Below are 132459 nucleotides of genomic sequence, written 5' to 3'. Positions count from 1 at the left end.
GTAAATATTATACTTCTGGAGTTGGAAAGTATAAAGAACTGTGGCAATGTTGAGATTCCTGGAGGAGTGGGGCAGGGTATGATTTTCCTTTGGAGCAGATCTCACCGTGGCTTGCTGGGTGTCTGGCAGACCCAGGCAGAACCCCTAACCCTGGCCTGTCATCTTGCTAGGGCTCCTGTTAGGTAACATGAGGACTGGTGCAGAGATATGGATGGCTCAGGATAAAGCCGTCATCGCAGTGATCCACGTACCCGCCATCCTAAGCACCTGTGCAGGTGGTGATGGGGGAGGAGCATCATCTCATATACAAAGAACAGCACATGGTTTTTCAGATCCAGGCCCAACCCTCAAGGCCACTGCCTTTCTTCCTCAAAGAGTAGGAGTTGGGGTCCTACTCCCTGCTTGGCCATTAGGCTCAGCTATGGGCCCAGGCCTGGCTGATGGGAGGCCCTGAAAAGAACATGCATCTTAACACCAGATGTCTCTGGCCCCTGCTTTACTAGTTAGTAGCTGTGTGATCTTGGGGAAGTTACTTCACGACTCTGAGCTTCATTTTTCTCATGTGTAAAATGGGAATAACAACACCTTTTACCTGTTGGTAAGATTAGCAGCCACTGGTTCTCTTCTCTTCTCACTCTAGTGAATCTTGTCTATACTCATGGCTTCAATTAAAAAAAATTTTTTATTAAGATATAATTTTCATATAAAGTTCACACATTTTAGTGCACAGTTCTGTGAGTTTTGACACATGTACATAGTTGTGTAACCCCCACCACAATCAAGATTAGAACAGTTCCATCACCCCCAAAAATCTGTGCCCTCACCCCAACAACCCACCCCAACAACCACTGATCTGATTTCTATCACTAAAGATTATTTTTGCCTGTTCTATTATAGAATGTTGTATAAATTGAATTATATATATGTACGCTTTTTTTATCTGACTTCTTTCACTCAGCAAAATATTTTCAAGATTCATCCATGTTGTTACATGTACCTGTACTTTGTTTCTTTTTGTGAACAAACAGTATTCCATTGTATGGATATCCCACAATTTATTCATCCATTCATGACTGATGCACATTTGAGTTGTTTCCATTTTGGGGTTTTTTATGGAAAAGCTGTGATAAACATTATTTTGCAGGTCTTTTGTGTAGACAAATGTTTTATTTCTCTCAGGTGAATGTCAAGGAATGCAGTTGCTGGGTTGTATGGTAAGTATGTGTTTAACCTTTGCAGAAACTGCCTGTTTTCCAAAGTTGTCATACAATCTTACATGTCCACCATTAGTATATGAGAGCTCTGGTTGTTCCACATCCTGGCTTTGTCATTCTTTGAAAATTTTAGCCATTTTAGTGAAATCCTATCTCATATCTCATTGTGGTTTTAATTTTGCATTTCTTTAATGACTAATGATGTTGAACACTTTTTATGTACTTATTGTTAATTTTCATAGTCTGATTTATAAAGTGCCTATTTAAGCCTTTTCCAGCGCGGCAATTTTTATTAGCCAGTTTACTTCTGTCCAAATCTCACTCACATCTGGGCTCTGGATGACTGTGTCAATGTCATTCTTGAGAATTCTGTTTGGATGTCTCAAAGGGACCTCAACTGAACATAAAGGTAAACTCAAACCTTCTCCCTCCCTCTTCCTCCTTCCTCAGACCTTAGCCTCCACTACTGATACTTGTTTTAGTAAATGAGCTCACTAGCCACACAGTGGCACAGACCAGAGACTCAGAAGTCATCCCTGACTCCTCTTCTTCTGTAGTCTCCTCACTCCCATCCACTCCGTCACTTTTCCTCCTACCTACCTCTTGAGCCCATTTGCTTCTCCCCATCCTCATCATAGCCTAAATTACTATTACTTCTCACCTGGATTACTGCAATAGCCTCCTTTCTAACTAGTCGTGCTTCTTTCAGGCTGTTCTAACAGGGAATCTTTATAAAACACGGATTTGATCACATTACTCTCTTGTTTACATTCTTAGTGGCTTCCCATAACTTTTCAGTTGAAGATCAATTCCTTAATGTGAATTCTAAGACTGGGCCGTGACTCCCTCCGCCACCTGGTTTTCTTTTAGCTGTAACGCCAGGCTTTCTCCTGTCTTGGGGCCTTTGCACATGCTGTGCCCGGTCTGGAACACGCATTCCCTTTTCTTTACCTCACTAACATGCTTATTCTTCTCATCTCAGTTCAAACATCACTTTCTCAGAAAAGTCTCCCTTGACCCCAAGGCTAGAGTAGGTCCTACTACTATATGCCCTCAGAGAACCCTGTAATTTTCTTACTTGGCACTTATCAACTTATAATGATATATTTCTGGGATTATTCAATTAACATTTCTCTCACTAGACTAGTAGGCTCTCTGAGGACGGGGACTGTATTTTGTTCATCACGCGTCCCTGGTATGTCACCCCAGGGCCAGCTAGGTAATGTGTAGGGCCCAGTACAAAATGGAAATGCAGTGCCCCTGTTCAAAAAGCAGGAAAAATGTCATTAAAGGTGTCAATATATATAGCTTTTTCTTTTCTTCCATGTTCTCCCTCTCAACTTGTCGTGGTATTTTTATTTACTATTTGTAAGTTAAAAAATAAATTTAAATTATTATCGTGAATTTTACCATTCATCTTTATATGATACAAGTTTTAAATGGAAATATGAGCATTTAACTCAGATGTGAAATCACCAAAATGACACAATTCACATTTCATAGCTTGTCCATTTTATTCTTACCAGAACAGTGAAAATGCTGTTACAAGTTAACTCAGATGTTTCTATTTCATTTCTTGACTTGCACACATTCTACCCGCACACTCTACCTTTGGGTTATTGATGAGTGAGGAAGCACCGAAGGGAAAGGAGCTATAAGCTATTGTAGCTCTTCCTTCATTTCAGCATACATGTTGGTTAGCACAGGGATTGATAGTAGGAAAGGATATGATAGAGTTCCTTGGTCATTTGCGTTTCTTCAAATGTCACTGCCTTCTTCCTGTGTGCAGAGTAAGTTCTGGTTTGAATGGGAGGCATGGCTTCTTGGGCCTTTGAGCATCTGCTCACTCACTCATAGAGCCAACACCCTTCCCTTGTGCTCGATTTGACTGTCCCTGTGCGCCCCCTGGGGTGTGGGCCCATCAGAACTCTGCTTGTGGGATACTGAGGCTTATGTGGATGGGTGACATGACGCGACGCTCCTCTGTGCACATGCAGCTCTACTGTCTCACTGGACTTCACTTACAAAACACAAATGTAAATATATAATTATTAATAACCTCAAGATGGTGAGGGCAGAGCATTTAAACCAAGTGCAGGGACTTTTTGAGCACAGGACCCCTCGTGACTGCACATGTCATACGTTGATGAAGGTGGTCCGTAACATACACAATAGACGCTTAATAAGTATCTGTGAAATAAACGAATGAAGGGTTGTCACTTGATAGAAGAGAAATAGTTCATTTTGTTTTAGTAAAAACTGAAGACCTCCCTCTTTTATCACCTTGGAGACTCGGCATAAACTTCAAAGGGGCGCCATTACTTAGGATTGTCTGTCTTGGGGAGACACACTTCCTCCTACATTTCAGAGCAAGAGTGAAAGAGAAAGACATGAGGGGGTGGGGAAAGCCTGCCCGGTCCCGCCTGTCAATTAATCACTGCAGTCTGCATATATGGCATCTGGCGCCTTGTAGCCTGAGCTCCTAAGATGTGGCCTTAACTGAGAAAGTGTGACTTAAACTTGCAGCTCACTGCCTTCACCCACCTTGTCCACGCCCCCCCCCCCATCCTGTTCCCTTCAGCCTCCACCCCTGCTCAGCGAGAGAGCTGAGGTTGCTACTTCATTAGCAGGGGGCCTCTGGAACCCATTCTGGAGGGGCTGAGACAAGCAGCGTAGCTTGGCCCAGGGCAAACGCACTGGTTGGGGGGATGATCAATTCCGTGTCTCTGGCCTTGACTTCCGGGCCACAGTTCGGCATCTGCAGAAAGAGCTCTGAGAATTGCAACGGCCAAGAGTTCAGAGATCTGGCTTTACCATACACAGTCCATTGTGTGACCTTAGGCAAATGATATTCCCTCACTGGGGCTCATTTTCTCCTTTGTCAGATGAGAAAATGAACCACATAAGCAGTGTTGCCAGAGCTTCCAGTGTCTCAGGAATTACACTGGTTGGAGGAAGGAGGAGTCTCCCCAAATCCAGTCAGCGGTGGTAACAACAACAATAAGAGCAGACACTAGCGGAGCGCTCACTGCTCCAGGTGTTAGCTAAGTGCTTTAGATGCACCAAGGCATTCAGTAGTCACAATGTTCCTATAAGATGGGTCCATTTTCAGATGAGGAAACTGAAGAGCTAAATAGTTAAGTAACTTGCTCAGGGTAACACAGCTAGTGAACAACAGAGCAGGAATTTGAACTTTGTAGTTTAACTCTGGAGTACATCTACTTAACTACATGATTCCCATTTTATCTACCCATTTTATCTATCCATCCATCCATCCATCCATTTATCCATTTATCCAAGTTCCATGTAAGAGCTTATTTGATTAAAAAAATTATTTTTCTGAAAATGTTAGAAAAAATAACAAACATTTGGAAACTACTGCATATTGCCATTCAAACTGGAGATGCCCCAGGGGGTGTGGTGCTGACTGCTTCCCATTTCTTGGGTCATTCTTAGAGCAATTTCTGTGGGTGGGGGTGAGGAAAAGTTGTCAGCAATCAGAAAAAGAAAATATTTTAAAACAATTTGTCAAACATGACACCCACAGCTTTTGTGTAAACAGATGCTATATGGAAAGCTCAGGCAGCTTGGGTCTGGCTTCCTCCCTCCTTCCCGCTTTCTTATCTCTCCATCTCTTCCTGGAAGGCAGAGCTGGAAGGGATGTAGGAGTTGACTTACATAATGAGACTTCAGAGGGCTGACCTCAGACCATGGGAGAAAGGTAAAGAAAGGCAGATCATAGCTCAATATAAGAAAAAACTTCCTAGCCATTTGTCTTCCTAAAATTAGATAACAACCTTGTGACGCAGGGGACCTGTTTGTCCTGGAAAATTTGGGGCAGAGTCTGGTGACCAGCGGTGTGGCGGGGATGCTTGCGCTTGGGTAGAAGGGTGTCCTGGAGTAGGTGAGCTCCAGGTCTTCCCTTCTCCTGGACCCAGAGATTCCACTGCCAACTGCACTATGGGACTGACTCCTGAGTCCAGAGAACGGCAGACCTGGGTCCCAGCTCACGCAGCTTGTTAGGGGCCAGAGGACAGATTAGAACCAATTACCAGGGTGCTCAGCCTGGAACTTTCTCAAATATTCTCAATGACACTCACAGCAGCCCGCCTCAGAGGAGGAGGAAGTTTGTCTTCATGCCCTCCTCACTACAGGGATTTCTGGATTGTCTCAATGTGCCTGGCATGGAGGCCTATGACCTTCTCCAAATTCGAGGCGGGCCATTGATGGGGACTGCAGATGGGGAAATAATGAGGAAGGTGTGTTCCCACCTTCACCTGGGCTCACAGGTTCTGTTTGGATCTGGGCTTACGCCCCAAACACTTTCCTGTTCATATACAACATTCACAGGTGAGGATGGGGAAACTCAGAACGAGTAAGTGACTCACCCACGTACCATGACCAGAGGGGTGAAACCAGTCTCTGACTGCAGGGAAATCCCACTGCTCCCACTAAATACTAAAAACGAATAAGCATTTATCTATACCAGGTGCACTGCTAGCACAGCAACCTCATGATACCCACTGCATAGGTGAGGAAAGTAAGATTCAGACACGTTAAATAACTTCCCCAAGATCACATAGTGGGGAGGGGTAGAGTGAGGTTTCAAACCCATGTCTGCCTTTTCTAGAACCCGTGTTCTTTCTCCATGATTCTATTCCATTCCTGAATTGAGAGAAGACCCAAGGAAATAGTGTCTTGGGAGAAGGGATGTGAGAGCTCTTTCCAAGCCAGGAAGCTTGGGGTGCCTTCAGAATGTCTCAGAGCCTGGCAGGACTGACTTGATCCATCAGGGGCGAATAGGGCTTTCCCAGCCCAAAACCCAACTGCAAGACAGCCTCAGAGCCTCCTTCTGAGGCCCATGCAACGAACAGCATCCCTTCAACTGACCTTTGCTACGTGCACCTCCAGGGCTGCATTTAAGAGAAGCCCTGGCTGAGAAAGCCTGGAACAGGCTGGTCTGAGTGGGCTTTCTGCTCTGCTACTGTGTTTCCCCGAAAATAAGACCTAGCCGGACCATCAGCTCTAATGCGTCTTTTGGAGCAAAAATTAATATAAGACCCAGTATTACATTATATTAATTATATTGTATTATATTATATTATATTATATTACATTATGTTATAAACCTAGTCTTATATTAAAATAAGACTGGGTCTTATATTAATTTTTGCTCTAAAAGACACATTAGAGTTGATGGTCCGGCTAGGTCTTATTTTCGGGACAAAATGGTATATTTTTATCCTTACAATAGCCTATGATGTGGATTCAGTTATTATTCTCATTTTACACTTGACAAAACCAAGGCCCAAAGATATTTAAAACCATAAAGTGGAATACAAATGCTGGCTAGGATTATCATCACTATTATTATATAATAATAAGACAAATGTCCATGAAAACAGATCCGAGAGGTCATATTTGCTTTACTTCCCTATCGGCTGATAACCTGATTTATTTCCAGTCCTGGCAACAGAATACATAAAAAGCATGTGTGAGCCAGGACAAGTTCTGGCTGTGTGTAGGGGCTTCGCTATTCTGCCCAGAGGCCGAGGGCTGGATGAAAAGATCCTGAATGCCCTCTCTAGTTGTCTAGAATCCATTGAATCTTCTGGGCAGGAGCAGAAGCAGCCACTGTTTCTTCCCGAGGCCCACTGGCCCTTCTGGAAAAGTGTCCAATCAGAGACAAGTGTGAAATCTGTGAGCTTTCTGTGCTGAAGTGAGAGGATTTCCCCTCAGGGCGACGCAGCTTGTGGGCAGAAGTGGCAATACCTTCTGTTCTTGTCAGGTAGTTGGGGGAGAAACGAGGCCCTGAATTAATACCCCACCAGAAAAATCAATGCCTTGCTGTTCCTGCAGGTGGTTGTTGGGCATCAGACCGCATAGTATCCTTTCTGCACCCATCAAATTACCCTAAAGTTATGATTTTTCAATTGTATGTGTCATCGCTAAGAGAAATCTAGAAATGACCTTGTTCTACAATCTCAATTTTGAAACATTTTATTGATTATATACACACTTGTAGAAAAGCGCAGAGACACACACACACACACACAAATTTAACCAAGTGTTGCACCATGTCATTTTATTTTATTTTCCTATACATCTTCCCTTAGCGTGGATTTTGCTGATTACCTTCTGTGTTTTTGACATGTTTCTGTCTCTTCTAGAATTTCTGTAAATTAATAGTTGAATCTAGAAGCTTGATCAGATTTAAATTTGATTCATTTTTTACTATGTCGTTTTTCAAAAAACACATCTGAGGCCCAAAGGGATAAAGTACTATTGTCTATGGCTGAATTCTTCCCTACAACTAAGCACAATTGCTCATTGTCCTCTTTCTTCCCACATCTAACCATTACTTTATTCTTTCATTGAACACATATTTGAACAAAGCCCTGGGATTGGTGCAGGTTGGGGTGTGGGGTGGTGCCCAGGTTTATAAGGCACTAATTCTTTTTGTATAATTAAAGTTTATTGGGGTGACAATTGTTAGTAAAATTACATAGATTTCAGGTGTACAATTCTGTATTACATCATCTATAAATCCCATTGTGTGTTCACCACCCAGAGTCAGTTCTCCTTCCATCACCATATGTGGGGACAGAGCCCCAGAAAGCAGTTTCCAGGCTCTAGGCCTCACGTAGAAAGGTGCTGGCTCGGGTAGTAGATGGCCGTCGGCTGTGGCTAGTTGGACGTCAGCTGTAGCCGGTTAGCCAATTGGCCACTGATATAACTGCCGTGGCTGCACTGGTCGGGGAGTCGAGAGGGAGTCAGTCGGTTGGCAGAAAAGCGGACAGCAGGTCGCACGTCGTGTGAATCCAGCCTCCAGTGAGACTATAGTGATATGACTCCCCTACCTATGGCTCCGTGGGTGTTCCTTTTTGGCCTAGCCACATCCTGCATTCTTATGTGGGGAGCGGGAGCAGAGACCCTGAAGGCCGCCCTGCACAACACCATATATTTGATCCCCTTTACCCTCATCTACCACCCCCCTCCCGCCTTACCCTCTGGTAACCACTAAACTATTGTCTGTGTCTATGAGTTTTGTTTCTCATTTATTTGTCTTGTTCTTTTGTTGTTTTTGGTTTATATACCACATATCAGTGAAATCATATGGTTCTCTGCTTTTTCTGTCTGACTTATTTCGCTTAGCATTATATTCTCAAGATCTATCCATATTGTCACAAATGATCCCGTTTCATCTTTTCTTATCCCCGAATAGTATTCCATTGTGTATATATACCCCAACTTCTTTATCCATTCATCTATCGAAGGACATTTTGGTTGTTTCCACGTCTTGGCCACCGTAAATAAAGCTACAATGAACATTGGAGCACACGTGTCTATAAGGCATTAATTCTTGACCACAAGGAGTTTCCAGTTCAGGAGGAAAAGACAACTACAAAGATATATACAACAGAGGGGTGAACACCAGAGACACACACAGATAAGGTGCTATGAGAATCTAAAAAAAGAAGAGAAAATGAAAGATACTCGTGGTATAAGTGGCATTGATACTGAGACTTGATGGGACAGAGTTTGAACATGCAAGGACTCAGGGTAAGAAAGAACACTTAATACAAAAAAATACTAGAAAGACAGAGCATGTGGTTGACTCTGGGAGGAACAAATGGTCCCTTTTGGTGGGAGCCTCATGTTCAGTAAGAGAGGGTGGGGGCACAGTGCTGGAGGAGAGGCTGGAAGCGGCAGGAAAGGCAGAAACAGCCTGAGTCCTGGAAAGCAAATACACGGCATAGCTCAGGGAAGGGGGATTCCAAGCTCACTGTTAGGCCTGTTTTCTTCAAGGGCTCCTCACTTCTTATAACGTGCGGGAGATGAGTCTGTGCATTAGGGACTGAAGACTGGAGTCCCAGCTCCAGCAACCCACCTAGCAACAATCCTGCTTCAGGAAAGTCATGACTTCCTTGGTGTGGGGACAGAGCCAGGAGTGCAGTTTCCAGGCTCTCGGCCTCACGTGGAAAGGTGCTGGCTCAGGTAGTAAATGGCCATCTGTGGGGACAGAGCCCCAGAAAGTAGTTTACAGGCTCTCGGCCTCACGTGGAGGAGTGCCGGCTCGGGTAATGGATGGCCGTTGGCTGTGGCTGATTGGCCATTGGCTGTGGCCGGTTAGCCGATTGGCCACTGGTATAACTGCTGCGGCTACGGAGGAGAGCCGAGGATTGCCGAGGAGTCGAGGAGAGCGGAGGAGAGTCGTCGGTCAGTCGGTTGGTGGAAAGGCTGACGGCAGGTCGCGCGTCCGGTGGGCCCAGCCTCCAGTGAGACCATAGTGGTGTGACTCCCCTACCTATGGCTCCGTGGGTGTTCCTTTTTGGCCTCACCATATCCTGCGTTCTTGTGTGGGGAGCGGGAGCAGAGACCCCGCAGGCTGCCCCGCCCGACAAATGGCACAGCGAGCAGGGTCTCCCGCACAACACCATCAACTGTGAATGGGTGGCCATGAGCTGTCACTAGTTGGCTGTCAGCTGTAACCAGTGAGCCATTGGCCACTAATATAACTGCTGTGGCTACACTAGCAGCAAAAATGGGGGTAGCAAGAAGATGGTGGCTGAGCTAACAAGAGCGGATTGCAGTTAGCATGGTGGATGGCAGCTAGCAAGTGGGGTTGGTTGGTTGGCAGAGAGAAGTGAACGGCAGGTTGTGGATAGTGAGGCTCCTGCTTCCTGTGTCTCCAACCCAGCCACCAGAGAGACTATAGTGGTATGACTCCCCTATCTATGGCTCCGTGGGTGTTCCTTTTTGGCCTCCCCATATCCTGCATTCTTATGTGGGGAGCGAGAGCTGAAACCCCGCCAGATGCCCAGCATGACACTTGGGTCTCAAATTTTATGTCTTAACAGGGGAGTAATAATCTCTTCCTTCCACAGAGGGTGGATATGAGGATTCAATGATAATAAGTATAAAGATAAGTTGCAAACTGCAAAGTGCCACACAGATGTAAGGCATTACTTTTATTGCCCTCTACCTAGCCCAGGAATTCACCACATTTAGGATTCATCAGAATCACCTGGGATATTTGTTAAAAAATATAGCTGTTGGCTTCTGGCTATACAAAATTGGCCAAAAACCAAAAATTGGGACTGTACTTGTCGTCCTACTATCAACAAGAAAACTGTTATATCCCAATATATTCATATATTTAAAAACCAATTTTCCAACATTGGAAAACTCGGATCACAGGACTCTGATTGCTGAGAAAAGGAAAATTAGGAGAGCCCTGGAATCACCTTGGCTTACTGATTGAGGAAATTTCAAGATTGCAGTGCAAGGAGCGGGGGACCTAAAACAGCATAGTAGTCTCTCCTAGTTGAGGACACAGAAACTGGAGTTGGGGAGGCTGAGGTGGCTGGAATTTATAGGACAGAGTACCAGAGAAGAGGTATATTAAAGAAAGAGCCCCAGGAATCTGCAGAGAGCCTTCCTTGAATCTGTTGCTGAACATTAAGCTGCACATGTATTGAATGAATTTCTGCAAGACTGAGAAAATAATGACTGAGGGGTTGTAAACTGAAAAACTCTTGGGGCTCACCCAAGGCTGGAAGAGATCAGAGTTCTGACCAGTCCGACTAAAGAGACCTTGATGGCACTTAGTCAGATGACAGAATGATCACACCATAACAGTAGGGATAAATTAGTCCCGGAATACTGATTACTCTAGACTTGCCCTAAAAAAGCTTTTAAAAAAAAGTCTTGAAAAGATCAAGTGGATCCACAACTAACTCAACTACTTGCAAAAACAAAGTCCAAGTCCAACGTTCTTTAAGGAAAAACAACAGAATTCAGCACTCAATAAAGTCATATTCAAAATGTTCAGCAGAGAATAAAAAAATTACTAGATGTGAAAAAGCAGGAAAATGAGACCCCAAGCTGGGAGAAACATAAACATAATGAGGTAAGAAATGGAAGATATAAAAAAGAACTAAATGGTAATTCTACAGGTGAAATTATCCAAACTGAAGCACAGAGAGACAAAAGACGGAGAGAAAATGAATAGAAATTCAGTGATCTATAGAGCAATATTAATCAGTTTAGACAGTTTCTGCGACTATATCTTGAAGTTTACTGATTTTTTAAATTCTGCAGTAGTATTTACTATTAACCTCATCCAGTAAAGTTTTCATTTCAGATATTGTATTTTCACTTCTAGAAGTTCCATTTAGTTCTTTTTTATATCTTCCATTTCTCTCCTCCTTGTGTTCATGTATTCCTTTAAATAATTAAACATATTTATGATAGCTGTTTTAAAATCTTTTTCTGCTAATTCCACCTCTCTGTCATTTCACATTTTGTTTCTATTTTATTCCTCATTTTGGATCACAACAATGATAAGAATGATCACAGACTTCTTGCCAGAAAATGCAAGTCATAAGACATTGGAACAATATCTTTAAGTGCTGAAAGAAAAAGTCAACCTAGAATTCTATACCCCAGAAAAGAAATTTCAACAATTAAGAAGAAATGCTTTTTTTCAGCATAGAAAACAGAATTTGTCACCAACAGCCCTGACTATAAGAAATGTTAAAGAAAATTCTTCAGGTGGACGGATAATTACACTAAATGGAAACTTGGATCTACAAAGACATGAAAGTGGTAAAAATGGTGTATATATATATATATATATATATATATATATATATGAGTAAATATAAAATATTTTTTTCAATTTCTTGAAAAGATAATTGATTCTTTACGGCAAAAAATGATAGCAATGCATTGTGGGACTCAATATACAAGGTGTGATCAAACAATATGGTGAATGTTTAACTAAAATAATTTATTACAGTAAAAGACACATTGCCATTAATCCCCCTCAAAATACTCCCTCTCGATTTGAACACACTTATCCCATCATTCTTGCCACTGTCGGAATCAGTTCTGGAAGTCCTCTTTTGTGAATATCTTTAGTTGTGCTGTCATGGCTGCCTCGATGTCCTGAATCAATTTGACTTTGGGGAAGAGCCAGAGGTCACACAGTGCCAGATCCAGTGAATAAGGTGGATGAGGACACACCGTAATGTTTTCATTTGGCAGAAATTGCCATATACCATAAGCAATGTGTGACATGGAGTGTTGTCATGATGGAGGATGATTTACAACACACTTTAAAACATACCTTCTCTCAACTATAGCTCACACCGGACTGACTGCACTGAGCAAATTGAAACTTGTCACACACTGTTACTAAGGTTCCACACGTGCTTCCCATATTGAACATCCCTGCCTTTCCTTTGGATGGCACTCGCCAGCAGCATTCACCGTATTTTGTGATCACAACGGAAAGGCTCCAGTCACACATCGCTTCTGATACAGCAATTTCTGTCTTTAGTTGTGCTGTCATGTCCTGAGACATCGAGGCAGCCATGACAGCACAACTAAAGACACTCACAAAAGAGGACTTCCAGAACTGCTTCCAAAAGTGGCAAGAATGAGCAGATAAGTGTGTTTGAAGTGAGGGGGAGTATTTTAAGGGGAATTAATGGCAATGTGTCTTTTACTGTAATAAATTTTTAAAATTTAAACATTCACTATTTTTTTATCACACCTTGTACAGAGATGTAAATCTATAACAATAATAGCATAGAGAATAGGGGGGATGTAAAGAAACTGTTGTAAGATTGTTATATGTATGGGAAATATTATATTTGAAAGTAGACAACGAAAACTTAACAACAATCTATTGTAAACCCTGGAGCAACTGCTAAATAAATAAATGAACAGGTAGTGTCAATAAGCCAATAGTGGAGATGAAATGGAGTACCAGAAAATACTCAATTTAAAACAAGGCAGGAAAAGGTGGGGGGAAAAAAAGAACAAATGAGACAAATAATAACATTAGCAAGATGGTAAATTTAAATCTAACCATATTGATAAATTAAATTAAATGTAAATGATCTAAGTAGTCCCATTAAAAGACAGATTGTCAGGCTGGACTTAAAAAACAAACAACAAAAAAAAAAACAACAACAATAAGCCAGATCCCACAAAATGTTATCTGTAAGAAAAAACACTTTAAAGACACAGGTTTAAAAAAAAAAGATGGGGGGAAATGTAAAGTGCTGTATTGGTGTACTATGGCTGCCATAACAAATTATCACAAATGTAGTGATTTAAGCTATTCAAATTATCTCACTGTTCTGTAAGTTAGAAATCCAACATGGGTCTGACTAAGCTAAAATCAAGGCGCTGGCAATGCTGCATTCCTTCCTGAAAGCTCTAAGGGAGAATCAGTTACCTTGCCTTTACATCTTCTAGAGGCCACCCACATTCCTAATGGCTTTTTCCTCCATCTTCAAAGGAAATGAAAAGGGTCTAGTCCTTCTTATATCACACTTCTCTGACCATTCTTTTGTAGTCAGTCTTACTGTGACCACAACCAGAAAAGTTTCTTCATTTTTAAGAAGTCATGCAGTTAGATTGGGCACACCTGGATAGTCCAGGACAATCTCCCCATCTCAAGGTCTTTAATTTTAATGGCACTTGCAAAGTCTCTTCTGTGATGTTCCCAAAATAGGACAGGGACATTTTGGGGAGCCATTATTCTGCCTAGCACACATTCAAACATTAATAATGAGCAAGCTGGAGTGGCTATCGGACAATTGCACATGGAGCATTCATCAAAATAGATTATAAATTGAACCATATAAAAGTTCCAAAAGTTTGAATACATTTAAAAAGATTGAACTCATATAGAGTATGTTCTCTGACCACAAAGAAATTAAATTAGAAATTAATAATAGAAATATTTGAAGGTAACAGGGAAATTATAAAATATTTTGCACTGAATGAAAGTGAAAACAAAATTTGCAGGATGCATCTAAAACAGTGCTTAGTGGGAACACCAAAACACTCAGTGCTTTGGTGCCTTGAGTGCTTATATTAAACAAGAACAAAGGTCTAAAGTCAATAATGTAAGTTTCCATCTTAAGAAGCTAGTAAAAGAAGAAAAAATGGAAACAAAAGTAGGTAGAAAAGGAAAACAATAAAGGTAAGAGGAAATCAATGAAATAGAAAATTATTAAATAATAGAAAAAAATCAATGACACCAAAAACTGGTTGTTTGAAAATATCATAAAGATAGATAAATCTCTAGCCAGACTGATTTTTAAAAATAAACAAATTACCAATATAAGGAATGAAAGAGGAGACACCACTACACAGCCTACAGACATTAAAAGGCTAATAGAAAAATATTATGAACAACTTCATGCCAACAAGTTTAACAACTCAGATGAAGCAGATACATTTATGGAAGACTTATATCAATTTCCTATTGCTGCTATTAAACTACCACAAACTTAGTGACTTAAAAACAACACAAATGTATTATCTTTCAGTTCCAGAAATCAGAAATCCAAAATGGATTTCACCTGGCAAAAATCAAGGTATTGGCGGGACTATATTGGTTTCTCTGCACTTGTTATGCTAGTATTGACAGGATTATATTGGTTTCTCTGCATTTCTGGAGGCTCTGTCGGAGGATCTATTTCCCTCCGTTTTCTAGCTTCTGTAGGCTACCTACATTCCTGGCTTCTGTTTCCCAGATGGCAATTACTTCACTCTGACCTCTGTTCTGTTGTCACATCTCCTCTCTGACACTCTCGCTTCACTCATAGACTCTTGTGATTACATTAGAACCAACCAGATAATTCAGGATAATCTTCCCATTTTAAGACCCTTAATTTAATCACACATTTAAAGTTGCTTTTGCCACGTACGGTAATACACTCACAGGTTTTGGAGATTAGGACATAGACATCTTTGGGAAGTCATTCTGCCTACCAGAGACACAAATTACCAAAATGGATACACAAAGAAATACAATATGTAAATAGCCCCGTATTTGTGGGGTTTTAAAAAATTTTTATTGAGGAATATTGGGGAACAGTGTGTCTTTCCAGGACCTATCAGCTCCAAGTCAAGTCATTGTTTTCAATCTAGTTGTGGAGGGCGCAGCTCACTGGCCCATGGGGGAATCGAACTGGCAACCTTGGAGTTATGAGCACTGCACTCTAACCCCCTGAGCCAACTGGCCGGCCCTAGCCCTGCATTTGTTAAAGAATTTGTAGTTAAAAATCTTCCCACAAAGAAAACTCCAGGCTGATGTGGCTTCAATGATGAATTTTGTCAAAGATTTAGGAAAGAAATGAACTTTTTATACCAAACACAAAAATTAACCCCAAATGAATCATAGACCTAAACATAAAAACAAAAACTATAAAACTTCTAGAAGAAAACATAGGAGAATATGTTTTTAGCTTTGGAAAAGGCAAATAATTTTTAGATAGGACACAAAAAGCATAAAATATAAAAAGAAAAAATTGGTAAGTTTTTCTTTATCAGAATAAAAACCTTTACTCTTCAAAAGACAATGTTAAGAAAATGAAAAAGCAAGCCACTGACTGGAGAAAATATTTGCAATATATACACCTGACCAAAACTGCTTTCTAGAATATATAAAGAACTCTTACAACTCAATAAGAAGAAAACAAGCAGTTCAATAGAAACAGTGAGCAAAGAAGATATACAAATGGCCAATAAGCACATGAGAAGATGTTCAACAGCATTAGTCACCAGGGAAACACTTATTAAACCATATTAATATACTACCACTTATTCATTTGAGTTAATAAAATAAAAAAAGGTTAAAAATACCAAGTGTTTGCACGGATATGAAACACGTGAACCTCTCATACATTGATGATGATAATAAAAAATAGTACAACCACTTTAGAAAACAATTTGGCAGTTTGTTATTAAGTTAAATATTTACTTCGTATATGACTCAGCAATTCCAATTCTAGATTTTTCCTCCAGGTAAAACATATGGAAATATATGCCCATATAAAACATATGAAACAACATATTACAACATATGTTCACACAAAAATCTTCTCCATTAATGATCATAGCAGCTTTATTCAAAATAACCAAAATGTGGAAACAATCAAAATGTCCATCAATTGGTGAAGAGATAAATTATGGTATATCCATCCATACCATAGAATACTACTCAGAAATAAAAAGGAACACACTATTTAGACCTATACCAGAATAGATGAACCTCAAAAGCATTATGCTGAGTGAAAAAGAAAGACACAAAAGAGTATATACTGTATGGTTGCTGTTTATATAAAATTCTAAAATGGGCAGAACTAATTTATCTTGACAAAAAGTAGATCAGCAGTTGACTGAGGCTGAGGATGAGAGTAATGGACTGCAAAATGGTATGAGGTTACCTTTTTTTAAACTTTTTTATTTATTTAAATGTGTTTTTCCAGGGCCTATCAGCTCCAAGTAATTGTTTCAATCTAGTTGTGGAGGGCGCAGCTCACAGTGGCCCATGCGGGGATTGAACCGGCAACCTTGTTAAGAGCACCTCTCTCTAAGCAACTGAGCTAACCAGCCTCTCCATGAAGTTTCTTTTTGTAGTAATGATAATTTTGACTACATGGGTGTATATATTTGTCAAAATTCACTGAACTGTGCTCACAAAGTGGGTGCATTTTATGACATGTACATTGTAATTCAGTAAAGTTGATGTCTTTTAAATAAAAGAAAAAACAGTTAAAAACGAAAACATTTGGGCCCCATTCCTAGTGATTCTATCACAGTAGGACTAATATGGGGCCCAAATATCTGCAATGTAAAGAAGCCCCATGGATAATTATGCTGCAGGTTGTTTCACTTACAGGAATATTATTGGTATCTATGAGCATCCAACTCTTAGACAACAACTCAACTAAGCAAGCAAAGAACATTCAGAAGAAAAGTTTGATTTTTGTGTGTGCCCTCATTCCATCCCTCCAACCTCCACTCTTCAGCTGGAATACTGATTGTTACAAAGTATCCTCCTGGGTGCTCTGTTCTCCTTACTGGTGGCTCAGCTGTGGATAAGCTTTCTTCACTCATTCTTTACAAAAGGAAGTCTGCTAGGAAAATAAATGGGAGAAAGTAAAATAAAAACACATAACAAGTGCAGAGAAACCAATATATTTGCAGAGCACAGATCTCTTTCCCATAAGGTCATTCAAGTCTGGCACCAAATGGGTTTGGCTGGCCTGCTCACTGGGCACACGGTATCCACAGATATGCCTGCCATGGGGGAACAGCAGGTAGCCAGGGAGCCTAAAGGACCACCTGTGTGGCGAATGGAACAGTACAATAGATATGCTAAAAGCAGTCATAGCCCAGAGGAAAGGGTCATTTCCCTGTCAAATTAGATTAAACTAAGATGCTCTATTTCCATTCCTTAATCTTTTCCTGGTGTCTGACATATCTTCACGATCTTCTGGCCCCTTTCCACTTGTTGAAATCCTTCCTGTCCTTCATGGCCCAGCTTGAATAACACCTCCTCCCTATCAGATCCCCATAGTCAAACACAACTTCTACCTTCCACCCTGGAACTTCTATAGCACTTGGCTTGAAGAGCTCTTACAGAAATTTTGATTTGTATTTTAGTTATTTTTGTGCACACAATATCTACTCTACTGAATTGTAATCTTGTTGATTATAGAAATTATAATTTATTATCTATACTAACTGTAGCCTGCATAGTTCCTAGTACATAGCACTTAGTGGGTATTTTACATACATTTATTGTAGAAATTATTGAGTGCTTCAGTCCATGCTAATTCATATCTCTGAGCTTTTGCTTATACTGCTCCCCTTTTCTGGAAAACCCTTCCCACTTCAAGTGTCATTTCCTCCAATAAGCCTCCCCAGATCCCCACGCTGTTGGGCTCCTACAGCACTCTGGGCATATCCCTATCTTACCACTTACAACCACCACTGTATATTGAAATTAAATATTTATTACCTGTTTCACATACTTAATCATAAGCTTCAAGAAGCCAAAGATTCGGGCCAGCCCGGTGGCTCAGGCGGTTAGAGCTCCATGCTCCTAACTCCGAAGGCTGCCAGTTCGATTCCCACATGGGCCAGTGGGCTCTCAACCACAAGGTTGCCGGTTCAACTCCTCGACTCCTGCAAGGGATGGTGGGCTCCATCCCCTGCAACTAAGATTGAACAGGCACCTTGAGCTGAGCTGCCGCTGAGCTCCTGGATGGCTCAGTTGGTTGGAGTGCGACCTTCAACCACAAACAAGGTTGCCGGTTCAAGTACCGCAAGGGATGGTGGGCTGTGCCCCCTGCAACTAACAACGGCAACTGGACCTGGAGCTGAGCTGCGCCCTCCACAACTAAGATTGAAATGACAACAACTTGACTTGGAAAAAAGGCCTGGAAGTACACACTATTCCCCAATAAAGTCCTGTTCCCCTCCCCCAATAAAATCTTAAAAAAAAAAAAGAAGCCAAAGATTCTATCCTCGTCATCCTTATCTTGCCACTACCTAGTCTGGTGTTTGGCAGTAGTATGAATTTTATAAATGTTTTTTTCAAACAGAATGATCCCTTCAGAAGTTTCTGGAAGCATTAGCCTCTGACACAGAAGGCCTGGTTTATCTACTTCGTGTTCCTATCAGAGTGGCCAAAACTGTCTTGAGCTCTAATTTCCAGAGAACACCCGGCATAAACGACGTTCCAATTCTAAGTTTCCTCTTCGCTGAGCGAAGAAGTAGGACTAGGTGGTCTCTAAGGTCCCTTATAGTCTTATGATCCTGTGTTCCAGAGAATTCCCCAGCAGAATACGTTGTTGCGTACAAAAGAGGCAAGGGCAGCCTCTCCTCAGAAGATCTTTAAGATGAGCCCCCCAGCCCCTGGGATGGTTGGACGTAGGGAAAATAATTCGTGACCCTTTCAGAGCCCGTGACTTCCTCCTTTTAAATATCTCTCTCTCTTCTTTTGCCACCTTCCTTTTTTCTGCTTCCTCGTTCTCCCAGCCTCTCCCTCTTCTTTCCCTCTTTCCTTATCTGCTTCTCCCCGTCCCACAGCACTTCCCCAGTACCTCTACTTCCGCCTCGCCCGCTTTCCTTTTCTCTCTGGATTTATCTTATCCACCCCAGCTCTTCTTCGTGTATCCTGCTCCCCTGCCCACACTCTCACTCGCCCCCCTCCTCTTCTGTCAGCCCTGCAGGAAGCCGAGACTCCTCACGAAGCCGGGAAGTGGGAGGACGAAGCCTGGAGTTGGGAGGGTGGGTAGGTGGGCCGTGGCGCCGCGGTCCCGCCCCTCAGTGCGTGTGTGAATGTGTGGCGGTGACGCGGCGCCGGCGGCGGGGAGGGCGGCTGGGCCCGCAGGAGAGGGAAGCGAGCGGATCGCTGGGGCTGCTCGGCTCCTGCGCGCCCTCGCGCTCCCCGCCGCCCGCCGACGCGCAGGCAGGGCGCAGGAGGCGGCGGGCGGCATGGAGAGCCTGCTAGAGAATCCGGTGCGTGCCGTGCTCTACCTCAAGGAGCTCACGGCCATCGTGCAGAACCAGCAGAGCCTCATCCACACCCAGCGCCAGCGCATCGACGAGCTGGAGCGGCGGCTGGACGAGCTAAGCGCCGAGAACCGAAGCCTGTGGGAGCACCAGCAGCTGCTGCAAGCCCAGCCTCCGCCCGGGCTCGTCCCCCCGTCGCCAGCCCCGCTGCCGGCTATCCCAGTCACTGCTGCCACCGCCGCCGCTGGGGCCCAGGAACCGCTCCAGAACCACGGACAGCTCCTACCCGCTTCGCCACAGCCTGCGCCGGAGCAGCCACAGCTTCAGCACCACGGACAGATCCTGGTGCAACCCCCGCCGGGCCCCAGCAGCAGGGCTCACGCACCCCAGTCGCCCCACCAGCACCCGGTGGCGCCTGGGGCGGTCGCAGACAAGGAGAAGGAGCGTCCCCCGAGTTGTTGCGCTGCCGCTGGAACCCTCCTTCAGCACAAATCCCCCGCTGCCCTCAGCAAGGGCGTCCTGAGCAGGAGACCCGAGTGAGTGGGGAAGAAGGGATGGGGACTGTTGTGGTAGGAGAAAGGGAAGCAGATGGGTATGACGAGGCAAGGGGGAAATCGGGTGAACCTGAGTCTGAAGGACTAGGGTGATGTGGAGATGTCTGGGGTAGACGTGTGTCAAGGAGATCTGGGGGCACGAAGGAAATGATATCCGTGTTTCAGGGTTTAGGAGGTGCTGGGGCAAAGTATCCAGACCATCTTTGGGGACAAAGGAGGAAATACATGGGGTTTAAGTGATTGGGGGTATTGGAAACTGGCAGTTTTTAAAGGAGATGAGATTGGGAGGAAGTTGGGGTGAAGATTAAACTGAAGAAAAGAGAACTGCTGAAGAATGCTTTTAAGTTAGGAAAATTTTGGAAGGGAGTTTGGGTAGTAAAATTATTTGAATGAAAAGTGAGATATGAAAAAGATGAATGCTTGGCAAAGAGGTATGCTAAGAGCTTTAAAAGGGCTATGGCCCAGGAAGAGTAGAATTGGGTTCTGAGGGAATTGAGGAGGCAGAGGAAGAGTCTGAAAAGCAGGAATGATGTGAGATGACAGGGGGGCCTGGATGTAGAGAAAGATGAAGGGTGGGAGAAAGCTTTTTCCAGAGGAACAAGCTGGCGCTTTAGTTGATGCAGTGGGAGTCAAAGGGGGGGCTCATTTAGGGATGCTTACTCTGCTCTGACCTGAGTGGTGCCTTTCTCATGAATCCACATAGAACCAAAGGGTGCAAGGTAACAACCCACCAAGACAATGGGAGACTCAGTTATCGTGTGAGGACTCAGTCTGGTCGGAGCTTTTTCCTCTGACTCAAGGAGGGTTTCTGTCCAGGGTGTTTGGCAGTCGTGGAAAGGGAACAATGATGACAGAGATAGTTGGCAAATGGAGTTGGTATTTGAATGTAATTCCTGTTTAAGTCCCTCTGTTAAGGCTGGTAATTGCAAACCTTGTTTCCTTTTGGTTCTTTGGCGATAACTGGAGTCTCATGTTGAGTCCTGAGAGAAATATGCTAATTAACCTCCCATGAGGGACTCTAGGACTGGAAGCTCTTTCTTCATTCCCAACATCCCTGAACTAAGAATAAGGGAAGAAGAGATGAAAGGGGACTAGAATATTCTCTCCTCTGTATTGGGAAGGCGGTGACATGTCAGCTTCCTTTCTTTGGTTGGACAGGGGATGGGAGAACTGCATGGAAGAACAGCTCAGGGGAAATCAGTACCTGGTCAGAATCTGACGCTGCTGCTGCTGCTGAAGGCTTTGGGTTAGAGGGGAGGAGGAGCAAGGAGAGTCAAGGATCTCAATTTCACCCAGTCTTGGCGTGCTTTAGGTCTGGGGATACTTGTGAAGATTTGATGTACTTCTTAAAAACTCATTTTCTCCTCACATCTACTGTAGAGTTAGAGAAGTTGGGTCAGGACATGTTAGCTTCCATGTTACCATGGGATCCTAGGGGGAAAGATCTAGGATGATCTGACTTAGCAGACCTAAAACATTTAATTGAAACCCCCAAAAGATGCACTTTTCTCCCTCAGCTCCCTCAATGGCTCATTTACTCTTCCTTGAATTTCACCATTTTCTTTCCTTATCTAGCATAAAAAGCAGAAAGACAGTTTTCCCTCGTGCCCATAGCTCATCAAAAGGTCCAAGATACCATGTGGCTTTTTCCCCAGATAAGGGGAAAGAATTATGCCATTCCATTTCCCTGGGGGCAGCCACAGCTTCCTGGTAATGATGGTTCTTCACTCGATTCCTCTCTTCATGGCCTTTGGTGTCTCCTTTTCTTCCACTGCATCCCACTTTGTTTGGATCCCTTCAGAGGACTGTGCAGGCAAGAAGGGTTGAAGAAAGATTTTTTTCTTGGATGAGGACTTTGCTGTGACCCCCCCCCACACACACACACACACACACACTCCCAGTGGCTTAGAGAGTCCCAACTCTCTTGCCCAAGTGCTCTTGCTAGGAATTCAGGGATTTAGGAATTACCTGGATTCCTATCCAGCCTCACATGGCAAAACCAGAAAGGAACCACCATCTTTCCTTCTCCCTTGTCCTGCTTCTGCTTCCCAGGAGAGAACAAAAATAAGAAAGAATTAGAATGGTGGAGGAGAGTGGAAGTTGTTGGAAATCTCTCACTTAGGAAGTTGTACCAGGAACTAAGCAGTTAATACCACCAGTAGCTCCTTCATTTCTCCAGATTCTCCAGCTTTTTCTCCTGCTTCCCAAGTCTGGACACCCAGAGATTTAGAGCTTAGGCCTGGACATGCATGCCTCATATCCTCCCTGCAGCTCTCTCTCCTCTTGGATGTGAAATCATGGGCGTCTTGGCTTGCCCAATGCCTTTTGTGCCTTTTGGACCACCCATTTCTCCCCACTGTTTTGCCTAACTTCAACCCAAGTTTCCCCCACAGAACCTCAGGATGGAATCATCTTTGCTGACTACGTTTGGCCCCACCCTGCTCTCTACTGATGACCCCCATTTTGTATGTCAGTCCTTCTCTGCCCATGCCTTTCAATGGTGCAGAGCTAGATGCAGCCAGCAGGCAGGGAGAGATCTCCATCGACAGGGTGAGGTGAGGAGAAGAGCAGAGCCAGCAGCCCTCTCCCTGGTATTTCTCCTGGGGAGCTCCGTGCTGAATCAGTTCTCTACTGGGGGGGCCGAAGTCGAAGGAAGAGATGGCAGAGGGGGTCTTCGGGTTATAATTTCACTGAAATCTTTTCTCATTCCTTATTTTCCCTTCTCCAGCCTCATTATAGTGAGAACGCTACCCCGGTGAGGTTGCTGAGGGGTGGGTGAGAGTTACCAGGGGCCAGGCATGGTGTTAAATGTCTTATCTCATCACATGGTTTGTCTCTTAGCCCCAGAACTCTTCTTCCTGCCCAAATCCAGGAAAGGCAGGAACCCTGGGGAACCTGGGACTGGGAAATAAAGGATTGTTTAATTGTCATCAGATCTGCATTACTATGCAGGCTGGCCTCTCTCCCCCCTTCAGCTGAGGGAGACAGAAAGGCCTTGGAGGTCAAGCCAAGGAAGCAACGATGTGGGGATGGATGAGTGCAGAGATACTACAGAAGAAAGACGCTCGAGGGGTTAAAATTCTCTTTCTACATGCTTCGTGGCTCTTGCTAAGCTCCAGCCCCCACTGCTTTTCCCTCGTAATGAAAGCAGCGATCTTAGCTTCCTCCTCTTTAGTTTTTCAATCAAGGCTCACAGCATCTACAGAATTGATGATCCCTTTCCTGGCTGGAGCCAGAGCCTCAGCTCGACCTGGCAAAGTCGCCTCCTTACCACGGAAGCACATGACCCTACCTGAAGCTACTGGCTTCAGTATGACCACAGCTTCTCTGTTTGAGCCCACCCACCCAGCCACACATTTAGAACCTGTGGATACCAGGGCTTGCCTGTGTCCCCGAGCCCATGGGCAGAGCATTAATGGAGGCTGGGCAACATTCTTGCATCATAATTCAAAGTTAGTTCCTACCTCAGACTCCTCACCTCCAAGTGGCCATGAAGTCTGAACGGCTCAGTAACTCCTGTGCTCTTTTCCTTCCTCTCTTGTTTCCTTCTATACACTTCCTCTTCCTCACTGGTTCCCCCTTTCCCTTTTTCCTTCCATTTCCCTTCCCTCCCCCCACACAATTTCTTGCTCCCATATTTTCTTCTTTCTGTCCTTTGCTTCTACATAAGCTGCATAAGGAAGTCTCCTCCTCTTTACTCCCATCCTTTCAGCATAAAATAAATCTTGGGTCATCTTTTGAGCTTCATGGTCTCATAGTGACTGAGGGCTGGAAGATCATTGCATGTGCTTCGTACCCTGTTATCTAAGATGCTAACTGGAGTAGGTGTCTTAGCTTGGAAATGCAGCTCATGCCTGGGCCGTCCTGGGAGCTGCAGACAGAGGATGAAGGGTCTGTCAGTCAGTCAAGTCTATTGTAGCAAGTGTCCAGCCCATTCAAATCCCTGCACTCTGTGCTGTGGAAGGACAGGAAAGAAGCAAACAGTCCCGGCTTAACATATGGGAAACACATATCTGGAAACATCTAAACAGGTATAAGCAGATTGCAGTTGCCTAGAGCTACCCTCTATCAGAAAAGAACAGGGTGACAAGGGTGAGCATACAAATCACGTTCAGAGCACACAAAGAAGGTTTTCTTGGTTGGAGTCAAGGGTTTCTATCAGGAACAGAAAGAGCCCAGGAGAGCTGGACAGGGGACAGAGCCCGGAAGGTCCAATGCACAGAGCTATCTGGACTGCATGTGCATTTCATCCCATCTTCTGACTGTATAGCCCCCCACTACCCTAACCCCATCCCACCAGGCAAAACCCTCTCAACAGGGTAAGGAGAGCCTCACTCCTTAGGATCCCTTTCTATCTCGTGCCTGGAAAGCCTGGCTGCTGAAGAAACAGCATTATGGCCAATGCTCACCAACCTGCCTTTCCTTGCCTTCCCCTGTCCCCAGCAAAGAGAGGACTTTTAGCTGGGAAGCTGGAAAATGGGGCCAGAATGAAGGCTCACTGAGAGAAGGGGGTGCGTGTCTTTTTGCTCACCTGGAAGCTCGCATGGAGTAGGCACTTATAAAGATTTGCTGTCCCCTGCCTTTCCAAGGGCCCAGACTGCTGCTCTCCCCTGCCTTTCACCCAAAAAGAACACAATTCAAGAGAAACAAGTCACTCTTGGCTTTGGGGAAACTCTGGTCTTCCTCCACCAGCCCCTTGGCCGTGCTCCACCCCGGCTCCCCTTCCTTACTCCGGAGCCCTTCCTAGACCCACGGGGCCTCACAAAGTCATCCTCGAACATTCCCCCTTGGCCTGAAACCAAGCAAGAGGAACAGCAGTTGGTCCTGCTGATTCAGCAAATCTCTGTGCAGCCTGAGTTTCAAAGGTCACTCATGAAAAAAAGGCAGCTGGGGTCAGGTCTGGGTGGAGAGCCAATGAAAGATAGAGCGACATGAAAACAGAGGGGAGAGCTGGGCTACAAAGCTCCACCCATGGTCTGGAAAGACACTTGGATCCTGAATTTAGGTCCCGTGTAAAGATTTTTAGACAGATTGGTTTTGTTGGGGAGCCTGAACATTTCTTCACTGGGGCTCAAACATGCTCTCAGTGACCCCGGACAGAGGGCAGCAGCAGCTTAGTAAGAGGTTTCTTAGTAAGAGGTCCTGGGGACACCCTCATCGCAACTGGCAGATCCCCAAATGCAAAGCCATCTGGCAGGATTTTTGAGGCTTGGGCCACTGCAGCTCCTTCCTCTGCTTCTGGAAAAGCACAAAGTGCAGGTTCCCACACAGGCTGCAAAGGGTTCCTTGTTTCCACGGAGGAAAAGGGTAGTCGCCTCCATTTCAAGCAATGAGGGAATTAACACACAAACATAAACAAAAAAGGATCAGGAGCACAGTGAGGGAGACATTAGGTTTTTCAGGCTGAGAGGAACTTCAGGAAACCATAGAATCACAGAATTTTCCTGATCTGGGTGGTTAAGAACATGGGCTGGGTATGAGTCCTGTTCTCCCAGCGACCCGCATGAGGTCTCACAGTCATTATTTATCTCCTTTGAGCCTCTGTTTATTCATTTATAAAATGAGAGGTAATATATACTTTAAAGGGTCGTTGTCAAGTTTAAAAGTTAGACAGTATCATTTGCTTAGTACCGTTCCAGGCATAAAGTACGTGCTCAGTAGACTGCAGTATTTCTACAGGTAGCAAACCCAGGGCCCAGGGCTCCAACAGTCAGACCACAGCAATAGACTGGGATCCAGGTTCAGGATTCCTTCCCTGCTTCCAGACCAGCTTTGTACCTGTGCTCTTTCCACATCTGCCCCCTTCCTCAGGACAATGCGCATCTAGGCTATTCCACATACCTGCATGTGGAGCTCACACTGAAATGCAGCCAGGCAGGACGAATCCACCGTCCACTGGAGATCTGTGATGAGGGCTCACAACTTGATAGCTTGGGAGTTTCCCCTAAGCCCAACTTCAATCTCATCTGTTGCATTTTAAGATGACTTGTACTCTTCTTAAGGACATTAAAAGGATCTGAGTTCCCAGGACTCCAGTGCCCCACAGTGATAAGCATGATCTTCCCCATTTTCTAAATGGTGAAACTACAGTCTCATCTAGTAAATGGACTTGTCAAGGACAAAAGGGGAGGATGGGAGAGATGGAGCCTGAACCAGGAGAATGCCTCCCACTTGAAAAGAATGAAAGCTAAATCCATTTCCCCAAATTCTTCCATCCTAAGGATGGAAGGGTAGGCCTGCTGTTTGCAGGACTCTGAGGTCAGAAAGCTAGGAAGGACAGCAGAGAGGGACCAAGAAAAGGAGAGGCCTGATGCATTGTTGTGGGGGTTTTGGTGTTGCTCGTGGGGGGCGGGTTAGGGGAAGACTCTGCTTTCTGTGGTCAAGCCTAGAGCACATAAGGACTTTCTCAGATGAAATACCTTGTAGGGAAAACATAACACTTGGAAAAGAAAAGATGGGGGGCTTCTAAACTTCTCTCCCAGGGTGTCTGTGGCTGTGAGGCCACCGTAGGGAGACTGCTGTGCGTGCACTGTTGGGGCACCGGGCGTGTGGGATGAGGCAGGCTGTTTTGCTGTTGCTCTTTGGAATATCCCATCCGGAGGGTTATGTAACTGCATGGCCGGTGCATGCGCAGGGCCTCTTGTCCCTGGCAGGCGGGCGGCCCGTCCCAGTCCCTGTCATTTTCTGTGCTGCCATCAGGCCATTTCCTCCAGGCAACAGCTGCAGGGCTTTAGGAGGTGGACTGTGGTCCTGCAGCCCCTCTGGGGAGTCAGGCAAATGTCAAGACTGGAAAGGTCCTGTAGAAGGTCATTTGGTCCAAACTTCTCCTTTAGCAAATGAGAAAACTATGGCCTGAGACAGAAGTGACTGGTACTTCCAAACTAGTTAATGGCAGAACTAGAACTAGAATTCTTCACCCAGGGCTCTTAACAATCTACAGTGACGGACCAAGAGAACCAGTCAGGATGGCTCCGTGGACGTGCAGGGCCAAATGCACAGCTAGCTATGGGGGCTCAGGGGACCCAGTCTCTCTGCCTTCCTTCTAGAATATCTTGCCTATACCAGATTTTCCACCATTAGGGATTCCTTTGGGTACTTCAAGGTTATCCCCTTGTTAAAATGCAAATTACCCCAGGACAGGAGGAAAACAACACATTTAGCTATATCATCCTCATATTTCAGCATGAAAGAGTTTATCTGAGCCATGTCTAACAGCGGATTTGCTAAGTGGGGGAAGGGTGCCATGGAGACACCAGTTGACTAAGGGCAGAGCCCCCCAGGAAGACTGTCAAGAGCCTAAATGATCGTTATCGCTGCTATATTTACAGGGACTTGGAACTGCCTTGCCTGGATCTGGCAAGCACAGCGGGGGGACCCAGGACACTCTCATATTGGCTTCTTTTGGAAAAGTAATTATCTGGACTGTAGAAGGGACACTTTCCCAATGAGCTTCCTGTGTAAAAGGAATTTAGGGAGCATTCTGGTGCTTGGTAAGCTCTTTTGATCCTTTCTAGGATCTTAAAGTAATTTTCGGGGTGGAAAATTTCACACAACTCTCTTGGAGTTTGCTATGGGGCCGGAAGTTGTGGGCAGGAAGGGCTAGCAGGCAGCAGAGGATGGTGTTGCATGGGCCTAAAGATGGGCGATGAGACGCTAACTCAACATCTAGGAGGTATTTGATAAATACTGCTTGTATGAATAAACTCTTAGGACATAGGGCCCAGGCCAGCTTATCCGGATGGAGGGAGAGGAGAGTGTCAGGGCTGAAGAAGATCTCAGCTGACAGGGGGCCCCACTGGGCAGGCAGGGTGTGCTTAGGCCCCTCAGCACAGTTTCTGCAGCAGAGCCTGTGTGAAACCTGGATCAGAAGCTCAGCTCTAAGTCTGCTTGGGCAGTGAGGGTGCTTCTCCCCGCTAACAGATCTGACCTCAACTCTATCTGTGAGCACGGACAGCCCTCCTCTCCCTCTGTGCTTGCCTCTGACCAGTCCAGTCTTCCGCCTGGGAAGCTATATTATTAAGCATGAAAAAGTACTCTGAGTGTTTCATCCCAGTCTCTCCACACCCCCCCCCCCCACACACACACACAGCCTTGTCAGCGAGTTGAACTAGAAATGGGCAATGGGTCTACGAGGATGGGAGGGAAAGGGAACCTAAATTATGGCCATGTCTCCAGGTGGAAAGACACTGAGGAGAGAGAGCTGGATCCTGGGGTCACCATCTGGCCTGGATACTCTCCAGGAACCAACACCCAGGCTTCAGGTCTTTTCTTCCTATTTCTCTCCTAGGCAGTGTCAGCTCTGTTCACGGAAATGTTAGGACACTGACAGGAGGGTGAGTGGGGGTGTGTATGGTTTGGATGTGTGGGGGGGACCGAGTGGGGACGGCTGCGTATGGGTGAGTGCGTTACTGACAGGTTGGGGGAGATGGATGACAACCCACACCACACAAAAGATGCGTGGGCCTCACAGAAAATCTCAGCATAGGCCTCCCCATGACACCCCAGTCTGTCACCCTGTCAGGACTCGGGATTCCCTTTTTCTGCATGGCTTGTTTCATCTTTCTTGGCTGGCCAGTTTCTCCCGAGTCTTCCCCTCTGTAAAATGGGGTGAGTCTACAATGTCTATACTCCAGGCTTTCTATCCCTCACTCTGTCTCAAGCAAGAAGGAGATGGATCTCTGAAGGCTGTGAGCTCCTGGGAAGAAGGCTGCCTGGAGACTGGGTGGGTGCAGGGGTGGGGCATCTGGGATTCTCTATTGAGCGATGGCCTTTGGAAGCTCGGCTACCTAACAGCAGGGAGATGCATTAGATGTACCGCACACTGCAGTGTGGTGTCCCTGCACCTGACCTGGCCTAACTGTGGCCAGAGCCTGGCGCCACATGACCTCTCAGGACTCTGGACGATTCAGGTTAAACCAGCTGTCTCCCTGCCTCCAATCAGAAATGCACCTCTACCCCAGGCAGAGGCAAGGAAATTCCATAATTTCTTCCTTGATAAATGAGACTATCAACCACAATTTTCATTACGTTAAAACAGCAACAGCAACAAAAAGTCTACAAAGCAGTTGGGACTCTCTTGCCTATTTCTAGTTTCAGTGCTTCCTGTGTACAGCCTGGTCTTTACAGACAGATCCTGGAAGCTTCCAAAGGGGCTCATCTGCATCTTTGACAGTCTTGGAGCTACTTAACTCATAAAAGCCCATCAAGGAAGGCCAGAGGGAATTCCACAGGCAGGGAAGGCACTCGTTGGGGATACTATCATTCCAAGCAGCTGGACGCCACCAAGAAGCCAGTTCTCCCAAATCCCGTGCCACCCTCACAGACCCCAAAGTGTAAGCTTGGAGCAAACCCCTTCCCTTCTCTGGCCCAACGGGAAGAAGCACTTTTTGCCTCTCTCTTCCCTCAGCTCACCAAGTCTGTGGCAAAGCAGAGCTGTGAAGAGGTTGCTGCAGAACGAAGGACCAAGATTAGATGTGAAAAGTGACTTCCAAATGATAAGTCTTAGAAAGGAAGCTCAGGATGGAGGACCGAGGGAGATTTAATTTACTCTTTCTTTCAAGAAAAAATAGAAAAAGACAGATCCCTGTGGGTCCGGTGCTGGGTGGCGCTGCCCTGCAGGTCCAGGAAGGATGAGGTGAATTCTGCAGGGTCTTCCAACTCTAAATACTCTAGAGATTTCCACTGGGCTCCCTCGGGCCATTAATGAGTAAAATCCAGGAGCAGCAGGAAGGCAGAGCTCAGGATCCAGCCCCCTCCCGCCTCGAGTCTCCTCCCCCGCCTTTTGCCCCCCAAACTCGCTCAGAGAGCCTGGGGAAAGTCCTTCCTCCTCTGGCCGCGTCCCCGGGGGCTTCTCGGTGGGGAGGGATCGCGGAGTCAGGCTCGCGGCTGTGTGGGCGGGCTGGCGAGCTGCTGACAACCAGGATGGAATCTCCCGGCCCACGCGCCCCTCCGCACATCCCCGCGGGGCGGGCCCCCAGCGCGGGGAAGCCTCACGCCACGGCCGCCCGTCGCCCGGCGCTCGCGCTCCCGCTCCCGCACCCCCGCCGAGCGTGGCGGTGCTGAGTCACACGCTCTCAAAGCGCAGTCTTGGCGCGGTCCCCGCCTCGCGCCACACCTGGCCCTTCAGGCTCTGGTGGGGCTCCCGCGGCGCCTGTCGAGAGGGGAGCGGGGGCGGGAGGGAGAGGAGGGGCTGCGGCGCCCCTGCCGGCTTTGCGGGGCCTCGGCGCCCGGCGCTCTCTCTCCTCCCGCCGTTCCCCTGTGTCCCCCGCCCCCTCTCCCACCCGCGCTGCCGCGGACCCCGCACCCAGCCGGTCTCCGGAGTGTGGCTGTTCCCCCGGTCTTTTCCCGCCCCCGCGCCCTTGCAGGTTCAGCCTGGCGCGCACCCGCATGCCCGCCCACGGCGTCTGGGAGTACCCCGGCGCCGCCGCCCGCCCTCGCCCAGGAACGAGGGGAGGGGAGGGGAGGAGGCTTCGGGGCTGTGTCACCACCCGGTCCTGTTGCTCCTGCCGCCGCTTGGCACCCTGGCGTCCTCCCGGGCCCCAAACCAAGACCCTGTCACCCTCCTTTCAGGGTGCGCGCCCTCGGGGCTGATGTGCGCTTCTTTCCCAGGCCTTGCTCGGTCCCGGCCCTGGCTGCTTTTGAGTGGATTCCCTTTGAGGAAGAAAGGGAGAAGAAGGGGTCTAGGGGGGTCGTGACTAAGGATAAGGGATCAGGACGGTGTCACCGAGGTCCAGTTTTTACTCAGCATCCACCTCCCCTAGACTGCCTTGTCCCAGGACACCTCAGCAAGAGGTGCCTTCCCGTATTTATGTTCGTGTTTTAGAGGATCACATGATCTTAGAATTCTGGGCCAACCTATGATGAAGCATAAGAGTTCAGAATGTGGCCCTGGGTTTGAATCCTGACTCGGTCATGCATTTGCTGTGTGGTCTTGAGCAGTGACAGTGCCAACCTTGGTTTTCTCATCTGTAAAATGGGGGTACAATTAGTACTAATTTCATAGGACTGCTGTGTAAACTAAGAGGTAATGCCAAAAAAATCACCAAGCCAGCAAAGTGCCTGGTGCACAGTGAGGTCTGGAGTAGTTGCTGGTATTTTCGGAACCCTCTGGCAAAAGCTGGGCCCGACAGTGCTTTTTGAAGGCAGAGAGCATCCTTACCTTCCTCTGTCTTCCAGAGGACTCAGAACAGGACTTCTCCTTCCTTCTTTGGCAGCCCCTCAAGTATCTGAAGACAGTCATACTTCCTTCCCTGGCCTTTCTGTCCATTAGCTCCCCCTCTTCCAGTCTTCTTTTCTTTCAGGGGAACACACCTACGCCTTCCTGCTCCACATGGCTTTGTGGGTCTCTGATCTCATCTCATCACAGCTCTTTTAGGATCCAGGAGTGAGCTATGGGGTCCAGGGGGGTATGGCCAGATCCCTGCCCCCAAACTCCCTGCCTGCCCCAACCATGCAAATTCTGACCCTGCCTGGCTCTGGATAGCAACTGGGAACCCAATGGTTTTCTTAGCCCCGGGGCCACAGACAGGACAGATAGCTAATGCCCCTGGACTCTTTCTACTTGAAGGATTCTGTCCTCTGACTTCAGGCCACATGTACTTGGGCAGGTGGCTTTTGTTTAAACACCAAAAATGCCGAACTGTTCCCATGACCCTATTGGTTTTCGTTTTGTCAGCCTGGTTGTGTTCTTTTTTTTTTTCTTTTTTTTTCTTTTTAACTCAATGTACTCTTTTCAAATAGGTAGTACATTGATTGACATATTACAACATTTAAAAGATACAAGAGTTTACAGTGAAAAGTGTCTTCCCACCCATTTCCAACCCTCTCACCCCCACTGCCACCCCACCAGCAACGGCTGTTAGCAATTTCTCATGTATCCTTCCAGGGAATTCTATGTACATTCAAGTGTATGTGTGTGTGTGGGGGGTGTATGTGTGTGTATATATAACACATATTATATATATTTTTTTTCTTTTTTCATTTTACACAACTGGTAGCATACTATATGCTGTTCTGCACCTTGCTTTTTCCCCCTAATAATCTATCTTGGTGCTCTTTCCATCTTTAGTAGGAAAAATTGTCTCATTCTTTTTAATAGCTGCAAAATATTCCATTGTATGACTGTGAATCTAGGTCCTTTCTTCTTATCTGCTGAGAGTTTGGAAGGCAAGCTCTGGACAGCCTGCCTCTGTATGACCAGGGGTAGGAGTGGGCAGACATTATTGAGAGGCTCTATTTGAACGTGGCCCTGCAGGTGCTGACTTGCTGCTGTAGTACCCTACAGACGTGTAAATTACAGTAGAAATAAGCTTCATCCACTGTGCTTCCCAGCCTAAAAACCTTGCACCAATCTTCTAGCGTGGCTTACTTTTGTTCCCTTCCTTAGGGGAGCTGTCAGGGTGTTATAATCTGGCGCAAAATGAGCTGAAGGTGAGTCCTAAAATCCCATCTCCTTCAGGAACTCTTCCTGATCTGAGAAATAAATTGAGATTCTCGTAGCTTCTCCCCTTGCTTAACCACCCCAGGCCGAGCATATGCCAGTCCTCGCGAAGAATGAAATGAATTCTTTATTGCCACAATTCAAAAGTGCTTGTTTTCTTCTCTGTTCAAATTTATGTTCATGGCGTCTGTAGCTTTTCTTTCACTTAGCAAATGTTGATTATCTACTGTGTACCAGTTACTATTTCAGGCACTGGGGTACAGCAATGAATCAAAACCCCCAAAACTTTTCATGAAGCATACAGACAAAAATAAACAAGGTTAATAATTAATACATATAGAACATCTGATGGGGTCAGTGCTCTGGAGAAAAATAAAACAGAGAAGGGGGCCTGGCAGTAAAGGGTTTTAAACAATTTCAAACAGGATCCCCTGGGAAGGCCTCACTGAGAAGATAACACCTGAGCAAAGACAGGAGGAGGCAGTGCTCTGCAAGGTGGAGGGGCATTCCTGGCAGAGGCAAGAGCCAGCACAGGGACCCAGCGAGGTGTGTGCAGGGAGTGTCCTCTGAGGTCTGATCAAAGCCAACATGGGGGGTAGGCAGGGCAGGAGAGTGCAGGGGTGCAGCAAATCTTGTAAGAGACTCTCAGCTGAGATTTCCAAACCCACCAGGTCGTGTGTGGAAATGTGTGGGGACTTTTTACTTGTCACCATGGCTGGCAGGGTTGAGGGGAGGTTCTAGGTACTTTCATGGTAGCATCTTTGCCATGGACGGATGTATTTACTGCAAACATTTTCGCCCCATAACTCATTGACCACAAGGCAATTCTGCCGTAAAAAGGATAAAATAACTGGTTGACAGTTTTTGTTTTGTTTGGGATGTGGGGGAGGGTGTCAGTTTGGTATCACTTCTCCATTGATGAAGTGGTGGAAAAAATAGTTAAATAGAGGTGGTCGTAAAATAGTTAACGTTTCTTCCAGATGACAATTTTTGCCCCATGAGTTAGTTGGTTTCTTATTTTGGGAGGAAAAAGAGAAGCATCGAGGGGCCTCTTTGAGGGTACAGAGTTGAACCCACATTTCCCATAGAATGAAGGCCAATGCTGAGGTACATTCCACAAAACAAAATCAGTTATTTTCACAGTGTTGCCATGAATCTACACAGATTTTAAATGTATTCAAATATTTTGTGTTTCACAATAAAGCCTTTGTAATTTTGTTATCTTTTTTAAATGTCCCTCTTTTATTTGTTGTGATTTTATCTTTTTTACAGCAAAATTGCTTTACGGCCAATTAGTTGTGGGGCAAAAATGTTTGTGGCACAGATGCTCCATCAAATCTTATAAGAGATTCTCAGCTGAGATTTCCAAACCCACCAGGTGGTGTGTGGAAATGTGTGGGGACTTTTTACTTGTCACAATGGCTGGCAGGGTTGAGAGGAGGGTTCTAGGTACTTTCATGGTAGCGAAACCACACGGACACGGGAGGGAAAGTGTTGCTCCACTGGCATTGGGGTGGGGGGGCAAGGGCTGTGTCAGACATCCTATAATGCACGGGACAGTCCTGTGCCCAAATACCAGTGTCTTTTGTTGAGAGCCACTGAAGGGCCCTTGAGTCTGTTGTGAAGAATTCGGCCTTTACTTAAAAAAAAAGGAGAACAAATTGGATGGTTTTGAGCACAGAATGCTTAAAGGGAACTTCAGTGGCTCGATTGCATTTAAGTTGAGAATAGACTGAAGGTGGAAGAAATCCAGAATCAGGTAGGAGGTTGTTGCAATGTCCAGGTAAGAGATAAAGCAGCAGCAAAAGTGGAGATAAGCAGTGAAAGCAACAGTGCTTCTTGAGGGATTAATGTGGGGTGTGAGAGAAAGGCGAGCTGAGGGTGAGTCCTAGAGTTTGGGCCAAAGTTGCTGGAAGGGTGAGATGGAGAAATCTGGGGGTGGGAGGTAAGATGACGGGTGGGGTTTTAGACATGTTAACTTTGAGATGCCTGTTAGACATTCAAGTGGAGACGACCAGTAGACATTTGGAAGGGACGGGAGTTATGAATTTGGGATGAGTTTTAAAGCCTTGAGCCCGAATGACATCACCTAGAAGTGAGTAAAGAAGGCGGAAGAGGAACAGGGGTGGAGCTTTGGAGCACACCAGTGTCAAGAGGTGGGGATGGAAGCTGAGAAGGAACCGCCAAAGAAGGAGGGGCGAAGCTGGAGGACCACTCTGGTGTTTTAGCAAAGAGGTGTTTCAGCAAGGAGGGCAGGAACATGGAGTCAGACACTGGAGCGAGAGGAGCAATGAGAACTGTCCACTCGCTTTAGCAGCACTGAAGTAATTGGTGACCTTGAAAAGCGTAGTTTTGGTAGAGTGATGGGGGTGGAAGCTTGGTTAGTGTGGGTTTAAGGGAGAAGGGAAAAGAGACTTAGGAGACAAATCAACCAAACACAGTGATTAGGTCCTGATTCAGATGAAGCAACTGTAAAAGGCATTTACAAGGCAATCAGGGAAATTTGAACACAGATGATGTATTAGCTGATGTTGGAGAATTATTGTTCATTTAGTTAGGTGTAATAATGATACTGTTATATCCTTTTAAAGTTCTTACTTGTTAGAGATACATTCTGGGTGAAATTATGTTATTTCTGGGGTATGCTTTAAAATATTCCAGCAAAAAAGTTGGGGGTAGAAGACTAGCAAAATGGATGTTTGAAATTTCTCTAATAAAAAGTTTAAAAAATGAGAGAATGAGAGGTAGTGTATACAGTGAGTATAGAAAACTCTTTGCTGAGTTTTGCTACAAAAAGGAGTAAAGAAATTGGATGATAGCTACAGGGGGAAGTGGGTTCAAGACTGAAGATTGTTTGTTAAAATGGGAGCAGCAATAGCATAATAATGGGAGGCCATGGGGGTGGGAACTTTGAGCAGGGGACTGATGTGATCCACTACAGAAAACGGGGTTCAACGGGCACAAGAGGGAGAGCAGTGCTGCAAAAGAGCCTTGGAGTGCAACTCACAACCATTTGATGTTCACTTATTCAATCTTTCTTTCAACATCCATGTACTAATTTCCGCTGTTTGCTAGACATTTATGTATATTACCTCATTTCATCCACACAACCCTAATAGGAAGGTATTATTATCCCTATTTCACAGATATGGTAACTGAGGCTCAGAGATATTAAGGTGACCCACCCAAGGTCACATAGGTAAAGTGGCACCTTCAAGATTCACATGAAAGCTTTAGCCTCTTATATCCTGACATAGCTATCCCCATTTTGGGGTAGGGGGTAGTGGACGGGTTCCCTTGTGGTGTGGGAAGTGCTCCCTTAGGCAAGGCCTGATCCAAAACATGGCTCAATGTTCAGGGACAAAAAGGCTGGAGGCTTCATGCCCGTATGGCAGTTGTTCATGTTGCTGCAGCTCTGAACTTGGCCCTCGGCCTGCTCATCTCTGTCATGCCATGCAGGACTGGGCTAGAGGGCTGGAACAATGCCATCCATATGCAGCCACGAGATGGATGATTTGCAGGTCATTGCATCCTTCCATGGGCCACGTGGTTTCAGTCCTGTGTGTGTGTGTGTGTGTGTGTGTGTGTGTGTGTGCGTGTAGTGTCGTACGTGAAAATATTTATATGTGTATCTATGAGTATTTATATGTGTATCTATGCACATCCATGAGTGAGTGTGTGTGCATTCATGTACATGTGCATGCAGGATTGTGTGTGCATAGGTTTGGGGAGTTTATATTAAGTGTGAGACTGGGAATACAGTCAGCGGGCTGTATCTGTGGGTTCTGCACCTGTGGATTCAACTAACTGTGGATCAAAAATCTGCAGAAAAATTTTACATGGTTGCTGATGTGTACTGTGTACTCAGGCTTACATAGTTGTGTCTATACTGAATGTGTATAGGCTTTTGTTTCTTACCATTATTCCCTAAGCAATACAGTATAACAACTACTTCCATAGCATTCACATTGTATTAGATAGTATAAGAAATTTAGAGAGGATTTAAAATAAACAGAAGGATGTGCGTAAGTTACATGCAAATACTATACCATTTGTATGTAAATACTATACCATTTATTTAACAGACGAGCATCCTAGGATTTGGGTATCCACAGCGGATCCTGACGGACAGCCATATATTTAGGACCTATGTGCATTTTTCCCCCTTCTTCCGCCTCCCCCCCAAATCCGGTTCAAGCCCTTGTTTCTCAGTCTAGTTGTGTAGGACACAGCTCCCTGGCCCACGCTGGTATCATGGGGCTTGCGCTCCCCCGGCTGAGGCAGTCGGTCACCAGTGGTTGGTTGGCTGCTCACAGCCAGTCACGGCAGCTCTTACAGGCTGCTGGCCACTCATGGTGCCTGCCAGTGGCACACAGCAGCCCACGGCAGCCCACGGCAGCCCACAGCAGCCCACACCGATCTCCAGCTGCTCACAGCAGCCCTGCTCCAGGGAGAGCCGTTGTTCACAATCTTAGCTGTAGAGGATGCAGCTCACTGGCCCATGTGGGAATCGATCCGGCAACCTCGGCGTTAGGAGCACGGCGCTCCAACCGCCTAAGCCACTGGGCCGGCCCCCTGTGTACATTTTTATGAGAGCTCTGGATATGTTCATGAAGTGAGGTGTACATGTTAGTGTGTGTGTGTGCACCAAGGGACATGTGTGTGTTCATGTGTATGAATCTTTGCACACACCCAAGCAGGTGTATACAAATATGTTGAGTGTAGTTGGTTTACCAGAAGCAACAGGTGCTTCTGTAGGTATGTGAGGTTGGTGGGCACACATGAGCAGATGGCTAGGAGTCAAATGAAGCTGTGGGTTTGGCTGGGTGAGATTTTATGATTCTGTCTAACTCCAAGAGTCTGCCTGTGCTATAAGGGCAAGCTCAAGGCATTTTCTCTCGCGGCCCAGTGGCAGCGCCCTGCAGAGGCCTGCGTGAGGCTGAGCCGCAGTGAGAGGGTCCAGGGGCTGTGTGCAGCAGTGGAAGGGCCTGGGGCTGGAGTCTCAGCTGTGGGTTATAGGAGGTACTCCACCCTCTCTTAGCCTTCCTTTCCTCATCAGTCAAATGGCGTTAATATTAACATTAATTACAATTATAATATATAATACTATTGTTCCTACTACCATCATCCACTGGGATTATTCTTAGGGCATTCAAAGTGTTTCATAAATCAGAACCACTGCACAGATGCAGTTACTATTATTGATTGGGATTTATCTTCACTATCCCTGGAAAAACAATGCATGCCCATAATTGATTAGCATGGGAGAGTGCGGCCACGAAGGCACGCTGCTCCAGCATTGTGAGGTAGGACACAGTGCAAAGCAGCTCTGAGGCGGGCATGGGCCGGATGGCCTTGATCCGTCCTCTCTAGTTGGCTCTGCCCAGCAGCCAGGCACTCGTCTGCCAGGTAATAAAATCTCCTGTGAGGGAGGCTGGCATGGTGCAGCCCAGCTCCCGGCTCTGTCATTCACACAGACTCCCTGCCTAGCTCTGGACAGCCTCCTGGCTCCCTACAAAGGATGCTGGGCTTCACAGAAATAGATTCTGAGCTAGGCAACTGAATGGCTCTGGGGTTGCTGGCAGTACCACCCTATTGGGCAGGAAGCAGAGAGGGCAGCGTGCAGCTTGGGGACGGAGAGGAAACCTGACAGTTCTGGGACTGCGCTGGGTGGTGAGCATGGAGGAGGGGAGCTTGGGGACTCTGGGCACACTCAAGTTACAGGCTGTTTCCTGGTCTGAGTTAGGCATCCCCAGACTGCTAAGGTGAAACCAAGGCTGTGTGATGTTAAGCAAGTATCTTAGTCTCTCTGAGCCTCCTCATCTGTCAAATAGGGATTAAAATAGGGAATATATGGAAAGGGCTTGCACATGGCCTCACACATATGATGGTGGTGGTATCTCTGTGGTACGTACGTGGACTTTTGTCTCCATGCATGTGCACATTTCATGTATATACATGTTTAATTCCCCATTTCACTCTAGCATGCTCAGTAACAGAGACTTATTCACGTGTTTAGTCAACAAAAGGTATCTACCACATGCCTCGAGCCAGGCTACATCCTATATTGGATGTAGACTCGAATTGGTCGCAGTCGTGTGCTCTGTCCTGGAAAGCTCACTCTAGAATAGGGAGATGCAACCTGTATGTACACACTGGCAATACAACGTGGAAAATGTTCATGTTGCGGCATGCTAGTGTCACAAGGAGGCTGCTGTGGGCGTCCAGAAGTGAGTGCCACAGCCCAGGCAGGGGCAGAGGCCAGCAGGGGTGGGGGGCAGGCACAGGGATGAGCTAGGGAAGACTTTGCGGGGGGTGGGGTGGGGGGTGGAAATGTCTTTGGCGCTGGGCCCTGAAGGCCGGGTAGAATCTGGAGCTTGGCACCGCCTGTGGTATCCGGCTGAGGCTTCCATCCACTTCCGTCTGTTTCCTAATCACAAAACTCGGATATAGGTAGAAGCTATGCCAACCCCACTGCACATTGTGAGGCTTTGAGGGTTCGGCTCCAGGGCTGAGGGTGAGGAACTCCAGGTCTAGGAGCAGCAGGAGTGTCCTAACTGGGCACAGTTTTCAGCACGTTAGAGATATTCGCTCATTTAGTCCTCACGACACACTGAGGTGGTAGCCTATCTTACAGGTAAGGAAAGTGAGGCTTGGGCAGGCCAAACTGCTAACTGGAAAGTGGCAGAATGGGACTCTGAACATTGGCCTCCTGTATGGTCCAGGTACACATGTTCTAGGCTGCCCCTGCTACATGCTAAGCATTGCACACTAAGCATGGCATGTGTTATCTTGTTTGACCTTCACCCTACCCTGTGAAGTTGGTTCTTTTATGACCTTCCCTTCACAGCTGGGGAAACTGAGGCTGAAGAAGGTCAGATAATCTGCCTGAGATACCAGTGCCATCCTGGTGGCCCAACCTATAGTCTACTGGCTTTCTATGGAACCATGCTACCTCCTATGGTTTTAGAAAAGGCCTCGATGAAATTCCTCCTTCGAGTATTTGTGCCTTCCTCACTGTTCCATGCAGGAGCACTCCTAGGAACAGAGGACCTCAGCGCAATACTGGTTCCGTCCCTTACCAGCTGTGTGACCTCAGGAAAAGTAGGTCATATCTCTGTTTCTCATCTGCAAAGGAGAATAACTAGGTGTAACTCACAAGGTGGTGCAAAGATGAAAAGAAAATATGCGAGAAAATGCTGTATAAAGTGGGCAGTGCTGTAACGAAAGGAAGAGGCAGCAGCATTGTGTGCCCACCGCTGTGGTAAATGTGATAAAGAAAGCACCCGGCAACAAAAGCAAAAATCAACCAGTGGGACTACAGTAAACTGAAAAGCTTCTGCGCAGTGAAGGAAGCCATCAACAAAATAAGAAGGCAACTGAAGGAATGGGAGAAAATATTTGCAAATCATTAATTTTGGATGTGATAAGGGCTTCATATCCAAAATATATAAGGAACTTAGATAACTCATTAGCAAGAAATAGTCCAATTAAAAAAATGGGCAAGGGATCTGAATAGACGTTCTTCCAAAGACATATGGATGGCCAACAGGTACATGAAAAGGTGCTCAGCATCACATAGGAAAATGCAAGTCAAAACCACAGTGAAGTACCACCTCACACCTGTTAGAATGGCTATTATCGAAGACAAGAAATAACAAGTGTTGGCAACAGTGTGGAGAAAAGGGAACCCTTGGGCACTGTTGGTGGGAATGTAAATTGGTGCAGGCACAGTGGAAAACAGTACGAAGTTCCTCAAAAACTTAAAAAATAGAACTACCAAGCAATCCCACTTCTGGATATACATCAACGACAATGAACACAGGATCCTGAAGGGATATCCGCACCCCCATGTTTATTGTGACGTTATTCACAATAGCCAAGACATGGAAACAACCTGAGCATTCATCAGTGGATGAACGGATAGAAAAAAATGTCATATATATATATATATATATATATATATATATATATATATGCAATGGAATATTATGTAGCCACAAGAAGGAAAGAAATCCTGCTATTTCTGACAACATGGATGGACCTAGAGGGCATTATGCTAAGTCAAATAAGCCAGACAGAGAAAGACAAATACTGCATGATTATCAGTTATATGTGGAATCTAAAAGAAAAAAAAAATCAAACTCAGAAACAGAGAGTAGAAAATTGGTTGCCAGTGCCTGAGGGATGGTGGAATAGGGAAAGGTTGGTAGAAGGGTACAGACTTTCAGCTATGAGATAAAAGGTCTGAGAATCTAATGTAAAACGTGGTGACTATAGCTAAAACACTATACTGTGTAAGTGAAATTTTAAAAAGGAATGCACTTGACCCAGGCAGACTCTGCCCTTAGTTCAGCAAATGTTGACCAGGTAATTGGTGGCTGGCCTGGAATTTGCCATTTGATTGGGAAGTATAGCAACTAATTTAAGAACGGAGTGACTACCATTTATTATACACTACTGTGGGCTGTGGGCTGAAGACCTAAGACACATTTCCTCATTTAATTTTTTAACTATCCGATGAAGAACTATAATCATTATGCCTGTTTGAGAGATAATTGAAGGGCTCAGAGTGGTTAAGAAACTTTCCCAAAATCACACAGCTATAAATGGCAAAGGTGCTATGTATATTCAGATCGGCCTGATTCCAAGCCAAGGTCATTCTCCTGTGCCTGCCACCTCCATGAAATAAAATCACACTTTCAGAAGGGCATGGTGGTGATCCACGAGATGGGCTGGGAAGTAGAGGAGTCTGGGCTCAGGACTTGCAGTCAGGAGGCCATCGCAGTAACAACTAGCAATCCCATGCTGCCTCCACTCTGCATCGTCTACAAAGAGTTTTCGTGCTGGTTACCTCTTATGACACAAAGCAACCTGGTGTGATAGTGGATTTCACAGATAAGGGAACAAGCTCAGAGAGCTCGAGTGACTAGCCCCAAACCACTCAGCTAGATGCCGATCTAGAACTGGAACCCAGGCTTCCTGTTTGGCCCACTGTACCCCGCAGCCTCCTCTGTGGCACTAGAATAATGCAGGGGGCTGGGACCAGGCCTGGGTACAAAGCCACCTTCAGCCTCTTCCTAGCACTATGGCTTCGACCTTGTTACTAAACTTCTCTACTCATCTGTGAAATGGGGATGATAATATCTACCTCTTCAGTCTATTGTTTTATAGTTACTGTGTGTTAAGTTCCTGGCAGGCAATACATACTCAGTGAATAAATAAATGGACAAGCAAGCAGTTATGGAGTGTTCATTGTCTTCTGAGCTCTGTGGGGAGACGCTGAGGAGAGGGCATCCTTTCTGTTGGGGAGAGGTTGGCTTGATAACTTCTTAAAGAAGTGTGAAAAGGGGGTGGGGTCCTCTGTTTGTAGTTTGAATTGCAAAATCTGCATATAAGTAAGTATAAGCCACTTCCTTTCTCTCAGCACCAACTTTCTTATCTGTAAAATGGGAATAATGCAGCAGTAGTGCCCATCTCACAGGACTAGCAGGTGTGAAGTTCTGTATTAATCCAATCAATACCTGATGCAGAGATGTGGTCTCTCCTGAAAGCAGCTTGTGAGGAGATGGGGAAGCCAACCATCAGAATCTGCTGTGAGATACATAATAAATCACCCCAAACTTACTGTCTTGTAACCACCCCAAAACATGCAACACTTGTTTTGCTCAGAAATCTGCTCGTTGGGGACAACTCTTTTCTACCCGTAGGGCATCAGTTGGAGAGGCTTGACTAAGGCTGGAAGATTCATTTTCAGGATGGTCCTCACATGGCTGGTGGGCTGGTGGTGGTTGTCGGTTCCTTCCCACATGGGCCTCTTCATGAACTCGTCTGGGCTCTGTCCAGCACGGGGACTGGTTTCCTCTTATGGCCATGAAGACAAGGCGGAAGGAGTAGGAAGAGCAGCAGATCACTTCCCTGGAAGTTGAGGGAGGAGACTATTTCTAGAAGGAGGGTTTGGCCAACAAATACTGCAGAAAAGCCAAGCAGGAACTGGGAAATTCCCAGTGGATTGGGCAACCAGATCCTTGGGGGTCTCCCTGGTGAGAGTTCCTCTAGGAGGCTCTGGGGGGAGAACCATAGTCTAGCAAGTTGGCAGGAGATCCAAATGAAAGGCAGGCCCTGCAAGCAGACAGCTCCTCCTGGAAGGCTGGCTGGAGGAGGAAGAGGAGGAGTTGCAGGGGGAACATGTTTTTAGGACGAGAGAGCTGAGCATGATTATGCTGAAGAGAAAAGGCCCATGAACGTGACAGCATGAGGACTGGCGGGGGGGGGGGGGGCACAGAGGACGGAGAGCTGTAGGGCTGCTGGGGCTTGCAGAGGAGGGCACACCTCTCCTGAGATCAAAGGGAGAGAGGCGAGGGTGGCAGAAGGAGGGCACATGAATAACAGCTGACACTTATTAAGTATTTACTTAAGTTCTAGTAAGTGCTTTACGTGTTTTAACCCATTTCATCCTCCAAACAATGCTTTAAAGATATTCTGTTATTAACCCCATTTGACAGATGAGGAATCCGAGGCAGAGTTTGTACAGAGGAGTCAGGGAGAGTTACCCAGGACCTCTTCCTCCAGCAAGAAAGGGAGGGCCAAGAAGGGCCATTGCAGGGAGGGTGGCAAGTTGTTCCTCTCCCAGAGGAGCTGCCACTGGACAAGACCAGCCAGCTGCAGTCATTGCAGTAGGAGGGCTTTGGGTTAGACGAATGCTTTCCTGGCTGTTTTTTTTAAACTTAATGGGCCTCCCTAATATGTAAAGGAGACCAAAGCAGAGCTCCACGGGTTGCAGTGTAAGGTCCTATGCTCTCCGCCTTCTCCACTTTCCTCTGATCTCAGTGTGGCCCCCGAGGCAGCCGGCAGGCGCTGAAGCGCCTTAGAACACAGGAGAGAAACAAAGGGCTGCCGAAGACCAAGCTCATTTTCTGCATATGAACATCTGAAGAGTCTGCAGCATGTTTTCAGGGGAAATCGCTCTGAAAAGGCGAGGCAGACAGCTCTCTCTAGGACTCTGGAACCTTCTATTCCTTGGAGGTGGGGGGGGACGGACGGAGTAGATGACCTTTAAAACGCGCCCAAAGGAAAGTGAGCAGAGAATGAAAGAGAAGCAAATCCTGGTGAGTGGGAGGTCCACACAGAGAGCTCAGACTTTGTCGGGACTGAACAGTGAACGCTTAACCCGGTTGTACTTCCCCGACCTGAATGCCACCAAGGTGGTACTTTCTGTAGCCCTTTGCCCCTCGCTGCTGGAACATCTGTAATCACTTGCCTTATTAAGAGCTTATTAAGAGCTTCCCAAAGCTTTCTGTGGAAGACTATGCAGTGACACATTCTGCCAATGAGCAAAGGAAATCTACCCCCATAAGCCCCAGGCCTGGCGGACGGGGTAGGGGACTAGGGAGAAGGAAGTCAAGGTGGCATCCTGGGCCGTCTCTGCTTATGACAGAGACAGAGCTGTGGTTGCTGAGTTCCTTGGTGGCAAAGACGAATAACATCAATAATAGTCATTATAAGATTTTGCATCTGTGCATGGTTTATTATGTTTCTCCCACGGCAGTTTCACATCCAAAGTCTTACTGAATCCCCACAACTCAGTGAGATAAACCAGGCAGGAATAAGAGCCTCATTTACCATGCCTGCCCCTCTGAAGGAGTGGAGCCTGGCCCATCTGCCTCTCAGCACTGGTACTACTGCACTTCCAGGGATTCTCAGCCCCTGGGCCCAGGTCCACAATTTTCCCCATTCAACCATCCCCACCCCCGATTCTCTCATTGTCCTAGTTTCTGGCCCCCTGGACTCCTTTGGCTCAGTCACGAACCATCTGGTTTCTGAAAATCCAATCTAGCAGTTGAAAGGAGGGGAAAATACAGTGGTATTTTCCTGCTGCTTGGGGAGGGGGGTGTTAATAATTAGGTTATCTGTGAATAATGGGAGGAGGGAAGTTAGAAAAGAACTGATTCTAAAGCCTCTTGATGAAGTGTCAAGAAGTGAGAAGGAAAACAAAAAGATTTTGGTTTTTATAAAATATCAGCTGTATTAAGGTATTCTTATATATAGTAAAATTGAACCACTTTTAAGTGTGTAGTTTGATAAGTTTTGACAGATGTCTACTGTTGTATAACCACAATCTCAATCAAGCTATAGAAATTTTCCATCACCCTAAATGATCCCTTGCTCCATTTTATAGTTTAACCTTCCCTGCCACATTTCTGAAACTGATCTGCTTTCTGTCACTATAGTTTTGCCTTTTTCTGAATGTCATACAAATGGAATCATACAGTGTGTAGACTTTTGTGTCTAGCTTCCTTCACTTAGTATAATGCTTTTGAAATTCATCCACGTTGGTGCATGTATGAATACGCTCGTCCCTTTGCATTGCTTGAATAGTATTCCATTTAGATTATTTTGCTTAGGATGTCTTCAGATTTCATCCATATGGTGACATATTGCAGGATTTCCTTCTTTTTTTTAAGGCTGACTAATATTCCATTGCATGCACATGTGTTTTCTTCATTCTTTCACCCGTCACTGGACATTTATTTGCTTTGTGACTCTTGGTTATTGTGGACAGTGCAGCAACGATATTGGGATGCTAACGCCTTAAGATCCCAATTTCAATTATTTTGGGTAAATACCCAGAAGTGGGATTTCTGGATCATACGGTAGCTTTATTTTTAATTTTTGAGGATATCCATACTGTTTTTCATAGCACCATTTTGCATTCCCCTCAACAGTGTGTAAGGGTTCCAATTTCTCCACATCCTTGCCAATACTTGTTGTCTTTTTCTTTTTTTTTTAAGATTTTATTGGGGAAGGGGAACAGGACTTTATTGGGGAACAGTATGTACTTCCAGGATTTTTCTTTCTTTTTTTCCAAGTCAAGTTGTTGTCCTTTAAATCTTAGTTGTGGAGGGCACAGCTCAGCTCCAGGTCCAGTTGCCGTTTTCTACCTGCAGGGGGCACAGCCCACCATCCCTTGTGGGAATCGAACTGGCAACCTTGTGGTTGAGTGGATGCGCTCCAACCAACTGAGCCATCAGGGAGCTCAGCAGCAGCTCAGCTCAAGGTGCCGTGTTCAATCTTAGTTGCAGGGGGCGCTGCCCACCATCCATCCCTTGCGGGACTCCAGGAATTGAACTGTCAACCTTGTGGTTGAGAGCCCATGGCTCCAACTGAGCCATCCGGGAGGCAGCTCAGCTCAAGGTGCCATGTTCAATCTTAGTTGCAGGGGGCGGAACCCAACATCCCTTGTGGGACTCGAGGAGTTGAACCAGCAATCTTGTGTTTGAGAGCCCACTGGCCCATATGGGAATCGAATGGCAGCCTTCGGAGTTAGGAGCACAGAGCACCAACCACCTGAGCCACCGGGCTGGCCCATCTTTCTTCCCTTCCTTCCTTCCTTCCTTCCTTCCTTCCTTCCTTCCTTCCTTCCTTCCTTCCTTCCTTTCTTTCTTTCTTTTTTTTATACTAGCATCCTAACAAGTGATTTCTCATTGTGATTTTGATTTGCATTTCCCTGATCAGTAGTGACTTGGAGCATCTTTCATATAACTGTTGACCGTTTGTGTCTTCTTTGGAGAAATGTTTATTCAAATCTTTTAGCCCAATTTTAATTATGTTATTAGTTTTTTTGCTATTGAGTTGAGGGAGTTTATGTATTTTGGAAATTAACCTCTCATCTGATATATAATCTTGCGAACATTTTCTCCCATTCCATCGATTGTCTCCTCACTCTGTTGATTGTTTCCTTTGCTGTGTAATAGCTTTTTAGCTTAATGTAGCCTCGCTTATCTATTTTTGCTTATGTTGCCTGTGTTTTTGGTGTCACATCCATGAAACCATTGCCAAGACCAATGTCATGAAACTTTTCCTCTAGGTTTTCTTTCAGGAGTTTTATAGTTTCAGGTCTGATGTTTACATCTTTATTCCGTTTTGAGTTGATCTTTGTGTGTAGTAAGACATGGACCCCCAATTCTTCTTCATGTGAATATACAGTTTCCCCAGCACCATTTGTTGAAGAGACTATCTTTTCTCCACTGTGCATTGTTGGCACCCCTGTCAAAGACCAATTGACAGTACATGTGTAGAGTTGCTGTTCTTTTACTGCTATGAATATTTGCTGCTATGAATAGTTTTGTTTCAATATTTTTATTTATCTGGGGTAAGTACCTAGGAATGCAATTGCAGGGGTATATGGTAAGTGTATGTCAACCTTTATAAGAAACTGTCATAGTGCTTTCCAAAGTATTGCAACATTCTACATTCCCACCAAAAGGGTATGAGAGTTTCAAATGCTCCACATCTTTTTCAACACTTGGTGTTGTCAGACTTTTTAAGTTTAGTCATTCTAGTGGGTGTGTAGTGGTATCAGTGGTGATTTTAATTTACATTTCCCTAATGACTAATAAGGTCATTAGTATATTTTCTTTGGTGAAGTACCTGTTCAAATCTTTTGTACATCTTTCTATAAAGCTTTGTTGTTTTCTTAGTGAGTCTTCAGAATTATTTATTTTTCTTAATAGTCTTTCAGAGAGAACATTTAAAAAATTTATGATGAAGTCTAATTTATGATTTATTTTCTTTTATGGTTTGTGCTTTTTGTGTCCTATCTAGGAAATCTCTGCATATTCTAAAGTCACAGATTTTCTCCTATGTTTTCTTTGAGAAGTTCTATCTGTTATTTTTGACCTATGATCTATCTTGTATTAATTTTTATATATGGTGTAAACTGTGGATTAAAGTCCTTTTTTGCCTATGGGTATCTAAATGTTAAAGCACCATCTGTTAAAAAGGCTATCATTTTCTATTGAATTCTCTTGGTACTTTTACCAAGAATCAATACAAGTTTGATTCTATTTCTGGTCCCTCTATTTGATTCAATCAATCTGTATGTCTATCTTTACGCCAACACCAAACTGTCGTAATTCTGGTAGCTTTATTTTAAGTCTTGAAAGCATACATTGTAAGTCCTACAATTTGTTCTTGTTTTTCAAAGTGGTTTTGGATATTTAGCCTCCTCCCACGTCCCTGCCCACTCCCAGGGATAGGAATGACTTTTGAGGAAATAAGGGTATCTTTCCCGACTATTCATCACATTTAGATAAAGAAGCCTTCCTGTAAGAGGTGAGGAAGTTAAGAGAAAGTGGAAAAAAAAAAAGGAACCTTGTCTTCAGGCTCTATGAGCACTAGTGATGGTGGTACCAGGTTGAGTGGGGGTGGGGGAGATTCCTGGAAATGATTTTATGATTTCTTCCTTTTCTTGCAGCTCAAAACAGCTCCCTTAGAGCGGTTCCCTGGCTGCTTCCTTCCAAACACTGGGGTTTAAATCTGCTGTATTCAGCTTGGTGAAGGGGAGGGGTCTTCTCCCTTCAAAGTTGCCGCTCGGGATCCTGGCTTTTCCTTCTTGATTCTTCTGCTGGGAGTCCTCCTTCATCCGTCCGCCAGCTTCCCGCACTGCAGGACCGCACATATCATCAGTTACTCTAAGCCACTCAACTATTTTTATGGCCTTGCAGTGGAATCCTGAGTCTGAAACTAAATATAGATGTGGGAAGTTATAGGTGCACAACCTCCCATAATTTCAAGTGCCTGGCCCTGGCTGAAGCTTTAATTAGTTCCTTGCAGCACTTGATGTTTTCTTCTCCTTCCAGCCAGCCAGCTGGCCCCTTGGGTCTCTGTTTTTTCTCTGGCAGCATCACCACTTGCTTCTTGGCTTCCTAGTTAAGAAACAAGGCCCTTTCCTGGCTAAGCCCCAGGTTCCTCTTCCTTCAGGCCCACACCGTCTTCTTTGAAGACCCTTAACCCCTATCTTGCCTGGGTGATGCCTGAAATTCCCTGAGCTAGTTGCCCCTCTCATTCCCGAGAACCCCAAGCTCTTTCTCAGCCCTGCCTCCCAGCATGAGCAGGGATAAGCAACACATCAAAACCCTCATTCTGGGTCCAGACTGCCTCACATTTAGGTTTTATCACATCCACCCACAATCCGGCTATCCCTAATACTCGTCCATTTGGGGCACTTGGGAATCGCTAAAGCCAGGAAGGGCTGAGTTCTGCCTGAAGTCATGGGCCCTGGAATTAAGAATCCAAGAAATGAGATTTGGCCTGGATACCACAAACTTCCCTCTTGGAATTTCAAGAGCCAAGGACTGAGAATGGGTCATGTTCCCTTTTCAGAGGGGCCCTTCCCATTGCCAATTTCCTGGGATCCCCTCTAGCTCCAGAACTCCTAGGGCCACAGCATTAGGCTGTGAACCCCACAGACTGCAATGTGAATGATGCCTCCGGGATGTGCTGACATGGTGGCTCTGAGAAAGCCCTTCCCAGGCTCACACTCCAGGGTGAGTTTGCGGCTGTTTGATTCCAAAGTCTGACTGGGCTTTAGGCAATCCTACTAACCAGCTGTGTGACATTGGGCAACTCACTTACCTCCTCTGAGTCTTGGTTTTCTTATTTGTTAAAAAAAGGGGGGATGATAAAACACACCAGAAGAGTTGTCATAAGGAATGAGGTATATGTCGAATGCATATTTCATCAGCAGTTCACACACTCACTATGCCTCAGTTTCCTCTTCTGGAGAGTGATGAGAAAGTTTTGTTGGATGTTTTGTGAGAATTAACAAGTTAATACGTGGCGTGCTTAGAACAGAATTACCACATAGTAAACACTATAAAGTACTAACATACGATTATTAGTATTTTGCTGCCCCGATTTTATCATCTGTCATCTATCTGCTATCTCGCTATCTATCATCTATCATCTCTATCTACAAAACTCTAGCCTTTATTTGTATTTAACTAGTGTCTCACTAATATCCTCTTCTTGTTCCAGGAGCACATTCAGGTTACCACACAACAGTTGCCATGTCTCCTTAGTTTTGCTCTGATCCCTGACAGTTTCTATATTTTTGGTTTTCATGACCTTGACCCTTTTGAGGAGTACTGGTCAGATATTTTGTAGAATGTGCTCAATTTGAGTTGGTCTGATGTTTTTCTCAGTTAGACAGGGGTTAAACGTTTTACAAAGGATACTACAGAGATGAGGTACCCATCTCATCACGTCTCCAATTTTATTTTTAATGGGAATGAATTCTTTGGGCCCCTTTGTTCGGATTCTCCTTTGAAGCAGAGGGAAGGGTAGTCTGGGAGGCTGAAAGCAGCGTTCAGCCAATGTAAGCTAAGACCTGCCCAGGTCAGAAGCCTGGGACCACGCCTGTGGGCAGGGGAGGTGGCCAGGCTGGTCAGAGGCAGGAGGAGTAGGACTTATCTCTCATTATGAACTAAAGCCCCAGAGACAACAAGAAGGGAGGTTCTAACGGGGAGCCCCCGGGCCAGGCTTAGGAGGCTCGTGGGGATGGAGGTGGACAGAGGGGGAAGAGGAGAAGGGCTAAAGGCAAGCTTCCCCTCTCAGTTGGACTGCCCTGAGGGACCCCATCAGCAGGAACCCCGAAAGAGACTGCAACCCCAGTAGCACTGCCACCCCGAGCCTGAGGTGTAGAAGGACTTGGGGACATGCAGGCTTATGCTGCCCATTGCATGGGCCAATGCAACTGAGACTGGGGACTTGGGAAAACCCCCGGAGCCTGCCTCGGGGTCTGGTCAGAGGAGCAGCTCCCAGCCCTGCGAGGCTGCCTCTGGGAAACAGGCCCCAGGCAACACAGGCAGCCGGAGACTGTGTCTGGGTACACTCTCCTTCCTGAAATGCCAGTGCTGCCTGTGGTGAACCAGCTGTGGCTCTTTGCCTAGGCTCTCGGGGCTTTTGTCAGAATTCTGAACCAGCGCTAGGGCACAGGCGCACCTGGTGGCAGGAACTGGGGGTAAGTTCTCTGCTTTATTGACACACCTGGGTCCACTTGCTCCTCCGTTGTGTGGGCTCTGAGGTCTTCTGCCCTGCCTCCTCCTCCCTTCTTCCCCTTCTTCTCGTGCCAGGCAGCCCTAGGGGCTATCACGAGACAATTCTCTAAAGGCTCTGATTTGCCCCTAGAAACCTGGGTCTGGGGTGAGGACGATGGGGATGACGGGAAGACTGACCTGGGACTTTGGTCAGAGAACAACTCTAGACAAAGCACTTCCCCACTGTGGGGGCAGAGCCCCAGGAAGCAGTTTCCAGGCTCTCGGCCTCACATAGACAGGTGCTGGCTCAGGTAGTAAATGGCCATCAACTGTGATTGCATGGCCATCAGCTGTGGCTAGTTGGCCATCAGCTGTAACCAGTGAGCCATTGGCCACTAATATAACTGCTATGGCTACACTAGCAAGAAAAAAATGGGGGCTAGCAAGGAGATGGTGGCTGGGCTAGCAAGCTGCGCAGTGAGGGTTGTGAATTGTGTGGCTCCTGTTTCTCCAACCCAGCTGCCAGCGAGAATATAGTGGTATGACTCCCCCATCTATGGCTCCCTGGGTGTTCCTTTTTGGCCTCACCATATCCTGCGTTCTTATGTGGGGAGCGGGAGCTGAGACCCCGCAGGCCTCCTCACACGACAAATGGCACAGCGAACAGGGTCTCCCGCACGACACCACTCTAGGCTCAGCTTTCTTATCTGTAAAATGAGGGGTCAGATTCAATTATTTGCTTCATTGCCCTTCAAAAACGCTGTATTAGTTGCACTAAATATTAATCAATAATCTGTAGATTATACTTAATCAATAATCTATTAAATTAATAAAAATCCAAGACAAAAATTGCCCATCATCCATCCTGAAATGACATGAATATTTGTGTAGGTTCCTGACATGTTCTAGTCCTTCCAGGTACATATTCAATTTTACTGTATTTATAATAATATCATAAGTAGGGATTTATATTTAACATTTTCAGTTAACATTCCAACAAACATATTGTCATGCGGGGGACCCTGCTCGCTGCGCCATTTGTCGTGCAGGGCGGCCTGCGGGGTCTCTGCTCCCGCTCCCCATACAAGAACGCAGGACATGGTGAGGCCAAAAAGGAACACCCACGGAGCCATAGGTAGGGGAGTCATACCACTATATTCTCTTTGGCGGCACTATACTCTCACTGGAGGCTGGATCCACACCGTCCGCAAACCGCCATCCACGCTTGCCAGCCCAGCCGCCATCTTCTTGCTAGCCCCCATTCTTCTCTCTCTTCCTCCCTCTGCTAGCGTAGCCGCAGCAGTTATATTAGCGGCTAATTGGCTAACTGGCTACAGCTGACGGCCAATCAGCCACAGCTGACGGCCATCTACTACCCGAGCCAGCACTCCCCCACGTGAGGCCGAGAGCCTGTAAACTACTTTCTGGGGCTCTGTCCCCACACATATTTTTTCCTTTTCCTGCTCTTACCTAGCTCTCTTTTTTCCCATTCTCATCTTGCTGAGGTAACTAATGTTAACTACTTAGTTATGTATGCATTCATATATGAATATAGTATAATACAATGTATAGAATTTGCATTGGGGGTGTGGGGGCAGAGCCCCAGAAAGTAGTTTCCAGGCTCTCGGCCTCACATAGACAGGTGCTCACTCAGGTAGTAAATGGCCATCAACTGTGATTGCATGGCCATCAGCTGTGGCTAGTTGGCCGTCAGCTGTAACCAGTGAGCCATTGGCCACAATATAACTGCTGTGGCTACGCTAGCAGAGAGAAGAAAATGGGGGCTAGCAAGAAGATGGTGGCTGGGCTGGCAAGCGCGGATTGCAGTTAGGATGGCTGGTTGCGGACAGTGTGGATCCAGCCTCAGTGAGAGTATAGTGCCACCGGCGAGAATATACTAAGTATGACTCCCCTACCTATGGCTCCGTGGGTGTTCCTTTTTGGCCTCACCATATCCTGCGTTCTTGTATGGGGAGCGGGAGCAGAGACCCCACAGGCCGCCTGCACGACAAATGGCGCAGCGAGGAGGGTCTCCCGCATGACAGGGGGAGAGGGGTCATTGTTTATTTTAAAAAACTATATACATTTCTCTGCAACTAGCTTTTCTCATTTAGCCCTATGTTGTGGAAATCCAACCAGGCCAAGAGCAACAGCACATAATTTCATTTTAAGAACCAAGGACTAAGAATGGATTCTATATAGAGATATAGCACATATAGAGATATAGAGATCTATATAGAGATTCCATATAGAGATATAGTGCATAATTCTGTGGTATGAATAAAGCTATCACAGTTTACTCTTTCCTACACCCTCACCAGCACTTATGGTTATTAGTCTTTTTAATGTTTGCCAGTCTGGTGGATGCACAGTGGCATCTCAGTGATGCTTCAATTTGCATTTTCCTGTTTAGTACAAGCTGGAGCATCTTTCCATATATTTATCTGCTCTTTGGATTTCCTCTTCTGTCAGCTGGAATTCATGTGCCCCGCCCATTTTTTCTATTGGGTTTGTCTTTGTGGGAGTTCAATGTAGGATATTAATGTGCCTTCTGTCATATATGTTGCAAATATACTTTCCCATTCTATCATTTGTGTTTTGACTTAATAGGGTATCTTTTTCCATACTAGATGTTTTTCTTTTATGTCTTCAGATATGTTTATTTTTTTTCCTACGGGCTTTTCAGTTTCCTGTTTTGTTTTGTCTCCGCGACACATAGGCTACATTCCTAAGTTTCCATCTATATTTTCTCTCGTTTTATTTTTCTCATTTAAACATGCAATCTCTCTGGAATTTATTTTTGTCAAATTAAGGTAGGCTCCAATGTTATTTTCTTCCATGAAGATAGTCAAACTCAGCAGCTTCCAGTAAATATTGGGTTTGAACAAAGTGTTCTGAAGCTAAAGAAGTTAAAAATCCCTTTCAGGTGGTCTTTGGGGGCCCTTCCAGGTCTGACACTCTCTGACTCCATAATGCCCAGTATGGCGACTGCTTGCTAAGGCAGAGAAGGCAATAGACAGCGTTACTTTGTGCAAAAGTAATTTCAATATTAAATCCCATGTTGGCTCAAAGTGGATATTAGAATTGCAGCATTTTAGAGGTGGAAGGGACCTTGGAAATTATCTAGTCTAATTGCCCTCAATGTTGGCTGCCTTTAGAATCACCTGGGAGCATATAAAAAGTCCTGGTGTCCCCGAGCCAAGTCAGACCAAGTGAATCAGTCCCTGAGGGTAAGGGCCCAGGCAGGGCTAGTTTGGAAAATCTCCTGGTGATTCTAATAAGCATCTACCGTGTTTCCCGAAAATAAGACCTAGCTGGGCCATCAGCTCTAATGAGTCTTTCGGAGCAAAAATTAATGTAAGACCCGGTATTATATTATTTATATTATATTATTATATTACATAAGACTGGGTCTTATATTAATATTTGCTCCAAAAGACGCATTACAGCTGATGGTCCGGCTAGGTCAGATTTTCAGGGAAACACCGTACAGTTAAGAACCAACCACTTCTGTAGTTCAACTCCCTCATTTCATCAGTCAGTAAGTTGAGACCCAGAAAAGGTGAGCTGGGTATCACAGAGCTGACTGGCTGGCTGGCTGGCTGGCACAGGAACCCAGATCTCTGCTTCCTGGATTGGCTTTTTTCTCTGCATCAAACAAATCCATCGCGCACCATGCCTTGGATTTTCAGCTGGCCATACTCAAGTCTCTGTATGAGCGATTTGTATCTTTGTATCTGATCAGCTTTATGATATTTCCTGCGTGCAGTTCTCACAGAGGAATAGACCTAGTTCTGTTTTGCCAGAATTTAGGGAGGAACAGGGTTATAAAGACCTATGATAATGATGAAACATGAGGGAATCGATGGTACATATATGTAGAGGAGCCTACTAAGGGGTGGGGTGCAGAAGTAGGACCAGTTCCATTGACGGGAGGTGGTGTTTGCCTCTGGCTACTCTGGATCAGTGCCGGCCACTTTGGTGACATACGGGCAAGGTTTCAGGGCAGAAGTGCCTTGGTGTGAGCCTGCCTCCTCGCACCCTGACCTTCTTCCTCTGCTCTGCCCTCAGGAATGAGACCGTGCTGCACCAGTTCTGCTGCCCAGCCGCGGACACCGAGCAGAAGCCCGCGGGCTCCGACCTGGCCTCCCAAAGGTGGGAAGCGACCTGTGGATGCTCCTCCTTTCCCCACCCCCACTGTCCTTCCCCAGAGCAAAGCACACTCAGCTGTGCCATTAGGCCTCTTACTCTTAGTCTTGTGTTTTTGTTTTTATCTCCTTCCTCATACTTCCAGTTCTCTTTCCTTCCTCTGAACCCCAGATGAGCCATTCCCAACTTTTGAGGTCATTATGCAGTTTTGTTCAAATGCCAAACCTATCTTCCTCCCTTGTAAACGGCCTATATGAAATACATTTTTAAACATTATGGGAAATTAACACATATACATATATTCACACACATGTACATGGCACGTAGTAGGTTGTCTGGCACTCAGTAGTTGCACAACCAATGACAGTGCCCCTCCTTCCTCTTATATCAAATATTTACATTTTTCTTTCTAATCTGTCTCCTTAGATAAAGGAGCCAAGATGACGGACTTTAATTTTAGGGTTTTTTTTAACCTTCGTGGAGTTAGCTGACAACCTGGGAAGGAAAGGCAGCGTTTGGTGTCAGTGTCCCAGGCTTCCTTATTTCTCTTGTTTTGGGTTACTCATATGCCCTTTTTCTTCCTGTCTCCTTTCCCTGTAGTCTCTCTCCATCATGTTTGCATCTTTCTCCTTCCACATTCATCTGTCTCTCTGCCCTTCTGTTCCTCCATTTCTCCTCATCGCCCACATCAATTTCCTCTCCCTCTCCTCTAGATCTGTGTGTGCTGTCAGTTTCTGTCTCTTACTACACTTCGCTTTCTTCTCTTTTCCACCAATTTTTCTCACAGTTCTGCACATTTCTCTTGTTCTTTACTGTACTTGGAGTAAGATACTCCGATTCTGGACTGAAATTTGCCCCCTCCACGTTCTCCTGTTGTCAGAACGAATTTGGTCAAGTTACTTCATGCCCTTAGGCCTCAATTTCCCTGTCTGTATGTGAAGGGGTTGGTCTATCTAGAAAATAATATTTACATATAACCTCACTGAGCCTCTCGACTGCTTAGGGAAATAAGACCAGGCAGGTTTTATAATCCCTGTCTTCCGAGAGACAAGTGGGTTTCGGAGCCCTCAAGGGACTTGCTCACAGCCACACAGCCAGTTAGTGTCCACGCTCAGATGCACACGGGGGCGTTTGACTCCCATTGCTCGCCACTTCCAGGTTTAAGATTTAACGATTCCCTTAATGATCTTTCCCCCTCATCCTTGGAAAAGAACTAGATAGTACTCAGAGATGGTGGCTATCGAGCTTGGGGACAGAAAACCACCCCCGAAATGCACTACTATTGGTTTTCCCTTAAAGGGAAGTTGGAGGGGGTCTGGGATGAGGTAGGATGCTGAGGAGGGAGCAAAGGGAGTTGGGCCACAATAACACCTCCAGACTCTGACTTTAGTCCAGAGCTGCGGGAGGCATGATTGTTCCCTGCAGATGACCAGGTTGGAAGATGGAAGGCAAAGGGAAGGCACAAGCTCTGTGCGATGCCCTGAGAGGTGTTTGCATCAAGTTCTGTTTCAGGACATAAGGACAATTAGGACACTGGGTCCTTGAGGAGCTCCCCATCGAGTGGGGCATAGCGATGCCTCCAAATTGAAAATGGCTCACCTGGAAACTGGAAGGAAAGAAAGGCATGGGAGCATGAGACAACGGGAGAGAAGGGAGAGAGGACAGAGAGTGGAGTAACATGAGGGTGGTCTGGGTGGAAAGAGATGGGGTCTGGCTCCTCCCATGAGCTGTCCCTGTTCAGACACATGGCTGTCTTCCTCCTAAAAATGTCCTCCCTGGCAGGGGATGAGAAGCGAGGAAAACTGTCTACCCTGCCTCCCACCCCATCAATCCAACTCAATTCAGTGATCATTTAATAGCTGCCACCCAAGCACCAGGCACTGGTGAGAATGGGTAACATCATGCCCTCACAGAGCTCAGTCCTGGGGGGCCCAGCAACAGAAACCCTCTCTTGTGTTTTCCTTGGTCTTTTCTCTCTATCATACCCACCCCTCCCACTCTTTCACCTGCCAACACTCCTCTGACTACCTGGCCGGGCAACCCTGCAGCCTGGCTCCTGGTGGGATGGGGTGGGAGAGAGGTGGGTGTAGGAAGGGTGCTGCTCTCATGTGAGCCGGGCTCCAAGGTAATAGGGTTCTTTTTCGAGATTCAGCATGGGATGGTAGGAAACCTATTATCTCAGTTTCCCTTTGAAAGGCAGGTGCGAAGGTTGGTGCAGAGGTGCTGTGGGGAGGGAAGGGGGTGGGGGGTGGTTTTCTTTAACTGGTTCATGGAGGGTCCTGTAAACCCTGCCAACTGCCATGCTCCCCTGTGGGGAGGCAGGGAGACTTGCACCCGAGTTTGCAAGCTGTTGTCCAGCTGTTGTCTGTGTCTGTTCCAAGTTATTCCAAGTTGTCCTGTCTATCTGGTTTGTAGTTTTCTAGAGTGTGTTTCTGTCTGTCTATCTGTCTGTCTGTCTGTTTTTCTGATGACAGTTTCTCTGCTTCTCTGGGAGGAGACCATGTAGCTGTTTCCTGACAGTGTATATGTGTCAGTTGGTCTGTCTATTCTTGGCCTCTTGGGGGAATTCCATCCTGAGATAAGTTTTCTGCTATCAGACTCCCAACATCCCTGCTCCCCACCCTACGTGTGACCCCTTCATAACCTTTAATCCCTTCCCTTTAGTCAGGTTTCCAGCCTCTAGAGAATGTAGCCCAAACCTTCCCTGTGGGTTTCTCTCCGAGGATGTAGGGGTGAGAGACCAGCACAAGGTGGGGTGACACAGGGCCCTGTACGACAAGCCAGGCTCCTTCCCACTGCTCAGTCTAGTTTCCCCCCAGCTCAGCCAGACTCCAGCCAGATCAGCCTCCTCTGAAGCTTTCCAGGCATAAGCCAATCGGTCTCTATAGGTGACCCCAATAAGAAATCCAAATTCATCCATCCGCTCTCAGGATCGATTATTGGGGCAGTTGGTGTGTGATCTCAGAGCTGGCTGCAGAGGCCCCTCACCTTCTTTCTCGGCACCACGGCTGAAGCCAATGGTGACCAAGGTCAGCACAAGTTTGAGGGCCCTGTCCCCTCCCTACTCCCGTCCCAAGCTGTGGGGCCGAGCAAGAATCCCTTTCCTTGAGCCTCTGGGCTCATCCCTGGGGGCTGCAGTGGCAGCTGATCTGTATAAGCAGATCACCAGCGGTCCCCGCTGATCACACGAGTGAGAGGAGCTGCTGCTGCAGCCTGAGGCAAACCCTCATCCCAGGGGAGAGCCCCGGGGGACCAAGAGAGAGCCTCAGCCCCTCCCAAAGAGACAAGGAAGCCCCAGCCCTGTGAGTGTGTGCTAGGACAGCCTTCCCTGGCCAGTTGGGAGGGAGAGGGGGTCAGGAGAAATCTATCTTGGAACTGGAGCCTGCCAGAGAGGATGCGCCCAGAAATGGGGAGTCCTGAAGTGAAGCAAATCTGGAAAGTGCCTACCTGTGAGAGAAGAGGCCGCGTGGCGGGCATTAGGGACGGAACAGCAGTGGGGCTGGCAGAGGGTTATCACAGCCTCCGTTGTGCCCGGGTTCACATATCCCTATGCTTACCAGGGTAACAGGCCTTTAGGTGAGAGCTGGGAGTAGGGGGCTCAGAGCCAGCCGGGGGGGGGGGGGGGCAGCAAGTGTGTGCCAGGCTCTTTCATCCCCCTTCCCCACCTCCTCCCTGCTGCTAGCTAATGGCAGGGCTTTATTCTGGGGAATTGAATAGGCTGGTAATTGCAGCCCTACTTTCAATCCCATGGGCTCCCCTCCCTCTCAGGCTCTCAGTGACATTTGGAACAATGACCCTGGCGCTGGCCAGCTGCTTCCCAGCATCTAGTAGAATGGCAGCCCGTTTGTCTCCATGAGTGGCACTGGGGTAAGATGAGGAAGATTGGCTTCTGTTCGGGTAATGACAGGAGGCTGGGGTGGAGGGGTGTCCAGGAAGGGGAGGCACTAGGGAGGAAACGGGGTAATCTCCAGCTCTGGGGAGGAAGAAGGGATGGGGGTGAGGGTGGGGGTCACCCCCAATATTTGGTCCTTCCTCCTCAACCGCCCTGCCCTACTCCAGGAGGGAAGAGACACTGATATTTATTGGACACAACACTTACTGAACGCTCCAGGGATATTGCACTAAGCACGCTCAATGTCTTACCTCACGTGACTCTGTGAGGCAGCTGCTAGTGTCCCGTTTACAGAGAAGGCGTCTGGGTGCGGAGAAGTTCCGTGTCTTGATAGGGGGACCCCTGCTAATCAGTTTGGAGCTGGCAGGGAGGCCCAGGTCTAACTCTCAAATAAAACCTCTTTCCAGGGAGCTGCTGCTATGATTTTTTTTTTTTTTTCTTTTTTTTTTTTGTAGCACAGGAGAAATCCTTTGAGACATTTCATTTAATCTTAAGTAACATTATTTTCTCTGATTATAAGTTATGCTTGCTAGTTGTTGGAAATGTGGAAAATACAGGAATACAAAGAAGAAAATAAAAATTGAATCCCGTCATGTAGAATTAATCATTGTTATTATGTTAGTGTGCAAACTTCTGGAGTTTTATTTTTCTATGAACTGGGTTTTACATGTCCCCCCACTTTAAAAAAGGGATGCTGTAGCCTGTATTTCCCACCGCGTGCATTGAGAGAGCCTCCTGCCTTAACCAGACCCTCCCCGTGCCTCCACCGCTCTTGTGGGACACGCAGCTCTCTGTCACCCGCTAACCAGCCCGCAGGTGTGTGTGGCAGTGGCTGCGGGCTCTGCTGGATGTTGCACTCCTGGATGTCCTAGAGGAAGGGACACCCTTCCAAGAATGGCTGTCCGGGAGAGCCCTGCCTTAGCACGGCCCCTGCACCCGGCTCTCCTTTCCTTTCTCCCCACCGGCGTGAGGCATGATCAATGGACCAGCCAGTGTTTACTCAGCAATTATGGAGCAATTAAATTCTCAATCAATACAGTTTAGTCTTCAAACCACTGGGCTTGGGAGCTTTGGCGTCAGTGCTTACTCCATTTGTCACGTCCGAGGCTCAGAGGCTGCTGGGAAACCTGCTTCACCCACCAGTGGACCCAGTGGGGGCATTCTGGGGTTGCAGAACTGCATCCAAGAATGGAAAAGCCTCAGCTTCCCCCACAGGCCCAGGTGTGTGTGTGTGTGGGGGGGACAGGTCCATCCAGCCTGCCCTGCCCCCAGGCTCTGGGGTCTCTGTATCTTCACACCAGGAAGGCAGTGGGTGACAGGTGAGGCCAAGGGGGAAGTTGTCTGGTCGCCTTCAGGGTCCAGTGGTTAGTTCCTGGAGGGCTTTGCAAGAGTTGGGATCACGTGACCTGGCCCAGGGCTGTAAAAATTCCCATAGTGCCCTGCCCTGGAATGGAGCATCCTGCCTGCCGTCTTGGCCCAGGTGAGACTCCTGGCACTGAGGACCGTTTGGTGTGGGCACAGCAAACTTGCACCGAAGTGCAGAGCAGCAGGCGGAGGGGCAGGGCTGCTCCTTCCTGTCTGGGCTTTTTGAGCAGATTTGCTCACTGGTCTTCTGAGGGTCTTGCATAGTTACAGCAGAATCCACCTCAACTGGGCTCCACACCTGAGGGTGACCACAACAAGATGGCAGGAGAGTTTGGTCCTGGAGCCAGTGAAATCTGGCCTCTGATGAACGTGTGGCCTGTCACCTTTCCTCTCCGTGATTGTTGCTCCGCCTGTGTCTTCCCTGCCAGACTCAGTAGGCACAAAACCAAAATGGATGTCAAATTACTGTGCTACCTTGGCAGTGGGTGTCCCCCACTAATTCCAGAAAGTGTTAGGAAAGCTTTGTCTTGTCCTGACGTTTGACTTTCTGCTCAGAGGACTTTCCTCAGCTGGGATGTGAAACTCATGTTTGGAGTCAAGTATTTGTCCAGGTCAATTTCCTTGTGTATTTTTCCCTCCCAGGCCTTGAGCCATCCTTTAAGACTGGTCTCTTCATGAAAGCTTCCTATCACCAGAGGGTGCTTAGGAAACTTACGTGTCCATGGAGCTGTGCTGGGGGCTGCGCCCGTGAGAGAGGCCAGGCGGGGCCACCTCCAAAGAGCTGCTTATTGAGACCAACAGCTTCCTGTCAGCAGCATTTAGAGGTGATCAGAGAATTCCTCCTCACCCAGTATTTCTACTTTATGTCCCCCGCCCATGAGAGAGGGAAAGAATACTAGCTGTCATGCACTGAGCTCGTGCTATGTGCTACACAAGTATTCCTTATTTAATTCTTACAAAAAGCTTATAAAGTGTTAATCCCATGTTACAACAAAGAAAGTAAGGCTCAGAGATGATGAATGACTTGTTCAAGGTGCGCATACCTGGTAAATGGCACAGCAAGGATTTGAACGAAGCATCTGTTGCAGCTTCTACCACTGAAGTCAGATAACAAAAAGGATGTGTGTTCAAGTACAGGAAGTGAAAATGTGGCCGGGGGAGTGAACAGCCAGCTCCCACTTCCCCAGCCACAGGAAGCCGTCTGCTCCTCTCAGAGGACCTGGCTTATAGTTCAAGGACTGAGAAGGCGGCGCCTCCCTTTCTGCCCCTACACCTTAATGCGTGAGGCTGTTTGCAGACTCCAGGCAGATTCGGTAAACACATCGGGGCAACCAAGCTGAAGACAGAGACGACCCAGAGAATATTTTTAGGGGTGGAAAAAGCGCTAGGCTTTATTATTTAAAGAGGTAAACATAACTAAATATAACACTTCCAGAACAACAAAATCAAATATACCACAAGGAATGTCTGGCCATCTCTGTTCAGTTGGCATTCATTAATGCAGAGTTTTTTCCAATTTTCTGGGAAATACGTTGTTGTTTCATTTACCGAAAATTTCTCAATTGAGTCTTTTGGATGTTGTTTTTTCCATTCCCAGAAAGAGTCACCTCTCTCAGCAGGCCTAGAGATTTTTCTAACCTCCCTATCTCCTGTGCTTTTTGTTTTGTTTTGTTTCTCCTCTGAAAGGACATCTTTACCTACTCATTTATCTTTTGACCAATAATATGACCATTAAAATAATTTATAATTCCATTGTGTTTCTGATGTATGACAAAAAGGGTTTTAAATTTGTTTTATAAAATCAAAAAAGGAAATAATCTTAATCTATAGCAAGAGTGAGTTAATCAGGTCATTAAAAACTTTGAGAGGCCTTGGGATGACTCAAGAAAGATTTTTAGAGATTTCTTTTGTGACAATTAAAAACAAAACGGGAAAGACAGCCGTCTGTGAAGGAAGATTGGCACGTGTTGCAGTCTCCAGCAGGGAGAAGTGTCAGCGGGAGCTAAGAGAAAGGGTCTGTTGATTTTGAACCACAGGATGTCATGGCTGGAAGCAAGCCAAGGCATGCATATCGGCCTTGATTGAACAGACAGGAGACTGAGCATGGGATGAAGGTGCCTTGCCCAGGGTTTCCCAGCTGGTGAAATGCAGAACAAGGAGAGGTCAGGCTTCCTGAAGAAGCTGGTGCTCGCACCCCCTGACTCAGACCAGGCACTGCCCTGCTCCAGGCCTCAGTGTCCTCAGCTGTAACAGGGGGGGAGAGCTGTCTAACCCTAAGGGCCTCTAGCAGTGAGCCTGTAAGAAGGCAATCGGCCTTGGCCAGGGATGGATGTGCACCTGGAGAGACCAGGAGCATTCACAAAGCAAAACAAATGGACAGTGGACCCAAGAGGAGGAGGGGAAAGGCAACATTTGAACTAGTATGAGCATATGTAAGACAAAGAAACTTTGGACAGGCCAGTGCATGTGTTTTTTCTTTCTTCATTTCTCTTATTGTTAAAACGCAACAGGAAATTCTAACACGGAGAAAACCCTCACCTCGTGCATAATCCTACAGTCTTTGCCCTGCCACGCCCTCTCATTTTCCTGTTCCCCATGCATTTGGGCAGTGCTGTGTGCAGGCTGGGACATGCCCCCAGAATGCTACAGGGAAGAGCCAGAGCCCCACTTCCCTTCCTCCACGCTGGCAGGCTCCATCCAGCATTGCTCCTAGACTTGGATGCAGTTTTGACACTCCAAGGACAGCAATGATGGGAAATGGAGGCTTAAGTGGAAAGTCAGCCATAACCTTAACTCACGTGTGTACAGCCTTTTCCAGGTTACAGAACTCCTTCCCAACCTTTTACTCCTTTGATCTTCATCACATGCACCTGTTAAAGGTCACAGGGCAAGAATGATTGTGTCCATTTTACAGCCGAGGAAATATTCAGAGAAGAGGAGCCGCTTGCTCAGGGTCCGAAGGTGGAAGCTGGCAGAGCTTAAGATGAGAGCCTACACCAAGAACAGGCCGCCTGAGCCGTGATGTTGAGGCCTGCTTCCTCCTTGTCACGGCTGGAATGTGTCATGCCCCACGTGCCACCACCCACACAAACTAGAGGGATCTTGGTTTGTCACCATGTTCTAAGTCTAGGCCGTAGTTTTGCAGCTTTGGAGATCACCTGGGCTAGCCCGAGGGCCTCTGATTCCAGGGGAACTGCCTCACCAGAAACAAATTCATAAGAGGATGATATATCATATTAGTATGAATTTACTAATTTATAATGAGAAATGATCCTGGTGAACAGGACACTCTTAATTACTGATCAGTAAAGAACTTAAAAGTATGAAAGTCCTCTTTTTTCTCCAAGGGCAGAGAGAGGGCTGAGCACCAGATGATTTTTGTGGATTTCCTTCCAGGTTGGAAAGGAAGAGAGGTGAGGAGGAGGGAAAGGAGAGCCCAGGGCCAGAAGACCCATTTACGAAGACTTCAAGGAAGCATTGGGAGGTGAAGCAGTTGAGAGCATAGACAGAGCAATTCAAGTCCAGGTTCAAGTCCTGGCTTGGCCACTTACAAATTCTGTGACCTTGGTTAAATTACTTAAGTGTTCTAATCCTCAATTTACTTATCTGTAAAATGGGGGTCACAATAGCACTTACCTCTTAGGGTGGTTGGGAGGATTAAATGAGATGATGCAATGGCAAGGTGTCTGGTATTGAGTAAGCACTCAATAAATGCTAGCGATTTTAAAGCTGGATTTTTCAAGAGCAGAAAGAGAGGAATCAGTCAAGATCCAGGAGTCCCAGGAGAAGGGGTCTAGAAACGCAGGTATGACTGGGAATTGTTTAGAAAGAATGGACTGACCCCTTCAGGGGTCCTAGTGGCAGAGCCTCTGGTATGGCAAGCAGCAGGGGATACACCACCTTGCATTTGTTCCAGGTCATTGAGCCATGCCCTTCAGGGAGAGGGTACATCCCTCCTTTGGATGGCAGGTGATGGGCATGGAGCAGGAGGCAGTCTTTCAGATGTTTCTATTCAATCCTAGCCCCTGACGTGCAGAGTGTTGGCTGGAAAGTGCCTGATATGGGCAGGGGGAATGGGGGTGGATGGGGAGGAGGGAGAGAGAGAGAGAGAGAGAGAGAGACTATGAGAACTCAGGTACAAATTTGGGGAAAATATTAAAGAAGCTAAAGGCCCAGATGAATGCCAATCCAGCAGGGCCATAGGCAGGAAGAGGAGATTTTCAGGGCAGGAGAGGAAATGATTTAACCCGGCACCCGGCTGTAACAGCACAGGCTACGTTGAGATTAAGAGCAGAGGCATTTCATCGGGAAAGTCTTGCCAGTTTGACTGCCTGTTCTCCTAAGAGGAGGAACAGTTTAAGCCCCTCAGGGAAAGTTTTATGGTGTGGCACTGACTCCTGGCCTGCCTGTGGGGGGCTTCCCAAGCTGGGCTTTCTGAAGTTTCTTCCCAAAGCCGGTGTGTGCTGCATTGTCCCTTCCTCCTAAATACTTTGGGAGATGACTCATGAAACCCACAGACGTGTGGGAAATGGCATGGCCATTCTGATACTATAAGCTTGTGAGTGGTTTCTACTGCAGCAAGGAAGACTGAAGGTAGACATCAAGAAGGACTTCCAATAGGAAAGGTGAAGCTAAGGAAGGTGACTATAGGGAAACAGGTAGGGACTCTTCCTCCATAGTGATTTGATGGATGTCCAGAGCAATGTCCTACGCTACTGTAAATCTGCCATTTCCATCTCTTGTGTCACAAGACTCCTGTTTTGGCAAGCACACACCTGACTGCCATAAGCACCTGAGTGCCATCAGAGACCTTTTTCCTGGCAGGTGGTGAAGTTGAGCCTGTGAGGAGCTGGAAGGATATCCTTCCCTGGAAATGTCTCAGGACCAAAGAAACATCTGCTCTGCTGGGGTGAGGTAGGGCTGGTCTGGGTTGGACCAGGAGGAGGAAATGAAGGGACTTTAGAGTCACAAGAACACAAAACCCAGGCAGGCATGGTCTCATGCCCTGCCGCTGGCATGGGCTGTGTGCACACATGGTTTGTGTAGGTCACCATCGTAGGGTTGTCCGAGGGGTCCAAGAAGAACAAAAGGAGATCTTTGTTCTCCAGTGAGCAATTGCTCATGAGCCAGGACCTGGGGAAGCACAAAAGGCCCAGATTAGGGTAAATGGAGAGAGAGAGAGAGAGACTCTGAGAAGCGAGGTACAAATTGGGGGATTAGGGTAAACGTAGAAACCTACATTTACTGAGCATCAAGTAGGTGCCAGAGGCTTATTGGACATTATTTCCTTAACTCTCCCCCCAAAAATCATGGAGTAGGTATGCTCACTTTACATATGAGGAAATAGGCTCAGAGAAGTTAAGAAACTAGCCCAACACCACACAGCTAGTGAGTAGCTGGATTTCCACCATGGTCAGTGTCTGGTTCTCCATCTCATACTTGTTACAGGCTGCTGCCTCCCAGCCCTTACTTCCTTCTGGTAAGCTTTTCTTGGTATCATCTCTGACACAGATCTTCAGAAATTACACCATACAGAAAAGCCCGATACTTCTGTTTAAAGAATTCTAGCACAAGAAATCAAAAACATTAAAAAATGATAGTTAAGTTAAAGGACTCTTCTTTATCCTGAAATCATCTTTATCCTGAAATCATCTTTCCTACGTTTCGTATTCTTTTATAATGTTATAGGGAAACTGAAGGGTGCTTTGGAATTTAAATTTTACTGGGGAATATTGGGGGACAGTGTGTTTCTCCATGGAGTTGTCCTTCAATCTAGTTGTGGAGGGTGCAGCTCAGCCCCAAGTCCAGTCGCTGTTTTCAATCTTAGTTGCAGGGGGTGCAGCCCACCATCCCATGCAAGAATTGAACCGGCAACCTTGTTAAGAGCTTGCGCTCTAACCAACTGAGCCATCCGGCCGCCCTGGAATTTTTTTCTTATCTGGCAAGATAGCATGTTGGAAATCCTAAAAAGGAAAAAAGAAAAAAGACAGTTGCTACATATCTAGGGCTTACTGAGCATTTGACATACATCACTACCTAATTCTTTCATGGAGGGGGAAGTGAGGCACAGGACGTTAAGCAACTTGCCCAAGGCCACACAGCGGGGCAAGGCAGACCCGCGTTCAGACCCAGGCACTCAGGCCCTGAGCCCACTCTTGTAGCTGCCACATGCTGCCCGATTATGAGTTGGCCAACCCAGCATGCAGCCTCGTGTGCCCCCTCCTCTCAGGGACCCCGAAGGCACTCACACCTGGGCCTGGCTCCCAGCTGGCACACAGGCTGTCTTGAGTACAGCTCTCCCAGCATCACCCATGTGGCTTCTGACAGTCACCATGTTCCATCTGGAGATCATCACACATGCAGGCCACAAAGGGCCATAGGGGGTGGTCCTCAAGGGACACATCCATTGTCTCTCCTAAAGGTCTCCTTGCTGAAGTAATGGGCACACTCAGCTGCAGTCAGACCCTTGCCATCTGTGCAGCCCTGCCAGCATGCGGTTGTGGGGCCATCGCCCTTGGAGGGGCTTCCTGACCCCTCTGGGGTCTGCAAGACCTCGAGTGTTCCTGGGCCTGTCCATCAAGCATGCTTTGCAGACTTGGTGCTGCAGCCAGGCAGCACCATTGCTTATGTAAAGACAGGAGGAAATTCGCCCCAAAGGAGGAGGTGGGGAGTGATAAACACGAATTCAGGACGGGGATTCCCTCTGAGGAGGGAAGGAGGAATACCAAGTATTAAAAGCTTCTAATGTGCTAATTCTTGAGCGGGGTACAAGTGTATGTTTTTCTTTATACCCCACATGTTATTCATGTCTGCATAGATAACATAGTTCATAATAAAAGGAAAAAATTAAATAAAAACCAGAGTTCACTAGGCCGTAAACAGTAATTGCTACCTGTATCGTGGGATGACTTTAGGTTGTGTGTTGCGGGTGGTTTGCAGAGGGAGGTTTTGGAGCTTATGCTTCCGGTTGGTGAGATGAGAACATTAAAAGGAGGAAGTACTTTCTCTTAGGGGTAATAATGCGAGCAGACATAAAAGGTGAGAAAATCCAAGGTGTATTCAGGCGCACAGTAAGTTCTACCTGCCCGGCGTAAGGGAAGCACACACGTGTGAAATTGTGTGCTGTATGTTGGGGAGGATGCAGGGAACAGGAAACTCGTAGAGCTTGATCTTGCTACGAGCTCCACGCCTATCTGTGAGAAAATAAAATGCTCAAAAATATACAGGTAGATGGCATTAGTCAGTGTGGCCCGTTTGGGAACCTATGAGGGAGGAAGCTTCTAGATAAGGCCTCTCTGGAGCGCACCAGGTTCTGACATGCCCAGGTGCTAACGTTCCCTGTGGGCTGGGCTAAGCAGGGGAGTTTTACACATGGGACATCTGGGGGCAGGCAGGCTGAGTAGCTCCTATGCCCCATCTTGAGTGAGTGTCCTGGGGAGTGTGGGCCTGGGTGTGGGGAGGGCGCAACCCAGAGAAGTGTTGTATCCCTGTGACAGGAAACCCTTGCAGACAAACCAAACTGGCCAGCACCTTTTGGAACAGCTGTGAGACCGAAGTCTGGAGCCTCCAAGGAGCTGGCAGGAGAGAGAATAACTTACTCTCTCAGGGCCCTTGGGAGATGGGAGGGAGAAGCATCTGTCACAACCAATGAAGTCAGGGCAGCCTCTGCAAGTGGATGAGCCTGGAAAGCCACAGCTGCCCTCCTCCAGGGGTTTCTATTCTGAGACTTGGCTTCCAGCTTGGATAATGGAGGTCAAGGAGCCACGGCTGGGGGAGGTGCTTGCCGTGGATTAAATGACGTAAGGGAGGCAAGGGGAGGCTTATGCTGTGTCCTTGGGTGTTGAGAGCTGACTGGTGGGTGTAAGCAGCGATGGTGCAGTGTGGGCCTTGGGCCCGTGCAGAAGGAAGAGGAGAGGGAGGAGGCTGGGCCTCTCCTTCCTTCCAGACGTCACAGCATCTTGCGTGAATTGTCCATTTCATGATGAGAAAACAGAGGTCCAGAAAGAAGAAACGTGCCTGAGGTTACACCAAACGCTGCGGACAGAGGTGAAATGGGGCCCTGACTCCCAATGCTCTTCCCACCACCTCAAACAGCTCTTTCCAGCCTGTTCTTTGAATCAGCACTGAGTGAATTTTTCTGACACTGGCCCTCTGTTCACCTCAACCCTCCCCAGTACTACTTGGGACCCCACAGGATGCTTGGCTTTCCTTGTTTGGTGACTTTACTTTGACCATCTAAGATCCCTTTATTGATTCAGACAAGGAAGGGAAAGAAGTGTTTTAGTAAAGGCTGAAAAATCTTGAGATGTAAGGTGTATTGTTAGCTTTTGTCTGGAAAATGCCTCGTTGTCTTTGTCCCAGAAGAGCTTTAAGAAAGGCCGGCAGAGTCTGGGATAATCTAGTGCAATTGGTCAGGCCCTAGGGGGGAATCTTCCAGCCTGAGGAGTCCCACAGCCTTCAAAACATTCCAGCAAGCTTTCTAGTAATTACTGTTCTCGCCACCGCACACATGGGGAAACAGCCCCCCTCCACCTCCACCCCACCCCCCAAGCCACCCAACACCATCAGCACCAACAAGCTCAGGGACTGGGCCTCCACCTTTCTCCACTTTTGTGCCAAGGGCCAGCTCCCACGCCGGCCTATGGTATGGGAGTGTGAGGCTGGGGGCCCCTCCCCTGTAGTCTTCTCCTCTCCAAGCGGAGCCCACAGCCTCTCCCCATCCTCACCCAGCTCTTCTGTTGCTCCTGTCCCCTCCGGATCCTCACAGGGACTCAGCTTCCTGGCAGGGCCTGCATGACACAGATGCCACGGTCCCGTCACGTGCCCTCTCTGCTTACTCATTCCTCCCGTAGAAAGGTCGAATTTCCTATGGTGGCCAGCATACCAGTCTATGAGGTCATCTCATCTTCACCATTCCCTGGGGAGGATATATGCACACCCCCATTTTGCTAATGAGGAGACTGAGGTGCAGGGAAGTTAGGTATCGTGCTCACCATTACCTGACAGGTAAGTTGCAGAGCCAGGGGCCTCGCTCCATTCAAGCTTTGCTACTGGTGAATAAGGAAGGATTCCATCAGCGTTGAGGAAAACAGGGGCCAGTGTCAGAAAGCCCTGTCGTGTGTGGCACCCAAACGTTTTCTGTGACCAGAGCTGTCTACAGCCCTTGGCGCTGTCCTCAGCATATGGAAGATAACCCATGATCATTTCTCCAGATTAGTGTTTTTAGCCTGGGTCCATGGAGTCTGTAAAGCCTCTGAATGCGGAGGTAGAATTTGGCATGTATGTTATAACATGCATTTTTCTGGGAAGAGAGTCTGGAGCTCTTACCAAAGGTGCTAGCACCCAGAAAGGTTCCACAGGTCTGGGGGGTAGGGAGACCAGGGTAATGCTGGCTGGCAAGAAAAAGGAAGGAAAAAGAAAAGCTCAGTATCCATCGCTGATTGCGTTCCAGGGAGCAGACTCTGAGTTCAGGGCGCTGAATGTTTACTAGGGGATGCACTTGGGGTCAACACACGTGGAAGGGAGGGCAGGAGCCCAGCATGAGGCAGAGGGAGAAGTCACATGCAATGGAGGTAAACAAAAGCCTTGGCCAATCCCGTGGTGAGCTCTGATGTGAGAATGACCTATCAGCTTACCCCATGTTGGGTCAAAATGACTGAGCCTTTATATCACCACCTCAATTAGTCACTGGATGCGGACAGCCCTGGGAAGGCTGTGAGTTTGGGCCAAGTAGCTGTCTGCAGCTGAGACAGTCCCTGAACTGGCTGATGGGGCTGACCACTAATGGCAGCCTCCAACAGCGTTCCCAGAGCTAGGCGAGTCAGTCCTGGAGGGAGGGCCTGGGTGTACATCACCAAACCCACCCCAGTATCTCTGCCCTTGAGGAAGTACTACAGATTAAACGATATCCACCCACCTTCCCCTCTGCCCACATGTCCATCCATCTGTCCATTTAACAGTTATTAAACATGCTTCATGAGCCAGCCCACTGTCATAGGCACCTGTGAGAAGAAGGTGTACATGGAACAGTCTGGTGGAGGAGAGAAACACATCTGTGAATAATTTGAGCACAAAGTGGTCATTGCTGAAATAGAGGCAAATGCCAAGAATTATGAGAGCACATAGGAGGCTGGGACTGACTTCCTGGGGGCAATGAATGAGTCTTGGAAGTGTTGACAAGATAGAAAGGGTTGGGTGAAAGAGTAGGGGCATGGAAAGGAGACGGCAGCGTGGTCTGAGAGGACATGGCAGATTTGGGGAATTTTGGTGTGGACAGAGTGGTTAGATCAATCAGAGGAAATGAGGCTGGAAAGGGAGATTGGGGTACGATCATGAAGGGTCTTGAGTGCCACACTGGTGGACTTTATCCCAGCAGTACTGGACAGTCACTGATGGGTTTTGAACAGAGAGCTGGCATTAAAGCATCTACATTTTAGGAAGTCAACTCTAACAGCACACATGATAGTCTGGAGTGGTCACTAGAACCCCCAAGGGTCATATATGTGCCAGGCCCAGGCACGCTCAGCAGGCACCGAGCATCCTTCTGAGCGCAAGCTGCTTTCCACCTGAGTGACCCTCCCGGTGTGATGTGCAGTTCCAGCACACCGGCCGTTCTGATCCTGGGTGCATGTGATATTCCTCCGAGCAACTCTTGTTCCCTCAACTTCTAAAAGACTTTCATTTCCCTACTCACATCCTGTGTTCTTGTGTGTGGAGTAACTTCCGTGGATGGCCTGGGCCCCATATGTGTACCAGCCTAATGTCTTGTGGGCACCTCTCCCTTTGATGCCACCCACACCCTTATTTTTACCTTCTCAACCCAGGGAAGACTCTTGTGACTAGCATCTCCCACATGTCAGCAGTGGCCCCAAGTTTTTCCAGGCTAGTGGGCTGCCATTTAAGGAATCATTTTCCCAGCTGAATACCAAGCCCAGGACAGCTAAGATCACCAGAATCCCTCTCCAGGAGCTCAAGGGAGGGGCTTACAAGAAGCTAAGCAGGTCACACAGGGGAACCCATCCACCCGATTCCTGTCCAAGTACCAGGCTGCCTGAAGTCTCACTAAGGATGGCGGCTTCATGATGTGAGGTCAGCCCAGCAAACTCTGGAAGCTTAAGCAACACAGACTGTGTCTTGGAAGGAGTCATGTTCCAAGTGCTGGGACAATGGGCCTCTAGTTATATAAGAGACTGTGGATTGAAGGAGATGGTCCTTCCAGCTATGACAGCCTAGGCTGAAGAGTTGAACGTCTTTCCTCAGACCATTTTTATAGATGGAGTGTAGAGAGGGAAACAGAGGCTGGGAACATTCCATTGATGCTCAGCCACCAAATAGAGGTGCTGAGCTCTCAGGCCTCCATCGCTCCCTGACAAAGTGCCCAAAGCACAAATCTGCACAATGGGCACTGAACAAATGCCCACCTAGGGATGCCCACATTGCAGTAGCTACAGTTAAAGGGATTTCCTGTAGGTAGTGAATACACACAGATTCCTCAGAGGCCATGGCTTCCATGACTTGGTGATACCATAGACCAAGGCCCTTCGCTGTGTTCTTGCTCCTCCGGATGGAGAACCAGGGTGGGAGGAAGCCTCAAGGAAACCAGTCCATCTTTAGCCTTCTCCCTAAAGACCTTGGCAGTTAGTCTGGAGGGCTGGGAAAGGACAGGAGGTATGATGAAAAAAACCCTATTGTTTCTGTTTGTGAAGGTTGACAGGAAGGCTAAATGTTAGAATTGTTTCCACTTAGGAAGTCTCCGTGCTATTTTCTGGAGATTCCTTTATGACTCCATGCTGTGCTGTTCCAGCTCAGAATATAGCACCAGTGCCATTACCATTTATCAAGGACCATTTTGTGCCAGGCAATGTACTAGGTGCTTTGCAAGCTATAGGCACCTTGCAAAGGAGTTACTAGGATGCCCGTATTGTAAATGAGGAAATAGAGCTACAAGGAGGCTAGGTAACTTCCCCAAGGTCACATAGTATGTAGCAGAACCGGGCTTCTACCCCAGGTCTTCCCAAAATCAAGCCCCATGTTCTTTGCTCTATACTATATAACCTTAAACTTCACCATAGTGATGACAGCAGTCCTGGGTTTCCACAGCCACCTTCTACCGCACAAGTCTGTGGCAAACTCTAAAGAAGGAAGGCAGGGACAGGGTTCCCCTTTCCAACACTTCCACTTTTAATCATATACCTGGAAAGGCTGCAGTCTCTTGGGTCCGTGTACACACAGGTGGGCAAAGGTAGAGTTGACTCCAACAGCCAGAGAGCCTGGAACCTTGGGGTTGGTGGGCTCTGGTGGACTGGCATTGGCACTGCAATCCAAGCTCCCAGGACATTTGAGCAGGAAGGGTCCTTAAAGATGAGTAAGCTGCTGCCATGTGACCAGTGACGAAACTGACCAGGTAGAGGACATGAATTACCCAAAGCCACAATTATTCTGAAGCATTGTATATACGTGTGTGTGTGTGTGTGTGTGTGTGTGTGTGAGAGAGAGAGAGAGAGAGAGAGAGAGAGAGAGAGAGAGAGAGAGAGAGAGAGAGAGAGATCGCCCATGTACACACACACATGCATGTATGTGCATGTGCTGGAGATGGCCGTGGGGGCCTCCTAACTCCTGAGCCTTCCGAATGAGTTCAGGTGAGAATGCCGTGGAGCTTTTGTCTATATCCAGAGGGGTGGTCCACAAAGAATGCTCTTTTGAAATTTTGTTTTGTTTTAACACAAGTAGTTTATTTGGGATGGTGACCCTAAGAAGTGTCAGTAAGGAGTTGGGAATGAGATACCTCAGGGAAGGAAGTCAGTACAGCTTCATTAGTAATCAGGTCATTGCTATGGCCGACTGGGGCTCCATTCTACTAGGTGCTTGTGGGAGAGGGTGTAGAAGGTACTTCAGAGTTGTTCTGCCCAGGGGACAAGGAAGCTGGTACCTATCCTCCAGCCTCCATTGTCGCTGGTTGTGCACTGCTATGGAGCGGCATCAACTCCCCAGAACCTCTTGCCAAACACACTCCAGCAATCAAAGAAAACAAGGGGCTAGTTTAAAAGATGTTTGTTGCCCTGAGTAGCCACCAGTTCTCTACCGAGTCTTGAAAGGTTTTGGGGTGGAGAGGCCTTGGGCATCTGTACCAAGGACAGTTGGAGAGGAGATGGATGAGACTGAATATTGGCCTGAATGCCAGGGCTGGGAGGCAAGCTGTGCTCACAGAGGGTAAGGGCTATTTCCAAGTGCCCTGCCGGAAGAATGCGCATGACTTTAGCAAGAGGAGTTGAAGTTCGAGTTTAGAAAGGACCTCCTGGTGATACTGGTTAGAAACATAGCAGATATCCAGAGCTCATCCAACTATGCAGCTTCACTGGTGGCTGCACAAGAAATGACGCAGCGAAGGAGTATGCGGCAGCACGGAGGGTGGCCTTAGGGAATTTGAGGCCCCTGGTTCTAAGGCTGCCCAGCGAGCTCTCCTTTATCTGGTGCGGAAGGGGCAGGGGGTGAGGGAGCCCGGGGAATGCTGGGAGGACAGGTGGAGGTTTAGTGAAGAGAGAATCCTTCACCCTGCCCTTGGTTATTCTAGCACCAGGAGCCTCCAAAGTTGGGTGGAAGCAATAGGAAGAGGTCTCCTCTCTGGTTCAATTTGGGGCATCTTATGTGGAGGCAAAGCCTTGGAAGAAATAAGTTAAGTCCTGAGGTTGCCCAGCTCTCTGATTACGTCCACCCCACCTCCCTGGGCTCCTGCTTCTCATCTGTAAGAAAGGGAGATTGGAAGGCTGAACCAGATGGCCACAGGGTCCCTTCCAGTCTTGACCTTCTGTCACTGTCCACTGAAGAGGTTATCCTCTGGTCCTTGGGTCCTCTTTGATTTTTTGATTCTGTCATCAGCAAGTATTTATTGAGCACTCATCTTTTCCCAGCACTCAGTGAGGAGAAGGGAATCAAATGGAATATACATCCTGGCCTCTAGGAGGGGACAGATAGGGGAAACAAGAATTAAGGTTAACTGAGCACTTTGTGTCAGACACTGTTAAACACCTTACGTATACTGACTCCTTTACCCGCGCCCCCACCCAATAACACTGTAGGGTGGGTACTAGTACCTCCACTATACAGATGAGGAAACCAGGACTCAGAGAAATAGCAACTTGACCAAAGCCACACAGTGGCAGAGCTTGGACTTGAGCCCATACTGTGAGACTTGATGCTTCTCCTCCTGTGTGGAATAGCCACTGACTCTCTAAGCACAGCTCCTAGTGTTCCAGCAGAGAGAGCAGTGAAAGCTGGAGTCATCTGGGAAGGCTTCATAGAGGGTAGAACTTGGAGCTGACAGGGGGAGTAACCTGAATGCACTAATGCCTCAGGTCAGGCTGGATTGTATAGTAGGCAGGTGGGCAGCAGCTACAACACAGCCTCCTGGTGGCTCCATGGGAGAAGAGAAGGGGCCAGGGAAAAAGAGGTGTTTCCCTAAACTTATCAGGGCAAGAACCTTCCTCTTCACAGACCCAGCCCAAAAAAACTGGGGTTCGCCCACCCTGGACGGGTTTTATGCTTAAGCCAGACCTATAAGCATCACTCCTTCCCCCAGATTCATTTGGGCAGTCTAAAGATGGAGCTGGTTCAGTGTGCGTCAGCTTCCTCCCAGCTAGCCCACTGATAACCATGATACTTAACGCTTATACATAGCAGTGACCATGAACCAGACACTGGTTGAAGAACTTTAACTAACTTAAGCCTGCCAACTTCTATGAGGTATTATAGATACTATTATTATGCCCATTTTATAGATGGGGAAACAGAGGTACAGTTAGGTTAAGCAACCTGCTCAGAGTCCAGCGCTAATAAGAAGCAGAGCCTAGATTTTAACCCAGTCTACTCTTAACCTCTCAGCTCTAGTGTTTCTAACCAAAGTTTCATAATCTCTAGCCATAGTTGCCTCTTCCCTCTGCGTGGGATACCCTCCCCAAGTTCAGGTTCTCCTTACCTGGGGCTATTCCCTACCAAGATAGCCCCTCCCAAGAGGGGACTGTAGGAGACAGCCCCGCTAGCCCCCACCACTAGGAAGGCCCAGCGCTGCCAGAGTGCCTAGTTTCTCCCCCACCCCACACCCACACGCACCCTGTCCCCCTTTCCCCCAACCGAGCACCGAGCACCGTTACCTTTTGTTTACAGTGACGGCTCCTGCGCCCAGGCCGGTGGGGGCATGGAGGACTCCATGGTAGCAGCGGCGGTGGTGGCAGCCTGCAGACCCAGTGCCCATGCCCCGAAGGCTCAAGCCCAGGAGCTGCAGGAGGAGGAGGTGCGGCCGGGGGCAGGGGGTGCCTCCCCGCGGGCTGGCCCCCACCGCGAGGCCTCCCCAGGCCAGCAGCAGCCTGCTCTGGCGACGGCGCTCTGCTCCCACACCCCTGCCGCCTCCGATTACGAACTCTCCCTTGACCTAAAGAATAAACAGGTACCCTGGGCCTCTAATGGGGGGTGGGAAGGGTGGCAAAGGGACCCTGCCTTTGGGAGCTGTCCAGGGTACCAGGCATCTCCCCATCTGGGCCCATCTCTGCTGTAGCACTAATTCTCCCAAAATTAGCTAAGTAATCTGCCTTTTGCTGCAGCCTAGTTCCTCAGGCAACCAGCCACTACATGGAAGGGTCACACCCTTTCAATAACAGGCCCTTAGGCAATGTGTTCAGGGCTCTGCTCCTCTCACCATGTGCAGGAAACCTAAACTGCCCCACAAAGCTCTAGTCAAATGGTCCATTGTTCTCTGGGGAAGTCCCACCACCACTCATTACTTAGAAAAGATAGCCCAGCTTACATGCCCACTCAAGGGACAAACCCCATGTCTGGGCACACACAAGCTCAAACGAGCTTCAAAGATAGTGGTCTCCTCCCAGGAGACTGAGGAGTCCCAAGAATGACCGGAATTGGGGAAATTCAAAGCTCTCCTATTGGAAAACAAGTACCACTGAGAGGTTCTAGGCTTCTATCTTCTATTCTGTGATGCATTAGGAGAAAGTGGTCAGTCATAGGTTTCCCATTGAAACCCCTCCGCCCCAATGGTAATGCCACAGTTTGTCTTGGTGGACAATTAAGAGACTTGAAGGAAGTCTGTGAGTGGTGTGTGTGTGTGTGTGTGTGTGTGTGTGTGTGTGCACTGTCAATGTGCTTAGAGAAAGACATTTTGACTTGATGCTATTAAGAAAGAACATTGAACATTGAGCCAGAGACAGGGCATTCAATCTTTGTTCTTCCTCTAGTTAACTCTGGACTTTGGGAATGCCATTTAAGCACTCTGGGCATTGGTTTCTCATCAACAAAATTGGGAAATAGATCTTGAAGCATCTCCTAGGACCCTTTTGCTCTGAAATGTGTAGGTTCTAAAGAACCAATCTTTAACCCAGTGAACAAGGTTAGTCTTGGGAAGGGTAGGTGGTAGAAGGGTCACTAAGACTAATCCAAGCTAAGCCAACCTCCTCTCTTTCTTCAGACGTCGATGCCAAGCCAGCACCCTGGATCAGGGGCCGCTGCAGTTCGGTGCGTCTGGCTCTAGAAAAGTACTTGACATAGATACTCTCTCTCATGGTAGCTTGTAGACATGATAGAAAATGGATTAGATCACAATATAGTCAGGTGGGTTGTTCTCAAACAGAATTCTCAAAAAGGTTTGTTTTTCTACCAGTGCTAATTCCAGGGTCATTGAGTGGGTCGCTATCCTTGGTGCTGTCCAGTTCAATCATTTTAACTGCTTTCTGATGACACAGCTAATAGCGGACAGCTAATACCTTGATGATAGAATCCAAGATTTTAAAAATATCTCATCAGGATAGAAAGATGGTTTAAATGAGAAGAGTCAAATGAAATAGGGAAAAATCTAAAGTTCTGCTCTTAACTTTGAAAAGCCCATGGCACTCGTATAAGACGGGCAGGCTTGGTTCTGGGAGCAAGGCCTTAGGGCTTCAGTTCATTATAAGCTTAAGATGAATCAACAGCCAGCGAAGCAGCTGCCAGAGAAGCCAGCACCGCAGGCTCCACAGGAGGCTAGACAAGGCCCCAGAATAAGGGAACAGCCAGCCAGAGCCCTACACTAGCTGCTGGCCAGGACTGTCTGGAGCCTGTGCTTTGTTCTGGGAGCTCCGTTTAAGGGTGGAGATGAGAATCCTGAGGTTCCGAAGTTCCCCTAAGAGGGAAAACAGGATTGGCTGGTGTCATATAGAGAAACTGTACACATGAAAGCAAGCTCTAAATACAGAAGAGCTGGCATGTGAAAAAGGGATTAGATGTATTTTCTATCATTCCAGGCAACAACAGTGGTTCTAATGTATGCAAGCTATAGGACAGAAAGACTTTAGCTCAATTAACAATTAGAGCTATTAAAAATACAGACTGTCCTGCTTGTGAGGTAGTGAGTTCTGCATTGCTGGGAATGGCCATGCAGGGGCTTGACCACAGCCTGTCTGGACACTTGGCCCAGATGAGAGCGGTCCCTCAATTCCCCCTGACTTTGCTCCTTGAGGACAGAGACTATCTCTTATTCATCTTTGTATCCTTCCCCCAGCATCCAGCAGAGTGTCTTGGACATGGTAAGAGCTCATTCAGTGAATACTTTTTGAATAACTATGACGTGCAAAGCAGCAAGGCATGGTCCCTACCTGCCCCTCAAAGGGATTGCATTCAATTTAAGAAGGATCCAGTTAACAACAGCAAAGGAAACTCATGCTTCGGCTTGGGCAGGAGAATTGTTTTAATTCTGACTCACTAGGTGGGATATGGAGAGCTGTATAGGGTTCTGATTAACACAGGGACCTGTTTTTTGTAGTGGACGTAATTCTAATAGATGGGTTTACATGTCAGGTCAGCAGGAGTGGGGCGGGAAAGGTGAGAGTTAGTGGAGGGTGGTGGGGCCCTCATGCTGAGTGGATCCAGCCCTGCAGAGGAGCTCACCTCCCCTGCCTCATGTACCTCTCGGCGCCAAATGTAGGTTGGGGGTGGGAGGAAAGTGGAAGGGGAAAAGAGGGTTGAGGGGCTAGAGAAAAGTGATTAAAATGGCACACATATATAGGAGACTAAACTCTGCTCCTCTCTTCTGCAAATGAACTGTGTGACCTTGGGCAAGTTGCTTAACTTCTCTGGGCCTCATTGTGGCATATCTTTTTGGGTCTTTGTACCTACTATTCCTTTTGCCTCCATTGCTGATGTTCCTACTGCCTCCCTTGCTTTGGGACTCACTTTTGGTGCTCTTTCCTCCCCCTTGTCAGCTTCCCATGCCCTCCCATGGCCACACATGAATGAATGAATGAATGAATGAATGAATGAATGAATGAGTGAATGAATGAATGCAGCCTGCCTGTTCTCTCTGCCCCCAAGCTCCTCCCGCAGTCTCACAGTGAGCAGGTCTTCCTGCACAGCTTCTCTCGCCCTCTGCTCCCTTTGTCCTCAACTTTCACTTCACCTCAGTGATCCTTGGGGCTAAAACCTTGGGGAACAGGGAGGGAACATGCAGGTCCCTTTGGGAGCCCCTTCAGGAAAGTGGCTGTGGCAAGGATACAGAAAGCACAGGAGGGATTGCCCAATTCATTCAGGCTTTCTAGGGAGGTGCGTCCTGTTCTCTGTCACCATGGAGGAGCAGCCCATGCGAGCCCAGGGGCTATGGAGCTGCGGTCAGTGGCATCCACGTCCTTCTCCTCAAGTCAGGATCCTGGGTGGAAGCCATGTTCTCCTTCTGGAGAGCCGCCCCTTCTCCGACCGATCTTCCATACCCAAGCCTCAGGGTCCAGCCACGGGGTACCACGGGGTACCTCTCAAGGGGAGAAGTGGTGGTTGTGTTTCCAACTCTCTGGGCCTCCGTATCCTCATGTGCGAAACAAGGGGTTGTAGCAGAGGTGTCTGTGGACCTGCCCACCCTGAAGGTGCGAGCTCCACGTGGCACAGAGGGCCCCAGGGACCAGCTGCCGGGACGGTGGTGGAGGCACAGTTGCTCTGTCGGGCCCTGTGTGAAACCTGGGGCCACCATGATGTAAAAGACACAGCCTCAGTCCTCAGGGAGCCCACATTCCAGCGGCGGGGGCCGACATGTGACCAGTACTCGGGGGCACAAACAGCACTCTGTGTCGACACAGTCCTGGACGTCTTCCATGCATTAGCTCCTCAGATCTGCACCATATCCCAGCGAGCTGGGCCCTGCTACTGTCCCCATGGAAGAGTGAGAAGACTGAGGCTCAGTAATTTGATGTAACCTGCCCCAGGGCATTTCCAAGGTGTGCACCCCCGTGTAGCCAAGACTTGGACTCCACAGTCCAAGACTTTAACCCAGCACCTGCCACCATCTCCTCCATTACAGTGAAGGGTAGTTCCATGACGTGGTGCCCAGGGCACAGGGGGACCCCAAAGAAAGCAGCAGCCCAACCTGCGGTTCAAAGTAGGCGTCTTGGAGCAGCTCCCCTGAGGGAGCCTCTGCGACCTCGGAGCAGCTGAGCTGTAGCACCCCACCCCTACCTGGCTGTAGGCAGGAAAGGTTGCCGGGGCATTCCTGCTGTGCCCTGCCGTCTTGAGCTTTTCTGTATCTCGGACAATGGGCAGGGAGATGGATACACAGAGAAGACGCAGGGGATACACACTTCCCAGTCGGGCCGAGCTCTCCTGCGGCTGCCCTGAGTGTCTCCTAAGCTCCTCTGCCCTCCCACACTCTGCTCCTCAGCCTCATGTGAGGTTTGCTTTGCCTTGTCCTTCAGGCTCCTACCATGTCATGCTTTAATGTTCTCAATTGAGAATCCTTGGATCAGAGGAAATCCTCGCTCACATGTGAAAGCCCCGTACGCTTACCCAGGCCTGGCTCCCCCACGTTCTTCAGCACTGTGGCCCCCAGCTAGCTGCTCTCCCTCCCCGACCCTGCCATGGCAGCCGTCTCTCAGTGGCAACCTGAAAAGAGGGAGCATGTTCTAATTAACACTGAGAGGCTCATTAGAGAGACAGAGCCCCCGAGCCTCCCTCCACTGCTTCTTCCGGCAGAAGCTGAGAGATTGTTCTCTTGGGAGGAGGTGAGGCCACAATTACCCATGATTCATGGGGTTTAGAGGGAAGTGAGCAGAGTGGCTCCTTGGCCAGTGGGCCCAGAAGCTTCTCCCTCCCTGGGGCCATCCCTGCCTTCCACATCCATCTCTCTCAGTTCTCTGACCTGGCCCTGGATGGGAGGGCCTGGCTGGAGAGGGAGCTGACCTGGGGCACTGCCAAGTCCCCAAGCCCTACGGGAAGTGGGGTTGGGGGGGCAGTGGGTGTGCAGCATTTGACTCTAAGCCCGGATCCAGAAGAGAGCCTGCATTTTTATTTCTCCTGGAACATAGGAGAGAGTTCAGTTTAGTTCATGTCTGCAAACATTATTAAGCCCCCACCATGGCTCTGGCTCAGCGCTGGGCACCAGGGATACAGAGACAGGTAATACTGCAGGTATAGTCTGTGTGTGTGAAAGCATTGAGGATGGGAAAGAAGCAATGGGCACACGCAGGCTCAGGGTGCAGCAGGCAAGGCTGGAATAAATGGAGGATGGTTGCATTAAATGCACTGCAACAAATGGAGAAGACCCAGCAACTGAATTCACATACCACAGTGAGCAGCGGCTCTATGCCAGGCTCTGTGCTGGGTGCTATACATGGATGTCTACGACATACTGAGGCCTTGAATAACGTATGCTCTGTGGGAGTCTGGGGAGGGAAGGGGGGGCTAGGTAAATATCACAAAGAGTAGTGGAGAAAACTGAGTGTCAAAGAGATACATGAAACAACATTGTACACAAGGGCCCAAGACAGGGAGACCTGGTCTGATTGGGGGACTGAGAAGGCTTCATGGATGAAGCACAGTTGAGACAAGTCGTAAGTCGTTTTTTTAAGACTTTTTTTTTTAATTGTGGAAGGGGAAAAGTGTGTATTTCCAGGACTTTATCGGGGAACAGTGTGTTTTTCCCAGGGCCCATCAGCTCCAAGTCGTTGTCCTTCAATCTAGTTGTGGAGGGTGCAGCTCAGCTTCAAGTCCAGTTGCCGTTTTCAATCTAGTTGCAGGGGGCACAGCCCACCATCCCATGAGGCAGTTGAACCGGCAACTTTATTGTTAAGAGCACGCGTTCCAACTGAGCCATCCGGCCGCCCACTGGGAGCTCACCGGCAGCTCAGCTCAAGTGGTTGTTTTCAATCTAGTTGCAGAGTGTACAGCTCACTGGCCCATGTGGGGATCGAACCGGAAACCCTGCTGCTCAGAGCTCACGCTGTAACCAACTGAATCATCCCACCGTCCCCAAGACAGGTCTTGAAGACAGGAGACAAGTTTTACCTGGAGGGAAGGGGATAAGAGCGGGAGTTGAGGGTGGGGAGAACACTGCAGGCTGAGCAAGTGCTCAAAGTGAGACAGCCCCGGGTGGGGGTGGGGGAGAAGAGCAGAGTAGGGCTGGTGTGTTCACGGACTTTGTGTAGTAGAGGCTGGAGGCAGGGCGCGCCAGACTGCTCAGCATCAGAATGTCAGGAGGAAGCATTTGTTCTTTTGGGCACTGGTCTCAAGCAGCAGAGGGCCTCTGCTCTCATCTGCTCCTGGAGAGCATTGATCAGGGTCATAGCATGTAAGGTGGGAGGGGGAAAGGTGAGATGGAAGCAGGAGGCCATGAGGCAGCTGGAATGGTCCAGGTGGGAGTCAAAGAGCCCCATGTGGCAACAATCTGGTGGAAAGGTCAGGATGATGGCAAAAGGCATGGGGGGGGGGGTGACTATAGGACTTTGAGGTTGAAAATGTGGAGGATGGGGCAAAGGGGGACCCAAGGACAAATGAAAGGTTCCCAGATTGGATGGTAAAACACTGTTAGGCAAATAAGGAAGTCAGTGAGAGCTGGTTTGGGTGAGGTGGGGAAAGACAATAGCTCTGCATAGATGGACGGGGAACCCGAGTTAAGGTCTGTTGGAAACGCAGATCAAGGCTCCGAATGGAGATCTGAGAGTTATTGATAATCATCATTGTCATTAACCAATAGGTACCACTTGTTGATCACCTACAATGTGCCACATGCTATGTGAAATAATTTAAGCCTCACAACCAGCCAGAGTCAGCAGGCTTAGCCTCATTTAACAGATAAGAAAACTGAGAGTGAGAGATGTCCAGGGCCAACGTGCAGGGAAGAGGCAGATCTGGGCCTGGATGTGTCCCTAAAGCTTGTTCATCAGTCCATTAAAGTGGAGTGAAGCTAGAACAATGTGGTCGAGGTTCTCAGACAAGAGGTAAGAACACCTTTAGAGTTGCCACAAAGACTCTGCCTGAGACGGCTTCCCTCTTAATTACTTGCTAATTGTCAGCTACCAGAGGCTGCTCTAATGACTTCCAACAAGAAGTCATGGAAGATGTCCAGAAATGCATAGAAAAATAATTAAAATGTGTCTGGAGAATGGAAGACGGCACACATGTGACTTGTAACTAGCTTGCTTAGGAATCTGGTGGTCAAAATATAGGATTGAGGAGCTGTACGGAGGTGGGAGAGCCGAGGACAGAGTTTCAAGGTGATAAAAATATTAAGAGCTGCAGAAAAGAGGGGAGGAGGAAGTTTGAGGATAGGCCACTGGATTTAGTGATTAAACATCGTTGGTGATCTTCCTGGGAGTCATTTTGGAAGATTGGTGAGAGCAGGCGGCAGGCTGAAAGGCATCTGGGCATATGGGCTGGGTCAGCATTTTGGCATTTGCCCATGGAGTGAGGCAGAGGGTGTAGACTGCCCCTCCAAAGAGTTCAGTGGAATTAGAAAGTGCTCCAATGCAGGGGAGACGAGCAGAGTTGTGTTTTAGCCTGGGGAGATCTGGAAGAATCTACAGGCAGGTAAAAATGGGCCAATGGAAGGGCGAGTGTTGGAAATGCAAGTCAAAGGAAGAGTAGAGAATCAAGTGAACTTACAAAAGAGGCAAGAGAGGGTGAGATCACCAGGTCCGGGAGAGGAAAGTTACACGTCAGATTAGGAAGGTTTTTGAGAGTCACAAAGATACCTTTGGAATTAATTCTTTAATTTATTCAAAAAATATTCATTGAAGGACTACTTCCTATGTGCTGAGCATTGGAGATAAAGCAGTGAACACGGCAGGCAAAGTCTCTGCCTTCATGGGGTTTATAGTCTAGTGGAGGATTTGATGGAACAGATTCAAGAATTTAAAATCTGGTTTTCTTCTCCTCTCGGAGGAAGCATGGACAGTGGCTGGTAGAAGATGTCTCCTAGGCTGATTTCAGCCAGCCTTCTGCCTCGTAGCAGGATGGTACCGTGACAGGGGGATGGACCCCTGTACTGTTTTGGAAACATTTCAGACAATGGGATTTCATAGTTTCCCTCTGTTGCCAATAGCATCTCATAACCTGAAAAGAATGCTCTCAGGCCTGGGGTTTCCCTAGAAGTATGACTAGGCCAGGTAGGAACAAGGTATGAATTCCTGCCTGATGTCAGTTTCTCATGGTGTTTGGGGAGGGGTAAGAGGGAAACAGAAATTGAGAGAGAAGGAGGACATTAACTGGTTAGTTCCCCCTCACTCTACACTTCCCCTTGGAGGATTTTCCTGCCTAAGCCACAGCCCATCTCCATGCCAGGCCTGGGGACCCCTCCAGAGTTCCGCAGGGAGAACGCCTGAGCTACAGCGCTCTCTCCCTTCTGGCATGATTTCCACAAAAGCAGGAACAGAATGCCTGGAAGGCAGGTGTTTCTCTGGAGCTCCTAGGTACAGGAGCCCATACCTAGACAAAGACCCAGTAGGCGACTGTCCAGTTGGTATGGTGGCAGAATTCTAAGAGGGTTCCCGAGATTCCTGCCCCTTTGTGTATACATCCTGCATAACACCCCCTCCCACTTGGCAGGACTAGAGAATATGAAGAGAGGTCACTCCTAGGATTAGGTTATCAATCAGTTGACCCTGAGTTCATCAAAAAGGTCATCCTGGATGGCCTGACCTGATCAGGTGAACCCTTTAAAAGAAGGTCAAGCATCTGAGAGACATTCTCATGGCGACCTTGTGGGGCCAAACTACCCTGTTGTGAAGAGGGCCATGTGGCTGAGAATAGCAGGCAGCTTCTAGAAACTGAGACCCTCAGTCTTACAATCTCAAGGAACTGAATTCTGCCAATAGCAGTGCGCTTGGAAGAGGACCCCAAGCCGTATATGAGATTGCCACCTTGATTTCAGCCCGGTGAGACCCCAAGGAGAGAACTGTGCATAGACCACTGACCTACAGAACTGTGAGGGCCTGAATGGGTGTTGCTGTAAGCTGCTAAGTTTGTGGTAACCTTCTAGGCAGCAAGAGATACGTGACACACGTGGTATGGTTTTCTCAGAGCAGCTTGCAGGCCCTGCAATAGGATGACCGTGAGGACTGGGAGAGCTTCCTGCCTTCTGTTAAGCCCTTGTACCTTGTGAAATGCAAATACTTTTGGGAGGAGTCATGTAGGAAGCCATTTGGGCCATCCAAACCTTAACATGAATAAGTTTTCCAACTATCTTAAGAGAGGAGGGTTGGATGTGGGGAGAGAGACAGCATAACACCACAAAGTGTGAAGATGGGGAAGGATACTGAATGGTGCGACTAGGAGAACTGAAGTCAGGATTGAAGAGGACATTTGATTTACCAGGGATTGTTACTGGGGACTAGGATTGTGTCTCCTGGGCTAGGAGGGTGCCTCTGCTGGTCCAGCTGTGGGGCACCCACAGGGAGGGAATTGCTGGGGTTGTGAGGAGGCAGTCACTCCAGCTGCAGTCCCTGGTGGGACAAGTGGAACAGGAAGTAGGCAGATGGGTTCGTTCTATTTAAGAATGAAATTTGGCCTTCCTATCTGTACCCCTTCCTAGGGGAACAGGGGAGGGATGATGTTCTTGCCTTTAGTTGTTTATCTCAGCCCACTTATCCTGATTCTTAGTTCAGGAATGACACCATGTGTAAATGGAGTGTATGGCTGTGAATAGGACATAATTTCAGGAATGCTTTCTCACATTCCAAACTTCCCCAAGGACTGAGCAGAGCCCACAATGCTATTGTTTGTCTATCCCCTTAGCACAAGATTTGTCCCTTATTTAAATGAAAAAAATCTCCAGAAAGAGGCATGGTTAAATGTTATTGGCCATTCACATTTCAGGAGGAATATCTTTCTAGTCCTTTCCCGAGAGGTTCAGATAAGAGAGAAAAAGTAAAAGCATAGTAACCTGAGGGGGAGAAAGGACCGTAGACACCAGACAGAGCTGAGAGGAGGTGAGTAGAGGCCTTGAAGACAAACTGGTGCCATGCCAGACATTTTCCTGGGTTCAGATCTCCCTGATGAGGCAGCACGCCTGCACCAGTCAGCCCCACCAAGCTGTGCCCTGGTTGTACAGCTCCCATTATTGAGAACAAAGGTGATTTGAATTGTAGAGCATGGTAACCTGGAGGGATTCCCACTCTTGAAACAGCCATCCATCCACTTTTTTTGTTAAATTCACATTTATTGGGCACCTACCATTTACCAGCCTTTGGGCTGGGTACTGGGAACACAGAGATGATCAAGGCCCAACCCCAGTTCTCATGATGCCCCTTGGCAGGGATCTCCCCGACGCACCGACATGAACGCTGAGAGGGAACGCAGGTGAACAGGAGGAGTAGCAACTTTTCTTTTTTAAAGCATTTCTGTTTATTTTTTTATTTTTAAATATACAAAAAAGTAGAAAGACTAGTGTAATAAACTGTCTTAAAAGCATCACCCAGCTCCAACAATTTTTATTAACATTGTTTCATTGAAACCTTCCACGTTTTTGATGGAGTATTTTAATACAAATTCAAGATATCATGCCTTTCACCCATAAGTACTTCCATATGCGTCTCTGATAGGAAGATTTTCAAATCACCACGAAACCAGCAATGTCTGACCACCATCAGCAGCCCCTCGCTCCCCTGCCTGGGGCCTTACCAAGCCCTGGAATCCAATCCTACATCCTACACTTCTAGGGGTCTTGCCAAGGACCTGGTACCTCCTGCCAGGACGTGCGTGCTAGTTTTCAGACCTGCGCGCCTCGTGCCCCCCAGCTGTGCATTCCTGCAAAGTTTAGCCAGGTGGCTCCCTGCACTGATGGACAGCCACCAGCACTGCTTTTTTTGTAAGGGCAGTAAAACCCCTTCCCTAACTTCCCTCTTCCTCCTTTGTGTCCTTGTTGCAGATTGAAATGCTAGAACACAAGTACGGGGGCCACTTGGTGTCCCGGCGCGCCGCTTGCACCATCCAAACCGCCTTCCGCCAGTACCAGCTCAGCAAGAACTTCGAGAAGATCCGCAACTCGCTGCTGGAGAGCCGCCTGCCGCGGCGGATCTCGCTGCGCAAGGTGCGTGCGCCCACGGCCGAGAGCCTGGCGGCTGAGAAGGCGCTCATGGAGGGCTATGGCCTCCTGGGACTACCGCTGGTGCGCTCGCCCTCCCTGCCGCCCACCTTCGCGGGCACGCTCACGGAGCTGGAGGACTCCTTCACCGAGCAGGTGCAGTCCCTCGCCAAGTCCATCGACGACGCCCTCAGCACCTGGAGCCTCAAGACCATGTGCTCCCTGCAGGAGAGCGGCGCTTACCAGATCCATCAGGCCCTGCACGCGGGCGCGGGGCCGCCGGGCCTGGAGGCGGAGATGCGCGAGTCGGAGAGTGCCTGCCCGCGGCCGGGGGAAGAAGCCGCCGAGGCCGCCGGTCTGCCCCCGGGCCACAGCAGCACCCTCATGATGGCCTTCCGGGACGTCACCGTGCAGATCGCCAACCAAAACATCTCCGTCTCCTCCGCCACCGCTCTGTCGGTGGCCAACTGCCTGGGGGCACAGACATCCCAGCCCTCCGCACAGTCTGCGGCGGGCCAAGCCGAGCAGGATGCGGCCCGGGGCCAGGAGGCTCCGGTGACGACCGCGGGCCAGGGGGGCGCGCCCGCAGGGATCACGTGCGCGGAGGCCGAAGCCCGCGGGGCCCTGAGCGCCAACGCGCCTGGGGCCGCGGAGGCCGTGGTGCAGGAGGCCGGGGCCGCACAGGCCGAGGAGGAAGAAGAGGAGGAGGCGGGGGCAGTGGGGAAAGGGGCCGAGGCCGAGGCCGGCGACACCTCGGAGCAGCTGAGCGTCAGCAGCACGTCCACCAAGGCCGCCCCGTCAGGCTCGGAAGTGTCCTCCTCGGCCTCCAAGGAGGCCCTGCAGGCCATGATCCTGAGCCTGCCGCGCTACCACTGCGAGAACCCGGCCAGCTGCAGGTCGCCCACGCTCTCCACGGACACCCTGCGCAAGCGCCTCTACCGCATCGGGCTCAACCTCTTCAACATGTAAGTGAGCTCAGGCTCGGGAGGGGGAGCTGTGCTGCTTCCTGGGAGGTCTCGGAGGGGGAAGCAAAGGCGGGAGCTGGGCTGACAGCTTAGCAGGCCGCCAGGTAACTTAGCACATCATCCCGGTGTCCTCCCAGGTGGCGGCTGTGCTGTGCCAGATCCTGGAGATACTGTGTACGAATACACATTTTAGTTTTAATTGTTAATTCATTTTAAGAAGGATGAGTGACAGGATAACATTCCAAACCCATGCTTTCACCCCTATTACTGCTTAACATGAAGATAGGGTTTGAAAAGTGAGAGAAAATACAGCATTAAGTGCATAATAGTACAGGCAGTATGAGGCTCGAGCAAAAGGACATGAAGTTAGGGCAACACAGCAATCTTGTGGGGTGGATGAAGACGAGAAACAGACAGTGAGCCAAGGAGAAATGAGGAAAAGTGGATGAGGGACGGGGTGGGGGAGAAGAGAGGAGACCTTTGTAAGGAGTACAGGTGGAAAGTACAGGTGGGACAAAGAGGGAAGAAGGAGACAGGGAGAGAGTGTGGAGCAAGCAGAGGTGGAGTACACAGAGAATAGGGGAACTGAAGGAGAGAAACGAATGGCTGCCAGAGCGCAGAGCCCACAGAGTCCCCAACCAGACCTCCCCTTGCAATCAGAATGTATACAGCCAGTGGCAAGTAGAGGGCACACACATGCCCCTCCCACAGAAATTTCAAGTATATGAGGCTCTGATCTCCACCCTCACTCACCCCTTTCTTCATAGCCCTCAGCCAGGAAACCCAGCATCCCTCCCACCCACATGCATGAGTGCCAGGCACTGTGGCTACAGAGATGCCTAAGACACATCCTCTGGTCTCAAGAAGTTTATATCCTAGGAAGAAAAGCCACTGTTCATAAAGCATCCACAATCTTCCCGACAATATTAAAGATAGCATTATTACGCTGTTTTACAGAAAAGGAAACAGGCTCACACAAGAAAGGTGAGCTGCAAACTGTGAAACAGCTAGTAAGCAGCAGACTTGGATGAAGCCAGATTTGTCTGACTCCCAATTCATTGCTCTTTCTTCTACATCAGGCCACCATCCTGGTGAGCACAGCCCCATCCGACACATGCATGGCAGCACTCTGGTATGCACAGAGGTGCTCCCACAGATACTGCGATCCCTCAAGACAGTGGTTCTCAAACTATCTTTAGTGAAGGACAAGTTTGGGTTTTTACCCAATACATTGTGGGCCAGTGCTTTTGGGAAATACAATAAAAATGAACTGCTAGCAAAACAATCACATGCTTAGCTGTCCTGAAAATGTCAAACTGCTATAAAAGGTCCCAAATGCTTACCCTCTATTTCTGTACTTATTTTCTCATGGACCAGTAAGACAGTTCAGGGAGCAGCCTGAATTTGCTAACCACACAGTGAGTGCATTTGCCTTAAGACACAGCACCCACACACAGAGTCAAGCCTGAGAAAGTAAATGCTGGAGAGCAGGATTCTTGTGTGTCCACCATAGACAGGAAAGAAGGGGTGTGGGCGAGATCTCACCTCTGTTTTCTAATTTCCTCCTCTCCAGATTACAGTGGAGGGGTACTGTGTATAGACAATAGGATGTAGGCAGAAAGGACCTGGGGTAACTCTTGGCAGGCCTTGGGAACTCAGGGTGAGATCCAGAGGGAGTGAGGCAGGAAGAGAGAATGGACACCTCTTCACCTGCTCTGGAATTCACTTTGCTTGGACAGACCTCCCTTTCCCTCTTCTGACTCCACACTATCTTCACTCCTGTGTGGGGAGGTTCAGGAGAGTGAGGCTCTGATGAGAGGTGCTTCTGGTGGGGAACCCCTCTGCAACAGAAGGAATCCTGGCATTTCCTGGGAATTCATTCCAAGGACCTCCACGCACTTTTATGGATTCCACTGGCTGGAAGAAGGGGAGGAAAGAAGTCATGGATGGCCTTGGCTCACTCTCTACTCCTTTTTCCCACCCCCACCCCATCCCCAGAAACCCGGACAAGGGCATCCAGTTCCTAATCTCACGTGGCTTCATCCCCGACACCCCCATTGGAGTGGCCCATTTCCTGCTCCAGCGTAAGGGCCTCAGCCGGCAGATGATTGGCGAGTTCCTGGGCAACAGCAAGAAGCAGTTCAACCGCGATGTGCTGGAGTGAGTACTCCACCCTCCAGGCTCCCCTCCTCCCTAAGCCCCCTCCTTCTCCCTCCATCACAACTCACCTGCCCAGGATCTCCTAGGAGTCCTGGGACCTCAGCTCGGACAGGAGCGGGACCTGGGAAGTCTTGGAAGTCTTGGCCATTTCCCAGAAAGCCTTACTCCAGCCCTAGCCACGTCCTAATTGGCCCCAGGAACCAGAATCCCCATGGCCTTTAGCTAATCACCTCATCCTGACCAGCCTCTGTTTCCCAGGAAAGGTCATTCATTTATTGAGTTCCCTGGTACAGGAATAGTCAAGGGAGACAAAAAGGCCTCCCTCTCTGCGGCTCCCAGCGGAGCCTGTCAGTGCTGGGGCCATCTCCTCCTGGTGAACAGGTCCCTCAGCCCACCCTCTCCCTGCCGCCTTCCCGGCCCCAGAATGCCCACAAGCGTCTGTATGCCTCTTTGCCCCCAGCCCCAGGCTCTTTTTCATATTGGTGGTGGCAAACATGAGGCAGAAAAAAGGTGTTAGACTGAGGGGTTTTAAAGCAAGAAAATACTGTGATTCCACAAAGAAAGGATGACCACCAAAATCACAACAGTCGAAGAAAATTGTTTTAAAGTCTATAGATGGGGGGTGGGGTTGGAGGGCTGCCTTTGCTACGGCTCAGCTTTGACAGTGTGGACAGGTGAGAATCTTCACACTCACTCCCCATCTGGAGCCGCAGGGCAGCGGTGGCATCACTCGGGGTGAGGAGCAGGGCCTTGGAGCTACCCCCTCCCCTGGCAAAGAGGGAGTGAGGCCCCAAGCGTCTGCCCCAGGCCCCCGCCACTCCCCTGATGTCCCTTCTCTCTTCATCTAGGCCCCCTAGGCTCAGTCCTTCTTGAAGGTCACCATTCTGTAGGGAGCCACCCCCACTTCTCTCCCCTCTTTCTCCTTGGATCTGGTCAGAGGTCCTGGGAGAACCTCTCCTTTGTGTTCTTGCTTTTGGAGCAGCAAGGGCCTGCGACGGAGGGGCAGAGGGCTCCTGAGCAAGAGTACGGACGCGTGGGAGTCACCCTGCCTGACTGGCAAGGTTGTCGATGTCCCTGGAGTGGGAGCTCAGAGACCTGGCTTCACTGAAGGAGCAACCCTGGTGCTTGTCTTTGCCTGCATTTCCATGACTGTAGAGTGGGGATATTAGATTATGAGGGCTGGACCAGTTGCCCTCCGGAATCCCTGTTACATTCCTAACCAAGTACAATCAAAAGAGTAGGGGCCTACCTGGTTCGGAACCCAAGCTTATCCTAATATTCCAGGGAGCAAGTTCTAAGCCTGGTTTCTCTATGCAAATGCAGCTATGCAATGCCTGGGCAAATTGCTTAAGTTCTCTCTCAGCTTGTTTTGTTCTCTGTAATGAAGGATTAGTGATATTTAAACGGAGTTGTTTTAGGAATTAAATTAGATAATTCACAATGTTTGATACATTGTAAGAAATCACTAAATTCATTTCCCCTTTTCCAAAAAAAAGGACTAGGGGCTTGGAGCATCTGAGGGAACTTGAAACCCCCAGATGGCCCTTCGTTGGCAGAACACTGTTCCTGCCTCTGCCTCTCGGTGGCTTTGGACAATGTGCTGTCCCTCCCAGAACTGGTGGTTGGGACGCTCTGCGAGCCTCGCAAAGGAGAGCAAACAGATAAATGTGCAGTCTTTCCCTTTCACCCTCCTTTCTTCTCCCTCTGCCTCTGGCGCCCCTTCCCCTTCCCACCACCCCTGCTGTGTAGGGTGCCCTGAGGGACGAGTAGAAAGAGGAGAAAGATCAAGTTTTCCAGGCTCCTTCCTTTCCGTTTTTCCTTCATCTGGTTCCCCTTTCTGGCCTTTTCATTGGCTTTGTCCCCCTTCTGTTCCTAGGAGGGTGAGTGGAGATGCTGTGCCCTGTGGCTTCGTTCTTTCGGACTGTTCCACACCCCCTGGGTGACCCTGCTTTGTTTCTGTGCTCTGGGGACAGGGGTGACTGTCTGCTCTGTTCTCTTCTTCCTCCCCAGTCCCCATGCCACCTGGCCCTGGAATCCTAACCTGCCAGGCCCACAGTGGCTGGAAGTGCTGGAAACACACCGTCTTTCTCCAGCCCAGGTCGTGCTGAGCTACACAATGAAAACTAATTGCCATCCTCCCTGGGAGACTGATGTGTGGGCTGGAGGCTCAGACCAGCCGCAGCCTGTGCTGGGAAGGGAGCGAGGCTGGGGAAATGGCTAGTGCCTGAGGCAGGGGCAGGCCTGGCATGAGGCAGCAGTGTGGTGGGAGAGGAGAAATGGCTGGACCTGAGAGAAAGGGCCCACCTCTGAACCTGGCTCTGCTCCTAACATGCTGTGTAGCTTTTGCAAGTCACTTCTCTAGGCCTTGGTTTCCTCACCTGTAAAGCAAGAGAGTTGGGCTGTGTGATCTCCCTCGTCCTTCCAACTCCTGTGAATCTGTCATCTTTCCCATTCCTGAGTGATTTGTAGCACACTGGCATCGTGCAGAATCATTTGCCCTAAACATGGAGGCCATGCTTCGCCATCTTGCCAGAGCAGTCCCTCAGGCTCCAGGCCAGCGCTGAGGCTCCCGAGCTCATGCGGGAACAGGGGACCATTTAGCATTCATTCAGTAAACACTGACTGCCTACCATGTGTTTGGAATGGGGCTGAACTGGCCATCCTGTGTGTGTCTGTGGGATGTGGGGGAGGAATAGGCATGGCTTGTGGCCTCGGGGAACTTACAGACCCAGGTGTCAACTGGGGGAAAACAATGGGGAAGCACGGAAAGGGAGGCAAGGAGCTGAGGAAGCTCCAGTGGGCATTGTGGGTTTGGGGCCGAGTACAGAGCTGAGCCCTGATACTGCTGCAGTGAAAGCCTTGGTCCCTCGTGCTTTATTCTGTAGCCACACAGGCCCTGGGCTCCGAGGTCCTGGCATATTCAGCCTCTGCACACGACAGGTCCACAAAAAAGAGCCTTCCTCCCCAAGTCCTCAGTTTGCTGGCCTCCTGATTTGTCTCTGCAAAGTGCCAGGAGAAAAAGATGGAGAAGCAGGAAGAGGCAGGCACTAGCAGGGGAGCCAGATGCTGGGAGTTTGGCGTGTCCCTGTCACTCAAGCCAACTGTCCTGGAACCTTTCAGGATCCTCTGCCTCTTCCTTACTCCCACCAGAGAAAGTACACAATAGCAAAGTCACCCGGGGCCATTTTGCCCAAGCCTGGAAGGCTTCGTTGGGATGCTACACGGCTCCCCTGCCCCCGCCTGGTACATTCAGCAAGTTGCATCCATTCTGTACAAAGCTGTTTGCTGAATAAAAGGACATAAATCACCCATCCCCTTGGAGACTGAGACAACGCAAGCCACAGTGCTCTCCAAGAAGAAGCCAGAGAGGAAGGGGAGAGGCTGAAAGCCTCTGGAAGGGGAAAGGGTGGGACCCCTGCACCGCCCAGCTCTTGTGCCATGGGGGACAGTAAGAGGGGCCAAGCAGAATCCGCCTCAGGGCTGAGCTATGAGCATCACAGATGCAGTGACATTTGCCTCCAGAATCAGCTCCTCGGTCCCTTAGAAGCTGACCTCTCCATCCGTCTGTGTCCTACTTCCATAGAAGACACATCCCAAGAAGGAATGTGTTCAACCAGGATTTATTCAAATAATAATAGAAGGCATTCTGAGCTCAAAGGGCCGTGTCCATTTGTGTTTACCTGGAAAGAGTGTTTGTTTAAAGAGAAACCAGCCTCAGTTTCCTCATTTGTCAAATGGGGATAATAGTACCTACCTCATATGAATTAAAATTTTGAAATATATGTAAAGTGCTTAACTCAGCACCTGATAAACCGCAAGTTCTTTAAAACTGTTAGCTATTCCTATTATTATCTTCCCTCCTTGGAAGCACAAGGCATTAGATACACCACCACCCCTCCCCGCCCACAACACAGGGAAACCTCAAACTCTTCAGGTCAGGTTTGAGACTGAGTCTACTCCCCAGAAAACGAGAACTTCTAGGCTTCTAGGGAAGGAAGGGAGCTGTTCGGGGACTGGCTGTGCTCTCAGGAAGTCTTCTCGGTGCTGAGGAGAGAAGGGCAGTGGCCAGCCTGGCCCAGGAGCCGGACACAGCCAGGATTAGGGTCCTTGGGCGCTGGAAGCTTCTCCCTCTCGATTTTCACACGGCTGGGAAATTTGGCTCTGCTCTATTTCCTTTCTGAAATGTTCGCTTCAGCAGGTGTGAAAGCCAGTGGATGGGGAACTGTTCCATGCTGGCTGTGAGCGGTCTCTTTCCTGGCCTGGGTGATCTTTTCCAGTATGGATTTCTACATGGAGTGCATTGATATTTGTCATTTCCACAGAAATGCACGAAGGGCAGCTTTTGGGTTGAGCTGCCAGGAGAAAGTTTCCTAGGTGTTCCTTCTCTCTGTGTCTACTCCATTCTTTGGTAGATATGAGAGTTTGGCATTTTAGTCAGCTTTCGTTATTTCATTTCCATAGAAATGTGTTGGCCAGAGTGTAGCAGATTTGCTCTTAGAGGACATTCAGAAATGCAGGCAGATTTTCAAGCTCTACAGGCTGGAAGGCTCTGGCCTTTCATCATTAAGAGGAAATTATTTGCGAACACCCTGCTGGTGGGACCATGTGTAACCCCAGGACAGTTACCTTACTCTTGGGGACTTCCACAGGAAGAAGAGAGCTGGCTTCGGGGTCTGGAGGAAGGTGGGAAGAGGCCCAGGGCAGAAGGGATAGGGACTTGAGGTTATTTCCACCGACCTGAAAATTTGACGCTGCCTCTACCCACCGGAACGGAAGGAGAGGTTCTCTTCTGAAATGATGTCTTGGGGTTTTATGGCCTAGACCTCTTACCTCTCCAGTGCTCTTCCCCCATCCCCAACCACCTGCCCCACCAACACACACACACACACACACACACACACACACACACACACACACACACAGCTAAATGCTAGAAACAAGAGTCAAACCCAAGGGCGTCTGACACCAAAAGCCTGACTCCTCCTCACTCCACCCCCTGCTGCTGACATAAAGCCGTGCTTCTCTAACTGTGGTCCGCAGGACAGCAGTAGCCCCTGGAAACTTGTTAGCAATATCAGTTCTCAGACTCCAACCCAAACCCACTACATGAGAAACTCCGGGGGCAGCATTTTGTGTGTTCGTAAACCTGCCAGGAGATTCTGATGCCTGCTCAAGTTTGAGATCCACTGGCAAGAAGGGATGCTGCGAGGTCCAGCAAAAGGAAAGTCATCGCAGGCATCCACGTTGACTTCTAATGTGTTTGGGTAGTTTAAACTTCGTTCTCTTGGTTTTTTCACCCTCGCGGTATGACTGGCAGGCATCCCTTCTGAGGCCCCCTCAAACGAGATTTTCTTTCTCCTCATCATCACCAGGAACTGCCAGCCCCTACTGCGTCAGCTTCCTTCTGCTCTAGTCTCTTAGCCATATTGCACTTTTCCAGAAAGCCTTGACCTTTGTTGGGCACGTTATGAGTTCCAACTAACAAAAATAACTCTGGCGGATGGGGATATTTTTAATTGAATTGTATGAGCCAAGAACTGCAGAAATAAAACCAGGGTTTCTACATTCCGCAGCAGTGGGCAGTTTCATTTTCCACCCTCATCCTGAAACCTGGGCTCAGTCTCTGCCCGGAGTACAAGTCCCACGTCTGCTGCACTCACACCTCTTCCGACCTTGACTTGCAGCTTCTAGATCTCCGCTGTCCCTTCTGGCCAATTAGAAATCCCTGCAGCTATCATTACCTAGTTTCAGCTCTGCTTGACACAGTCTTGCTATCATAAAAAGAAAAAAGAAAGAAAAGTTGAGATGACGAAATTCATTCTGATCACAGATCATTTTGATCTCCCTGTGGCACAAACTGATTCCAAGTACAAATCAGTGCTAAGCCATTTTATGCAACATTGTACCTGTTTATACAGATGCAGGGAACGCCTGTGTGCTGTGTTCCCCACCCTAGTGAGGTACTTGCTGCAGCCCCTGCAGACACCCACAGAAAAGCGGGAAGCCTGAGCAGAAGCCACACCACACCATTGATGACTCACTCACCCATCGGCGGCACCTGCTGAGGCAGGTCCAGACATGCTGGGCTGGCAGCTGTCTAATCAGCCCCGGTTTGCCCAGATCTCATCACTGCTCACTTGCATGTGCCGCTGAAGGAAGAGGAAGCATGTGCACTCCATCCTGCCGGCTCGTGGTCTGTAATCCCCAGGGTTGTTCCCCCGGCAGCTTGTCCAGGTCTCGGGGTCAGTACCAGATGATCCTGAAGAACAGGGAGGCCCAGCGATCTGGGGCTGCCGGGCAGAGAGTTTCCAAAGGCGCAGGCCACTGGGCTCCTTCCCCTGCTGACCACATTGCTTAAGGTTTCATTCATTCACTCAGCTGATCTCTCACTCATTCATGCATCCTACAGATGTTTATTGAATTCATATATACACCAGGGATGCAGCGATTAAAAGAACTGCCTCTTCCTGAGGGAGCACATAGCCTCACGGGAAGACAGACCCGTAAACGTTAGGACACAGGAGACAACCGCCGTGGTACACACAACGCATGCCCAGGGTTCAGTGGAAGTCCAGGAAGACTCCTGGAGAGACTGGTAACTCAGCAGAGAGCTACAAGGTTGGGGTTGGGGAGTAAGAAGAAAGGACAGCACATACAAAGGTGTGGAGGTGTGTTAGGGAGATGCAGGTGGGGAAGCAGTATGCCGAAGGCGCAGGAGAAGCTGGGAGGCTCATAGGGCCTGGCTCGCTTTGCTGAGGAATTCGAGTTCCTACAAGGGATGTGGGAAGCTCTGGAAAGAATATAAGCAGAGGAGTGAGTGACAGGACCAAATGGGTGGGTGTCCTAGAAGGATTGTTCTAGAGGATGACTTGGAGGCAGGGAGGCTGGATAGGAGGCTACTGCAGTCACATCGTAGAGAAATGATGCGCTAAATCTCAGCAGTGGCCCCAGGGAGGGTAGAGTCCGTGGAGCCCAGCGGCATGGAGAAGCCACAGCGCCTGGTGACCCTGCAGGGAGGAGAACAGGGGGCCAGATCACAGTGGACAGCCTCCTGAGCTGCTGAGAATTCAGAACACTCAGTCTTTGCATGTGAATATGTTTGTGTTTCAGGCCCAGTACAGTAATTTGTGCAAATTATACTAAATAAACATGCATATATTTTCAGTTTTGTGGGAGAGAGAAATGCTGGGTTTGGGGACATTTAATCTGAAGAATTCCTCAAACCAGACAGCGTCAAGTATTTACCGAGGACAAGTTAAAATATTAAATACCAGGTAAAACATAAACTACATGCAACCTGACTTCTCTGCCAGAGATGCTAGCACAACCTGTGTTCGTGTGACTATTGCCCAGGACCCACGTTCAGACTGGAGCGCCCAGATGAATTCAGCAGGCAGAACCCAGGAGGGCTGGTTAAGTTCCAATCGAATAATAGTTTACATGAGCGCTCCACATTCAGTCACACCATTGCTTAGTATGGTCTTTCATAAACAGTACAGCTCAACCAAAAAGAAAATTAACTAGTTAGTGACTTATAATAAATTAATAAGCAAGTCACTTATTGAGGCACGAAGAACAATATCAGGAAATGAGAGTGCAGAAGGAGCTTCCCCCACTGGTGTCAGAGCCCCACACACACAGTGAAGTGGAGAGGGCCCAGAGTGGGGAAGAGGCCTCACAAGCAGGAAGCCGAAAACCTGCTCTTCCTAGTTGTGGGAACATGGAGGGAGCCCCTTTGAGGTCTCAGTTTTGCCTTCTGTAAAATGGGGGAGATTATACACCAGAATATACCACCCAGAAACATGTGATGTTTTTTCACCTTCAAGATAATCAAAAAGTAGAGAAGGTTGTTGGTTGTCCTAAGTGGAGGCCTCTGGATGGATTTGGAAAACTGTCGGCAATCTGCTCCCCACAAAGATTCCAGGGTAGCAAAGAAGGATGGGGAGATTTTAAGTTCTGCTAGATACTGCAAAGTAAGAGAAGCAACAGGCAAGGGTGAGAGGAGAGGAGAGATAGAAGAGGTCAAGGTGTAGGCCTAAGTTTATACTTAAGGGGTCGAAAAAAACCATGCTGTGGGGAGGCTGCAAGGATTGTAGGTGATTCCAGGATGATGGAGACCCCTGAGGTGAGGGGTCTTAGAGAAGGCTTCTTAGAGAACACAGCGTCGGCCCCGCCATCTGCCCCAGCAGGCACAGGCCCCACCAGGAAGGCACATGATGGTTCTCTGGGAGGCGTGGGGAAAGCAGTCATCGTGAGCTGTGTTCCGAAGCCAGCCAGGAATCATGCTTGGTCTCTTGCCATCTGAGAAGCCATCTGAGAGCCTTTAGAGACTGACTGCAGGCCTTCTCTGCTTCAGGGCCCTTGTCAAAGACTGTCGAGGTCAGGGAAGTCCTGAGGGGTCACCTGGCCCCACCCCAACTCTACAGAGAGGAAGAGATTTGTCTCCTAGGGGTACGAGTGCCTTTCCACCATTCAGCACCGTTTCTTCCGTTCCATCTGGGGGTTCTGCAGAAAACAGTGAGATTTTATTCCTGTAGGATCTGAGAACCCCAAGATGTCAGCTGCCCTTCACACATTGCTGCCCCAAGGTGGCAATTGCAGGGAGGAAGCCATGAAATTGTGTGTGTGGGGGGGGCAAGGGGGTGAGGGACTGCACTGTCTGTACCTCCATCCATCCCTCCCTCACCACCTGCACCACTAAAGCAGCCCTTGAGAGCTGACGGAGACACATGTGTCCCCATAAGCTGCTGCCCAGGTGGCTCATGAGATGCTGGAGCCACATTTAAAAAGCCTCCATGTGGGCTGGTCCCCTCCTACCTTGCACTCAGCTCAGCTATTCGTTTTCAAGTTTTAAGCATCACCTCGAGAGCTTGTGAAGAATGCTGATTTCCGGGCCTCGCCTCCAGGTGTTCTAGTAGGGAGATCTGGGGTGGGGCTTGGGGGTCCACATTTTAACAAGCTTTCTTGCACCTCTTCCGTGGGGTCCACACAGATGTGAGATGTAGACTTTCCTGCCCCACGGCCCAGGTGTCCTCCCCTGAAGCCCTCCCCAATCCCATGGTCGTGACTGACTTATTCAGCTCTCGCCAGCCTGTGGGCTGGCATTTCCACCTGGCTGCATCTTCCATCCCAGTCCTTGACTCTCAGGCTCTGGGCTCTTTCCTGGAGCTTTTATCCGCAGCCGAGTGAGTGAGTGAGTGAGCGGGCTGCTTGTCACCTGAGTGAAAGGCTGGAAACTAGGCCGCCGTGCTCGGCCAAGCAGATCCCCCCTCGCCCAGCTGCTGCACCGCCTCCTCCTGTCGTCTCCCCACAGTGCCCCTCATCGTGGAGCGAGGCCTGGTCTAGAGCACTGGGGCTGAGGGTACATGCACAGAGGCTCTGGGAGGGATGCTGGTGAGGGGCGCAGGGTGCCAGGACCTGCAGGAAGAGGGTGGGGGCCAGGAGGGAGTAGTTAGACCGATAGGGGCAACTCCTGGGGGGACCGCTGGACGCCAGACCAGAGGACCCAGGAGCCACTCTGGGGTCCACCAGGGAGGCAGGCCTCTTGGGCAGGGTTGGCCAGACTGGGGTGCATTGCCCTCCCCGTTGGCCTTGCAGGAGTCAGGGTGGGAGGCCCTGGGGTGGGAGGCTGCAATGTGTCCCATGCCCAGGCCCACCCAGGCCAGGCTTTGGGGGTGTCCTCCCTCATTGCCTCGCATCTTCATCTTCATGTTCTTCTTCTCCTCCTCCTTGTTTCTCTCCTCACCCCCCGCCCGCCCCACTTTCGTCGGTCTCTCTCTCTCTCTTCTTGTCTTTGCCTTCTTACCTCTCTTTCCCTCTTCTTGTCTCTCCTTGTTTTCTCTGCCTCTCTCACGTGACTCTCTGTGTCTTGTGTCTCTCACTGTCTGCGTGTCTCTGTCCCCTCCCTCCCTCTCCTATCTCCCCGGCTCCAGAATGACTGTACTGGTTTACTCCTCCAGACGGACAGTGTCCCTGTGTGGCTCTGTCATGCTGGACGCATAACTCCTCCGACAGGGACATGCAGGTGTGGGCCCCGAGATGCTGCTCTCAGAGCTCAGGCTCCACTGGGGAGGGGCTCAGGGAGAAGGTGACAGGAACTGCCAAGAAATCAGGCTGGACCTGGGGTCCTATGACCCAGCTGTCCGTCTCAAATGCTCAGGCACTGGCATTGCCAGTTCTCATGCTTGGGCTACATTCTTGCTGCCCCCTTCCAGGCCAGGCCACTGACCCACTCACTGTCTTATCCTGAGAGAAGGCTGGGTGTGACCAAGCCCAGGACAGGCTCCCAGCTGACGATGCTCACCCTCCCTGCCTTGGGGAGTAGGGGAAGCAGAGCCCCTTCCCGCCCTTCCCTCTCTAGGAGTTCTCAGTGATGCTCTCTGCCCCTTGGCTCCCCGAAAGGAGTGGGGGAGGCAGAAGACCAGGCCCAAGACCACTACCATGTGGGCGTCTCCCTTTGCTTTCTCCTAAAAATTGCCAACAGAGCCAGGGTTGAGTTGAGATCTCTGCACAGGAGCTGGCATGATGGCAGAAGTGGGGCCTGCTCAGGGCTCATCCCTCTGCTCAGGTAGCCACTCAGCAAATGTTTCCTGAGTCGCTTTGTGTGCTGGGCCCTGAGCCACAGGCTGGGCTGTGCCTTCCGTGGGCTGGCAGTGAACAGGCCAGTGCTGCCTGGGGGTCATCATGCTGTGGCTGAGTCTCCAGGAGCTGTAGGAGTGGAGAGGGGGCTGCTCCACCCCATATGGCAGTGAGGGGCTGGGTCTGAAATGACCAGGAGAGAGGAGATTGGAATAGAGCATGGGTGCAGAAAGGAAGGAATCAGCCCTGACAGCCTTGTTGGCACGCATGAGCTTCTGTAGTTCTCAGGGAGAATTACGTCTGCGGCTTTGCGGGGCCTACATTCCTGCCTTACTGCTCACAATCCTGGGGAACAGTCGTCCCAACGTAGGGTAAGGCAGGATGAGGTGGGGGCTGGAAGGGTCCTGGCCCCAGACCCGGTGGAAGGGTGGGCCCCCAGGAGCAGGCCAAGCCAGATGAGTGAGGCTGCGCAGTGCGGGTGACTGGTATGTGCCCCCCACTTCCTCCTCCCCTCACACACTGAAAGGGGACGTTCAGAGGCAAACTCTCCAGGGTTAGAGGTGGCATTTCAGGGGCAGAAGAGCCCTTGGAGAGCAGGACTCTGACCTCCTTCCTTCTCAGAAAAGGAAAATGAGGCTCCAAGCACAAGTGAGCCAGTCACAAGTGATTCAGTGGTTGGCCCAGGCCCAGAATCTGGCCGTGTTTTACACACTGTCCCCTCCCATGTTAAGTCGATTTGTCATTTCCTCTCCGTGGCCACAGCTTCCCCTGAGAGCTGGGGATCCTTGGCTGCAAATGAAGGACCTGGGAATCTACAGCAGAACTGGGAGGGCTGTGCGGGAGGCCATCCTAGACACCAAAATTGGACCAGGAAAGGGAAGCTAGGGAAACATGCAGGCTCCTAACAGGTCTTTGAAAGGACAGAAGAGTAAGTTGTATTTATGCACATAGTAAACCTTTGTTTGACTCTGAGAGGCTCTGAGGCTGGAAGAAAGAATTGGGCTTTGGAAGTTCAGCCTCCTCCCAGCTCTGTGGCCTTTGGCAACCAGCCAGCCTCTCTGGGCCTGGGTTCTTACGGAGACATGGAGACATCAGCCATCTGCCTCACAGCCTTTGTGTTAGAGGAGAGGTGTGATAAATGGTCTCCTAGGTTGTTAAAGGGAGACCCCTGGGGGGTGAGTAAGGCCTGGGGTGGGGGGATGCAGTCCCCTCCCAGTTGGTCCCAAGGACTAAAAGTCCCGGCCCCAGCCCAGCAGGGTGGGGCCTTCACCCAGCGTGGGCTGCCTCTTGCTCTCAGCCCCAGTGAGTTGGGAGCCGCTTAGGGGCCGGCCTCCTGACCCTCCTCTGCCACCCGCAGCTGCGTGGTGGACGAGATGGACTTCTCCAGCATGGAGCTGGACGAGGCCCTGCGCAAGTTCCAGGCGCACATCCGCGTACAGGGGGAGGCCCAGAAGGTGGAGCGGCTCATAGAGGCCTTCAGGTAGGACCCCTTCTGAACCCCTTCCTTCAAACACCCCTCCAAACACATACCTAGGGCATGGGGGAGACAGAGCTGCTGTTGGGCCTGGGGAACAGAGATGCTGGAGGCTCAGTCAGGGGCCGGAGGAGCCCTCCTGGGGAGGCAAGGGCGGGCTGGGCTGCATAGGAAGGAGGAAAGGAAAGAAAAGGGACAGGACCCCTCGCGCTCCCCAGGCTGGAGCAGCACTGGGCCCTCAGGTGGGCTGGGCTGCATGCATCTCACTTGTCCCCACCAACGAGTAGACTTTTATGGAGCATCTGTGCAAGGCTGATGCTGTAGGGGATCCGTGGGTGTGTGACACCTGCCCTGTCCCCTCAGTGAGGAAGAGGACCGGGCTGTGGGCAGATCAGGGTGTGAGGGGAACCTCCCTGGACCTACAGCCTGCAGAGAACAGGGACACCTCCCCCCACAACCCCCATTGCGGGAACTGGGAGGGTGGGAGGGGCCTCAGCCTCCGCTCTGTGCGCCCACAGCCAGCGCTACTGCATGTGCAACCCCGAGGTGGTACAGCAGTTCCACAACCCCGACACCATCTTCATCCTGGCCTTCGCCATCATCCTCCTCAACACTGACATGTACAGCCCCAATATTAAGCCTGACCGGAAGATGATGCTGGAGGACTTCATCCGAAACCTGCGAGGTGAGGAGGTGGGGGCAGGAGGGCATGGCCCGGTCTGTTCAGTGTGACTTCTGTGAGTCTGAGCCTGATCGTAGGTTGTCAGCCCAGCGGCCAAGGGCACTGGTCATGCATAGCAGCCTGGGAAAGTTGCTTGCACACCAGGCATCTGGGGAGTTTCCAGGAGCCACTGCCACGGCCCTGCACCAAGCGGCAAGGGCCCTTAGGCAATGCCCTCACCCTCCATGGAACGTCCTCCACTGGTTGACCTCTAGACCCCTGGCACCAAAGCTGCTGCCTACGTGGTACCAGCCCTTCGCACTCCACAACCCATGAGAGCTTTTAGGTCTTGCATCCATGTAAGTCAGCCTTGCAGATAACTCGTGGCCTCTACCAGCCAAGTCCTTGTCTAACTAATATAGTGCACCGCCTGGCAGGGATCAAAGAAAACTCAGGGTGTGATGTGCACTCAATTTTTTTTCTTTTTTAGCACTTTAAAAATGAAAGTTATGCATGAACATAATTTAATAAAGTCAAATAATTCTACAAGGCTTACTACAAAAATATTAGTTCCTGCCCTTCTCACCACTTTCCTCCCTTAGAGGCAACCACTTTCAACTTTTTTTTCTCTTTGTGTTTCCTCTATATCACTAAATAACATGCTTCTGTTTCTTCTTTTCCCTATTCCTTTTTTTCATTGGTACAAAAATACATACTGTATATATACATACGGTGTATAAATCTGAGAGCCTGATGAATGTTTTATTTGTATGCACCTGTGTAATCACACCCAGACCTGAATATAGATCACATCCATCACCTCATGACATTCACTTATGTTCTGTCCGATTCAATACCCCTGCCCAGCAGTAACAACTCTTCCGGGCTTCCATCACCATTGCTTAGTTGTGCCCATCTTGAGTTTCTTTCATACTTTGCTACTTGTTCCTTTAAAAAATTTTAAGTATTATCTCTATTAATTTCTGTCTTAGTCTGTTCGGGCTGCTATAACAAAATACCACAGCCTGGGTAGCTTATAAAACAATAGACACATGTTTCTCACAATTTTGGAGGCTGCAAGTCCAAGATCAAGGCAGATTTGGTGTCTGGTGAGAGCCTACTTCTTGGTTCTAGCTAACACCTTCTTGCTGTGCTCTCACATGGTGGAAAGGGTGAGGGAACTCTGTGGGGTCTCTTTCACAAATGCACTAATCCCATTCTTGAGAACTCCACCTTTATGACTTAGACACCTTCTACACGCCCTACTTCCTAATACCATCAACTTTGGGCATTAGGATTTCAACATATGAATTTGGCAGGAACACAAACATTCACACCATAGCAATTCCCCATATGGATATAAGGGTTTAACTCTCATCCACCTTTCCCAACCCATCCCCGCTAAAACTGTGTTGCAGCCCCATTCTCTCAGACTAGCACCGTTTTTGTGATCTCAGGGTTTATGTTATTAAGACTAGGTGAACACAATCCAAAGCTGAGTCTTAAAGTGTAGAATGATGACAGATCTTTTCTATTTCTATTTTCCTTGGAATGAATACTTGTGTCCTTTGTCCATCTGCTTAGATCTACGTACCCTCCATTAATTCATCTGCAAACTCTCCGCTCTGTGTCAAGTTCCTCTCAACACATCGAGCCCCAGGAGGTATTCCGTGAGTTCATCTTCTTGGAGCTGTCTCTAGTTCTGCTCTGATCTGGACAGATGCACAGCTGTCATCCTGGTATCTCCTTCCACCATCATCTGGGACGCTCCTTCACCTTGCTCCTGTTAGATTCCTGTTTCTTAGATTTCATAGCTTCCTCTCTAAGAGAGAAACTGTAGACTTCCTTTTCCCAGAGAAAAGGTACACTGGAGGCAAATGTTTTGAAAGCTTGTGTGTCTAAATGTATCTTTTTCGATCATCACTCTTGATTGAGAGTTTGGCTGGAAACAGAATTCTAGATTGGAGACATTCAACTCAGAACTGTGAAGGCATTGTCTTTTAGCTGACAATGCTCAAGAATGCTCTGTCATTCCAGTTCCCGACCTTCTGCTATTATTTTTTTCTTGCTCTCTCTGAAAATTTATAGATTCTTCTCTTGGCCTTTGTGTTCTGAATTTTCGTCATGATGTGCCTTGCTATGGTTCTTTTCTCATCTATTGTGTTTGGCACTGGGTAGGTCCTTCAGTCTAAAAACACAAGGGAAGTTTTCTAAATATTGTATTTGTTCATTTTTCCCCTCCATTTTCTCTGTACTCTCTTTCTGAAACTCCTGTTATTCAGATGTTAGATATCCTAGTTTGATCTTCTAATTTTTATTGTTTTGTATCTGCCATCTTTGTCTTCTTGTTGACTTTCTTGAAGATGCCCCTCGCCTTTATCATTCAAGTCTCCTACTACATTTTTCATTTCTATTGTCATAGTTTTCATTTTCAGTAATTCTTTTTTTGTTCTCTCAATGTTCTTCTTTTATAGCATTTTACTCTTGTTTTGTAGATGCAATATCTTCTTACACATCTCTGAAGATATTAATGTGTTTTCATTTGTTTGTTTTAGTTTTTTCTGCTTGCCTCTATTTTTTCTGGTTTCTTTTTTCTGTTTTTCCATACTTTTATGTTATAGACTTTTCATATGTAGTTGCTCAAACTTGGTTGTTCATTCACATTTCAGAGTGAGCCACTAAACAGCTGATTAAAAACTTTGAGTATGGATAGGACTTCTTGACAGGTAGGCTTTCTCAAAGGGTGGTTTAGTTGAGCTGTTTCATTGAGAGACCCCTACTACAATATCTTTAGATATTTTCTCTTGTGCTGGTTGATTCCCCAGAAGAGAAATGTCCAATCTATTGCCCAGATGATATAAGTCTGGCTGCCAACATTCTGAGATCTTTGTGGGTAAACAGGGTTAAGGGGGGTCTCTTAATACGTAGACATAGCTCCATCTCTCAATTTTCAGCCCAGACTCCCACCTTTGGCTGGGCTTGGGGGTCCCAGCCCAGAATTCCTGGTGCATCCCTTCCAGAGGATTAGCCCTGAATGTTCTACTGGAATGGAAGAAGGGATAAAGAGATTTAAGTGCTTTCTAGACTGCTTTTCAACCTATTTTCTTGTTGCTAGCCCACCTTCACCTCCACGTTAAGTGATCCCATTCCAGAGCCTTTTGGTGGTTCTGTGGTGGCTTGAGTGGCTTCAACCTCTCTGTTGGTTTCACGGTCCTACTTTCTCAGCTTTGTTAATCATCCACTCATCCATCCACTTCCCAGGCCCCATCGTGCCATCGCCTCTTCTCCTGTTCTCTTTGTCTTTGTGGGTGTGGCCTCTTTTAAAAACTCCTTTTTACCAGTATATTCAGAAAGAGCGGGTGTGCAACCTGCCATCTTTACCTGGGAGCCTCTCAATATTCATTCTTGATCCCTGCTTTTTTTTTTTTGCCCCCAGCCTGATTTCCTTAAGGTCCCAGGGGTGCTGCATCACTCATTTCCCCACCTTTAAGAACCAAGTATAGATGTGGAGGAAACAGAGTTGCTTATAAAAGGTGAATGTCCTCTCAGTCGTTAGGAAAACTCCTTTGAGGACATTTGCCAAAGTTGTTTTATTTTCCATTTCCCCCCTCTTATCAAAGCTTATAGTCATTAAAAAAGGATTTAGAAAAAGTAGAAAATTTTAATGACCTCTGTTTCTGCTTCCAAAGAAATTTGTTTTCATGTTGGTGTATTTCCTGCTAGTAATTTTTGTTACCAGAGTTTTGTCCTTACTATGAAGTAGGAGATGGGTAGAGGGTCTGTCTCCTTACCTGCATTGCCACAGAGGACAGCCCGGCTCCTCTTCACTCCACATCTAACACCCCCAAGCTCCCAGTGAGGGGAGACTTGTTAGCCATTCAACAACCAATCACTGAGCACCACGCTCCCTACTGGAAGGGACTGAGAAGGGGCAGATCCAAAAGAGAACAAGACAGAATATTGGACTTCAAGATGCTCTCATGGTGGGGAGGGGGATGGGAGGTTAGACCACTAAATGGAGAGCTAGAGTACTGAAGAAGCACAGGCATGCAGCAGGAACATGGAGGCTGCATTTGGAGATGAGGAAAAAGGCCTGGGAGGTGGAAGTGGAGGTTCTAGTTATGGAACAGCAGGATATGAGGCTAGAAATGTGTGATGGGGGCATATTATAGTAGGTCTTGTGTCTGGGGAGTTTGCCTGTAATTTAATGGATATGGGGAGCCAGCCATTGAAGGCTTTGGAACAGGGATAGGGCAAAATCGAGGCCACGCTTTAGGACCATCAGTCTGAGAGGGGGCTTCCCCTTTCTGGCTCCAGGCCTCTAACACCTCCTTCCTCCACCTCCCCCACCTCCCTTCGCACACTCTAGGTGTGGATGATGGCGCTGACATCCCGAGGGAGCTGGTGGTAGGTATCTATGAAAGGATACAGCAGAAGGAGCTCAAGTCCAATGAGGACCATGTCACGTATGTCACCAAGGTGGAGAAGTCCATCGTCGGCATGAAGACAGTAAGTGCCCACTGCAAAACAGTACTCACTCTGTGGGTGTCACTTCCTCTCCTGTGGCTGCTAAGCACCCCCATATCCCATCTCCTTCCATGTCTCTTTTCCTGACATCTCCCATTGTCCTCCTTGCCTTTCAAAAACATTTTTCCATTACCTGTGCACTTAATAGTTACTGAGTTCCTACTTTGTGTCGGGCACTGCACCCTCTTTTCTCCCCTTGCCTACTTTCCTCATTGCCTCTTGCTCCCAGCTACAGCAGCAGGAGAGACTGAGGTGAGATGTCAGGAAAGACTGCCCAGTGCTCTAGGGTTGAAGCATCTGGCCAGATGGGGAGGTTTATTTAGCGTGGGATGCATACTGGGCATTCCTGGATGGTCCTCCTGAATAGAAGACAGGAAGTGGGTTAAAGTGGGCTCTAGACTGTGGTGTCTCAAACCATTAGGGCACCCTTAGTATTGTCTGTGTCGCAGGCAGTATGTTCAAGATTGCAGTGATTTTTAAGGTGATCATTCTCTACCTATATGACGGCAGAAGCTCTTTATGAAGCTCTGTCTCCATTTCCTCCTCCCTGGGTTGCTGACACAGGGACAGTTTGGGGACCTCACCTGAGGCCGTGCACTGGCTGGTCAGCCGAGCCTGCACAGGGAAGGCCCTTTTCTGCCCAGAGCTTGACTTGCTGAGTTTTCAGCATCTGTCTGGTTTGCAGACACCACTGGAGTAGATTGTTTTACACCCTGGAGCAGATTTGAGGTGTTCCTGTGGTCCCCTCCCTCTTGCGTACTTGTGTTTAGGTGTGTCATGGAGAAAGGGGTCGGGGTGACGTCCTGCAGGCCGTGCCTGGGATGTGGGTTGCCCTCAAGAAGGTCTTGGAGGGAAACAGATTGACAGTGACTGGATGTGAACTATCTGAAAGTACTTATCAACCATCTCCCATCCCTTTATCTCCTCATTTACTCCAGCATAATGAGCCCTTCTCCCTGAGAAGCATGATGAAGGGGCCAGAGCGCCAATGAGGAGAGAGGAGGTTTAGGGTCAAGTTCAGGCCCTGAGATAGAGCCCCGGGCAGCTACCTGCTCTTCTGGGAAATGGGTGCTGTGGGGTGGGGCGCCCGGCGTGAGCTCTGGGGCACTTCCTGCTGAGCACATGCCTCTGTCCAGGTGCTGTCAGTGCCCCATCGTCGCCTGGTCTGCTGCAGCCGGCTCTTTGAGGTGACGGACGTGAACAAGCTGCAGAAGCAGGCCGCACACCAGAGGGAGGTGTTCCTCTTCAACGACCTGCTGGTGGTGAGCGGGCTGGCCGTGGGGGCGCCAGCTGCCCTGCTCAGCCTTAGCAGGGACCCCGAAAGGGACAGGAGGGGCCCTCCCAGATTTCATACCAAATGCTGTGTACTTAGTGGATGAGTTACCTTTTTCACGGCACTTTCACATCATGGGGCGTGAGGCAGCTCAGGCAGAGAGGATCATTCTTACTTAATAAGTTATGAAACTGAGGCACAGAGAGGTTAAGTGATCTGTCCATGGTTCCACAGACATGGTGGAAATGAACTACCGTGTTTCCCCGAAAACAAGACCTAGCCGGACAATCAGCTCTAATGTGTCTTTTGGAGCAAATTTTAATATAAGACTTGGTCTTATTTTACTATAAGACTGGGTCAATATAATATAATATAATATAATATAATATAATATAATATAATGATAATATAATATAACACAATAATATATTTTACTATATTTTACTACTTATTTTACTATATTTTACAGTCTTATTTTACTATAAGACTGGGTCTTTATAATATAATATAATATAGTATAATATAATAATATAATATAACACAATAATATAATATATAATATAATACCGGGTCTAATATAACATAATATAATATGATATAATATAATATGATATGATATGATATGATAATATAACACAATAATATATTTTACTACTTATTTTACTATATTTTACAGTCTTATTTTACTATAAGACTGGGTCTTTATAATATAATATAATATAGTATAATATAATATAATAATGTAATATAATAATATAATATAACAATAATATAATATACATATAATACCGGGTCTAATATAATATAATATAATATAATATAATATAATATAATATAATATAATATAATACCTGGTCTTATATTAATTTTTGCTCCAAAAGAGTCATTAGAGCTGATTGTCTGGCTAGGTCTTATTTTCGGGGAAACAGGGTAGACCCCAGATCGTCCTCCCTGCCATCGAACATGGGGCAGGGAGGGCACAGGGATGCACTTCATGTCCCACAGCTGGGGATGGGGGTATGTGGGCCTGAGCAGAGCACGCGCTGTCCCCAGGCCTGGGAGGATACTGGGGGGCGGGGGAGGGGCGTGTGTGCGTGCGTGCATGTAGCACATCAGTGGGGTACTCATTCTGTGCTCTTGAAAACAGGTATCCATTCCACAAATGTTTAATGAGTGTCCACTGTGTGCCAGGCAGTGTTCTAAGTCCTGGGAACCAGTGGTGAACAGGATCTGGTTTCTGTCCTTCCCTTGTACCCCACACCCTCTCTATCCATGAGTCCTGTTGGCACTACCTCTAAAATTATCCCAACCCTAACGAGCCCGCACTAAGGGCTCTTCCGCAGAGCCAGAAGTGACCCTTCTAGAGTGCAAATCAGGCCTGTTGGCCACGCTTCAGACCCCACCCTGGCTTCCCGGGCAGGAGAAGGAAGTCCCGCCTCCCGCCTAGGGGCCTGCAGGACCTCTGACCTCATTCCCCGGCTCCTCCGTGTTGCTCTGGCACCTTGCCCCAGAGCTGCCTCGCTTGAGCCAGGCTCGGTCCATCTCAGGCCTTTGTTCTTGCTGCTCCTTCTGCTTAAACACTCCTCCCCCCACCCCCCACTTTTGCCCCACTGCCTCCCCCTCTTCATTCAGGCCTCAATTCAAACATCCCCTTTTCACACAGGCCCTCCCTGTCTACCTAGTAGGGAAGCCTGCCCAGTCACTGTCTAATCCTTACCCTATTTCATTTTCTTCAAAACACTTCTCAGTCTCTGAAATTACCTTATTTATTTATCCATTTCTTCACTTTTTTTTCTTCATTATGTTTTATTGACTCTGATGGTCTTCCTCCACCTAGCGCAAGCACCCTGAGGGCAGGGCTCTCTCTGTCTCCCATTCTCCTGCACCCCCAGAGTCCAGCTCATAGAAGGTGCTGAAGAAATATTTGTGTATTGAGCAACTGGCTGATGGAGCTTTCATTTTAGTAGGGGAGGGAGATTGAAAAAAAAGAATTAACAAGACAAACAAGATAATATCATACTGAGAGGAAGATGCTATGAAGACAATAAAACAGGGTGATAGGATAGAGAGTGACTGGAGTTAAGGTGGATGTTTCTGTTTGCTTTGTTTTTGTTTGTTTTTAAATAGGATGGTCAAGGAAGGAATCTCTCAGAAGGTAGCATCTGAGTTAAGATCTAAGTAATGAGAGTAATCCCGCCATGAAAAAAGCTGCAGGGAAAGTTGTGGAAAGGGAAAAGCATGTGCAAATGGCCTGCGGTGGACTGAGCCTGCCTTGTTCAATCTACAGAAAGGAAGGAAGCGTGGCTTGAGCATAAGCCATAGTAAGGCAGGGACCAGATTGGGGGGGCAGGAAGCATGGATTGGCTTCTTCTAAGTGCAGTGGGAGTCGCCACTGGAGGGTTTTATGCAGTGAAAAAAGAAATTGATAGAATGGGTATTTATATGTGTGTGTATATGTATACATGTGTGTGCATGTATCATGAATAATAAATGTGCATGTATCTGCGTGTGTGTTTGCTGTGTGTTTGTGATTATCCCTGGGGGTTCACACAGCCAGGTGTGCACACGCATGTAATACCCATCGGTGCGTCTCTGTCTCCCTCGTGAGCAGATTCTCAAACTTTGCCCGAAGAAGAAGAGCTCCTCCGCATACACGTTCTGCAAGTCGGCCGGCCTGCTTGGCATGCAGTTCCACCTCTTCGAGAATGAATGTAAGTCCCAGTGGGCCCCAGAGACCTGGCAGACGGTGGTCAGAGGAGGCTGAGGGTTGTAGGAGGCTGGCAGGGGCAAGCACGCTGCGCTGGCTCCAGCCTCATGCCTCACCCGCTGCTGCTCACGGCCCGTGGGCCTGGGGTCTGGTTTCCAGATTACTCTCATGGCATCACCCTGGTGACCCCGCTCTCGGGCTCTGAGAAGAAGCAGGTGTTGCATTTCTGTGCCCTGGGCTCGGACGAGATGCAGAAGTTTGTGGAGGACCTGAAGGAATCCATTGCCGAAGTGACGGAGCTGGAGCAGATCCGGGTCGAGTGTAAGGACACGGGCTCCCCAGGGCCGTGAGGTGCTGGGCAGGGAGGGGGCCAGCTGCCTGTCAGGTAGCTGGCACACAGAAATGACTCTGACTCCTTCCCCCACTTTGGGGTGAATGTGAGGTGAGCCAAGGACCCTCCTGCCATCCAAACCCTCACCCATCCCCAGCCCACGGTACCATCACAACCCCATGTGGGTGCCCTGCTCTTCATGTTTCTTCACAATTTATTTCATTTCTTTCATCTCTTTAATCTTGAATCATCCCTTCCCTGCCACACACACTTTATTTTTCATAACGTTGTCTTTTTGAAGAGCCCGGGCTGATTTTCTGACTATCCCTTATCTTAGAGTTGGCTTCCTGTTCCTCTAAGGAAGGTTTTCATGCTGGATTGTTCCAATTCAGGCATTTTGATATATCTAGTGGTTACTGGTTGCTTTTTGGTTTAAGAAAAGAGCAGTGATGACCTGCAACATATGCCCATTTACAAGCTCTTACTATTTAAGCAGGGCAATGGCTTCAGATAGCCTTTAAGACAAACAAATAAGGATGGATTCAGAAAGTAAAACAAAAAATAAAAATCGACTTCAGGTCTGCCTCATCCAGCTACTTGGAAAAGGATTTCCAAATTCACATAAATCCGTTAGGCAACAGGAAAGGCAGTGGGAGTTTCTGAGCAGGGGTCCAGTATGACCGAGTGGTGCTTTTTAATCAGCGTCTTGGGTCACCGACTATGGACCAGGCAGTTTGTTTATATTCCACTGATCCTAACAGTGGTGCTGCAAAGTAGGTGCATACATCCCATTTGACAGATAAGATTCAGAGAAGTTATGGGGTGTGTCCAAAGTCATGCAGCTCAGAAGCAGAGGAGCTGGAATTTGCATGTAAGTCTGATATCTAGGTTCATGGCCTTTCTACTCTGATAGTGAGAGAAGAGGTTCTGTTGATAGTTTCCTAAGAAAACAACTAAATCAGGTTAAAACAAAAACCCACCAGAACAGAGTATAAAGCAGGTAACTGATTGGGTGGAGGAGTGTATAAATTCCCTTTCTGTACTCTGTTGGCCTACCTGAGTTCAGCAGTATAACAAACAGTCTTTGCAAGGGCTGGGCTGGATACTCAGAGATGCCACCTCGGCTGTTGACTTTGAACATTCTTAAGGGGACACCCTGAAATGGCTTCACTTCTCTCATTGTCAAAATGTCACAGATGGCTCCACACAGCCCTGGGGAGCCAGAGTGGGCCGATGGGCACCAGCATTGCTGGAAGAGGCACCTTTTCCCCCATCAGCCAGGGAACAGCACATCATATCTCTCCCCAAAGTACAAAGGGGTCGATATTGCCAGAATCTGTATGTGCAAGGGTACATGTCCTCTCCCGCTGTTTAGAGGGCAGGAGAGCAGGGAGAGAGGCTCACATCTGGCTCTTATTCTTCAGATGGAGAGGTACTGTATTTCCCTGAAAATAAGACCTAGCCAGACCATCAGCTCTAATAAGTCTTTTGGAGCAAACCTTAATATAAGACTTGGTCTTATTTTCAGGGAAACACAGTAATTCTTGCCACAGAGGTGAGTAGTAGTGTCCTCATTTTACAAATAAGGAAACTGAGTCTAACAGAGCTTAAGGAAGTTGTCCAAGTTCACAGTCAGTGACAAAACAAGATCTGCTCCAGGCTCGTTGGACTCCCTGCCTATAACTATGATGCTGATTCCTCCAAAGCCAAGAGAGCCCCTCTGCAGGGAGAGAGACGACTCTCAGTTCAGTAAAAAATACTTCGTATTGATTGATGGTGTGGTTCAGGCAAATCAGGACAAATTGTTTTGGTTTAGGGGTTTGCAGGCTGGTGTCCCTGGATTGTAGACAACCAGAAAGGCAGAAAATGGGACCCAGGAGAGTTGCTTTAATAAAAGGAACTTGAGTTATGTCTCCTGGAAGAGAGAAGCTGCAGGAGTGATTTAATAATGCCTGTCAAATCTCCAAGGATGGTAACTGGCAGTTCTCTAGTAGCACTGAGAGAAGAACAAGAAGGAACGGGTTTGCAGTCTAGTGAGAGAATTTCAAGTGGAGTCCCAAGACAGCCGCCCTGCCATGCGGGCTGTGAGGCACCAGCAGGCCCCCGGGCACTTGGGGTCTCCTCCTGGGGAGACCTCTGAAAACCCCAGGAAGTGCAGCGGGCCAGGGCGGCTCAGTCGTGGGGGAAGCATGGTGGGCAGGCTAGCTGTCTCTAGCCACTGCTAAGGTCTGCTTTGCCAAGTGCTTCTCGCGCATTGTCCTAAAAGCTACTATTTATTGAGCACTTGCCGCAAGCCAGGCCTTGGTCTAAGTGCCTTAATGTATTTCCTCATGTAATCCTGTTAATGACACTGAAGTGGTCGCTGCTGCCCCTCAAGTGAGACACGGAGAAGTTAACTAACTTGCCTAAAGCTACGCAGCTAGGAAATTTCAGAACCAGGATTGAAACCCACACAGCCTACCGTCTTCTTCTTAACCTCTTCTACTGCCTCTCTGACATTCAAGCAGGTACTGTCATCCCCACATACAGATGAAGAAACGGAGACGCTAGAGGTCATTTAAGTTGCCGTGAAGTGGGGTGCCAGACGCTGAGTCCCATGTTTTGTAGCATGTGTTAGGGATTTGTCCCCTTCCTCCTCTCCTTGTGCCCTCATTTCTTCTTCCCCTCTGTGTGGTGGACGTTAGGGCTTCTCCCTGTTCATAGCTTCTCCATTCCCTAGGGGAGCTGGAGAAACAGCAGGGAGCAAAGACGCTCTCCTTCAAGTCCGGAGGAGCCCAGGTGGACCCACAGTCGAAGCAGGGATCCCCTACAGGTGAGCCTGGGCTCTGCTCCGGAGTTCCAGACCCCAGGCCTGAATGGCCAGGGTCCGGGCCACGTGGAAGCCACTCGCTGCCCCTGGGCTTGGGTTCCTGGGAGAGTCGGGTGAGGGAAGTGCTCATTTCCATGGCCGTCTCTTCCTGCTGAGGGGCTCCAGGCTTACTGTCACGGGGCCTTAGGAGTGGGAGTGAGGAGGAAGCGGAGAGACTGCACTAAGGCAGGGTCCACGTGAAACGGCCAGGCCGAGGCCTATCACCTGGCCCAGGGCGGGTGTCTCCTACCCTCCCACACCTGGGCTCGCTGAAGACTGCTGGCTCACTGGGGGTGACGGAACTCTTCACTCCCCGTGAATGAATCCAGCTTCAGGCTTTGTACCCCCTTAGCCACTTTCTCTAGACTCGCTTCCTTCCTCCCACTGACAGCTGGCCACCTCCCTTCTCCTTGTTCTCCCCTGACCCCTACCCGCAGGGAGCACGGGAGGACTCACGGCCACCTTCACTGCACCAGGCCCAAATGAAAAAGAATTTGAAGGAGAGGTGGCATGAGAATTAAATGCCATCCCAACAAAAGCCCAGCACTGTGCACTCATTCATTCACTCAGGCATTTATTCCTACATGGAACATTGACCGAGTACCTGCTCGGTGCCCCCGCTAAGCCCTGGAAAGCAGGGACCAGCAGCCTTGAGCTGAGAAACTCCAGCGGGTTTCGTGCTGTCCACAGCCCTCAGTGATGGCCCTGATGCCATGTTGCTGTGGCAGACAGCATCACAGGATGGGTCACACCAACTGGGAGATGGGATTCATTTTCCAAGCACGACTTAGGGCTCTTTTAACTGTGTGGAGATTCTCACTGTGATGTCATCTCCCATGAATGGGTTTGACGAATCATGCATTCATAATTCTCCCTCCTGCCTGATTTTCAGCTGGCCCCTTCATTTCTATCAGGTCACAGTACTTGGGTCGCTGCTTGTTTTCACAGCTGTTTAAACTCCAGAGCCGAATCTCAGCTGTGACTGATTCCCTGACAGCCCACCACACAGCCTGCACCCCAACCTGCCTCTTTTAAGCTGCAGCCCCTGGTCAGACCAGGATGTGTGTCTCTCGAGGCCTGTCTATCAGGTGCCTCCATATGGGGTGCTTCTTGGTCCCAAACATGGCACACCTCCCTCTTGTGCTACTGAAAGCAGAAGGATGAGCACAGCTTGGGAATTGGCACCCCCACATCCCGGGGGTGTGAGAAATCAGAGGAGCCCCGGGATGCATGCTGAGCAGGGGGTGGTGGAGCCAGAAAAAGTCATCAACCTGTCCCTGGGGGTCCAAAGGGTCCCCAGTGCTGAGCCTGTCCAGCCAGAACACCCTTGTAGCAATTACAGAGCCATTATTGGCTCTGGTGAGTGCCAGACCCTGTGGTGAGTGCCGTACAGGTCTCAGCTCACCGAATCCTCACTAGTCAGCTAAGCAGCAGGGATGGGAACAAAAAAAGAAACGTGGCCCCTCCCTCAAGGAGCCTGTATTTGAAGGAGACTGATTAATGCAGTGCTATGACCAGGAGAGCCTTCCTTGTGTTTCTGGGAGCTAAGAACCAGTGCCAGCTCATAACCAACTTGCACAGTCCACGTTGGGAAAGCTTTGACTGTGGGTGAATTAGACTCAACAATGCCCACGTCAGGAGGAATGTCAGAGATTTTCTGCTCTGTGGAGGCCCAGAGAGGTGTAACATCTTGCCCAAAGTCACACAGCTATTAAGTGGAGGAATTGGGCTCTAACTTCCAGTCCACTGTCCCTGGGGGGTGCATCTCAGTCAGCAGTGAGTCTTACTACCCACACCCTATAATTGCAGGCATGCTCATTTTGGGGGCGTGGCGGGGGGCAGGGGTTTGTACTGGGCCGGGTGGAGAATGAGCCCTGTGCTCTTTGCATTCAAAGCCAAAAGGGAAGCTGCCCTGGGGGAGAGACCTACAGAGAGCACGGTGGAGGTAAGTGGAGGCCTGGTTGCCCAGGTGAGTGATTCTGTGGCCCCGCTTGTCCTTCTTCTCACCGTCTCTGTTGTTTCTCTTCTCAGGTATTAATCAATGCCTCCCCAGCCCGACTCACCACTTTACCAATTTCAAGAGATACAATTAAAAGTTACTGCTAGCATGGGCAATGCCATGGTCCCAGCGCCTAACTAAACTGCAGCACTTTCTCCCACCCCCAGGCTGGCTTGCCCCAGCTGATTGCCCTCCAAGGCCCAGGACCCAGACTAACGCCAAGCAGATGGAGCCCATGTGCCTCCACTGTGACCCCTCCCACACCCCCCCAAACCCACGTCCTCCGCACACTGCTCACGGATCCCCTAATACCTGCTAGATCAGAGAACCCAGTATTCCCTTTCCCTCAAGGCCTCCCATCCTCCATGAAGGAGCCTGGACCCCCTCCGTAGAGTCACCTTCCAGGATGGACGCTGCCCTCCCAGGTGCCTCTTAGGGACGTTGGAGACTTGAGAGTGGGGGCAGCTGGGAAGGTGGAGCTTCTCCCTGGAAGAGCTGGTCCATCTGGAAAGCTGGCCATGGGGTAGGGATGTGTGCAGCTGAAAATGAGAAAGAGTAGGCTTGCGTTGTCTTAGGGTTTTTCTGGGGGACGAGCTTGTCTATCTGAAGACTGTCCATGTTGGAGGGAAGGGCAGCCGTCCTCAAGCCACATAGGAAGAGACTGGGGAAGTAACAGCAGCAGCCAGTCCTTCTCAGGCCCCAAAAGTTTCACCTGGGAGACATGCAGTTGCCCCTGCAAGCCTTGCTGGGTGCCAGTCCTCCTGCACTGGCTCCCCTTGAACCCCAATGAGCCCCTCACTCCTTTTCTGCCAGGCCTCCAGGGACCACTAGCTGCTCACACAGACACCTCCTTTCCCAACCCCCTCTCCAAACTGAAGGAGCCTCCACTTAGAAGTCTGAGGGAGGAGCCCTGCCCACCAGCCTAATCTGGGGGAAGCCGCAGGATACCCCAGGAAAGCCCAGTTCCTTCTCTCTCCTCATGGTCCCCCACCCCCCACACACCTGTGTCTGGAGGAGGCACCTTTACACGGAGGAGCTTCCTGCCCCAGCAGCTGACAAGCCCCCGGGTGGGTATTCCATCCCCTGCCCTCTCCTCCCCTGTCTTCCTGCAGCTGCCCATTCTCTAGCCTTGCAGATAAACACAATTACCAGCGCTCCCACTGGTTCTGCCAGCCCTGCCCATGCCTCAGCCTGACCTGCACAGGGAGGTCAAGCGATCTGATGGCCCGTCCTCCCCGCCCACCCTGCCCAGAGGGCCCTGTGGCTATCTGCAAGGCTGCCTCGCCCAGCTAGCCCCAGGGCCCCGCCAGCCTCTGCTCCCTCCCTGCCCTGGCCTCTCAGCTGAACCTCCAGCTCTCTTGTCCTCTGCCCTCTCTCTGTCATTCTGTCGTTGCTGGGCCGGGCCCCTCTGGCAGGTGCTTCTCCATCTTCTCTGAGCCATCTGACCTGCTACTCATGTTCCATCGTCAATCCCTCTCTCTGTCTCTCTCTCTGTCTCTCTGTCTCTCTGTCTCTCTCTCTCTCTCTCTCTCTCTCTCTCTCCTTTCTCTCATCAGCAGGGAGGTGAGAAGGGGGTCAGAATGAGAGAATGTTTTGCTGTCATTTCCTGCTTTTCACATACTATTAAAGATAAGTGATCAGGCTGAGGTGAGGAGGGAGGTGAGACAGTGGAGGTGGAATCAGAAAGCAGGAGGTGAAGAGGAGGAGCAGGATGAAACCAGGAGCTGTGGGCCACGTGGGGGGGCAGCTGAGAGGAGGAGGGAGGAGGCTCAGTGAGTCTGAACTGGGGCAGCTTGGCGTCTGCCTACAGCGGGGCAGCTGTAGTGTCTGGGGGGAGACAGCAGCAGAGACAAAAGCCCGTGCCTGCTCTCAGCCACTTTTCTCCTGGGGAATAACTCAGAATACAAGCAAGTGGGGAAAGGAGCCGGTCCCCTCCAGCAGTGATGGACAGAGGCCTTCTGCCTGAATGAGGACCACAGAGGGCTCTCCAGGAAGAAGGTGGGCCCCAGCCATGCTCTCAGCCTGCCAAGGCAGTGAGGGGCAAACTAATTCCCTCCGTCATTAGTTTGGGGGAATCTCAGTGCTGCCAAGGCTGGAAGTTGAGAATGAAGAGCAAAGCTTACAGCAAGCTGAGCATGGCACAGGGGGCTTGTGAATATTGAAGAGAAGAGAAAGAAGGGGGCTTGGGGAGCTGTGGAGAGGGAAGCAGCCCCCTGGGAGTGCACAGACCTGGGAATGGGGGGGAGTCCCTGCAATTGCACCTTCTGCCAAAAGATAGGGTTAGGATCTGCTGGATTAAGGCTCTGAGATAGTGTTGGCCTGGGCCATCCTGGTCTAGGCCTGAGGATAAGGTCCCCTCCCTGTGGCCTGGGTCCCCACCCCCATGCTCTGAGCAGCTGGTCCTGGGTTGTGGTAGCAAGGAAAGTAGGAAGCATCCTCAGAGAGAAGGGCCACCCCCTAAAGGGCTCAGGCGTCAAAAGGAGGTTGTGGTATTGACATACCACATATCTACAGCCTGGGAACTTGGGATGAGGAATTAAACCCCTCTCCTTCCAGAATCCTTTAGCCTCCCTTCCACCCTTGTCTTACCCTTCCCCTGCTAGCAAGAGGAGGCCAGGCTGGTCCACAGTGACCTCCACGGTCAGCGGGAGAGGGCCCCCTCTTCATGCCCCACCTAGGGGATAAAGATTAGAGTCCTTTTTGGGTACCCTTCCTGCAGCAGAACAAATTTAGCCAGGACCCAGGTTGGGCCAGAAAGGCAGCTGGGAACCTGACTCTGGCCTCAGCTCTCTGGACTGCCCCTGAATGGGTGGTCGTGGCTTTGGGGAGTCTGAGAGGATGGGGTAGGTCGGGATCACCCCTGCAGTGTCCCTGGCATTCTGGAGTTTGGGTGCCTTCCTGATGCCAATGTAACAATGAGGCTTCCCCTCTAACAAAGCCAGGGGAGGAGAGGGGCTGCTGGGCCCTGTTCCTGGGTCCTCCCTTTGTCCTTGAGTCACCCCTGGGAGGCGGGGAGGGAGCAAAGACACTGCTTTTCAAGCTCAAAGGCCAGGAGAGAGGAAGGTGAAGAGAAGTTTGCTGTGGCCCAAAGCCACCCAGCAGGTCCAGGAAGTCAGACTGCAGAGCTATGCAGACCCTGATGGTCATCTGGTCCAATGGCCCCTCTCACAGAGGAGCTGAGGCTGCTCACGGCCGCTGGCGGAACACGCCAGTCTCTTGACTGTACCCGGTGTCGGAACCTCTGTCAGCAACCATTTGTCTCCGGGTGGAGAGATGGGGACTGAGTGAAGGTGAGGGCTGAGAGCCCCTAATGGGCACAGGAGCCAGGGAAGGGGAGCAGGGAGGCTCAGGGTAGCCAGTCCTAGTAGCTGGGAATTAGTCCTGTAACATTTCATGCTTCTCTGGCTGTTTCTAAACTAGGTGTCAATTCACAACAGGCTTCAAACGTCCCAGCACAACTCCGGGCTGGGGGCCGAGAGGGGAGCTCCGGCGCCACTGCCAGACCCGCAGCCTAGCCCCCCGAGAGAGCAGCCCCTGCCGCCGTTGCCGCCACCGCCACCCACACCCCCGGGGACCCTGGTGCAGTGCCAGCAAATTGTCAAGGTCATTGTCCTGGACAAGCCCTGCTTGGCACGCATGGAGCCCCTGCTAAGCCAGGCTCTCTCCTGCTACGCCTCCTCCTCCTCCGACTCCTGCGGCTCCACACCCCTGGGTGGCCCAGGCTCCCCAGTGAAGGTCATCCACCAGCCCCCGCTGCCCCCACCCCCGCCCCCCTACAACCACCCTCACCAGTACTGTCCACCCGGCTCCCTGCTGCACCGGCGCCGCTACTCCAGCGGCTCCAGGAGCCTGGTGTAGACTCTGCCCCCATGCTGCTGTCCCAGGAGGGCTGTCACCAGGGTCCCTGGACTACACCCAGCGCCCCTTCACTGCTCCTCACACCCTGGCACACTGCGTTCCTGGTCACCATCACTGTCATTTTGGGAAGAGAACCCCAGTCCCTGGCACCTGAGTTTGCCTCACCCGACCATGCTTCCCTTATTTAGTTGAGCGCCTTGCCCCCAAATCTGGAGACACCACCACACTGTCCCAGGCCCTGTGCAGCCAGGCACGGCCAGGCCTCCTCGTCTTCCTGCCACCACTCACCACATGGACCGTGGACTGAGAGAACAGGAGCTGGGGGCCTACCCAGCCTCTGGGTCGAGTGTGTTGGGCCCCAGGCCTCAGGCCGGAAGGGTGGCACGAGGGGCTGGGAGCCAGTGCCTGAGCACTGGACAGAAGGTGGCTGGGCTCCCTGCTCAGCTTTAGGGGCTGCACTGGCTAGAGGAGGGGCACCCTGGATCCCTGGAAGGACTAGGGGATGGGAGTGTGAGGAGCGGGGCTTTCTCTGCTGCCCCTGCCCCCTCTCCAATCTTGGCAGTCTCGGGAGGCTGCTCGTCTGTCCCCAAGGATGTTGGCTGTCCTGACCATGTCCTCCCCCTCTTCCCAGGACCTTCTCTTTCTCGGAGAAGCCCAGGGCTGCCCAGACTCCAGGAAAGTTGTGAGAGAGAGCGGAGAGAAGGCAGACCACTCTCAGCTTCTTTAGTTCAATTCAACAAGGCTGTGGAATCATGAGGTCATATATCTACAAAATGCACCTTTCTGGAATTTTAGTTCCCTAGCCCCAAATAATACCCAGCCAACATAAAGTGTGCACCGGCCATAAACAAACACATGTGAGAACCAGGTTAACTTCTCCCACTGTGGAAGTGGAAATAGGGAGAAGGGGCAGTGGTCTGCCCAGGGGCAAATGCCACCTGGTACGCCCTGTGGACATAGACTTGGGACTGAGACAGGCTCCTTCTTGCATGCCTTCCGTGGCCTCCATGAGGGGTTTGGATGCAGGAGTGGGCGAGAGACCCTGGTGCTCCACAGGCACTTGCATTTCCCTTGCTATCATCCCAAACTCACCTCTCAGCCTTTAAATCTCCCCCATCCGCCTCCCTAGGGAGGCACCAGACCTGCCTCCTGCAAAAGCTGCTCAAAGAGTCCCTCCACCCTTAAAATGGCAAAGGAGAGCAAAATGGGGCCCGCTGACCTACGGGGGCCAAGCAGAATCAGGGAGTCAGCCTTCCTGTGACTCCACGGAGCCTGTGCAGACCCTGTCAAAGGCCTCCAGAGGTACCAGGCCCCCAGTCATGTATAAGCCAGCCTGGACCGGTCCTGGGCCATTGGCCCATTGCTGTCCTTCAGTGAGACACCCCCTCCTACTGGGAACCTGTTATCAAAACGTCCCAAGAGCTGGGAATGGATGTGGGCCAAGTCTAAAGTGAATTTGCCTCTCCTCGACCCACACCCCACTGCAGTCCCGTGGGCTAGCCAGGAGGCCCCGATGCTTCTCCCGCTCTCAGAGCCTCCAGATGACCTAGTTTTGTCCATTTGTGTGTGGTCACCAGACGTCATTATGATGTCACCCAGTGAGTTTATTTCTGGCCCTGTCTTTGTCAGCCCGGTTTCCATAACTTGTGACCAATTTACAGTCTCCTCCCCTGTGGCTCCCCAGCCGACCTGCTTTTCTCCTTGTTGCCTCTCCTGTGTGTCTTCTGTGACAAGGACACGCTAATCCGAGCCTTTTGGAATGGAGTGGCTGACAGATGGTTGCACGAAGTCAGACACCTCTGATGCCCTTGGCCAGGACAGGGATTGCCCCTGAAGAGTGACAGCGGGGCAGCAGGAGCAGAGTGGTGGGAATGGGAGTGAATGAGGGGGGCTGGAAACAGTGGAAGTTACAGATGGGAGTATGAGTTATGAAGGAAGAGACGTTCTGAGGTGGCTGAACATGTTTATGGGGTGGGGACCATGAACGCCAGGGGATGGTGAGGAAGGGGCACAGTCCCAGCCAGCAGGCCTTGTCACCTGCTCACATCATGCTTCTAGCTGACACAGTGCCCCCCCACCCGTGTCAATGGGCACAGCAGCCCTGGCCCCTCCCCCCACCTCTGCTGCAGCCCTGACTTTCCAGACGGGGACCAGCAGAGGTCTTAGGGCTGGCACGCAAAACCTCTCTCTGAAGACCCAGATGCTCGGGTAGTGGGGTTTACCCCCCGCTGCTGCGGGGGCTGCCCTGGGCCCCACTGTCAGCACTGGGAGTCCTGGCCTAGGATGCAGACCAGCCTGTGCTTGTAGAACGCAGGGCAAGCCTGAGCTGTGAGTGACCTGGGGTAAGAGTTCCCAGTGTCTGCATCCTCCCTCTCCTGATCAGCAAGCAGGCTAAGGTTGAGACCCCCTCTGTCACCATCCCCAGAGCCTAACCCTCAGAGACCTAGGACCAGCCTCCTGCCCTCCAGTCCTTGCAGAGGGTTCAGCTGGAGATGCTCACAGGCCCTCCTGCTCTCCCAAGGCTGAGGGGCAGTGCAGTGCTGACTGCATGCCCCGACACAGCCTCCTGGATACGTGTCCAATTACCCCAACATGGCCTCACTCTATCTACTCTCTAGGCCTTATTTTGGGGGGCCTGTGCCCCTCTCTCAATTGTATCCATTTAGCTCCAGCTCCAGAATCAGGAGTGGAGATGGAACGAGCTTTCCCACCCACCTTTGGGCAAGTCCCACCTCTAGATCTGGAGCGAGGCTCTGCCCGGGCAGCTTGACCTAGAAGCCTGCCTATATCCAAAGGCACACACATTTGTCAGCCCTGGGCCCTTGACCTTTGAAATCCTTAACCCCCACCCTACCTGTTCCCTGTAGCCTGCCAGAATGTCTCTTTGTACTCGATAGGCTTCCCTGATAACCATCTATCCGTCTGTCCCTGTGTTCTGCTGTACATACCTTCTTGCTGCACCCTTCCTCCCTGCATACACCCCTTCACTCCGCTGGAGAGAAACCTCTCTAGGGAAAAGCAGGGTGGCTGCACCCAGCAACTAAGCCAAATGGCAAATATTTTGTAACAAAATAGCCCAGAGGTATTTTATCTGTTCAATTCATAGTTTTAGAGATTATATTGAAATATGTCACTTGAGCAAACTGTCGGTTGTGTGTCTTTTGTTCTCCAAGAGGGAGGGCCCACCTTAAATCTGAAGCAAGAGGACAATCCAATGCCCTCAGCCCTGGGGTCTTTAAGGGGCAGCTGGGCAGCCAGGCTGCTCTTCTCTGGCCATGGTGACGTCATCCCTTCTCCCAGGGTAAGGTACTTCTGAGCCAGCATGTGATGGGATTGGAAGTGCTGTCTTATATTAAATGAGGCTTGGGTACGGGGAATCATCTGATGGGAGGGCAGTGGGTCCAAGCTGGGGTGCAGGGCCAAGGAGTTCACACACACGCACATTCACACACACACTCACACTGAGCCAATCAAGAGAGCAGGTTACAATGGAGACCAGGGGCAGCTTCGGAGGGGAAGCACCGTGACTGCCAGTGTGCATCCAGCACAGTGAGAGGCGATGGCTAGAATCCCATCTGCCCTGCTTGACTTTCTGTAATGGAGAGCGAGGGTGTGTTGGGGGGCCTGGGTCCCACTGACGTTGTTTGATCATCTGCCTCGGTTATTTTCCCCAGACATCAGCTCCTGAAGCCCTACCTTGTAATCACAAGGTCTGATTTGACAATCCCTGGGGTGTACTCTTCCTGCCATGCAGGGGGGTCAGACTCAGGTGAAAAGATTGGGGGAATATTGCTGGGAAAAGTGCAGGGAGCCATAGAGTGCAATGGAGCAAACGTTTACCGAGCCCCACAGTGTGCCAGGTCCCCTGTTGGGTGCCGGAGGGGATACCAAGATTCTGCAGAGGGCTATGACAACAGCCAAGTGTCTGTAATGCTGGAGAGAAGACGGAAATCAGGGCTCGAGAGCGACGCAAGGTGCTTGGCAAGCATTCACAGTCACGTGCGATGCTCAGATCAGGTTCCACGATAGGGACTTGACACGGAGTGACTTCTCCTGGCAGGGGAGAGAGGGGAGAGCCTTCCAGCAATGCTGAGCATCAGAGACACTGTGCTGTGGGAGAAAAGCAACTGGCCAGGACGGCTGGTCCAAGGACACTGGAAGGGAATGCAGCTCTTCTGGTGCCCAGAACTCTGAACAGCCAGAACCTTGACAGCTCCTCAGGCTGTGTCCCCTTATCCCCTGTTAAAGGAAAGGCAACGTGACTTAACCCTCCTTCAAGGAAATGGGAAATTCCAGGGAAAGAAGGGCCCAGCTATGACCTGTCCCGTCCTGGGAACTCTTTGACCCAGGAAGCTGAGAACTGGCCCCTTGAGAACTCAGCTAAGCCCAGGCCTGGGAGAGGGCCGAGGGCCAAAAGGACCTGCTGTTCTTTGTGCGGGGACGTGGGGCAGTGCCACCATTCTCCGAGTCTTCTGGCCTCTGAGGTCATCTAGGAAGAATGACCATCCGTCCAGTAAGAGAAGGAGGCCATCCTGTTCTGATAGAGCCTGCTGGTGTTTCAGGCCCCTCTGGATCCATCTGCCATATGATGGAGAGCTGTGGTCAGTGCTGCTCCCTTGTAGTGACCGTTTAGATGGGGAAACTCAAAGTCATCAGCCATTGACTTGGAATGTTTCCAGTAAGGGGCCCGGGATTTGCGGGATTCTGCCTGAGAGCAATGGGCCAGAACAAGATGCCAGTGCTAGAAGTCATGGAAAATTCAACAAGCTCATGAACACCTGCCATGTACCAGGTAATGGTCTGGATGCTGGGATATGCAGTGAACGGGACAAACAACGCTCCTGCTAGCTAGGCATTCCCATTGGGTTGTTCCGTTAAAAGTCAACAAATGAACCAACTTTTTCACATAGCAGATGGTGGTGCAATAGAGGTGATGGGGCGATTTTAGAGTGAACAGTCAAGGGAGACCTTCCAAGAAGGCAGATTCAACAAGGTCAAGGTCAGGTCTGAGGGCAGGTGAGCCAGTCAGAGACCACCCCTACAGGGAGAGTCTGCAAAGGACTATTTCCTGATATATGAATTTACTTACATGAAAATTCTTACTAAATCTTACTTAAATGCATTTAAAAACCACCTTTGTTGAGAAAATAATAAAACTGGGCTTCTAGAAAACCCAGGACAGATGGTCGCCATTACCTGTGGGAAAGGAAGTGGGTTGAAAGCAGGCATCCAGGCTGCTGCAGAAGACAGGGTGGGTGAGGGGAACATTAATGGCTGGGTCCTTAGTCAGACCCCGGCAACCAGTGCAGACCCCAGAAGACAAACAGCGGCAGGAAAGTCTGTCCTGAGCAGCTCCTGAGGAGCAGGCACCCACCCAGGGCTGGCCAGCCGGTAGGCTCTCGTCCACCTCCTCCCCATTCCCCCAATCCAAACGGACTCAGGTTTGCTATTTAAAATAATAACAGGATGGACCATAGCCTATTACCCGCCACTCCTGGGGTTGACAACCCTTCACACCCCAGCGTGACTACATAAAACTGTAGTAAGATTGATTTCTCCTACATCAGGGCTGGCAGAACACCACTGTGGGCCTTGGCACAACTCCTCTCCTTTCCCCAGCTTTGACAGACGTGCCTAATTGATCACAGCTGTTCAGAAGTCACCATCAATCAACATACGTCGACACCAGGATGAAATTAACTTGCCACCCAGCCCTGTTGTCCTCATTGAGCCACCATGAAGGACGCATTTTGGATGGAGGTGGTTCTAGAGCAGGAGGCATGGGCTCAAGCTGTGGGCTATGAGCTCCTGGGCCCAGGAAGACAGGCTTCATGGCAGGGGCTGCTAACGCTTGGTTCCCTGTTCTCAGATTGCTCATGGAAACCAGCTCTGGGAGGGAATCCTGCTTTGTTCCTTAGCTCACTGATGCTCTGCCACAACCATGCTCAGGGCTGCTTTATTTCAAGGACTCCCTACTTGGGCAGCCTGTCAACTCCCTGTGTAGTGGGTCCCCTTAGTTGCTCCAGACACCTCCCACCAATTGCCTCTCCTCTGACCCACAGATTGAACCCTGAAACACAAGATGGCAGCCGGGGCACAGATGCAGATCAGGAGTTCCGGGGAGACGGCACTCAAAGGGACCCTCCACCTCAGGGCAAAGCATGGCCTAGAGAGGCCACCACCAGGCACTGCTGACCTAGGAGAGACCCTTCAGGGGGCAGGTGAGGTGTTCCCTCTAGGGAAGGTGAGGCCCAGACAGAGCCCCGTGGCCTGGAGTTGAAGGCTGAGTCCTCGTCTGCTCCTCAGACGAAGGCAGCCAGGCCCAGAGATAGGCCCCACACCCCAACTTGGAGCCAGAACTGGTCCTACTGGGAAAATTCCATTCTGGAAGAGGCTGGAGGATGAGGGAGCTGGGCTGAGGAGATGAGGAGGAGGGATGGAACACTTTCTTCACACCCGCCCCCATCCCCCCTGCAGGTCCGGATGGCTTCTTTCCCTAGAGAACCAGGCGCCCTACCCCACTAGCCAGCCCCTAGCACCTCAGGGCTTCCTGCTCCCATGACCCTAAAGAACATCAAGGCAGGCCCTGGAAAACTGTGGGAACTAGCCTCAGGGAAGGAGGGAGATCACGGGGAGAACTGGCTCCTGTTCTGTATTCCCAGCTTCCCTGGACAGACTTGCTGCCCACTCCCGCCATGAGCCCCAACCCCCTTTCCTTCCAAGACATCTGGGCTGAAAAATAGCCTCCCACCCTAACCCCACGGGAACAGAAGGCAGGTGTGCAGGAGCCATCTGTGTCCACTGTCAGGGAACCACAGAGTCCCTGAATGTCAGACCTGGAAGCAGACAGGCCAGTTAGTCCAGCTGCTTCCTTTTATGGATAAGGAGACTATTTAACTTAAGCAGTTACAAAAAGCACAGCCGAAGAATCCCAAAATAAACAGAAGGAAGGAAATCAAGATGAAAGCAGACATAATGAAATAGAAAATGCATATACAATAGAAAGGATTAACAAAGCCAAAAGTTAGTTCTAAGAAATGACTGATGAACTTACAAATCTCCGATAAGACTAACCATAAAAGAGAGTCAGCACAGATACATAGCCACGAGGACATGCTTCCTATACTGCAAATGTTTTCTAAATAGAATACTACAAATAAACGATAAACCTATGACAGGAAATTTTAAAACCTTCACAGGATGAACACTATCCTAGAAAAATATCTTACCAAAACTCACTCAAGAATAAATGGGGGGGGGGGGGGCAGCCGGGTGGCTCAGGCGGTTAGAGCTCCATGCTCCTAACACTGAAGGCTGCCGGTTCGATTTCCACATGGGCCAGTGGGCTCTCAACCACAAGACTGCCAGTTGGATTCCTCAACTCCCACAAGGGATGGTGGGCAGCGCCCCCTGCAACTAAAATTGAACACGGCACCTTGAGCTGAGCTGCCGCTGAGCTCCCAGATGGCTCAGCTGGTTGGAGCCCGTCCTCTCAACCACAAGGTTGCCGGGTCGACTCCCTGCAAGGGATGGTGGGCTGTGCCCTCTGCAACTAGAAAATGGCAACTGGACCTGGAACTGAGCTGCGCCCTCCACAACTAAGATTGAAAGGACAACAACTTGACTTGGAAAAAATCCTGGAAGTACACACTGTTCCCCCCAATAAAAGTCCTGTTCCCCTTCCCCAATTAAAAAAAAAAAAGAATAAATAGAGGGGCAGCTGGTTAGCTCAGTTGGTTAGAGCGCGGTGCTCTTAACAACAAGGTTGCCGGTTTAATCCCCACATGGGCCACTGTGAGCTGCGTCCTCCACAACTAGACTGAAACAACTACTTGACTTGAAGCTGATGGGTCCTGGAAAAACACACTTAAATAAATAAAAGTTTACAAAAATAATAATAAATAGCAATTTTGAGATGTATACCCCTTCAAGAAATTTAAATGTGAAGTTAAAAATCTAGCCACACCCATCCCCTAAACAAAACACAAGGCCAGATAATTTTATAAAGTTCTACTATACATTCAAAAAGCAGGTAGTTTCAATCTCTTATTAACTCTTTCAGAGGAAGGAAAAAGAAAGAAAATTCCCAAACTCCCTTTTATAGATTTAGTGTAACCTTATAAACAAAAACTAAACCAAACAAAAACAATGTGGGAAAGGAAAACTACAGGACACTCTTGCTTATGAGCATAAATACAAAATTCTAAGCAAATTGTAAAGAAAGTGAATCAAGCATTGACCAACTAACAAAAAAAATGATGTACCATAACCAAGTTAGGTTTGTCCTAGGAATGAAAAAATAGTTAAATATCAGAAAAATCTATTAATGTAATTCACCACATTAACAGATTAGAGGAGAAAAACTATATGATCATCACAATAAATGCAGAAAAGAAATCAATAAAATTCAACACTTATTCTTTTTTAATTGAGATATAATTGACATGTAACTATATTAGTTTCAGGTGTGCAACATAATTAATATTTGTATATGCTGTGAAATGATCACCACAGTGAGTCTAGCCAACATCCAATCAACACTTATTCTTGATTTTTTGAAAAACAGCAACCTTGGAACAGAAGAAAACTTTGTAGCCTAATAAATGGTATCTTTCAAAAATCTACATCAACTATTATACTTAACAGCAAAATGTTAGAATTCCTTTCAAGGTGAGGAAGGAGGAGAGGATGTGTCCTACCACCACTTCTAGTTACCAAGTGAAGGAAGACAAGAAAAAAGCACGAAAGGAATAATGGTCAGAGAAATAAAATTGTCATTATGTCCAGACATGAAAAGCTCTAAAGAATCAAGAGGAAAAATACATTAGAATGAATACAGATGAAAGCTGCTTAGGGGCTGTTCCTCCTCCACCCCACACGCCTGTTCTGGCTGCTCTGTCCTCATCCTCACCCTCCTCCTGGGACCCAGATTCCAGAGGCACTTGCTCAGGACAGAGTGGGCCAGGGAGGGTGCAGGCCCCCTTCCCACATCCACGCTTAGGAGTCTGAGTGGAGGTGAGGAAACTGAGTGGCCCTGGTGGGACTTCTCCACTGCTACTGTGTTTCCCTGAAAACAAGACCTAGCTGGACAATCAGCTCTAATGCATTTTTTGGAGCAAAAATTAATATAAGACCCAGTATTATATTATATTATATTATATTATATTATATTATATTATATTATATTATATTATATTATATTATATTATATTATAGACCGGGTCTTATCTTATAGTACAATAAGACTGAGGCTTATATTAATTTTTGCTCCAAAAGATGCATTAGGATTGATTGTCTGGCTAGGTCTTATTTTTGGGGAAACACGGTAGTAACGTGTTGCTGACGTGGCACACGGGAGTTCTGGCCTCAGGACCAGGGCCCTTTCAGCTCCACTGCAGCAGGCTGGCAACATGGTGTGGGCAGAGAAAGCCTCCGATTGTGATTGCATCAGGAAATTTGGCAGAACTCCTTCTACTGCCTGGGGTTGGACACTGACCCTGCAGAGGGACCCGGGCCATCGAGGGCCCTCCTCTCTCTGTCTAGTGCGTCATCTGGCAATTCTGTGCTCACCTCCACGACCTGTCGAGGGCCACAGGGCTCCTCAGACCACACGAGCAGTGACCTGACCTCTGGTCGTCACACTGGAAGCAGAACGTGCTGCAATGCAAAGTGCCAGGGCCCAGGGCACCAACCCACTTCAGCCCCATGTGACCTGCCAGGCTGGGCCCACGTCAGCCTCTCTGTATTGATGGGTTGTTAACAAGCTTTTCATCCTTGTCAAGTCCAATCAGCCCTCACTACTTCCCTGAGCAACTAAATCTGCAGGGAAACCACCGGTGCTGGGTCACCAAGGAGCGGGCATGTGAGGACTGGAGTGGAGAAAGAGAGGCAGGCAGTCCTCACCTGCCTCAGAGCAGGACAGGAGGGCAAGGCCAGGGTTGGGAAGGCTCTGGAGGGGTCAGAAGTGGTGAGGACGTGAGAGAAAGGCAAAGAGCTCAGACAGGAAGGACGCCACGAGCCCATTCATTTCGTGTGCTGAGACGACGCTCTGAAGGGGGCCACACCTGACCCTAAAAGGGTGATTCTCGAACTCAGCGTAGCCAAGGGCCTATATTAGTTATCTACCACTGCCTAACAAGTGATTCCAAAACTCTGTGGCTTAAACAACACCATAAATTTATTCTCTCTCACTGTGGGTCAGTAATGCAGGGCCCACCTGACTGGGTGTTTCAGACCGGGGCCAGGCCCCTCATAAGATCGCAGTCAATGTCAGCTGGGCCTGCAGTCATCTGAAGGCTTGACTGGGGCTGGAGGGTCCACTTCCACAGGGGTCATTCACCTGGCTGACAAGCTGGCGATGACTCACGGCCAGGCCTCAGTTCCTTCTGCGTAGGCCTCTCTATTGGGAGGCTTGAGTGCCCACATGGCATGGTGATGGCTTCCCCCAGAGCAAGTGACCCAAGAGATCAAGGTGGAAGCCTTAGTGCCCTCTGTGACCTACCTGCAAAAGTCCCTCATCATATATACTGGGGGTCAAGGGCACAAATACCAGCAGGTGAGGATCATGGGACCCTGAGACGAGAAGGAAGGAGGAGGTGGGCTGGAAGGTTTATCCAGGGAGCTCCTTCTGTGCTCCTGGTATTTTCAAACAAGGTGCTAGCCTTTGCAGTGAGCTGAGCTTTAGCTCTCTGATTGTCATATTTCCCCGCAAACCCCAGTCCTGGCTCCTTCCTCCCAAATCCATACCTCTCTCCTCCAGGGCCCCTAAGCCATGTCCCTCTGGCCCCTGTATGACTCTGTTCCTTTCTCCTGCCCTTCACCTCGGCAGCTAAGGGCTTACAAGGCTGACCGGCTGGGTGCCTTACATCCTGTCTCTCTCTGATTAGGGTGGGAGGAGTTCTGATCTGAGGACCAAGGCCTGCAGCCCTGGGCAGCACCGGGATGGAAGAGAAAGGCACAGCTGCTGCAGACACGGGAGCAGTGGGAGCAGTGGACACATGGGACTCTGACCAGAAGTCAAGGGTCAGCCACACGGTGGCCTGAACCTGGAGGGTAGTTTGGGAGGTCAGCTGGAGGTGGAGCCCAGGCAATTCCTGGAAGCCCCAAACCCGAGCCAGGCCCTCTCCTGTGGGGCCATGCATGGACTCGGGTGGGAGAAGCTGTAAGAGTGGGATGCCAGGCTAGACAGGGAGCAATTTCCCCTGGTCAAGGGCCCTTCCAACCGAACACCACAACCTTGCACATGGGAAGTCCACTTATCAGGGGTTGGGGTTCCAGTCTCAGCAGAGTTCAGGGCCCTCTTCAGCTCCCCAAGCTCTCCCAGCCTGGGGCAGGGGGTGGAGGGGACCGATCATGCCTTGGCCCATTCCTCAGTCCCCACACAGGCAATCCACACCCTGGATGGGGGAGGAGTTCCCAGATGAGGCAGGAGGGGGAGAGTCCAAGCTTTGGCCAGCACTGAGGCCTGGCCTTTCAAGGGGGACACAAGAAGAAACAAGGTGAATGGTTGGGGAACAGCAAACCCCAAGGCACCAGCAGCCTTGGAGAGCCAGCAACACAGGAAGCCCAGCCTGGGGGAAAGGGGTGGAGGCACGGAAATCCCAAGGAGGAGCTCAGGGTGCCCAGAAAATGGGACAGTCTTAGCCTCCCAGATGGAGGAGTGCCACCATCAGATTAAACGCTTTTGCATAACATGAGGAGAAGGGGGGGGTGATGCCTACGCACATCTGGATGAACTGGTGGGGTCGGGAGGCAGAAGTGACCCCAAACATCAGAAAATCCAACCAAGTTCTTCATGACTTTAGCATCCACTCTTGCATGGGGAGCCGCTGTGAACTGACACTGCAGATCTAGCTTTGAAAGTAAACTTGGCCACCACCCTTCTTTGGGAAAGGGAAGACCCTGGATGGGAGGGGGAGCATTTACGTGGATTAATAAACAGCCTCAGAGGGCCTACCGAGTGGGAAGCCCACACATGAATAAGCCGGAGTTGGTGGCTGTCCCCTTCCGAGGCACTGGGACTCTTGAGACCGCTGGCCTTCCGTTCCTCTTCTGCTCTAGCAAAGGTTCTGGTTACCTCCCTTGTCCAAAAGTTCTGTCCCTCCCGTAGGGCACAGGTCATGAATTCAAATGCCTTCAGACCTGAATGTGTGAAAAGTCGGTATGCGTAATGGGGAAAGGTGGGGCCCTCCTGCGGCAAACTGGAGAGTGCCTAAAGGCATGCACTTAAAGACATTTTTTAAATACACTGGCCAAACAAATCATAGCTTCCAGATCAGGCCAGGTGTGAAACTCCAACAGCCTAGGAGACGAGATTGAGAACAGACCTGCACCTGCCCTTTATGCACGCCTGTGTGCACACACACACATGCATGCTCACACGCACACACGTGCACACACGTGTGCGCACACACATGCACGCACACACATGCACACACATACGCGCGCGCGCACACACACACACACACACACACACCTGTATCAGTGCTCTGGGTACTTTAAAGAGTCGAATTGCTGCTTCCAGTCCATGTTGTGGACCCAGTACGAGTGGGTTCCCATGAGCTGTGAAGTTGGCCAGAGTTCCTTTCCCTGCTGCCCTGTTTCCTCCAGCCCCAACCTGCCCCCTCCAGATCCCTTGGACCCACAGGCCACAGAGGCTGTATACTGAGTGCTGGACCGGAAGGGGCACAGAGGGAGGAACCGCTGCAGACGCTGCCTGCAGCACTCCTGTGCCAGGGCAGAGACCACCTTAGACAGGCTGTGAGTTTAAAGCCTGAGGGTCTCAGGCAGCTGAGGGTACTGGTAAATTTATGTGGGGAGAGAAAGATGGGAGAGGACGATGGGTGTCTGTGAACAGTCTACAGAAACAGAGAGACTAAGATTCTGGGCCCAGTGAGCTGGAGAGAGCTAGTGCCCGCCAATGTACAGAACTGCCTACAACAGAAAATACTGTTCTCCAGGCTGAAAGGACCAAGGTTATACAGCACGGAGCATTCTGGG

At 49.1% G+C, this 132459-nt stretch overlaps 1 protein-coding gene and 1 long non-coding RNA gene across 6 annotated transcripts; one reads left to right on the top strand and one right to left on the bottom strand.

Moving 5' to 3' along the window:
• Positions 1-19386: 19386 nt before the first annotated feature.
• IQSEC3 (IQ motif and Sec7 domain ArfGEF 3) lies at positions 19387-122603 on the top strand. 5 transcript variants are annotated; one of them, XR_002135809.2, is made up of 15 exons: positions 19387-20086; positions 54434-54517; positions 74928-75207; positions 85924-87044; positions 89043-89204; positions 101140-101262; positions 101775-101941; positions 106287-106426; positions 107581-107706; positions 110329-110428; positions 110584-110745; positions 113475-113567; positions 115499-115548; positions 115635-116669; positions 119040-119177. XR_002135809.2 is itself a non-coding variant. In XM_019711319.2 (14 exons), exons 1-14 carry the CDS (start codon positions 19533-19535, stop codon positions 119458-119460), a joined length of 3600 nt encoding a protein of 1199 aa, XP_019566878.2. In that variant the 5' UTR covers positions 19387-19532; the 3' UTR covers positions 119461-122603. The 5 variants fall into 5 exon arrangements, 2 of the variants coding, with proteins under 2 accessions (XP_019566878.2, XP_019566879.1); XR_002135808.2 differs by having other exon boundaries at positions 119023-119162; XR_002135810.2 differs by lacking the exon at positions 115499-115548 and having other exon boundaries at positions 119023-119162.
• Positions 96946-98250, bottom strand: LOC141570055 (uncharacterized). Its single transcript, XR_012493815.1, has 2 exons — positions 98022-98250; positions 96946-97709 (listed from the first exon to the last, which is right to left on the bottom strand). It is a non-coding gene; the product is annotated as an uncharacterized LOC141570055 (long non-coding RNA).
• Positions 122604-132459: the final 9856 nt, after the last annotated feature.

This window comes from Rhinolophus sinicus, linkage group LG02, assembly GCF_036562045.2.
Source record: "Rhinolophus sinicus isolate RSC01 linkage group LG02, ASM3656204v1, whole genome shotgun sequence".
In the NCBI taxonomy this organism is placed as follows: domain Eukaryota; kingdom Metazoa; phylum Chordata; class Mammalia; order Chiroptera; family Rhinolophidae; genus Rhinolophus; species Rhinolophus sinicus.
Note: the sequence above shows the minus strand (reverse complement) of the source record. Positions and strands in the feature narration are given on the sequence as shown.

What these genes read in the sequence shown, in the direction of transcription:
- IQSEC3 (XM_019711319.2), top strand. Translation starts at nt 19,533, where the DNA reads ATGGAGAGCCTGCTAGAGAATCCGGTGCGTGCCGTGCTCTACCTCAAG. An exon ending in CTTCATCCGAAACCTGCGAG is followed by an intron (nt 101,942 to 106,286) that starts GTGAGGAGGTGG and finishes CGCACACTCTAG; the next exon opens with GTGTGGATGATGGCGCTGAC. An exon ending in TCTTCAACGACCTGCTGGTG is followed by an intron (nt 107,707 to 110,328) that starts GTGAGCGGGCTG and finishes CCTCGTGAGCAG; the next exon opens with ATTCTCAAACTTTGCCCGAA.